Source organism: Ixodes scapularis, unplaced genomic scaffold (assembly GCF_016920785.2).
Source record: "Ixodes scapularis isolate PalLabHiFi unplaced genomic scaffold, ASM1692078v2 PGA_scaffold4__175_contigs__length_147842914, whole genome shotgun sequence".
In the NCBI taxonomy this organism is placed as follows: domain Eukaryota; kingdom Metazoa; phylum Arthropoda; class Arachnida; order Ixodida; family Ixodidae; genus Ixodes; species Ixodes scapularis.
The window spans coordinates 24,571,195-24,715,373 of record NW_024609879.1 but is presented as its reverse complement, the minus strand read 5'-3'; the positions used below and the strand labels follow the sequence as shown (position 1 = coordinate 24,715,373).

Here is a 144,179-nt window from a genome sequence, read left to right as displayed (position 1 = left end):
CGCCAGCGAGAGTTTAGCATTTGATGGACGTTGTGCTCGGAAGCGCAAAGTACGAATGCGCGATAACATACATTGGTGACGTTGTTTTTCTTCCCGCGTACCTTCGAGGAGCATCTCGAACACTTGACTGTCGTGCTTGAGCGGATGCGGGACGCGGGCCTAACAATCAACCAGGGAGAGTTCTGTTGCCCGAGCCCAAAATTAACCTCCTCGGATTTGTTGTCGGTACAGGCACGCTGCGCGAATGAATGAAATCAGCGATATCTCGAACTGATTACATTCTATAGGGAGTTCATTCCTTACTGCTACGAGATTTCTGAGCCGCTTAATCACCTTTTTCACAAAAGAGTCAAGTGGTATTGGAGCGAACGTCAACAAAGCGCATTCATAGCCTTATCAAAGGCAGTGAGAGAAAACGCGTGTCTGCAACTTCTTGACCTTAACCAACCATTCGTTTTGCAGGACGCAGTGGCGTCAGAGCTGTTCTACTGCAGGAACATGACGGTATACTTCGGCAGGTTGCTTTCGCAAATCAGACTCTCAATTTAGCAAAGTATAACTACATTGTTGCAGAAAGAGAATGCTTAGCCATAGTCTATGTGTTAAAACGATCTGACATGTATTTAAACGGCGCGACAATCTAATTTCAATGTGACCACTTAGCGCATGGCTGAACAGACTTCGGAACCCCGCTGGTCGCCTCGCTCGTTGGCCACTTACGCAACAGCACTACGACTACACTATTCTGTACAGGCCGGGTGCTAATAACCAAACTGCTGATGCACTTTTCAACCCCCCCCCCCCCACCCCTTTTCCTGAAGAGCACGTGCAGGAAGTTCCAGGTCTGGTTGCTGCATAGTAGGGTACTTTGTTGGGCTAGTTGGTTCATCTTAGTTAAACAATTAAAATAGCGCAAAAAAAGACAAGAGCAAGAAGTATACAGGAAAAGCGCTTGTCTTGTATACTTCTTGTCCTTGTCTTTTTTGCGCTATTTTATATGTCTAACTGGTTGCAGTCGTTAATACAACAAAGGGACTATCTGACTCACGGTGGGAAACATTGGTTTCAAGGAAAAATCTTCTCAAGGCCCCGCACGACGATGGGCTCTGCCAACAAGTGACTGTCTGGCTTTCAGCAACCAACCCGTTCAACACCAAGGGCGATGAATTGTTCGACTTCTTTTTATTAAGCAGTGACGAACTCCTATTGCGCTAAATCCCTCAGGCTGGTGATTACCTGAGGAGTTCTGCGTTTCAAACAGTGATACCTCAGAAGTTACGGAAGTCCATCATATACATGCCCAGCTTTTCCCTGGCCGGACACAGCAGTGGGAGCAACATTTACGACAAGTTGTCCCAGATTGCGACTTGGCCCGGCATGCGGCAAGATGTTTTGAGGCACGCGCATAGTTGCCCATCATGACAGAAAGCGAAGGCACGTGGTGGTCAACCCCATGGCCTCATGCAACCGAACGTGAGCCAGAGCCCTTCGCAGATCTGTTGTTGAGAGGTCATGGCTTCCTTTGCACGTAGCCCACGTGGAAACCAGTACTTGTTCGTAGTAAAAAACTACCGTATTTTCCCGATTCTAAGCACCCTCCGATTCTAAGCACCCCCCCCCCCCCCCCCACACTTTTCCACTTTCGCATCCGTACCCTGTGTACATAGAGATGCCAAGGACGTGCACCGTGAATGAAGTAGGCGCCTGAGAAGTAAAAGTGCTTACGACTGGCTATGAGAAGCAAAAGGTGACCGTAATACTGTGCATCACAGGCGGTGGTTGGAAACTTGCGCCCTACATCATCCTCAAAAGACTAGTCGTGAGAGTGACTAGTCGACCGTGGTGCAAACTGGTGACAAACGGGCTACTCTCCAGTCTTTACTTTATTTCATTTAGAACATTTATTCTTTATTTTGATCGTAATAAATTCATATTTATTGTGCAAATTTCGTATTTTCGGGGCATGTTCCGTATATAACCCCCCCCCCCCCTCTTTGAACACGCGGGTGTGAAAAAAGGAGTGCTTAGAATCGAGTAAATACGGCATTTCACAAAGTGGGTAGAGCTGTCTCCTTTACAAAAGTTGGACTCACGAAATATATAGGACTGTCTGGTTCAATTATTCCCACGTTTCGGTTTCCCGGCAAGCCTAATTCCGGATAATCCGTCATATTTTACTTGCAAATTGTTCGTCGATGCACGCGCGGTTCTGGGAATCCAACATAAACGGACTTCGCTGTATCTTCCACAGGCACATATAAATGAAGGAGTAAATCGAAACCTGAAGATGATGCCTGTTGCTCGTACGGAGCGCCCCAAAGAGTGAGATGCGTAGCTACCAGAAATGGCTTTCGCCACCTGCACAACGGTTAACCGGTCCACTGGGCTCATTGCTGCCCAGCTCAATTTTGGCGAAGAACTTGCTTTTCCTCTTACTAACACTCTCCGTTCGACAGAGCCCAGGGCACAGGACCGCAACTATACCAACTTCGCAGACAAACTGCGAAAGTGTGTCACTAACAACCTGGAAGAAGCCCGGGAGAACCTCGACTTTGCCAGACTGTAGCAGTCCGACCAGTACAACCAGGGAGGCCAAAACCTGCATTTCGAAATGGGAGGCTTAATTCTCAGGCGGATTCACCCCTTAAGTGACGCGGCAAAAGGCTTTACGGCCTCACTGTCCAATAGTTGGGATGGTCCATTCCGTGTAGGCAAAAAAGCTTTCCCCGTTTATATACACGCTAATTCACCATTCCAGTGGTGAGTCCACAGGACCAACTCCTTTCAACAACAATTGAACATCCCGGAAGATCGTTTTTCGCAGGATCGAACCGATGCCGACGATGCCCTCCCCCTCCCCTCCCCTCTTTCTCACCGCCGTACATGCAACCTGCGACGTAGGTGATGGCTGAAGGAGAAGTCATGCAGCGGTAGGCAATATTCCTTTTATTTTTCTTTATTTTGAGTTTCTAGAGTTGTACGTCGTATATTACCACACGGATCTGGTCGCCTTTTTGAGGAGGAAATCCTGCTCGATTATGTGCCCAAACCAGATCCTTAATTTGTTTTTGTGCATTATAGAACGAATGGTTACACATAAAAGTAACCAACATCAATGTCTTCTTCTGAACAACGAAGATGGATCATAGTCAATGCCGCCAGCAGTCCCGGTCATCTGGACTGCAGGGGTCTGTGACACGTGACGGTCCCAGTCACCGAGGGCGGCAACCGGCCAGGTCCACCCAATGGAAGCGCGGCCAGCAGGCAAGACGAGCCCATTGGCGGCCAACGAAAACGGCCTCTACCGGCGATGCAGGCAACGGCCGCAAAGGACGGTCACGACCTGGACAGCCCTTGTTTGGGACGCGTTCCGAGGTTGGGCATCGTACTTGAGCTGGAGTGACCAACCCCGGCCAGAGCGCGCCGGCCCCGCTGCTGCAGCACCTGAACCGTTCCGGGGACAAACAAACGTTGGAGGAACGCCACCGCACAGGCCGGCGGCGCACTACACTTAGGAGGAGACACGCCTCCTTCGCCCGCTCTGTGCGGTTCCTGAGATATGACGGTCGGCCCACCTCCAATTAATCCTCTTCGAAGAGCTGTTGTTGTTTTAAGCGTTGAAATATATTTAAAACCAAGAAGGGGTGGGGCGAGGAAAACCGGAATAGTGTGGCCACTCCTTCTAATGGTGTTCGAAGAGCGACAGACGCGGAGCGGATCGCCCGGATAAATCGTACCGGGGACCGCGACTTTGAGCGCACCACAGCTCTCATACTGCGCCGCCGTCCACACCTCCTGCAACGACAACCTCCTCCCAACAACAACGACGACGATACGCTCATGTAGATGCCTGACGCTTAGGGCGAAGGGGGGGGGGGGGGGGGGGGGGAGGGTGCGCGAGGGTCCGCCACCGCGCCCAGGGTGTACTATTTTATTGGAGCATTTTACCTTGTGAACATTCAAGGCGTGACGTCGTTCCTGTGAAGAGTCAGGCTCACCTCCGTTCCTGCGTAATTCAATGCAGACGGCAGCGTTTGCCTGCGATGAGCTTGGTCGTCCCTGGCGAAGGCATTTTTACTACTTTCAAGGATGTTCTAACTTTGCAAAAGAGCGAAGCGCCTTGAAATTAAACAAGGTAAAGTGCACCACAATATACACTGCTGAGGAAATGATGCCCGTTGCGTGCAGGCGCCGATTTTCCCGGCTGATTTTAGAGCGTTATCTGATACCTTGGGACACTATCACTCTACTGCGGTGTTTCCAGCTCGGCAAGCATTCAACGTGCGCTGTGCGATATAGCGTGCAGTTAGGGAAAGCATTGGCATGATATGTTGCTGCTCACTTTTGCTCACTGAAAAATAATAATGCAGGCATCACATGGCGTTTACACGCTTGGTCATTATCTTATGTACCCTTTTTTATAGTAACTATTGGACGCCAGGAGATTTGACGGAGGGACGAAGACTGTGATCCGGCAAATTCCTTTCCACATTAACGGTAAGTGAGTGCTGTGAAAGCAAAGACGAAAGTGAGGATGAAGCAGGTTCCTGCAGAAGTGAGTGCCAGAGACAAGAAAAGTGCCTCAAAGTGAAAAAAAGTGCTCCCTTGAAAAGGATTCAAAAGAAAAAGAGTTCAACAGGAATCAAGAGCCACCACAGAGTGTCACGGGCCTGGATACTTCATTCCAGTTTTTTTAATGCCCCTCCCCTTATGACGTGTCCAGAGTGACGTTTGAGGGGACCATCCTGTTTTCAACTCAATGCCACCCTGAACACCATATTCAGGTTTCAGTCTCACCTATCCACGCGGGATGTCCTGATCCAGATCAAGGAAAACATCCTCGACTGAATCTCTCGTACGACGACGTAGGCGGTCCTGGCCCTGGACATCAAGGGCGCCTTCGACAACGTCAGCCATACGATGGAGCTCGAAAACCTGGCCTCGACCGGGTGCGGACCATGAATGTACGATTCCGTGCGGCACTTCCTGAGCAACCGCATGGCCACCATCAGCGTCGAGTACATCCGCACCCTCTATGCAGACGACGTTGACGATTTAAACTACGTCGGCATTGAACGAAAAAAAGCTAGACTCGCTCCAAAAGTCCCTCGAGACGGTGCAGAACTACCTCGAGGCCGGCAACTTCCAGTGCGCCCCCGATACGTCTGGGCTCGTTCGGCCTCCCCATTCACATATTGCCGCGCGCGCAGCTGGCCAAGTAGGCAGCGCGCGCGTGGCCTAACGGTTATCGCGCGTGCTTTCCACGCTGAAAGCCAGGGTTCGATCCCTGGCCGCGGAGGCGCATTTTTGTTGACTCTGTAAAGTAATGTTCTGGTAAATTCGAGAGCCATGTTGCTTGTTCGAGGTCAGAAAGTTCTACGCGCCGAACCTTCTACGCCGAACGATCCAGAAACCTCCGAGGGCCCGCAGTGCAAGTCCGGCGCCTAGCCCACGAAGAACCGACGAAAGCACTTCCGAGATCCGGTTCAGTCGTCGCACCCAAGGTCTACACCCGGAATTCGGACCTCTACCGCCCAAGACTAAGCAGCCAACGAGGCCAACGATGGACAGCCAGTCGTCCCAGAACCCGTCCACCGCCAGCGTCGTATACCTGCCCGTCGTCCCACGCAACCTGACGCCGTTCCATGGTGAGGCCCATGAGGATGTGGAGGATTGGCTACAGCATTACGAACGAGTGGCCCGCCATAACCAGTGGACACCAGAGCAGTGCCTTCAGAACGTCTACTTCGCTCTGGAAGGCACGGCGCGCACATGGTTCGAGAACCACGAAGCGTCGATTTCTACGTGGGAAGAGTTCCAGGCCGAGCTGCGACGCACCTTTGCCAACCAGCAGCGACGACAGCGTGCCGAAGAACTCCTCCAAGCAAGACACCAAGGGCCAAACGAGAGCGTCACACGCTTCGTCGAAGACGTTCTCCGCCTCATGAACCGCGCCGACCCAAACGCTCCCGAAGAGAAAACGTTGCGGGTCCTAATGCGCGGCATTAGTAGAACATTCTGACCTCGAACAAGCAACATGGTTCTCGAATTTACCAGAACATTACTTTAGAGAGTCAACAAAAATGCGCCTCCGCGGCCAGGAATCGAACCCTGGCTTTCAGCGTGGAAAGCACGCGCGATAACCGTTAGGCCACGCGCGCGCTGCCTACTTGGCCAGCTGCGCGCGCGGCAATATCGCAATGCGAGACGATCCAGATACTGCTCGCCCTTCGGCACAAGATCTGGGTGGCACCAATCCCGCGGTACATGAACCTATCCCTTCATCATGGTCGCCGGACGGCTCTGGCCAGGGGTCTGCGACGAACTTACGGCTACCGGGACAACGTCCTCTACACGGAAGCGGCAATCTACACCGGCCAGCACTCTAAGGAAAATGTGGGAAAAAGGTAGCAACGACGCGTCTTCCTCGCTTCTACTGACGCGCCCCCAAGCGGACACGAGAAAAGAGGAGGAACGAAATGTTTTTCTCTTTCTGCAGGCAGACGGGAGAAAGCTTTCGCCCTCCCGACTCATATTCTTTCGGTTTCGCTTTTCGAGCACGTCGCGCACGTTGTCGAATACATGTTGTTGAGTTGATGGAGCTTCAGTGGCAGCAAAGGCCGCCTGTAATTCCGTCTTCTAGTCCAATCGTGCAAAACATTTCGCTTGCATTGAAGTTTTTATCACTAATTTTATCAAGCGAGCAAACGAAGCCGCTAGAAACAGCGAAGTTCCGGAGCAGTGCCAGCAGCGCTACGCACACTGGGCAAGACGGTCGTCTCCGGATTGCGGGATCCACGCGGAACCACAGTAGCGAAACCACGCGGAACTGTGCTGACGTTTTAGACGTTATGGAAATCTCAGGAACTGCGTCCAAGACAGGCCGGTTTCGAGGCCGGCTGCCTGGGTGCCTTCCGTGTTGAGTTTGGTTCGGTTTTCCTATGCCGAATGGCAGCCGGCCTTCAACGTGGTTCTGTATTTCTGTGTGTCAGCAACATAGCAGCAACATCGTGATGGCAGTGTTGTGGGTTGTGAACATATGATTGAAATTATCGCCGATGTGACCGTGTGTTCGCGTATCAGTGGCGTAACAAGAAGATGAGATGACGTAAACTGTCGGGCATTGATGTCGCTGGTCGGACCGTGATCGGGGGCGGGGGGGTGTCGCAGGTTGACATACCGATTTAAATTAAAAAGTTTAAGACCACTTGAGGGATTAGGTGCAATCGATCTACGTGCGGATAGTCATGTTGGAACGCTGGTATGAACAGTAAGCGTCTATCGTACAGTGGCCAATGTGACTGTCGGTTGTTTCCTCCCAGAGAGCAATTGCGCTCTGTGGAAAGGACTGAACAGCACGAAATTATGACGGAAAGTACGTATATTTACAGTGTGAAAGTTTAGTATTAAAAAAGAATAGTAGGTAAAATAAAAAAAGCTACCCTTTATTTTGCTGTTTAAATATACTACGGTTCCTGGAGAAACGGCGTCCAAGTGGGGCGCTGGGATGAGTGCTAGAAGTTTTCGAGGTCGCCACGGCGTAGCTCTGTACACTTAAAGGCCGACGTACACTTCGCGCTTTTCACTTTTGCCCGCCTCCCCCTTTCCCGTATCCTCTCCACTTTTTAGTTTGCCCCTACATGGCTCCCCTCGCAGCTTAGGGGAGGGGAGCGCTAAGAGGATTATGTTCCCTGCAAAAAACCGAGGTTGTACGTCGGCCTTTAACACCTGCCCCAAGTAGCGGCTTCGACTGCATTTGAGTTGATCGAAAAGCGATTTCTCTACCCATGAAGCATCACTTGAGCTGAGTGAATATCCGCTCTACAGAGATTAATTCAAGACGGCAATTGCAGCAGTGCGCGAACAGCACAAATAGAAAGACAAACACTACAATAGAAATACAGGTTACGACGTGCCGTGCGGGGAAACAAACTCATGGCTTCGAACCGCATTGGAGCGGCCTGATTTATTGGCTTTCAAATAATACGGCATGTTCGAGCGTTTACTTTTTAATAACATATTCATCCCCTGACCCATTTAAAATACTCTCAGATGTATGACATTGCTGAAAAAATATCAACACGCTGATAATATTTTTTTTTATTGCTTAGGCAGTCACCGAGAACTTCCGTACGTTTAAAACGACCAGTATAAAAGACGGAAACGCGAAGCTGGGGTGTAGTGTTTGGGTTAGTATGCCGTTGTATTGATGTTTCTATGTGCCATGTATTTGTATGCGCTCAATGCATGTTCGCCTGATGCTTGTAGTATGCGTAATGTGTCTACATGTGTGTACAGTAGAGGTTCCCGAAGCGCCATAGTCGCCTGAGGAAATAAAAATCTTTTTTGTAGAACATGAATTGGGCGGCACCTAGCTCCACCTAGTCTAGCTACTTCCAATTACTCTGCATAACCCTGCCATCTGGTGGCAAGCGATTTAACTTTCTTTCACGCTACGCGGTGAACAGCGGCTTCGAGTTTGTTCTTCTGAGAGCAGTTTTTTGTTTCGCGGATTGGTTCGCCATTCCTCCGTGATGTGCGGTTGACCAAGGAATTGTGACTCGAGGAACAGCAAAGGTAAGACGTAAAGTGCGCGAAGTAACTGGGTGTCCGTTGTCTCCGTTTAACGTCGCAGTGCTGACGACGAGAAGACTGAGTAACCGTTTTTGAAACGCAAGGTTCTGTACTTGCAGGGGGAATCTAGCTTCGGAAATAAACACAGTTCGCGCGAAGCTCGTGTTACGCTTTTATTTGCTGCTCCTCTCGTCCCGTGCAAGAAGCGTAACGTCCTCGTTAAGCCTTATTGAGCTCGATTTGCCCGGTTCAGTGCCGCCATAATGAGATGCAGGCGACGGAGGAATTATTTGCTGCCCTGCTTCAGGGACGAAAGTTTCTCCCTTTCTGAAAAAACATAGGTTACAAGACCGTTCCTCCCCTGAGGAAGGACTATCGATACCCCTTTTTGTAAGAGTTAAGCCGCTGCGGCGGTGTGTGATCGACAGCGACTTCGACACAGACGTCGCGGCCGCGGTCCGCACCATCCATCCGGTAGTGACGGAGGAGGTCGGGATCGCCCTGGCAATCGTCTCCCCACGAAGTAAGACCACGTGACCATCCGTTCAGACTCGCAAGAGGCCATTAGTTTTTCTTGTGAAGGGAGAGTCCCCCCGCGAGCCTTTTGCATCCTATTGAAGAGCCCCAAGGTCCCCGGCGTGGAACTGGTCTTGATCCCTGACCACGAGTCTATCGACGGAAACCGGCAAGCACACGCAGTAGCCCAAACCTGCATCCCTTGAGCGCCGTCACGCAAAGACGGATCACACCCGGTCCCGAACCAGTACTCCGAAATATTCGCCCCCCTCCGCGGCCGGAGGCAGTTGTTCCCCCGCCCGACCGGTCCCTTTTCGAGAGGAGGTCGCAACCTGGTGTCAGATAGACACAGGCACAGGCACACACCTAACTAATATACATATATTTTACCCAGACAGACAACCGGATAGGTGACCGCACTACGGAGAGTTTCCTGACTCTTTCCCACGCTGTGTGGGCCTGCCAACTAACCCCTCACTGGCTCCCATCCCTGATCCTTCGCGCGAGACCTGGGAAGCTGTGCTGATTGTTATGTCGACTCAAAACCAGCGATATTTGGTGGAGCGGCCAAGACTAGCGGAAAGAGAGCCCACCTAGAATAAGTTTCTTTTTATGCTATAAAGTTTTTTTTTTCTTTTCCTCCTTTTCTTCCCTGAAAAGCCTCTCTCAACAAATGTAGATGGGCTTGAAAGGATCCCTCGGCTTGTATCTCTTAATATCAATTATTCAGCTCTCAGGCACCTGTCACTACTAGAGGTCTGGCATTGGACACGACAAATGTTCTCAAGTGATGAACCAGAACCATTGAAGGGAATTGAAGCGGTTTCTCCACTTCAACAATAACGACAATTTTGTACCTCCGGATGAAGTTGGGAATGATAAGTGGCGAAACATGAGACTACTTCTTGAGTTTTACGTCAGCAGTTAAGCTGAGTGTCAAAAGAAGAAAAGAAGTGCTTTGTAGAACATGCCATGCCCTTCAAGGAACGTAGCCTGGTGAAACTCTACAACGCCAAGAGGCCACATCGCTGGGCTACGAGGTTTTGTCACCTCGTGGATAATTTAACTTCGGCTATGACTTTGAGGTGTCAGCATTGCCGTGGACATCTAGCAGCTCTGAGGTGAACGTAACCTGATGAATGCCAGCAGTGACGCGGTCGTGAGGCTGGCCCTCACCACCCCAAAGCACATTCGCCACCAGCTGTACTTTGACAGCTGGTTTACTTCTGTTCATCTGCAAGTATTTTTAGAGAATGAGAGAGTCCACTGTTTCGGCACCGTGCGGAAAACGACCACCTGGCTGCACGCTTCCATAAGAAAGCGAGTTGAGAGACAGAGGAACGTGTGGAGAAAGGGTGTGCCAGGTGTCCGGAATAAGATTATCATCATCAGTGTGGCGTGACAACAAGACAGCCACCATCCAGTCCACATTTGCCAAATTAAAGCTGCAGGTGAAGTCAATTGTTACTTCGCGAAATTCAAAATGCAAAAGATCGTGCGTGTCCAAACGTCGTGCTTGTTCATTATATGCACATGGGCAGAGCGGCTCTCTTAGACTTGATGCTGGGTTATTGATCCGAAATTCATTTAGAGAAGTGGTATCTGCTGCAGCGGCACTGCGCAAAACTGGAACGCCGCACGAGAGGAAGCGCACTGCGAGACCCAGCTGTAAGCTGAACGTGCCCATCCGGGCAAGCGAGAGGAGGTTCCCGTCGATGCCACTGCCGAGAACTTATGTCCGCCTAGACAAAGTGGAACACATGTCAATACGGCTCAAAAACAACTGTACTGTCTGCTGCACTATTGAACTCGCCTCACGAATGTTTCAGGCCATAAGTACAATGTTGCACTTTGTTTCAATAAGGGGTGCAACTGTTTCAAGTAATTTCATTATACGCGCAATACCATGATTCTCGGCACTGTGGTGTCACAATAATGAGTGCCGTCATTAGATTTTTTTAGCGCTCCACTAATTTGTACTGTCAGATGGAAAGCGTCTTTCTTTACAAGAAAGTTCGCACTTTTGCACCTACTCTTGTAATCCCAATTTAGTCTCGTACACTTAAGATACTTTTTTCTGGAAGTTTATAAAACATCTTCGCAACTGTATTTTCTATCATATATAACATGCGACAGTAATGTGGAAGTAACGTCAGAACCGTATCGTTTTGCTCAAAACTAATGTTGATGTGAGTCTTTTCGTGTCATGTGGAAGCTGGCGTGAATTGTTAGAGCGAAAATCAAACTTCGTGCGCAAGGATCTGCTTAATATAATTAGAAAAGCAATATTGCCCTATAGAAAATTCCATCAAGATACGTAATTTGGGACACTGACTGCCAGTCAGCAGCCTTGGTGGAACGTAATGGACCATCAGACGTCATCTGATGAACCATCAGATGACGTCTGACTGCCACTGCCAAAGGAATCTCATCAACAAGGGCAGCATTTATATAAGAATAAAGCTATACGCACTCATAAATATTGCCAAATGCCTCTATAAAACAAAATGTTCGAGAAAAAAAAAGAAAAAAAAGCAGGACCACCGCGGATCGAACTTGCGACCACTTCCATACAAATCGGACACCTTAACCCCTATGCTATGCCATCTTTTTTTTTTTCTTTATTCAGTGCATAAAATCAGTCTACCCAGATCTTGTGGGCAGATACTGAATTAAAATTTCTTCATACATAACAGGTCATGCAACAGGTCCGCCCAGTCTGGCGTATTGTCGGTAAATTCAAAAACACTCTTCACTTGGCAAACAAGCTCCGTGAAGTATTGCGGCGCTGACTTTGGTTTCGCCGCTGCGTGTCTTACATCCATACGAGATTTCCATACCGAAAACAAACCAGGCACCATAATCATATCAAGTGGGACACTTTCATTTTTCTCAATAGGGAGAAAACGAATGGTATCTGTTGTTATTTCTGTCTTTTTTATAGTGCGCTTCAGGACGTCCGAGAACATAACAGCATCCCAGCAATTAATAAACACATGCTCAATTGTTTCCGGTTGTTTACACAGTAGACAGTTCACACCCCATGGTACAAATATTCCCCTCCCATCTAACCACACTTTTACAGGCAACGTGTCGCTATGCAGCCGGAAAAAGAACGATTTTGCGGCTGGGGGGATGTACATCTTTTTCAGGCGGACCAGAACATTGCCTCCAGGCATGTCAGTAAACAAAGATCTATACAATGGAGCAGGAAAGAGGCTATCAATCAGATCCCTGGTCAGCTTTTTTTCTGGAGACAGTAAACAAGTACTCCCGCGAGTAACGTACCATCAAAAATTCACGCGCGTGCACAACTCTTTAAAAACCCAACCAGATTAGCGGGGGTGCCACTAGCGGAAGAGACAAGAAGAGACGGTAAGTGGGGTGCTATTCTAGTTTGAAACATGACTTGTAAAAAGGGGTGTTTTTGATATCGCAGGAAGAAGAAGCGTGCAATAACTTGTCGGACAAACAGATGTGAAAGTCCAAGTCCTCCCTTAGAAACTCTAAGAAAAAGGTTGTCTCGTCTCATTGGTTCAACGGTACTTTTCCATATAAAAACGGCAAACACTCTATGCATTTTTTGTATACTGGTGCGAGCACAATGCATGACCTGCAGTACATACCACAGCTTGGCAACAAGGAATACATTGCGTACAGTTGTTCTAGTAAAAATAGACAAATCTCGACCGCACCATTTGGCGGCCCGTTCTCTCAGCTCCTCAGCAACGCTAGCCCAATACTCTGTATTAGTTCGCATGTATTGTAGTGGGACCCCTAGATACTTGCTGGGTGAGGTACTCCATTTAACACATTTAAAATACTGAGGGGTTGTATCCCAGTCGCCGTGCCAGGTGCCAATACATTTATCGATATTTACTGAGGCGCCTGTTGCATTACAAAAATATTTACAGTGCTCTAATACGCTAGTAACGCTTCCTTTGTTACTACAAAAAACAGCAATATCATCTGCATACGCTAAAACCTTAGTTTCTACTTCCCCCATTCGAAAACCCTGAACTTGACTCGACCGGATAATACTCAAACACAAGGGTTCTAAATAAAGGGAAAACAATAGCTGCGACATGGGGCAGCCTTGCCGTACAGAAGAAAGGACTTTAATTATAGGGGATAATGAATTATTTATAATTAATCTAGTCGTGCATCCTTTATAGGCCATTTTAACGCCTTCGATGACAATCTTGCCCACGTTAGCTCGTTCTAAAACCTCCCACAATACATCATGACACACTGTATCAAATGCCTTGGCTAAATCTATTTGGAGCATTGCAACAGGGCTTCTTTCCGCAGAAGAACTTTCTAAGGTTGTTCGGGCTACGTGAATATTCGTCTGAATAGATCTGCCTCTAATGCCACAGGTTTGATGTTCTCCGACCAATCCACAAATTACATGTTGAAGTCGTTTAGCTAGAATCCTTGCAAAAATTTTATAGTCAACATTAGATAGCGCTATGGGTCGATACCCAGTAACTCGCTGTCGCACACTATCGTCGTCTGATTTGGGAATAAGTACAGTGTGGGATCGAAGAAACGATGGGGGCAACGCTTTAAGGTCATACGCTTCGTGTATAACTTTAAGAAGAAAAGGGGACAGTTCTTTTTTAAATTTTTGGTAAAACTCTGCGCCCAGACCATCTGGGCCAGGCGTCTTGTTTGCCGCTAAACCGTCAATAGCGTTCTCTACTTTTATCAGGGTCACCGGTTCTTCGAGCCAATCTTTTCCTTCATTCGACAGCTCAGGCGCCTCCCGAACCAACATTCGAATGTCTGTCATCGTAGTCGGCAAGCCGTGCCCTCCAAAAAGTTGCTCGTAATGCTCAACGAAAGCATGTTCGATGGTATCTTTAGTATTGCAGATAACACCCTGGTGCTCAAGGACGGATATTTCTTTTTCTAAGGCATATTTCCTCTCGTAAGCCAAGGCACGACTAGTGGGTTGTTCCCCTAAAAGAAATTTTTCCGCTCTCGCTCTGATTATAGCACCACGATAACGCTCTTGGTGGAGGCTGTCTAGTTTGGCTTGTATCTCTTTTATTGCTGAATGATTGGAACCGGGGGATTCTTGCTCATTTTTTAGAAGGTTACTCAAATATTGCGACAATACTTTTTCCTCATTTGTTTTTTGTACCTTTAGGACAGACGCCCCTTCTATTGCCCGTAACTTAACATCGTCCTTGAAGTATTCCCACTTTTCTATGCGACTAGGGCCATTACCTGTGCATTCCGCTTGAAATGCTTCCTTTACTCGCTTACAAAAATTATCGTCCATCTGCAAACTGCTATTTAATTTCCGTAGTTCCCATTGCATTTTCGATGTCCTCTTCCTGCCGCAACCTAACGTAACAGTGACAAGACAGTGGTCGCTAAAAAAAAGCGGTTTTACTTGATAGCCCGATACGAGATTGCTCACCTCGGAGGAAACATAAACTCTATCCAATCGCGCGTGGGACGAGCGCTGAAAATGTGTAAAACGGAATTCTTTCCCCGCGTTTTCGAGGTGGGCTACATCCTCTAAATTATATTCGCCTATTAATTCGTTTAGTAATGCAGCACTCTGATCGTAATGCTTCTTGGGAGTTACCCTATCGGCTAGACTGCATACACAATTGAAATCCCCTAAAACCACGAGTTTGCCACACTGTAAATAGCGTTCTAAATTTTGAAAAAAACATAAATCTCTCATTTATCTTATTTGGCGCATAAAGGCATATTGCCCGCAAATCTTGATTTTGTCATTTTAAATCGCAAATAATAAGACTGCCCTGACCATCTGTGATAACGTTCGCAACACTGATATGTCTGGACTTTTTAAGAAACAGAAAACACCCAGCAGACATTCCAACGGAGTGGCTTACACACACCTCGTAAGAGCGAAGAAATGGTTTTAGCGCTTGTTCTATGTGCTGACTATTTTCCATTTTTGTTTCTTGTACAGCGAAGATATCTAACTCTTGTTCATATACTAGGCGCTGGAGTTGACACTGTTTCTTACGCATGTTCAGTCCACGCACATTTAAGGTCGCAAAGCGAAGAGGCTCTAAAGGTGCATTCATACTTTTAAGCGTGTCCAAACAAATCCTGCATTCTCATGAACGATTTGCTATTCAACACTCACTGCGTATTCTTTGCGTTGCGATCGTCTGTGGGCACTCCGGGTTTATGTACTCGCCGGGGTTTCTTGGAGCCCTGCTGTTCCCACGGCACTGAACTTAGTTCCGTTTCATCGAGAAAGTCCGGGTCGGCAGGTGGGGCCAGCTGTCTTTTGCCTGCCAGGTTGCTCGCGGTCAAATGGTCGTCTTGTCCCATGGCTGCGCCTGGCTGCTCCACTTGATCGCCGTTCTCCTCATCGCAGATTGGTGTCTCCCGCGGCCTTGTCCTTCCTGAGCCTGAGGCCTCACATCCCCCTTCGTTTTCCTTTTCGGACGCCGACATCTTTGAGGGTCCCCCTTGAGACGCCGTTCCTCGTCCGTCGTTGCTTGCCATTGTGCTTGACTTCTTCTTTCTTTCGTCCCTCAGAGTCGACTGCGAAACGGCTTGCATGACTTCCTCTGCTTCGGTCTCGTCCATGAACATCTCGGACTCCTATTGATCCTTGAAGTCTCGAGCAACAGAAGCGTACGTCACCGCGCAGTCTTCCGTTTCGTGCCCAAAACGATGGGAGCCGGCGCATCGAGGAGTGCGACAGTCCCGCCGGATATGGCCTGTTCGCCTGCATCGCAGGCACAAAGGGGCCCTCCCTGGTACCAGCACTATAACTTTGCAGCCTTCCAGCCGTACCTCGTGGGGGATGTCGTCAACCGTCGTACCGCCTTTGAGGGTCAGCTGCACAAGCCTCGTGTTGGATTCGACATTCTCGAAGCCTCGTTCGCGGAAGCATTCCCGAGTAATGCTGGATACCTTGCTGAACCTTTCAAGCTCCTTTTGCACCTTAAAGTTGGGAACATCATATGAAACCCAATGGAGCTTTATCTTGACTTCGTTCTTTGCTGGGTCAAACACGAGGCACCTCCCTTCCTTGACAGTTAGCTCTTTTGCTGCCACCAGCTTTTGTTTCGCAGCTAATGAGTGCAGTCTCAACATCCAGACATGATTCATCTGGTACGCACCTGCCGACGCCAAGTCTTTCAGAACGTCCAACTTTTCGAGTTCAGCGCGGAAGTCTTGTATCCGGTAGGGCCGTTTTTTTACGTCACAATGTAGAAACACTGCGTTCGTCGCTATGTATCCAGCAGGCAGGGGTGGCAGATGAACAGCATATTCCAGCTCAGCAGTAGATGCCTTATCACCACGGCCCGTCTGGGCCGTTATCGCCGCTCCATCGGAACTCGACATTCCGCGTCCGTCCGCTGCGGCGTCCGGAAGTGGAATCCCCTATGATATGCCATCGCTTAGGAAGCACGATTTGACCAATCGTTTTATACGAGATGCTTTGGCTGCAAATGCAGTTAAGCCTTCAGCATGTTATGCAAAGCACTCGTACATCACTCGCCGTACTTCAGTTCTACTCACCTGCTATGTAGAGTACTTTCGCGCCGTAGAACGATACTTTTGTTCGCGCGTCTCCGGCCCAGTAGACCTGGTACACATCGTCGTCTTCAACTACACGGCTAAAGTCCGTACATCGTCGGAACTCACAACAGGCTGGGTCTTGTCGAGTAGAAGTACTACTAAAACATAAGACATCGTAGACCCCGGGCAGGATCGACAGGTTGGAGCAAGCGGGCAAACAAAACGAGTCGAGAGCGATCGTTCATGAAAGCTCGGCGAAGCATCTATGGGCGAAGCGAAGTCAGCGAAGTGGCGTGTTCGGCGGGTTTCTGATCAAAGTTGTCGGTCGGCTGCGTGTCATATCTCTAACATCAGCGGTTTTATGGGCTCACGTCCCGAAATCGTTTTCTTGTGCATAGATTATTTTTCGTATTCATAGATTTGACGAAATAGTGGTATCCGAACGAACTTTACGTCCTTTGACTGTACGTCTGTCTGCACGTCAAAGCTTTTTGACGTACAGTCAGAGCCAATCGATGTACAATCAGAATCGCCATCAAGACATCTTGATGGCATTTCGCGGCGGCCGACTGCCACCAGGAAACCATCAGAAAGCCGACAAGTGGAGTCTGACTGGAGTTTGACTGTCGGTCAGAGTAACTTGTTGGCCAATCAGACGTGCTTGACGTACAGTCAGGCACACTCAGCGATCCACTAGAAAACATTGACTGCCAAACAAGGTTACATTGATGGATTTTTCCTTCGGGTGGATACAAATATAATGTTAAGTTTGTCGTGAAATGACAAGATCAATATCACTTCTGGTTGAAATTTCCTGCTAGCTCAGAATCTAATCATACTGCAGCCTTTTTTATGTAAAGCAAAACAATTACTGCAACAGAGCACTTTTGAACTGACGATAACTGAAGTTTGCATGGCTCAATGTCTTTCTGTTTTATCCAAAGTACAGCAACTAAGTGCACCAAGTAGCGGTCGAAGCACTGCGGTGCAGGTGGAGTTTCTCCTCGTAAAAGATGGCCGCCCAAAACCTTGCTTCGGTACCAGGAGCTGCAGCATTACGCAGGATGCAGAGGCTTTAAGAGCAAACTCTGCGCTTAGAATGTTGCTAGGCATGTGCACTAGTGCAGTGCAAGTGTCCATTATGTCAAGATGCTCGTACCTGGCATTTGGGTTTCACTTGTACTTGAAGGGAAACGGAGTATGGCAGTGACGGGACGATTTCTTGTGTCAGCCGGAGTTATCTACCATTACCACTGCAGGGCAGCGAAGGCTACGGGCACGTGATAGCGACTTTGCGAAGTGTTTTCGCAGAACAAGCGCTTGCGATAGAGTGTGTTCTAGCTCGCACTCATCGCCTTCGACTGCGCTGTCACCCTGGCGAGCCTGCGGCAAGACCTTCAGAATTCCCGAATTCTACAAGAAAACCACAATGCCATGAATGTACCGAACAATGCCTGGCTTTTATTAAAAAAAGAAAGCATATCTGAGATTTTGAGAATGCGATATACTCTGAGGAGAGCTATAGTCTGTTGCAAAACAAGAACAGCAGTAGAAGCTGCGCCTCCACTCGTTACCTTCCGTGCTGCTTATAAAATGCACGCGCACGCTCACTCTATCCAGGCTAAAAACCTTGTGCTGGGACGGGGCTACTACTGGTATTCCTGCATTGCAACAGACTATACACCTCTATTAAATCATTTAAAATTGTGATCTCGTTTCTTTTTTCTGTTAACCCTCCAAATGTTGTTGTGACGAACGTTACCGTGTAACGTTTGTCACAGTTGTACAAGCAAATGTGACAAACGTAGTACAAACAAACGTGACAAACGTTAACGAAATCTTAACTGCTCTCTTCTCAAACTTCAAAACAGCACAACATGTTAGTGTAAATTCAAGCATGGGGTGGGGCCATCTCATATAGAGGTACTAAATAAAACAAGAGTGTAAAGGCAACAACTGGCTATTCCAGATGTGTCCTCGAATTTTAATCGGTCTTTCCTTCTGAAAAAAGAAAGCCTTAAAATTAAAGAGCTGATTTTCAAACAAGTTTTAAAGGTATAGCCATGCAGGGAAGTTTATATATAGCATTGTACTGCCCTATAAAACATGAACAGGCTATGAAAAAAATTAACAACGAAAGCTTTTAACTTACACGTAAATGTTGAACACTGGTGGTGTCTTTTGACTAAATTGATATTCAAAGTATGAACAGGGTCGATAAAGCAACACAAACTTTAATGCCAGTCATCTCTATTATTAGGGAAGTAGCTCAACATAAGAATAATTTGGCATTTTGAAGTAATGGTGCTGAATTCCAGATATGGTATGACACAAAACTGTTTTGATGAAAACGAAAAACAAAATGTAGCTAGTCTAAACAGGTGCCTTATAGTTTGCTGACAAGGGACAATAAATATTACTAGATTAATGTGATGAACATAAATAAATAGATCTGGTCATGAATTAAAACAGACTTAGATATGTGAGCCACATAACCTGCAGCCGCCATCTCAAGGAAAACAAGCAACACAATTTTAGTGGTTCCTATACTCAAAACGATCACGGCAGCAGTTTCACCAGACTTCGGCGATCGCACTATGTAATCAGCAATCAGGCTACAGGAGTTTTCTTGATTGAAACTGGCCGTAGCAACAAAAAGCCTCTCAAGAAGGCAGCTTGTATAGTACGTCTTCTGGCCATAGGCGGGGCCGAAAATTCAGTAGGATACCATGACCCCAGTCAAGCCGTCCTCCGCATCTTGCACTTGCAAAAGCCGAGTTGTTTCAACGTGTAGGCTCATGCTCTTCGCTGCCTCCATGTCGTGTCCTGAAAAGACAACGCAGGGTGTCGTCGGGATGGTTTCCTCCTGCATATAAAAGCAGAATTGATTCATTAGGGGAACAACCAAATGCTGCACTCATGAGTATGATTTTCAGCACGAAATGCTTTTAGCTCTCGTTCTCAACAAACATATGACGTATCCTTTCGCAAACTAACTCCCAAGATCACTTCGAAATCTCCCAGGTTTCGAAGTCGGCTTTGGCGTTGCTTTTCGAATTTGAAACCGACTTTGAAACCTACTGGGTATCGAAGTCGACTTTGGTTATAAAAGTGTGTACTGGCAGAGTTCAAACATTGCTGGAGGCCAGCAAGCACATTGTCTAACACAACTCTAGGCCACCTACGCCCGCTGTCTGGTGTAGTTACATTTGCTGCTGAATAATGTGCGAGCGAGTGTGCCCGGAGCTTTAACAGTGAGAGAGCTGGTGGTGGTGTACGAACGTCTACAGAGATAGCGCTGGCCCGCCTGTAAAATTTACCCGCTCTCGGCTGCTTGGGAAAAGGGCGTTATGCTATCACAGAAGTTTATGTCATCATGGTATGTTTACATTATCCCGCGTCGCGTACACATGGACTCAAGTTTTGTGAAGTAATCAATGATTCAAATTGTGATTTATTGGGACTTAACCAGTGCTGTTAATAACTTCCTCTGTTTTGTCCGCTCCGCTGGTGCGCAGCTTAAAAGTGCTCTGCTTGACGCGACTCGTGGCAGACACATCGTGACGTGCGGTGGCGGAATGCGCGACAAAAGCATCTGCTGAAAATATGCTCAGCTACTTACTCCCTGCATAGCATTTCTGGCTGCAGAAGAAATACAAGACAATTATCTTGTCCCCGAGAGTATTGCATGTTGAAGGTTAAGGTAGAGCAAGGGGAAGAAGCTCCGCCCTAAGCTATTTCCACTTTACGAGAAGGGATTCTGGAAAGGACAGGAAGAAACCGTCAATTATGACAAGCAAAATGTTATGAGGGAGCGACTTCTCCTGCGTTCTTAGGTTAGAGTAGGATATAGGTATGTGCATGTGAGGTGGGGGGGGGGGGGGGGCAGACCACTGAAGAGCAAGAAGTCCATAACCTTTTGTGGTGAGCACTTGACAAATATTAACGAGCGCTCATCTTTCTCTTCATTGCTCTGCCTATGCATTGTTCATGCTATGCATACCTTCGGGGACGACATGGTTGCCTTGGAGTCGTAACTGAGCTGGGATATCAATATTAATAGTACAGCTATTAGTTTTATCTAGAAGTTGTGCTGCAAAAAGAAATGTCAAGAATTTCTCGTTTAGGTGAACACATGATCAGGAAAAAATAAACTGCGCAAAATAAAGAGCAGAGGAAAGTATAGTGTTATTTTGTGCATTACTGATATTTAAGCAATACTTGCAACCAGCAGCTGACATTATTGCCGCCTGATGCGATGCCTCACAGAACCCTGGCAAGATGCATGCTTGCCAGTTAGGGCATGCACCTAGCCACGTGAATATGCAAAACTTGGTTAAAGCACAGTGGAGTGATTCGCGACATGAAGCATAGAGATGAGTGAAGGTCTGTTTGCTTGCACTGTAGTAACACCAGCAGTAACACATATCAGGCATGAGACATACTAATTTCTACACAGTTTTTGCTTGGTCTAAAAGGGGTAAAGGAAATGCGAAATTAAAGAAAAAGAAAAATGTATTCAAACTTTGTTTGGGGTTTCAGAATGACTATTCTACACAGCAACACGGTTTCATTTCATTTTAGCATATTAAAGCACAATAAGGCATATACTGCACAGAGTTCTCTGAGCCCATGGCTATGCTTTATTAAAGAGTGCTTGCAAGCTCCACTGCAATAAATGTAAAGACAGGTTTTATCCCCCATCTCTTCCCAAGAAACGTGTTCATGCCTTGAGTATATAAATTGCAGCTCCAACACAAAGTCTACTATTTACGCCACTATGAGTGAAAAAAGCTTACGTTTAGTCGTCGTCACATTCGTCTGGTTGAGTTTTCGCTCTCCTTGAAAAAGAAAAGCAGAGCTAGTCTTCATGTCATTTTAGATTCAGATACTAGAAAGCAGTGAAGAAGTTCCGCCACATAAACAAAGCGAGCACCCTTTTACATAACCACCTATTTTTTTCACGGGAAGGTATGCACTTACGTCTTCATTGACAAAGATTACCTTGAAAGCTGCAGGCTTTTTGACGTTACTGCAGGTGATCTGACGGGCTGCCACTACCAGCTTGTCTGAAAAACAAAACGGACATGACCCTTTCTGCTTAGGTACCCAGACAGAAGCCTAAGTGCATAGTGCAGACGCTGGGCACACATGAAACTGTTGTCTAAACCAATTTTAGGGCTCGGGCATTGCTTTTTATTCATTTATAGGGTTTCTGCACTCGTTATCAGGGCTATGCAGTAAGACCGCAAAGAAAAAGGAGTAGCACCCCTTCTCAATATATTTCCAAAACTATCTTGAAATGTCTGTAGCATATCAAACCAAAAAAACATGCATGCCCAATGGTGCAGTTTTCTATTTTCCCTAGTCCGAGAAATACGGTTATTTTTTTTTTGTAATTTTTGCGCAACAGTATTAAATCATTTCGGTGCGAACCACTGAGCCAGTACTGTCAAAGCAGTGCGGTGCACCGTCCTCCCCACTGTCCAGATCAGTGGCTATTGGGTCTGCTGCGGAGCCTTTTTGGACTGGCGGAAGTGATAAGGGACCCCAGGCAGCGTAAAAAAAGGAGAGGGAGGGGGGGTCCGGGGGGAATGGTAACTTCGTTACCGGGAGTAAAATGGGAGAAAGAGTGAAAAGATATTTTCTATGAGTAAGGGCTGGACTGGGCTCGACTCAAAGTGCTACAAATCACAACGAAAAAGGTAAAATAATCACTCCCCGCAAGAGCTTTGAGGACTCCTAAAATGCCTTCGCTGACGGGTTCCGAGGGACCTCATTTCAGAATCGCTGACCTAGATTGCTGTCATGGGCACCTCCAGAACTTTTTCCAGCAAAAGAGAGGAAGGGGGGAGGGGGAAAACCTAATTTTTTTTTCGAAGTTAAATGGCTCAAAGTTACACCCCCGAACTGCCCTCACACCCCTTACACTAAGCCCCTTTGCTTATGCTCATGATTGAGGACAACCCATCACTTACACAATGTTTTCTAGGACCAACGTACGTGTAGGAAGTAGGAGCTACCATCCAAGCCCCTGTCATGCAAGCCCGTACAGTGCAAACATATCACAATAGAAGGGAAGAATAATAAATATTAATTGGCAGTCTGGCCGTCAACAATGGTACAGCTGCAGACTGACTGTTCACCTTGCTAGCTGAGCCAGGCTAGAAAAACGAAATTGGCAAAGTGAATGAGTTGCGAGTATAAAAATGCAAATAAAAAAAACACTCAAGTTGTTTTTTTTATGTCGGGGGCTTCTTCCCTGTAGGAAGGGCAATCAGGAATTAAATCTAATACTTGGAGCTAACGCTCGATGAGCTTGCAGCTGGCACTCCCGCCTTCCTGGTGGCAAGACTGAAGATGGATGCCACTCCATCCGACACTGCCTCCACTGTCTCGATTTTTGTCAGGCAGTTTTAGTCTTTTTGGAACTGAAAGTAGAGCATGGGCATACATACTTGCGTGTATGTCACTGAATGTGAAACATAAGAGAACTAAGCTTCTAAGAACACTCTTTTTAATTCCAACCCAAAATCAATATTTCAACAATTAACTTCATCTTCCTATTTTCAATATAGATATATTTTCTGATACATAAATACTTATACAGACACAAAGGACCAGCGCAAAGAGCGACAAAATAAACTGCTCTTATGAGCTCATCTTGGTCATCGTCGAGATCGAGATCAAGATCTCACTAGGTCCTTCCTGTTATTGAATGTAATGCCACAGACGGGCGCTCTCGACCAATGAGATTTCTTTTCGCAGTCGACGAGGCAATTTTTTGGTGTGAACTCTTCACGTTGTTGTGCATGGTGAGATCGGTCTCACGGCAAGGTGGGTGCTTGCTGTCGTTTTGCTACCAGTGACTGTCGGGTTACACACGAACAGAAAACGAATCGGCATAGCCAGACGAAGTACAGGACCGCTATTGCGTTCGTAAAATAGTCGACGCTCTATATCTTAATCAGTTTTCGATCTCACTCTCCGCGGCATACCATTCCTAGCAGACGATTGTCCTTTTTCGGCTCTGTTCACAGATGACTTGGACTGTGCTTTTTTTTGTTTCGGTCGGAAGATGACACCTTGTAACAAACAAACTCAATCTTATTCACTCACGATAGCAGACGACGTTTCTCCTAGCGGTATTTTAGCTTCCTCAATGCAAGCCGGCTCATATCTTGATGACCGAAATCGGGCCGCGGGTGAGCTGAACTGGAAAGCTGAAAAAGATTTATGGCCAAGTGGCAAACAAATACTCGGTGCATTGTATGATGAGAATACAGTATGCCATGCCAGCAATTCGGAATCCATCAGGTAGGGATAAGCATCATGTGCACTCTCTACGCCTATCGATTTCAGTGCATGTGGCCGTTTGCAGGCAGTCGCATTCATGTGAAGATCAATCTGGTCCTCACCAGGCGCCAGTTTTCGTCCCTCTGTACACAACCACTGTTGGTGGGTTTCGAGGCTGCTCGGATCTTCACCCTCCAGAGGTAGGGCGACCCTGGTCTGTAAACATAAAATATAGATATGGCAGTATTGTTTGAAAACACTTTTAATATGTTGGCCATCTAAAGAAAATGCGCCTTCCATTATCGAACACATCGATTATGAAATAAGGTCTGGTGGAAGGGCATGCGTGTTTATTGATTTAAAGACAGAGGGCTTAGCCGGAAGCAATATCCTAACAGCCTTCAATACTGGTGTGGGGAGACAGAAGGCCGAAGCTCTCAATATGTCTTGAAACGATTCTCTCATTGCTTAACTCCGACATCTGGGGTTGTTGCACATAGACGTTCTTAACTTTTTCCAGCCTGCATTTGCGCTGTCGCTAACCATATTCCGTTTGCCAATTTTTCACAAGCCCCTTCTTCTCGAATCTAAGCAACATGAGAGCCCCCTGCGAACAGACTTGGCATCATCGTGTGTCGTATATCCCCCAATGATTGCGCCCCCCCCCCCCCCCCATTTTTCTTTAATTGGCTGCACTTAGAAAACGTATTCACGTCTACACTTCGTCTCATCCTAGCATGCAATGAAGCGAAGGCTACCGCACGTGCTCATAGCATCGCTAGATGGTTCAACTGCACGAACCCTCATGCAGCTTGAATATCTAGCAAAGCCGTGAGCTCGTACCGTTTCACCCGTCTAGCCCTCGCTTTAGTATTTTTTAGAATAAGACGGAGTATATTATAATAGAACCGATGTGGTCTTACCATTTGGAGCAGAAGAGTGCGGGTAGCCGATGCAATTTTCGCGGTCGCTTGCACATAAACAACCAAGGAGCTTGTACACAACTTGATTGATCGATTGATTGATTGATTGATTGGGGTTTATTGGCACAAAGACATCGTACGCCTTAAAGCGCCAAATATCGTACTATTGCAGGAAAAGGTTTAGAAGGAGGAAAGGAGCTTAAGTAGCCGATGAACGAATAAAATAATGAACATGACACGGTGTGTTTAATTATGTAAGTGATAATATAAAAATTATGGCTTCAAACTAAAGTCGGTGTAAAAGGCCGAGGTCTTTTAGGAAATTAAAAACGTGAATATGGTTAATGAAAGGTTGTCTCCAAGCAACAAAGCAATGTGTAAAGGGAGGCGGGCGCTATAAAACTGGGAGGAGTGAAATTGCAGTTCATTCTCATATGCAGGGCCTTCAAGGAGAATGTGCACTACACTTAGGGGTTCTGTACAGTGCTCACACAGGGGTGGATCCTTTTGACCAAGCAAATACTCATGCGTGAGATGCGTGTGGCCAATTCTTAACCGGCACAAGATTACCTCGAAGAAGCGTTCCCGGTGCCGGGCACTCGACCACTCCTGTAAAATAGGCTTTACAGAATAGAGTTTGTTGTTGACTTCCCTGTTCCATTCTTGTTGCCATTTATATGTGATGTGATTCCTTAGGGCTGCACGGTAGTCTCTGTATGGTATGTTTTCAATATCCTAATTTCTTTCACTACGTTTGTTTGCAGCACGGTCAGCCTCTTCATTTCCGGTAATTCCTACATGGCCTGGAACCCAGCAGAAGACTCATTGAATATTGTTCTCCAATGCAGTACTCGCCTTCAACTGTAAATCAGTAACAAGAGGATTTGTTGTTGCCTCAGGCGATGCCATTGCTTTTAAAGCACTGAGGGAGACAGTGTAAACTATAGAGGATGGAAGGGTATTTTTAGTGGTGTGATTTGTGGCGAGAAGCAAACTATATAGCTCTGCCGTTAATATTGTCGCGTTGCTATTCATTCTCCGCACACATTCATATGAAGGCCCGATTGCGGAGCAACCGACCGAGAAGTTACTTTTTGTGCCATCAGTGTAAAAGCTTGATGTAGTTGTTATACTTCTTTTGCAGTTGAAAGAATTCCTGCCTTAAAACTTCATGGGGGGGGGGGGGGTGTCTTTCTTATTGTATCGGGTCAAAGACAGGTCTACAACGGGCAAACATTGCCATGGAGCTATTGTTCTTAAAACCGAAGCAAGAGGTAGGTTGATGTCAAGGCCTGCACGGACGGCTTCCGATTTATTTCTCATTGAAAAAGGAGGAACGATTGAGGGTTTATTTCGGAAAGTTCTTTCGAAATGCGATTGCTCTACGACACCCCGACATGGATGTTGCAGTGCCGAGCGAATCCTAATTCGGTACATGAAGCCTAAAGAATAACGTCTTTTCTCAAGAGACAGCTCATTGGCTTCAGCATATAGGCCCAACGCCGGGGATGTGCGGAAAGCACCAGTGGCTAGACGTATTTCCTTATGGTGAACAGGATCTAACATCTTTAATGTTGATGCCCTTGCCGATCCATACACTATACTCCCATAATCAAGTCGGGATCGTACAAGTGAGCGGTAGATTCTCTAATGACATACGCGATCAGAACCCCATGACTTGTGAGATAGGACCTTCAGGACGTTCAGTGGTTTATGACATTTTCTTTTTAAATTGATTATATGAAAGCTGAAGGACAATTTGCAATCAAAGGTAAGGCCAAGAAATTTCTGCATCGCTTTGTTCTGGGTAGAGACGTCATACATGGTCAGGGCGGACTCTGAAGCAGGTCCACGCCTTCGAGGGAAGAGGACAAAAGATGTTTTCTGAGTGGAAAACGTAGACCCGTTATTATTTACCCACTTTACCATATTGTTAATTGTTAACTGAACTTGGCGTTCACAAATAGACAAATTGCACGATGACACATAAATTTGAAGGTCATCGACATACAAGGAATATTGGACTGAAGGGGGATTACATGCGAAATGGAATTTATTTTTATTAGAAAAAGAGTAGCACTGAGGACATCACCTTGGGGTACACCATTTTCCTGCACGAATTCTCTAGAAAGAGTAGTTCCCAACTTGACATGAAATGTGCGTCTTTCTAAATAGTCCTGAATAGCAACCAGCATTCGACCACGAATGCCGAAGTTATATAGATCATTTATAATGCCATATCTCCATTTTGTATCATATGCTTTTTCTAAATCAAAAACACTGACAAGCAAAACTGTCTATTTACAAAGGCCTCACGTACAGTCGTTTCAAGTCTAAAAAGATGGTCAAGAGTATACCTTGAGGAACGGCCACCACATTGATACTTTGCCAGTAAGTTTTTGCCTTCAAGGACATATGTTAGCCTTCGGTTGGTCATTCGTTCCAGGGTTTTTCCGAGACTACTGGTTAAGGCTATAGGTCTATAACTGGCTACCTTAGAGGGGTCCTTTTCAGGTTTTAATAAAGGAATTATGTTGGATACCTTCCATTGAAGTGGAAAACATCCTTCCCTCCAGATTCGGTTAAAAAGGTATACAATTAATTCTAGTGTAGAAAGGTGAAAATGGTTCAGCATCTCATAATGGATGCCATCAGGACCAGCAGCTGAAAGTTTAGTATTTTTCAATACCAGCTGGAGTTCATGCAATGTGACAAGGGAATTGTAATGTTGCCTCTCACCTCCAGATATCTTTATGATTTGTATTTCTGCTTGGAGCTTATGTCGGAATACGGCTGGATAGTATTGATAGCTGGAGACAAATTGAAAGTGCTCCCCCAAAATATAGGCCTGCTCCTCCAAATTTGCAGGGCAGTGCCCATTTCTGGTCAAGCAGAGAATACAGAAAGCACGATAGGTGCCATTCACTTTATGGATTCTGTGCCGCATTTTCTTGGGTGATTTTGTACTGTTAATTGAGGAGGCATACTTCTGAAAACTCTGACGTTTGGATCGCCTGTGGATAAATCTAGCTTGGGCTTTCATATTCTTAAATTCAATTACATTACTTAGAGTAGGATAACGTCTAAGCTCACCCCACGCTCGGTTTTGGTTCGTCTTTACTTCGCGGCAATCCTGATTCCACCAGGGTTTCGGGGGCCTGGGGAAGCGCGTGGATGTTATAGGTATGTTCTGCGTGGCCGCGGCAAGGATATGTTATGTAAGTAGTTCATTTAGCTCATGGATTGAGAGCTGGTCAAGTGATGTGCAAGCTAGAAGTGAGGACTGGGTAAAACCTTCCCAATTAGCTTTGTCGAACTTCCACCGTGGTTCTACTGACAGTGTCGGAGGTGGGAGGCAACGCTCAAGGACAACTGGAAAGTGATCGCTTCCATACGGGTTCTGTATAACCCACCACGTAAAAAGAGGGAATAAGCTGGGATCAGCTATCGCAAGATCAATACATGTAAAAGTGTCTAACGAAAACTTGTAGTGAGTGGGTTCATTTTATTCATCAAGCATAAATCTGATGAGAGCAGGAATCGTACTATTATTACTGCCCGCGTGTCCCGTCTGTTACTTCCCCACAAGGGATTGTGGGCATTTAGGTCACCGAGGATAAGAAATGGACGTGGAAGTTGTCTAACAAGGGCTTCTAGTTTTTTATATTTCATTGAATAATTAGGAGGTATATATAACGATATATTTATTGCACGATCAGTTAAAATTTTTGCAGCAACTGACTCCAGTTCGGTGTCCCGGCGCTCCTCAACACAAGAAGTTAATCTTTGGACTGTTATGACAACGCCACCAGAAGCGTGGGATCCATATGACCTATCGTCCCGGAATAGTTGGTAGCGCTTTAGTAAGTTTGAGCGGCTTTCTTTCAGGTACGTCTCCTGAAGGCAAAGAGCTATGGAGTTGTGTTCCTTCAACAAATTGTAGACATCATCGTAGTTACAGAGTAGTTTTCGACAATTGCACTGTATGATGCTCATAAGATTAACCGAGCTAATAATGGCTCTTAGCTATCTTAACTGCATTAGGGAGTCAGTCATAAATTGTTGCTGTGGTTATGTAGGAGTATAAAAAGCGTTGCTCCTATAGTGTTTTCTCTGGGTGGAGTTACTGGCTTTTTAGCTTTTTGTTTTGGGGTCTGAACCTCCATCTCCTCGAAGTCAGTGTCAGGGGCAGAAACTTCTTCACCGTCTGCCGTTGCTTCTGTATTCGACGTCTTCTTGTCAGCAAGCCTGTCAGAAAAGCTCGAATAGTCGCTGTTTTTGGGGGGCAGACCCCGAACTTTGCCTAACACTTTAGGGTGAGGGGTCGACGTGCTAGGCCGAACCACTGATCCGCCTCTCTGGTCAGGTTCTGCAGACGCTGCAGGAGTTGCACGTGGAATGTGCTGTTTCCTTGGTGAGGAACTCCTCCTCTGAGAGGAGAAGCGGGGGGCTCGCTCCTTTGGGGAGGACGACCTGCGAGGAGTGGGCGATGGAGTTACACCCATCGCCTCTGTTGCACCCGAGTCTTTGGCATGACTGGGTGCCTTAGCTACTGTCGCAGCCGTGTGGGAGTGCCCAGGAAGAGAGAGCTTGAACCTGTGTGTCGAGGACTGGAGTGGTTTCCCAGGGTTCCCAAGGGAGACCTGGGTCGCCACTGATACCTTACGCGGTGCAGGTCCTCTGCTGGACACCGCCTCGGCATAAGAGCCGCTCTGAAAAGCGGAGAGGCGACGCTTTGCATCATGAAACGATATGTTTTCTTTCACCTTAAGCGCGAGATTTTTTTTTTTTAAATTCGTCACATGTTCTGGAATAGGCAGGGTGGTTGCCATTGCAATTTACACATTTGGAATCTGCGTTGCAGTCGTCAGCAGTGTGCTCGGTGCCGCTACACCTGGCGCATATCTCGCGACCGCTGCAAGTGCGCGAAGCATGTCCATACCGCTGGCAACGAAAGCAGCGAAGGGGATTTGGGACGTAGGGCAGCACCTTACAGTTGGTGTAACCGGCCTTAACAGAAGATGGCAAAATGTTCCTTTCGAAAGTCGATGCAACGTGCTTGGTGGGTTGTTCCTTGCCGTCCCTTCGGATATCAATGCGTTTTGCAGCCACAACCCCTTGGGATTGAAGGCCCTCCAGAATTTCGTTCTCAGGACTGTCCATTACGTCATCCTCTGATATCACACCGCGTACGGTGTTCAGTGTACGATGGGCGGACACGGTGACCTTGATATCTTGGATGGTTTCGAGGTTGAGTAAGGCCGTAGCTTGCTGTTTTTTCATTCATATGTACGAGGAGATCGCCTGAAAAGAGCTTTCTTGCTTTTAATTTAGCTCCCGAGATGCCTTGAAGCACCTTAGCAACAATGAATGGAGCAAGCTTAGAGAGTGGTTTGGAGTTTTCTTTAGAGTGCAAGACAAAGAATTTTGTAAAGTGGCCTGTTGAGTCATTTATACTAGGGAAATTGGACAGAGCTTCGGTGCAGACCCTTTTCAGGGACCGATCGGAGATCTTGTTGTGCTTGAACCCATATAGATGGGAAAGGAAGTTCAGTGCCCGGGTGCACCGCCCACCACGGAGCCCAACGAGGGGGTAGGTAATGTGCCATAGGAAGAAAGGCTTGGCTGACACAGCATCTTCGATCAACTCGCACCGGAATCGCCCTGAAACCAGCACAGTGCACAGCGCTCCTCGGTCGTGCAGCGCGATGTCGGTGCAACATCGAGGACAAACTGCGCCGCGCCGGTGCACCGCGGCGAGCTCCACCTTGCGTCACTTCGCGTTTTGTTCGTTTTTTCTTGCGTAGGTGAGCGCACGGTGCCCGTCTGTTGTCAATTTCTTCTATTTTTTTACTCGCGGATTTGACGGTCCCACAGAAATAAACATCGTGGACGTGACTGTCGATGGGGTCACGAAGTGCATGACAATTCCACATGTATATGTTGGCCATCATTATTGGTTCAAGAAAACGAAACACCAGATAATAGCCGTACCTCGCTGTCATCGAAACGCCTCGCGCCGCTTTCCACGAAGTTCGTGCTTTTCGGGCGCTCCTTGCCACCGCAGAAATCGCCAGTAATCGCGGCGATGGTGGGAAGCTCGTCGTCTCGCCGTCAGAAGACTCAAGGAAATCATCTAGTGCAGCTGCGAGGCGTGTTCGTTTTTGCAAGATTGCCATCTCTATAGTCTGCGCGTCTGCTACTCCCGCCATCTTCTCGATTCCCGCTCCTGGCCGCAATGCCTGATGGGACTGCCCCCGGCGCACCACCGATTTTCTTGGTGCGCGTTGGGGTAGAGTTGGGGCAACGAAAAGCCGCACCGGGAGGGTGCGCTTCGTTGATCGAGGACGTCCGGTGCGCACCGGTGCACTTGATCGAAGATGAAGGGGCGCACCTCAGTGCCCCGGTGAGCACCGGTGCGGATGATCGAGAATGCTAGCAATTACGCTACCAGTGCTGCCCGGGCACTATACCCTAGTGTGGTTGCAGGGACAGGACCTGTTTCCACTCAAGATTGGCCCTTGCCGCCTAAGAAGGTGAAAAAGGAAGAGAGTCTAGAAGAAAAGAGAAAGAGGTGGGAGGAAAAGTGAAAGAAGGAAGAATAGGGAAGAAGAGGCGACTGGCTGAACCATCCTGGTCGGGCCAAGCCAGGACACCCGTCTACGAGAAGCAGGGGCCGAAGCGGTATATTGCCTCACCCGGGGGGCCCCGAAGGGTCCAAACACACCCCAGGCTCAGCTCAACCATCAGGGTCCACTTTTCCCCGGACACGGGTTAAGCCACGCACAGCCAGACGCGGGTGGGCGAACCCACATGGCTCGGTGTTCGTAGTGACGCCACTCACCAAGCACCCACTATAAAGTAGGCGCCCCCTGCGTTCGGGTATGGTGGCCCACGTGGCTGGGGTCCGTGGTGACGCTACTCACCAAGCACCTAGCACCTAAGGTGTAGGCGCCCCCTGCGGAGCTCGGGATCCGTGGAGACGCCACTCTCCAAACACCTGCTTTTACAGGCATGCACCCCTGCGGTGTGTACACAACTTACGCACTCATCTGGCTTGAGAACCGCTTGAGCGTTGGCTTAGGTTCGATATCAGCTGCCCATTATGTTTACGTGAACTTCACGAAATCCGCCACATTGACCGAACATCCTCTTGACTATTGCCATCAGAGCGTTTAACTGGAATATTTGTGGTTTTTCGATTTTGACGACTTAAAAATCATGGGTATACCACCGCAACACCCTTTTAACAAAATTTCGGTACCGCAGGATGTAAAAAGAATGTACGAATGGTGTAGGCCTTTCCGTATATCCTTCAATGTTCAAACTTCGTCTAACAATGGTTTATTAAGGGTGTGAGCTCGGAAAAAACACCCTCTTAACACGAACATAGGTGTTGACATTTAAGTGTGCAGTTGCAAAGTGCGAGTGTCTAGTCAGTGTCACAATCACTGGAACCTGACCCGAGGTTTTCGACGAATGCGTTCGAGCTCAAGACTCGTCCCAGTTTACGAATTGGCGCGCCAGCCGCTGACAGCAGCACTTCGGGGCCCCGAGTGCCCGCGCAGATTTGTCTCTCGATGCCCCTGTCCCTGGGTGAGAGGAAAGACCCCCGGGCAATGACCCGCCATGGGAGATATACAGCTTCGCTCGTGTTAGAAGGAAGAGGTTAAGAAACGTAAGCACTCAAGCAAAACGGATCGCCACACATTACCACAAAATACCGATAAACTAAAACAAGACGCCGTCTCGGCTGCGCGCGAAAGTTGCGATCACCTTTACAAGTGGCATTGAGGTGAATGGCAGCTGGTCACGGGCCCGGTTTTCAAGGCTTTTCTATTAGAAACATGTTCGTATCTAAAGACGTTTCTGGCTCCGCCACGTCATTTAGAAGTTGACACTTGCAGTACGCGCGTTTCTTAGACACTACTTCCTCATTGACCGTAGTTTCGTGCCTCAACGGCGGCAATAAAATCTTAATGAAGGCGTTGAAGCGGAGAGACCTCTCACGCGGTGTTCAAGCCAGCGTCCACCAAGCTACCAGCAGACGCTCCCAGCCAAACACAGGGGAAAGAACGTGCGCCCAAGCCCCATGCAAACAAACACTTTTTTTTTTTAGTTGCGCTCGTTGGACGGTGGAGACGCTGTCGGTTGAGGCTACTCGGGCGCGCACCGATAGGACTTTATCTGGCCGATCGCATCGCAGCTTTCGCCGTGTTGTGTGCCATCACCTATATACAAATATCTTGAACCGTGGTCCTTCCCAAAATTCAACAATGAGCGAAGCGGAACAGATATATGTTCGTTTAATTGTATGCATGTTTGTGTAGTGTGTTTGATGACGCGGAGTCAACGTCTTGGAAAGAGAATATTTTCTCCATATTCTTTTATATCAAGGATAATCGCAATGCGAAGAATTTTCATTATTCCTTACGTGCAACTTTAGGCAGTTTATTTTTCTTCGGTCCCACAATCATAAGTGTAAACTTCAATCTGGTCACCTTTGCAATATTTTTCGAACTTTTCTTTGCAAGGACTTGGCGGTTCCGACCTTGCAGCGCTTCCTAACAGTAGCAGGTCACAGAAGAGTCCTGAAAATATTATTTGAAGGTTAGCAGCTCATTTTTCTTGCAATGTTGGATTTTCTTTTTTGCACGGGTGCATATTGTGCCAGGAAGCCTCCCAACTAAATGCCGATAGCAGAAATCTAAAATGAAGTGTTCCTGTGAAATGTTTTCAAGTTTTGAAGGAAACGTTGGCGTTCGTCTCTTAAAGGGGCAGTAACAGCCCAAAGGTGATTTTTTATGTCTAAAACGGTGCAAGTTGTAGTCATACAGAATAAAAAAGATACCGAAACACGAAAAGAAAGTTCCCCCGCGCGCACGCCTTTTTATTTTAGGCGTTTATCTCTCTCGCTCCTCACCTCCTCGCTTCTTTTAATTTGTAACGTAAAATATTATGACATTCAGAAGCTTTGTAAACGACATTTTTATAACATTTAATAGCGGCATTCGTAAAACAAGCTTTTAACGCAATTGCGAACGCACTATGGCCCTTTTTTTTTTAAATACCGAAAATCGAATGTCGTCGCCTGGCTTTTCATCCTGGCTCGGAAAACGTGGCGGCGCCCGACGCATGTAGCAGAGGATGATCGGTGAGTTGAGGGATCAAACGAAGTTGTCTTTTTTAGGTACTTGACGACCTCCGAGACTTCAAAAAGAAAATCGTCAAACGGTCAAGACAACTGGGTTTGGTATCTGTGCACCGTGATTTCAGTTGTGATTCCGCCGGGGCGGCCTTTAACGCCGCAACGGCACGACGTGGCTCCTCACGTCGCTCACAAAAGTTTACTGCGCGTTCTCTACGACCTCGAACCGTTTCAAAGGATTTGAGAGCGGTAAAAGGGTTCGAAAAGAACTTCAAACTCGAAAGTGAAGCGACGTCTGCTAGCAGACGGCTGTTCACGGGACGCCGGCGAACACGACACCAAGTGGCGGCGGTTCGGATCGGAGGCATCAGAGAAACGGCAACTCGCGTGGCGGATCAATATGTGACGTCACTGCACTCGCGCGAAGAGCGCGGGAATCACAAACTCGGCATTTAAACTTTTATTTTTTTAAGATATTGAATTTTTAAGTTTCAAATTTGGAGGGTAATGCCCGAAAATCGGCAGACGTTTTAAAAAAAAAAAAATGGCTCCTTCGGACGTGTCAGTGCCTATTTAAGAAATAAAGAACATCATGAGGGTACGTATATCTTTAGTATGTAAAAATACAAATCAAAATCTAAAAACTCCCAGTAAACTCAAATAACTTCCGTAGTATATTTTGTTTCTTATGTATAACATGCCACTGTTCTGTGCACAAGAATATTCACCTCAATTACAAATGGAGCTAAATCATTGTCAAATACGCTATACATCGCTAAAGGTATATGCGCGTTCCCACAATTTATCTAATTGTTAAGTTTAACTTTCGCGATGCCCTTTATTAGCCCGTGGTCTGAGTGCCACCGTTGGTGGTACATTCGATGCAGCATAGATGTAAAAAAAAAAAAGCGTGGATCTTATGTAGGATACAGAAACTTTTACTTGCATTTAATGAATAAATTGTGACTATAGTATATTCATGCATTTAGAATATTGTCGTGCGGCAAAAGCTATGGGTAAACTAGGGGTGGGCGATTAGTTGAATATTGATTTATAAAACCGACTGATGATTGTCCGAATAATTCGATTCAATATTCGAAAACCCAGATTCTTAGAATCTGGGTTTTCGAATATTGAGACACATGGAATATCAGTACCACAGGAAAAAATCTGGGTTTATTGAGGAACGCTGTTCAAACGGTAAAACAGTCGTGACTGACCTGTTTTTTTATCTAAATCAAGCCTGCATTCAAAAGCCGTGACTAACAAACCATTTCGGCAAAAAGTGTCTCGTATTTCGTGTTCCTCGAACAAAGCAGTGATGCTGCCAGTTTCTTGAATGGGCTTGACGAAAACCCGAAAACTACGCGTGTTGCCATTTTGAATTCAATAATTTTGCGTCACTTGCAGCGCACCTCTCGGTATTCCATTCCCATTATAAGTTTATACGCCTACAGTATAGCAAATTAATATAAAAACACAAATAGCGGCTATAACTGAACCGGCCCCATCCGCTTACGCGTCGCTCCCCGCGGCGTCGAACGAGGTGCCATGATAGGTAACGCAAGATGTCACCCGATTTGAACACTTCAGCTCTGTCTTAAAGGGAAGCTGAAGCGCTTCTGTATTTTAGAAGAAACGCTTAAGCCGTGTTCCTACGGCGTCGAGGATTACGAATATCAAAAATATCTGTCCGATTGGTGTGCCAAGTAGCCAGAAGAACACTTTCAAATAGCCTCGAAGCTCTTGACGTATTATGCAGATAAATCAGCATCTCCGTGCCTTCCACACGTCTGAACCAAGGAGTCAAAAACGCTGCAAGCATTCCGTTGCGAGCAGCAAGCGCAAGGCAGTTGAAGCCTCTGGGTAGGATGTCACGCCCAGCGGTGTGTTTTCGGGCTTTCTCGCACCTATTGATGTGTTCGCATCAAATGCTCGTGATATTCAAACTCACGGGACAGAAATACGCTAGAATTCACATATAACTCCTGTTTTTATGCACATCTTGAGCTTTCCTTTAACGTTGCCGTCTAAGTGTGGTCATTAAACCGTTTTATTCGTGCAAGCATCTTTGTTCTGCGTAACCTGTAGCAGAACAAACAAGCACGCCTTTTTATGTATGCTAATTTTTTTACGAAAAGAAAGTTTTGTTATTTTTGATTGATTTGTCATTTTGCTTTTTGACCAATATTAGGCACTAGTAGATCCTAACTCGATTCGAGCTGGAATTTCCCTGTTCGCACACATCTAGCATTAACTTCTTCTAGAGTCCGAAGGAAATCCACCGGTTCGGAGAGTATTAGCTCTAGCTGAAATACTGTATCTGACAAAGCAAACTTCTCAACTGTTCTAGGAAGTAATTGGCTCTTTGGTCAAGTCTGATGGAATTGCCCTAGGAATGTACACTGAAATGTCCTACACCGAAAAGTTCGTGCACCGAACTGACTGAACCGAAAAGTCCGCGCACTTAAAAGTCCCTAACGTTGCCCAGATCTGTTTCGTTAACCGAATATTTGCTGTCGCCAAAAAAATAACTTTTCGCTGCAGTACATTTATCTTTTAATCCAACAAAAAGTTGACATGGTAGTGTTTGTACTGGCGTCAGCGCCATCTATGGAGTAGCCTGGAACACTTGCAATTTTCATATCTTGGGTTGGGAAAACAGCTACGTAGACTGTCCTTGGCTGGTTATGGCAAGGATTTTATATCTTCTATTTACTTCGGTTGGTAAAGCGCAGTGATGTCAGAAGAGCTGACGAATTGATAAGAAAAAGATTGTCTCTCTTCCGTATTTCCATGAGGTGTCTCAAACCTTAATGCCATTGCAAGGGAAGTTCGGTATTACTGTAATGTTTCAACCCGATTTTCGTCTGAACACATTAACTCTTTTTTGGCGGAGAGGAGTGAGTCTCTATAGTAGGGATAATAGGGAACCTTCGGTGAGTCGTAATTTTGGTGGAGTTTACAAAATTCCTGTAAAGTGTGGTTCTTGCTATGTTGGTCAATCTGCTAGGTTTATCAATGACCGACTGTGTGAACGCAACAGAGCTGTTCGAAATTGCAAAGAGGCTTGCAATTTGGCTTGGCCAAACACATGTTCCAATGCGTTGAATATAGTGTTGTGGGGCGAGACACGGAGATTTTGTGCAAGTAAAGAGACGCCTATAAACGTCTTGTAAAGGAGTCGTCGATGATTTACTGGAATAGTGGTTGTTTCAGCAATATGTTCCTTGCACCAATCAACCCAGTTAAAACGTTTCCTAGCAGTTAGATGTTTTAGGTTCTTTGGACTAAGTGTTCTCAGGTCGGCCGCCGGCCGGGTGGAAAGGGTGTGGTCGAAGTGCTTATCTTGTTGGTTTCTTAGTGTTGGTTGCTTGGCATTAGCGTGTGCTTTGAGTCTTCCGGGGCTTTGTGGTGTCCTACAAGCTAGTGTCCTCTTGTCGGTTGCCGGGGTATTTTGTTATTTTGTGGTTATCTGCCACGGTCGTGTGACCTCAGGCAGCGTGTGTCTCCTAAAGCGCGATCCAAACCAACGCGTTTTTGTGCGCGAATAGGTCGTGCGCTTCCCGGAAATTGCGTATTTTGTGACGTTTTTTGCTGTTTCCGGTGCGCTTTCTGAGTCACAAGCACGCGCGTTGGTTAGGGCGGTGCGCTTTCGGGCGAGCGGAGAACATCTGCGCCAGACGGCGAAGAAACGCGGAGCCGGAACTGGCGCCCTCCACCGATTGGCCGGGAGAGGATATGGGAGAGGAGCGCCAACGAGGTAGAGGGGCTTACAGTGATAAACCGGAAGTTCGGAAGTGGCACCTCCCCGGTTGCCGCCATGTTTTACGCAAATGTGACTACTCGTCACGTGACCTCCCAAGAGCCGTGACGTCACCGGTAAGATGGCAGCGCCCAGAGCTGGCGGATGCGAGTTTGTTTGGTGCGCGGTAGCCGTGATGTGCAGCGGCTTTCCGACAACTTCGGGCTCTCGTGTTCGCTGACGCAGGTATAATGTGAAAATATGAAGAAATGAGACTGTATACCCTTTTTGCGCAAGATCGCTCTGGATCATCTGGATATTAACACCTGTGAGACAGCATCCGAAATATCGCCGTACAGGTGCTCGGATTCGGGATCTGTTCGAGGATCCATAGAATTTTGAGTACTTTTAGCATAAACTTTTCGCATCCTCTTAGCTTTGTTTGAACGTTGGAATGTCTGAGAATCGACGCGAAATGTATGCGTGGGATGTAGGGCACGGGGGAATTTGTTTCAGCCCTACGTCAACCGAATAACCATAGCAACTTTTAGCAAGGAAACTGCTGCGATCTTTAACCTTTTTGTGCTAATCAACGATTCTACATTCGATCGCTTTTCTTCCTTTTTTTTTGTGAGTGCGAAGTGCACGATTATTTCCAGCTACGAGGATGGCGTTTTATTGAGTGTGGGGATGAATAAATCGTTGCCGACACCTGCTTCAAAGCTTTTCGACTTGCTATAAGAACAGCTGTTTTGGTGTATGCATAGATTAACTGCACCTTTTTCTCTTTTGTAAAATTTATTGCAGCAATACTTTTAGAGTGCAGCTCTTAGGGGCCCATTCCCGGCTTAAGCGGCGTCGCGTCGCCGTCGCCGTCGGCGTCGGCGTAACCAAGGTCACACCAAGGTCATCCCAAGGTCACGTGACCCTCAAGATCACGTGACTCCCCAAGTCACGTGACCCCTCCCCCAGGTTCACGTGACCCCCAAGGTCACGTGACACCCAAAGTAAAGTGGCTCCCCAAGTCACGTGACCCCCCAGAGGTCATGTGACCCTCCCCCTAGAGGTCACGTGACCCTCCCCCTAGAGGTCACGTGCCCCCCGAGGTCACGTGAGCACTCCGAGGTCACGTGACCCCCCTCAGGGTCACGTGAACCCCTTCCCGAAGTCACGTGACCCCCTCCCCCGAGGTCACGTGACCCCCTCCCCTGAGGTCACGTGACCTCCGCTCAGTACCTTTCCCTACTCATCCTCAAGAGCTGCGCTCCAATTCGACGTTACAGGGATTTGTAAACGGCTTTCATTTTTTTCCATCAAGAGTGTATTGCATTAGTCGGTCAATTATTTACTTGTTCTAATTACCTGGATAAGATTATTCACATTTGTGTTCATCCCTTGCCTGAAGAGCAGTCTTGTTGAAAAAAGTTGACCATTCCTTTCGGTCTCTTCAATAGACTTTTTTTGAAAAGTGTGGCTGCCCATACTTCGTATCAGTGTCCAAACAGGACACTACAAAACGCACGACTCCGACAAATCGTGAAAATTGAAGCGGACGCGCCCGCTTCAAGCCCGCTTCAATTTTCACGATTTGTCGGAGTCGTGCGTTTTGTAGTGTCCTGTTTGGACGCCCCTACATTGTAACTTGGAAAAGGGCCACCGCCGCAGCCCCCTCGAGCCAATCAGAGAGACGGAGCGAAGGTGTGTGACAAATCTGTGGAGACAAGCTCTATGAATGACATGTCATGTGACTCTCTCCAACGTGCAAATTGCTTTGGCAAACGGCCTTTGCTGTTTGCCAAATTGTGATGAAACGAATTACAGAAGCTACTATTCTAATTACCCCAGGCTTTCATACTTTGGATATTTGTTCGACAAGATTGTTATGTCCGCCATCACTGTGAACTCGGCTCAGCGTCTATTTGACTGTAATACTGCATTAGCATTCGACGTGAACTGGGGACCATTCATGTGCTTCACGCCGAAAAAAAATGGTGACAGTTGTGTTGCTTGATGGGCTTCTGCAAAGGGTCTAGTGTGTCATACGTATAGGAAGTGTCCTGCTATACAACAATGTATCCATACTATTAAACTAGATGCTCAGAGGTGTCTTTGTTTTTGCACTCAACAAGTTGGAGCAATAATTATTTCTTACTAGTGTAATATTTATTTTCGGTAGCTGGGCCTGGTTTGTGCTCATTAATGTCGGTGTGCTTTGATGCTATCACGTGTGTAGCTTTAAGTATCCTCTCTGCAATGCCTACAGAGGCCCTTGGAGGGAATAAATTAATAAACAACATTTTCAGATCACTGGAGTTGGTTTTCGAAAGCGCCACATGTTCAGGAGAAGTGGAACGAGTGCAGCCCAATGCAACCAGACTGCCAGTCTGGTATGTCCCATCAATTAATATTGAGGGGGCAGAGATGCGGGTGTCCTCAAAAGGTTCAGCACGTCCCGTGAACATAATTCTTTGTGTAGAGACTCTGAAGGCGTAAAGGCGAGCGGAATTATGTTTATCTGGTTAGTGTATCAAATATGTTTATTTCCATTTCATTACATAATTATTGATTCTTAGAAAATGGCTCCATAACGAGTTCTTTCTGCGACAGTCTCGTGTCAGGCAACCAGTCGTAGTACCTGTGATCCTTGTTGTCGAATGACGCTCCTGGCACGTCGGTGTTCAGTTTGGTCGAGTGGCAGCTTTGACCGACAGATGCCGTCTTTTAATCATACGTCGTGTGCGGCTACTTATATTTGATGCACTGAAGCTGCAGAGCTGGCTTCTAATCCGGAAATTTTCCTGTTAGTTCTCTGCGTCAATGCAGCAAGCTCGGGCATGTAGTGCTTACGTGGCTGTGCCTTTTGCTGTAGTGTTGACTTGATGGCTGGCAACAGGCAACAGCCTTTGCTATCCAAGCCATTTCGCTTCCATTTCGTAATGGCGATTTTTTTCTCCATCCCGCGACCACTGCAACTTGTCTAAGTCTCGTGTGGCAAGGTGAAGTCGGGTGATGCTTGGTGTCCACTTTTGAGAACAACCAACCATTCTATTTCTTCAAGTCACTCAGCGGCATTCTCCGTCAAAGTTGTAAATTGTGTTCTTAATTGCATGGAGACATAAATGGTGTCGGCAAATTATTAGGTATTGCCCTTGAACAACAACCAACACCAAATCAAGTGTCCTTGCATTGCCGCTCACCTGCTTTGTCGTGCTTACCTCCTGTCGAAGTCATGGGTATCAGGAGCTTCGGGGTAATATCAGCACCAAGGGCAAAGGTCGCCGAAGGTAATCCTCAACGTCCCGCGGACGCTCCTCGAGACGTGGTCGGAGGTCGTTCGGCACAAACTCTTGGAGGCCAATTCATTGATACCGGCACCTCCAGTAGACATGGTAGGCCTCATGCAGTGGTACCAGAGTGGTGTTCGGTCGACCATTCGCAGCACCTCCGTTTTCCTTGGTGTACTTTGTTCAGCAAGAACCTACGCTGGTTCTTTCCGATGTTGAAATCCTTCGTCGTTGGGGTGTCTCGTTGAATTAGCATTGAATATTAACTGGCAGCCGGTGGTGGACGTCGTGACTTTGTGGCATACGTCGCCCTCGGTTCGTCAGATGCCTTTTCGCTTGAAGAAGATTACAGTTGAAATGCCTGTCGAACTTGTTCCGAAACAATCTCAGCAATCAAAATAAAAGCTAGGCAACTGACGGCAGAAAGTAGCTTCCTTATCTCCAATCGGACAACAATGTGGATGGTGTTACGGATGCCTGGGAGTCTGGCGTCGAAGTTGCAGCTGGACGACTCGAGTGTTGAGACGCTTGGGAGTTGTTGATTGTGACAGGCTCGTCCTGCAGTGTACATTCAATGTTGGAAGTCCGTGACACGAACCCTTCGATTGTTGTCGCGGGGTTGCGGACAAGGCTGTTGAAGGTGCTGTCCCTAACATGAGGAGCTTGGAATTCTTATTTTCTCGTCTTCTGTAGCACCATGGTTGGCGTGGGTGCTCGATCAGGCACAAAACATCCTCCATGAAGGCAGCGACGCTCTTGTTGCGGCCGTGTCCTGGACAGAATCGGGAATTCGTCTCTCTCTCGTCAATGTTGGCTGATGAACGTGCACTTCAGCTTGATCTTGCAAGCTTCCCATGACGTTGAGGAGGGTTCGTGGTTTTCAAACAAGTGCCTGACAGTTTCTTCCACGAGAAGTATAGGTTCTGCAGGAGCTGGTTGTCTGTCCACCCACTGTGGCGGGCAACACGGTCATGTTGCTCAATCCAGCCCTGGACATCTTCATATACCATGCGTGAAAGGGCGTAGGCGTGTGAGGTGCGACGGGCATACAAAGAATGGTGGGAGTGGACGCGGTTCACTGCTACAGGTTTGTCATTGTTGGCTATAGTCAGCTTCGGATGTTTCTGGCAAAAGACCGAATTCCGGTGGTTCATGCTGGTAGCAGCGACCAACTCGGATTTCAGGTTCTTTGTGGTGTATTTTCGAGGTTCGTCCTTGTGGTACTTACTCGTCTTGCGGTCTTTCTGCTGGGCTAGGGATAATTATTGCTTCACGGCTCGCCAAGGGTTTAAGACGCGGGATAGTCCGCCACCCGTGTCCCGTTATCGGGCAACTCGGCTGAGGAGCTGCCAACGTGCACACAGAGTGAAGGGCTATGAGTAAAGTACCCAGCACCTCTAACAGAACATACGATGACAGGTGAGCATGGCCTGGAACTTTCCAGAATAGTAAATATTGATATAAGATAGGACTGGAGCAAGCACCCGTGACAATATAACAAAACTGACAGAAGAGAGACTTCCCTGACCACTAAAGAAGCTGCATTGCTTTAGTGGCATTTTGTCCGAATAAATACATTCCCTCGGGTTTTGCCGACTGTCGTGGGCGAACTGAACTGAAATAGATCTGGGACCACTTTTCTGGTAATGAGCCACTGCAGACTGTTGTCGTAAGCGGCGTGAACGGGCGGATTGGGTAGGTAACAAGCGCAATGAAATCTTCATACGGTTTGCAATTCGCGTAACGAGTGTTGATGAAACTTTTGTGTCGACGAAGCGTGCGACAGAGCAGCGGAATCAATATCAACTGCAACACTTGTGCTCCGTGTAAGTGCACGTTTACGCCGGAACAATTTGGGAAGCAGCACAGAATCACCTAAAGCATGGCACAGGAACTACCCGCTTGAAAGCAGGTCTTCGGTACGCCGCACACCTGTGCTCCGTGAAAGTGCACGTCTACGACGGAACAATTTGGGAAGCAGCACAGCATCATTTAGCACGGCACGGCAACTACCAGCTTCAAGGCTCCGGTGCGCCGCACAACCAAAGTGAGCCTTTGGTCATTTGAACGAAGCGGCACCACGACTGCCCACTGCCAAGCATGACTCACGCGATTTCCGTCGCTAAACTGTGTGTCGAAATATGTCGCACACGCTTCACCGCAGATCTCGAAGATTCCGATGGTCAACCAGAGCACAGAAACGTCGCCTTAAATTTTATCCTTGCGGTATCCGAATCAATTCGAGGTCCGAGCAACGTAGGGCAGATTGTCTCTTCCGCGGCAATATCGCCCTCGGTCACCAGCGAAATGCACACCGTTCCTCCGTGTTTTCACGTTATACCTACGTCAGACACCACGCTGAATTGTCAAGTCGCTTTCGACCGGCCTCATATGACGGCTTCCGCGTCTGAAATCAACTCGCCGAGACGAACGACAACCAACAAAGAATCCGGACAAGCTCCGAACCAGCTGGGGACAGCCGCTGCATGGGCGCTGCCATCTTTCCTGTGACGTCACGTATTTGGTTTGGTCATGTGACGAGTAGTCAACTTTGCGTACCATGGCAGCCGCCTTATGGGGGCCACTTTCGCGTGCAGACCGGAACCCGGGTTTATCGCTCTAAGCCCATCTACCTCGTTGAGGAGCGCCCTACTACGTCACAGCGCATTCTCGTGCGCGTTAAAAAAAATGTTGAAATTTTTCTAATGCCCCCCCGGAAGGTGGAAGGAATTACCGCGGCGTCACAAAATACGCAATTTCCGAGAAACGCACGAACTGTGCGCGCACCAAAAGGCGTTGGTTTGGATCCTGCTTAAGGGTTTGTGGGCCTATTTAAGCATCTGGCCTGGAAAATAATTCTTTAGCTGCGTCCGGAGTTTCGTGTCTGAACGTCCTTTTTGTCCCCCGTTCCAGGGTGGCCGTGTCTATCCTTAACCAGCTCACCTGCCTACTTGCTTTAAGTTGACGTTATTCATTACGATTGCACTAAAGCTTTTGATCTTGCAGATCATACGTTGTTACTTGCCAAACTGTCAGCACTGGGCGTGACTAGCCTGTTTTGCAATTGGTAGTCAAGTTGTCTTGGTGGAGGACCAAAACAGTGCTTTATGATGGGTGTTTTTCTACCTTGTACGTTTTAAAAACTGGAGTGCATGGGGTGTCTTATCTTGGACCACTGTTATTCAACATTTTTGTGCTGCAAATTGGAGATGTAAAAATTTGTCGAGAAGTTCATGAAACTACTGACTGCTAGATGACGCAAGGCGATGTTCAGGAAGTTCTATATTGGTACTTGAAAAATCATTTGACACTTAACCCCCATAAGGTCAATGTTGTTTCCCCTACCAGCCAGAGATGCTGAATTGAATACCTGTATACCATGTTAGGTTCAGCAATAACGAGGTCAAATACTATTCGTGACCTGGCAGTGCTGTTTCATTGCCGGCTCTCGTTTACTGAGCACGTTTCTAAGATTGTGAATGGGTCATTCACAATTAGGGATGCCGCGAACTTTTTTCGAATCGAAGTTTCGATGATCGAATCATGCGGTTCGAAAGGTTCGAAAGATTTCGATTTTTCTAATTTTATACATCGTAAAATTTGACAGAAGACGAATTTTCGAACTTGTTGAGCTAAGAAGTTCGACGCTTTTCGAACCGTCGAACTTATTACGCTAAGATATTCGATCTTTTTCGAACTTTCGAACTTATTGCGCTGCAAAGTCGATGCTTGTCGAAATTCCGAACTTGAGTGACCAAAAAATTTGATGAATTTCGAACTTTCGAACTTATTTATCAAGAAAATTCGAAACGTTTCGAACTTTTGAATCCTGAAAAATCAGAATTTTGACGAACTTCGAACTTTGAGGGTAAAAGTTCGACGCTCGTCGAACTTCGAAAGACCAGCGGACGGTTTCATTTGAATTCAAGTAGTGAGGTACATTCGTAGTTTTTTTTTCTCGAACTTTTACACGCGGTGCTGCGTTCCTTACGAAAGACAATGGCGTTTGTTTCAATGTTCTGGCATGCTTAGTTTTAAAGAAATAAATTTCTGAAAGGGCGAGGAAGGACGACGGGTTTTTGATGATTATCGTTTGTGCCAGATTTGAAGCGCGCTGTAGCCGAAGCTATTTGTGGTAGAGATGTTATCCTTTTTTGAGGATGATCCATGTATAGCCTAGGTAACTGTCGTCTTAAGATGTGATTATTGTTATTCAACGTGAGTTTCGAAGAAATGTCCAAACATGTATGTACATGCAATTATGCCCTAAACTTGATTTTTATTTTCATCTAAGTTGTTTGAGGTATCGCATTTAAATTAACATCACAGACAGTGCGTATCATTGCCATCTGCAGAATACAAAATAATGTATTTATTTTTTTTCACGTTAAGGAATAAATTGACTCATGGGAGAAGATTTTTAATAGTGTCCAAGTTCAGCACGTCATTAAAAGAAAACTTTTTTTTTCGCTTCACGATCCTGGGACGTGTTTCTTTTAGCCTGTACACATTTCGGTAAAAGAAACTTGTTTCGAAGTTCTGAACCCCTGAATGCGCAAGAATACAACACTTCCAGCGAATTCTTTGTAGTTTTTATTTTCTCCAGCTTTTTATCCCCGAATTTATTCTCTTTTTTTTTCACTATTGGCACAGGTATTTAGGCCGAAAAAAACGTAACTTTGAACTTCCGAACCACTAAGCATGTGACGAGTAGTGCCTTCTGACAACGAGTTTCTAACAATGACCATCTATGCAATCTTTTATGCAGTGAAGAGCGACAGTAGCTATACATATGCATAAATAATTTCAGATTAAAATAAGCTCGACCATGCCCTCTTTCCCCGTATTGTTTTCTTTAACAGTCCGAAATATCTGGAAGGGGGCAGAAAACTGAAGCCCCCCCCCCCCCCCCCCGCTACCCTCTTACACCCCTTTTTCCTCTTCCGACGCCACTTGTATGGTAGAACGCTCCTCGACGTCGAGTTGTGTCGGCTTTTTGCGAGGCCATTCCTCCGTCCCAGAAAATAAACCTCCAGGACAATTACAAACTTAACCTACTATATGCCAGCGTCACTCGGGCGGCGTTCGATCGGATTACTATCAGCGTGCAAGGGGTGGCGAGGTAGTTTGCCAGATCGCTTCAAGGTTTTTCTGAGCCTCAACCTCCTGCTCGTCCCTGGCCGTTTCGAACTAGATGAGTCTCGTAAAACAGTGTGTTCGTCTGATCACTACTGCGTGATGCAGGTTAAAGACCCCCCCCCCCCCCCCTCCCGAGCTGGCGGTCACAATTACTGATCCATGGTCACACGTCACTCTGCACTGGCGAATATTCCAGCACATCCGGGACACTCTTCGTGTCATTTAATTGCCTGACCAACTTCGCAGAATCTAGATATCACACCCTAACTTTTCTAAACTTCATTTTGTGAAAACCAGTGAGTCGTGAAAACGTTATTTGAAACAAACTGTGGAGGAACTTGAAAACCGGATTTCGAACTTCGAAAACTTGGACTAGAAAGAAATTCAAAATCTTCAAAGATTTTTTTTTCTCGAATTTAGCGTTAAAAGAGAATCGAAACCTTCGAACTTTTCGAACTTCATGCAGAAAGAAATTCGAAATCTTCGAATTGTTCGAACTTCATGTCTATAAAAAGTCGATGCGTTCGAAGTTGTCGAATTTTGTTTCCAAAGAATTTCGAAATCTTCGAATTTATCGAACCTGAAGTAAAAAAATATTCGAAATATTTGAATTCGAAATTTTAGGAACCGTGAAAGCTTCAAACTTTTCGATTTCGAAACTCCACTGTGATCGAAAGTTGCGAATTTTTCGATTTCGAACCTCGGGCGGTACGAAAATATCGATATTTTTCGAAATCGAACCTCAGTTCGCTTCGCCAATATCGAAACCTTTCGAAATCGAACTTGGGGTGGTTCGCGACATCCCTATTCACAATCTTAGAATCAGGTGCAAGGGGGCGTTATTCCCGATTGACGGGAATTGCTGTAGTTCCGCTAGCATAATTCTATTTCGCGCCCTGGTTTTGTCCAAACTAGAGTTTTGCTCACTCGCATGGAACGCCACTGGAACTACACAATCATGTATTTTAGAAAAAGTGTCGCGCCGACTGGTGCGTATTGTTTATGCAAGACGGGTTTGGAGGCCCATTCACTTCGATTATGAATACCTACCTAATTTGTTTGATCTTGTACCCTTGTACGATTGTTTGACCTTGTACCCTCCCCCCCCCCTACAATAATGCCTTCATGCGCTGCGAGGTAACCCGAAATAAATAAATAAATAAAAGATTAACGCGAGACTGTATGTTTGCACAAGATAGTGTGTGCTGGGCTGCATGCACTCTCGCCTTTAGGTGCGATTACTTTTGTATCCCTCAGAAATGTATAAGATTTTTATTTATTTTTACCCGCATTAAGTTGGTGTCATGTCCCTTATGACACGTCCATAGCTTTTTATAATATTAGCAAGAGTCATTTAAACTTTAACCAGAATAACTAAATAATTAGTCTTCCACGCGTTACTCTTTTCTTATTGGCTCGAATATTATTTTACAGGGTTAAGAGCCATTTCTCACAAAGTTTTTGATCATTGTGTATTGTTATGAGGACAAAGTAAAACACGGAAGTGATGATAATTAGGCAAAAGTGACAAAGAGTGTGCCCTAAACACGAACGTAGACGGGCAGCGTGATGCTGTTTATGACGAAACCCCTGCTGAAACTTTCGACCAGGGAGTACATTTGATCTCAGAAGTACTGCAAAGCCATTCCTCTAGTGAAATGCAGTTCGTGTCATCTCCAAAATGGCGTGAGCGCTCTACTCCCTCGTCGTAAGAGATCACAGTGTGCCCTAAAAGGAAACGTAGACGGGGAGCGTGATGTTGTTTATGACAAAGCCCTGGATGAAATTTTCGACCAGGAAGTACATTTGATCTGTGAAATACTGCAAAGCTATTCCTCTAGTGGAATGCAGTTCGTGTCATCTCCAAAATGGCGCGAGCGCTCTACTCCCTCGTCGTAAGAGATCACAGTGTCCCCTAAGAGGAAACGTAGACGGGGAGCGTGATGTTGTTTATGGCAAAGCCCTGGCTGAAATTTTCGACCAGGAAGTACATTTGATCTGCGAAATACTAGAAAGCTATTCCTCTAGTGAAATGCAGTTCGTGTCATCTCCAAAATGGCGCGAGCGCTCTACTCCCTCCTCGTAAGAGATCACAGTGTGCCCTAAAAGGAAACGTAGACGGGGAGCGTGGTGTTGTTTATGGAAAAGCCCTGGCTGAAATTTTCGACCAGGAAGTACATTTGATCTGTGAAATACTGCAAAGCTATTCCTCTAGTGGAATGCAGTTCGTGTCATCTCCAAAATGGCGCGAGCGCTCTACTCCCTCGTCGTAAGAGATCACAGTGTGCCCTAAAAGGAAACGTAGACGGGGAGCGTGATGTTGTTTATGACAAAGCCCTGGATGAAATTTTCGACCAGGAAGTACATTTGATCTGTGAAATACTGCAAAGCTATTCCTCTAGTGGAATGCAGTTCGTGTCATCTCCAAAATGGCGCGAGCGCTCTACTCCCTCGTCGTAAGAGATCACAGTGTCCCCTAAGAGGAAACGTAGACGGGGAGCGTGATGTTGTTTATGGCAAAGCCCTGGCTGAAATTTTCGACCAGGAAGTACATTTGATCTGCGAAATACTAGAAAGCTATTCCTCTAGTGAAATGCAGTTCGTGTCATCTCCAAAATGGCGCGAGCGCTCTACTCCCTCCTCGTAAGAGATCACAGTGTGCCCTAAAAGGAAACGTAGACGGGGAGCGTGGTGTTGTTTATGGAAAAGCCCTGGCTGAAATTTTCGACCAGGAAGTACATTTGATCTGTGAAATACTGCAAAGCTATTCCTCTAGTGGAATGCAGTTCGTGTCATCTCCAAAATGGCGCGAGCGCTCTACTCCCTCGTCGTAAGAGATCACAGTGTCCCCTAAGAGGAAACGTAGACGGGGAGCGTGATGTTGTTTATGGCAAAGCCCTGGCTGAAATTTTCGACCAGGAAGTACATTTGATCTGCGAAATACTAGAAAGCTATTCCTCTAGTGAAATGCAGTTCGTGTCATCTCCAAAATGGCGCGAGCGCTCTACTCCCTCCTCGTAAGAGATCACAGTGTGCCCTAAAAGGAAACGTAGACGGGGAGCGTGGTGTTGTTTATGGAAAAGCCCTGGCTGAAATTTTCGACCAGGAAGTACATTTGATCTGTGAAATACTGCAAAGCTATTCCTCTAGTGGAATGCAGTTCGTGTCATCTCCAAAATGGCGCGAGCGCTCTACTCCCTCCTCGTAAGAGATCACAGTGTGCCCTAAAAGGAAACGTAGACGGGGAGCGTGATGTTGTTTATGGCAAAGCCTGGCTGAAATTTTCGACCAGGAAGTACATTTGATCTGTGAAATACTGCAAAGCTATTCCTCTAGTGGAATGCAGTTCGTGTCATCTCCAAAATGGCGCGAGCGCTCTACTCCCTCGTCGTAAGAGATCACAGTGTGCCCTAAAAGGAAACGTAGACGGGGAGCGTGATGTTGTTTATGACAAAGCCCTGGATGAAATTTTCGACCAGGAAGTACATTTGATCTGCGAAATACTAGAAAGCTATTCCTCTAGTGAAATGCAGTTCGTGTCATCTCCAAAATGGCGCGAGCGCTCTACTCCCTCCTCGTAAGAGATCACAGTGTGCCCTAAAAGGAAACGTAGACGGGGAGCGTGGTGTTGTTTATGGAAAAGCCCTGGCTGAAATTTTCGACCAGGAAGTACATTTGATCTGCGAAATACTGCAAAGCCATTCCCCTAGTGAAATGCAGTTCGTGTCATCTCCAAAATGGCGCGAGCGCTCTACTCCCTCGTCGTAAGAGATCACAGCGTGCCCTAAGAGGAAATGTAGACGGGGAGCGTGATGTTGTTTATGGCAAAGCCCTGAATGAAATTTTCGACCAGAAAGAACATTTGATCTGCGAAATACTGCAAAGCCATTCCCCTAGGGAAATGCAGTTCGTGTCATCTCCAAAATGGCGCGAACGCTCTACTCCCTCATCGTAAGAGATCACAGTGTCCCCTAAGAGGAAACGTAGACGGGGAGCGTGATGTTGTTTATGGCAAAGCCCTGGCTGAAATTTTCGACCAGGAAGTACATTTGATCTGCGAAATACTGCAAAGCTATTCCTCTAGGGAAATGCAGTTCGTGTCATCTCCAAAATGGCGCGAGCGCTCTACTCCCTCCTCGTAAGAGATCACAGTGTGCCCTAAAAGGAAACGTAGACGGGGAGCGTGATGTTGTTTATGGAAAAGCCCTGGCTGAAATTTTCGACCAGGAAGTACATTTGATCTGCGAAATACTGCAAAGCCATTCCCCTAGTGAAATGCAGTTCGTGTCATCTCCAAAATGGCGCGAGCGCTCTACTCCCTCGTCGTAAGAGATCACAGTGTCCCCTAAGAGGAAACGTAGACGGGGAGCGTGATGTTGTTTATGGGAAAGTGCTGGCTGAAATTTTCGACCAGGAAGTACATTTGATCTGCGAAATACTGCAAAGCTATTCCTCTAGGGAAATGCAGTTCGTGTCATCTCCAAAATGGCGCGAGCGCTCTACTCCCTCCTCGTAAGAGATCACAGTGTGCCCTAAGAGGAAATGTAGACGGGGAGCGTGATGTTGTTTATGGCAAAGCCCTGAATGAAATTTTCGACCAGGAAGTACATTTGATCTGCGAAATACTGCAAAGCTATTCCCCTAGTGAAATGCAGTTCGTGTCATCTCCAAAATGACGCGAGCGCTCTACTCCCTCGTCGTAAGAGATCACAGTGTCCCCTAAGAGGAAACGTAGACGGGGAGCGTGATGTTGTTTATGGCAAAGCCCTGGCTGAAATTTTCGACCAGGAAGTACATTTGATCTGCGAAATACTGCAAAGCCATTTCTCTAGTGAAATGCAGTTCGTGTCATCTCCAAAATGGCGCGAGCGCTCTACTCCCTCGTCGTAAGAGATCACAGTGTGCCCTAAGAGGAAACGTAGACGGGGAGCGTGATGTTGTTTATGGGAAAGTGCTGGCTGAAATTTTCGACCAGGAAGTACATTTGATCTGCGAAATACTGCAAAGCTATTCCCCTAGTGAAATGCAGTTCGTGTCATCTCCAAAATGACGCGAGCGCTCTACTCCCTCGTCGTAAGAGATCACAGTGTCCCCTAAGAGGAAACGTAGACGGGGAGCGTGATGTTGTTTATGGCAAAGCCCTGGCTGAAATTTTCGACCAGGAAGTACATTTGATCTGCGAAATACTGCAAAGCCATTTCTCTAGTGAAATGCAGTTCGTGTCATCTCCAAAATGGCGCGAGCGCTCTACTCCCTCGTCGTAAGAGATCACAGTGTGCCCTAAGAGGAAACGTAGACGGGGAGCGTGATGTTGTTTATGGCAAAGCCCTGGCTGAAATTTTCGACCAGGAAGTACATTTGATCTGCGAAATACTGCAAAGCCATTTCTCTAGTGAAATGCAGTTCGTGTCATCTCCAAAATGGCGCGAGCGCTCTACTCCCTCGTCGTAAGAGATCACAGTGTGCCCTAAAAGGAAACGTAGACGGGGAGCGTGGTGTTGTTTATGGAAAAGCCCTGGCTGAAATTTTCGACCAGGAAGTACATTTGATCTGCGAAATACTGCAAAGCCATTCCCCTAGTGAAATGCAGTTCGTGTCATCTCCAAAATGGCGCGAGCGCTCTACTCCCTCGTCGTAAGAGATCACAGCGTGCCCTAAGAGGAAATGTAGACGGGGAGCGTGATGTTGTTTATGGCAAAGCCCTGAATGAAATTTTCGACCAGAAAGAACATTTGATCTGCGAAATACTGCAAAGCCATTCCCCTAGGGAAATGCAGTTCGTGTCATCTCCAAAATGGCGCGAACGCTCTACTCCCTCATCGTAAGAGATCACAGTGTCCCCTAAGAGGAAACGTAGACGGGGAGCGTGATGTTGTTTATGGCAAAGCCCTGGCTGAAATTTTCGACCAGGAAGTACATTTGATCTGCGAAATACTGCAAAGCTATTCCTCTAGGGAAATGCAGTTCGTGTCATCTCCAAAATGGCGCGAGCGCTCTACTCCCTCCTCGTAAGAGATCACAGTGTGCCCTAAAAGGAAACGTAGACGGGGAGCGTGATGTTGTTTATGGAAAAGCCCTGGCTGAAATTTTCGACCAGGAAGTACATTTGATCTGCGAAATACTGCAAAGCTATTCCTCTAGGGAAATGCAGTTCGTGTCATCTCCAAAATGGCGCGAGCGCTCTACTCCCTCCTCGTAAGAGATCACAGTGTGCCCTAAGAGGAAATGTAGACGGGGAGCGTGATGTTGTTTATGGCAAAGCCCTGAATGAAATTTTCGACCAGGAAGTACATTTGATCTGCGAAATACTGCAAAGCCATTCCCCTAGTGAAATGCAGTTCGTGTCATCTCCAAAATGGCGCGAGCGCTCTACTCCCTCGTCGTAAGAGATCACAGTGTCCCCTAAGAGGAAACGTAGACGGGGAGCGTGATGTTGTTTATGGGAAAGTGCTGGCTGAAATTTTCGACCAGGAAGTACATTTGATCTGCGAAATACTGCAAAGCCATTTCTCTAGTGAAATGCAGTTCGTGTCATCTCCAAAATGGCGCGAGCGCTCTACTCCCTCGTCGTAAGAGATCACAGTGTGCCCTAAGAGGAAACGTAGACGGGGAGCGTGATGTTGTTTATGGCAAAGCCCTGGCTGAAGTTTTCGACCAGGAAGTACATTTGATCTGCGAAATACTGCAAAGCCATTCCTCTAGTGAAATGCAGTTCGTGTCATCTCGAAAATGGCGCGAGCGCTCTACTCTTTCGTCGTAAGAGATCACAGTGTGCCCTAAGAGGAAACGCAGACGGGGAGCTTGATGTTGTTTATGGGAAAGTCCTGGCTGAAATTTTCGACCAGGAAGTACATTTGATCTGCGAAATACTGCAAAGCCATTCCTCTAGTGAAATGCAGTTCGTGTCATCTCCAAAATGGCGCGAGCGCTCTACTCCCTCGTCGTAAGAGATCACAGTGTGGCCTAAGAGGAAACGTAGACGGGGAGCGTGATGTTGTTTATCGCAAAGCCCTGGATGACATTTTCGACTAGGAAGTACATTTGATCTGCGAAATACTGCAAAGCCATTTCTCTAGTGAAATGCAGTTCGTGTCAACTCCAAAATGGCGCGAGCGCTCTACTCCCTCGTCGTAAGAGATCACAGTGTGCCCTAAGAGGAAACGTAGACGGGGAGCGTGATGTGGTTTATGGCAAAGTCCTGGCTGAAATTTTCGACCAGGAAGTACATTTGATCTGCGAAATACTGCAAAGCCATTCCTCTAGTGAAAAGCAGTTCGTGTCATCTCCAAAATGGCGCGAGCGCTCTACTCCCTCCTCGTAAGAGATCACAGTGTGGCCTAAGAGGAAACGTAGACGGGGAGCGTGATGTTGTTTATCGCAAAGCCCTGGATGACATTTTCGACTAGGAAGTACATTTGATCTGCGAAATACTGCAAAGCCATTCCTCTAGTGAAATGCAGTTCGCGTCATCTCGAAAATGGCGCGAGCGCTCTAATCCCTCGTCGTAAGAGATCACAGTGTGCCCTAAGAGGAAACGTAGACGGGGAGCGTGATGTGGTTTATGGCAAAGTCCTGGCTGAAATTTTCGACCAGGAAGTACATTTGATCTGCGAAATACTGCAAAGCCATTCCTCTAGTGAAAAGCAGTTCGTGTCATCTCCAAAATGGCGCGAGCGCTCTACTCCCTCGTCGCAAGGGATCACAGTGTGCCCTAAGAGGAAACGTAGACGGGGAGCGTGATGTTGTTTATGGCAAAGTCCTGGCTGAAATTTTCGACCAGGAAGTACATTTGATCTGCGAAATACTGCAAAGCCATTCCTCTAGTGAAATGCAGTTCGTGTCATCTCCAAAATGGCGCGAGCGCTCTACTCCCTCGTCGCAAGGGATCACAGTGTGCCCTAAGAGGAAACGTAGACGGGGAGCGTGATGTTGTTTATGGCAAAGCCCTGGATGAAATTTTCAACCAGGAAGTACATTTGATCTGCGAACTACTGCAAAGCCATTCCTCTAGTGAAAAGCAGTTCGTGTCATCTCGAAAATGGCGCGAGCGCTCTAATCCCTCGTCGTAAGAGATCACAGTGTGCCCTAAGAGGAAACGTAGACGGGGAGCGTGATGTGGTTTATGGCAAAGTCCTGGCTGAAATTTTCGACCAGGAAGTACATTTGATCTGCGAAATACTGCAAAGCCATTCCTCTAGTGAAAAGCAGTTCGTGTCATCTCCAAAATGGCGCGAGCGCTCTACTCCCTCGTCGCAAGGGATCACAGTGTGCCCTAAGAGGAAACGTAGACGGGGAGCGTGATGTTGTTTATGGCAAAGTCCTGGCTGAAATTTTCGACCAGGAAGTACATTTGATCTGCGAAATACTGCAAAGCCATTCCTCTAGTGAAAAGCAGTTCGTGTCATCTCCAAAATGGCGCGAGCGCTCTAATCCCTCGTCGTAAGAGATCACAGTGTGCCCTAAGAGGAAACGTAGACGGGGAGCGTGATGTTGTTTATGGCAAAGCCCTGGCTGAAATTTTCGACCAGGAAGTACATTTGATCTGCGAAATACTGCAAAGCCATTCCTCTAGTGAAATGCAGTTCGTGTCATCTCCAAAATGGCGCGAGCGCTCTACTCCCTCGTCGCAAGGGATCACAGTGTGCCCTAAGAGGAAACGTAGACGGTGAGCGTGATGTTTATGGCAAAGCCCTGGCTGAAATTTTCGACCAGGAAGTACATTTGATCTGCGAAATACTGCAAAGCCATTCCTCTAGTGAAAAGCAGTTCGTGTCATCTCCAAAATGGCGCGAGCGCTCTACTCCCTCGTCGCAAGGGATCACAGTGTGCCCTAAGAGGAAACGTAGACGGTGAGCGTGATGTGGTTTATGGCAAAGTCCTGGCTGAAATTTTCGACCAGGAAGTACATTTGATCTGCGAAATACTGCAAAGCCATTCCTCTAGTGAAAAGCAGTTCGTGTCATCTCCAAAATGGCGCGAGCGCTCTAATCCCTCGTCGTAAGAGATCACAGTGTGCTCTAAGAGGAAACGTAGACGGGGAGCGTGATGTTGTTTATGGCAAAGCCCTGGCTGAAATTTTCGACCAGGAAGTACATTTGATCTGCGAAATACTGCAAAGCCATTCCTCTAGTGAAATGCAGTTCGTGTCATCTCCAAAATGGCGCGAGCGCTCTAATCCCTCGTCGTAAGAGATCACAGTGTGCTCTAAGAGGAAACGTAGACGGGGAGCGTGATGTTGTTTATGGCAAAGCCCTGGCTGAAATTTTCGACCAGGAAGTACATTTGATCTGCGAAATACTGCAAAGCCATTCCTCTAGTGAAAAGCAGTTCGTGTCATCTCCAAAATGGCGCGAGCGCTCTAATCCCTCGTCGTAAGAGATCACTGTGTGCTCTAAGAGGAAACGTAGACGGGGAGCGTGATGTTGTTTATGGCAAAGCCCTGGCTGAAATTTTCGACCAGGAAGTACATTTGATCTGCGAAATACTGCAAAGCCATTCCTCTAGTGAAAAGCAGTTCGTGTCATCTCCAAAATGGCGCGAGCGCTCTAATCCCTCGTCGTAAGAGATCACTGTGTGCTCTAAGAGGAAACGTAGACGGGGAGCGTGATGTTGTTTATGGCAAAGCCCTGGCTGAAATTTTCGACCAGGAAGTACATTTGATCTGCGAAATACTGCAAAGCCATTCCTCTAGTGAAAAGCAGTTCGTGTCATCTCCAAAATGGCGCGAGCGCTCTAATCCCTCGTCGTAAGAGATCACAGTGTGCTCTAAGAGGAAACGTAGACGGGGAGCGTGATGTTGTTTATGGCAAAGCCCTGGCTGAAATTTTCGACCAGGAAGTACATTTGATCTGCGAAATACTGCAAAGCCATTCCTCTAGTGAAAAGCAGTTCGTGTCATCTCCAAAATGGCGCGAGCGCTCTAATCCCTCGTCGTAAGAGATCACAGTGTGCTCTAAGAGGAAACGTAGACGGGGAGCGTGATGTTGTTTATGGCAAAGCCCTGGCTGAAATTTTCGACCAGGAAGTACATTTGATCTGCGAAATACTGCAAAGCCATTCCTCTAGTGAAAAGCAGTTCGTGTCATCTCCAAAATGGCGCGAGCGCTCTAATCCCTCGTCGTAAGAGATCACTGTGTGCTCTAAGAGGAAACGTAGACGGGGAGCGTGATGTTGTTTATGGCAAAGCCCTGGCTGAAATTTTCGACCAGGAAGTACATTTGATCTGCGAAATACTGCAAAGCCATTCCTCTAGTGAAATGCAGTTCGTGTCATCTCCAAAATGGCGCGAGCGCTCTACTCCCTCGTCGCAAGGGATCACAGTGTGCCCTAAGAGGAAACGTAGACGGTGAGCGTGATGTTTATGGCAAAGCCCTGGCTGAAATTTTCGACCAGGAAGTACATTTGATCTGCGAAATACTGCAAAGCCATTCCTCTAGTGAAAAGCAGTTCGTGTCATCTCCAAAATGGCGCGAGCGCTCTAATCCCTCGTCGTAAGAGATCACAGTGTGCCCTAAGAGGAAACGTAGACGGGGAGCGTGATGTTGTTTATGGCAAAGCCCTGGCTGAAATTTTCGACCAGGAAGTACATTTGATCTGCGAAATACTGCAAAGCCATTCCTCTAGTGAAATGCAGTTCGTGTCATCTCCAAAATGGCGCGAGCGCTCTACTCCCTCGTCGCAAGGGATCACAGTGTGCCCTAAGAGGAAACGTAGACGGGGAGCGTGATGTGGTTTATGGCAAAGTCCTGGCTGAAATTTTCGACCAGGAAGTACATTTGATCTGCGAAATACTGCAAAGCCATTCCTCTAGTGAAAAGCAGTTCGTGTCATCTCCAAAATGGCGCGAGCGCTCTACTCCCTCGTCGCAAGGGATCACAGTGTGCCCTAAGAGGAAACGTAGACGGGGAGCGTGATGTTGTTTATGGCAAAGTCCTGGCTGAAATTTTCGACCAGGAAGTACGTTTGATCTGCGAAATACTGCAAAGCCATTCCTCTAGTGAAATGCAGTTCGTGTCATCTCCAAAATGGCACGAGCGCTCTACTGCCTCGTCGTAAGAGATCACAGTGTGCCCTAAGAGGAAACGTAGACGGGGAGCGTGATGTGGTTTATGGCAAAGCCCTGGCCGAAATTTTCGTCCAGGAAGTACATTTGATCTGCGAAATACTGCAAAGCCATTTCTCTAGTGAAATGCAGTTCGTGTCAACTCCAAAATGGCGCGAGCGCTCTACTCCCTCGTCGTAAGAGACCACAGTGTGCCCTAAGAGGAAACGTAGACGGGGAGCGTGATGTTGTTTATGGCAAAGCCCTGGCTGAAGTTTTCGACCAGGAAGTACATTTGATCTGCGAAATACTGCAAAGCCATTCCTCTAGTGAAATGCAGTTCGTGTCATCTCGAAAATGGCGCGAGCGCTCTACTCTTTCGTCGTAAGAGATCACAGTGTGCCCTAAGAGGAAACGCAGACGGGGAGCTTGATGTTGTTTATGGGAAAGTCCTGGCTGAAATTTTCGACCAGGAAGTACATTTGATCTGCGAAATACTGCAAAGCCATTCCTCTAGTGAAATGCAGTTCGTGTCATCTCCAAAATGGCGCGAGCGCTCTACTCCCTCGTCGTAAGAGATCACAGTGTGGCCTAAGAGGAAACGTAGACGGGGAGCGTGATGTTGTTTATCGCAAAGCCCTGGATGACATTTTCGACTAGGAAGTACATTTGATCTGCGAAATACTGCAAAGCCATTTCTCTAGTGAAATGCAGTTCGTGTCAACTCCAAAATAGCGCGAGCGCTCTACTCCCTCGTCGTAAGAGATCACAGTGTGCCCTAAGAGGAAACGTAGACGGGGAGCGTGATGTTGTTTATGGCAAAGCCCTGGCTGAAGTTTTCGACCAGGAAGTACATTTGATCTGCGAAATACTGCAAAGCCATTTCTCTAGTGAAATGCAGTTCGTGTCAACTCCAAAATAGCGCGAGCGCTCTACTCCCTCGTCGTAAGAGATCACAGTGTGCCCTAAGAGGAAACGTAGACGGGGAGCGTGATGTTGTTTATGGCAAAGCCCTGGCTGAAGTTTTCGACCAGGAAGTACATTTGATCTGCGAAATACTGCAAAGCCATTTCTCTAGTGAAATGCAGTTCGTGTCAACTCCAAAATAGCGCGAGCGCTCTACTCTTTCGTCGTAAGAGATCACAGTGTGCCCTAAGAGGAAACGTAGACGGGGAGCGTGATGTTGTTTATGGCAAAGCCCTGGCTGAAGTTTTCGACCAGGAAGTACATTTGATCTGCGAAATACTGCAAAGCCATTCCTCTAGTAAAATGCAGTTCGCGTCATCTCGAAAATGGCGCGAGCGCTCTAATCCCTCGTCGTAAGAGATCACAGTGTGCCCTAAGAGGAAACGTAGACGGGGAGCGTGATGTGGTTTATGGCAAAGCCCTGGCTGAAATTTTCGACCAGGAAGTACATTTGATCTGCGAAATACTGCAAATCCATTCCTCTAGTGAAATGCAGTTCGCGTCATCTCGAAAATGGCGCGAGCGCTCTAATCCCTCGTCGTAAGAGATCACAGTGTGCCCTAAGAGGAAACGTAGACGGGGAGCGTGATGTTGTTTATGGCAAAGCCCTGGCTGAAATTTTCGACCAGGAAGTACATTTGATCTGCGAAATACTGCAAAGCCATTCCTCTAGTGAAATGCAGTTCGTGTCATCTCCAAAATGGCGCGAGCGCTCTACTCCCTCGTCGTAAGAGATCACTGTGTGCCCTAAGAGGAAACGTAGACGGGGAGCGTGATGTTGTTTATGGCAAAGCCCTGGCTGAAATTTTCGACCAGGAAGTACATTTGATCTGCGAAATACTGCAAAGCCATTCCTCTAGTGAAATGCAGTTCGCGTCATCTCCAAAATGGCGCGAGCGCTCTAATCCCTCGTCGTAAGAGATCACTGTGTGCCCTAAGAGGAAACGTAGACGGGGAGCGTGATGTTGTTTATGGCAAAGCCCTGGCTGAAATTTTCGACCAGGAAGTACATTTGATCTGCGAAATACTGCAAAGCCATTCCTCTAGTGAAATGCAGTTCGTGTCATCTCCAAAATGGCGCGAGCGCTCTACTCCCTCGTCGTAAGAGATCACTGTGTGCCCTAAGAGGAAACGTAGACGGGGAGCGTGATGTTGTTTATGGCAAAGCCCTGGCTGAAATTTTCGACCAGGAAGTACATTTGATCTGCGAAATACTGCAAAGCCATTCCTCTAGTGAAATGCAGTTCGCGTCATCTCCAAAATGGCGCGAGCGCTCTACTCCCTCGTCGTAAGAGACCACAGTGTGCCCTAAGAGGAAACGTAGACGGGGAGCGTGATGTTGTTTATGGCAAAGCCCTGGATGAAATTTTCGACCAGGAAGTACATTTGATCTGCGAAATACTGCAAAGCCATTCCTCTAGTGAAATGCAGTTCGTGTCATCTCCAAAATGGCGCGAGCGCTCTACTCCCTCGTCGTAAGAGATCACTGTGTGCCCTAAGAGGAAACGTAGACGGGGAGCGTGATGTTGTTTATGGCAAAGCCCTGGCTGAAATTTTCGACCAGGAAGTACATTTGATCTGCGAAATACTGCAAAGCCATTCCTCTAGTGAAATGCAGTTCGCGTCATCTCCAAAATGGCGCGAGCGCTCTACTCCCTCGTCGTAAGAGACCACAGTGTGCCCTAAGAGGAAACGTAGACGGGGAGCGTGATGTTGTTTATGGCAAAGCCCTGGATGAAATTTTCGACCAGGAAGTACATTTGATCTGCGAAATACTGCAAAGCCATTCCTCTAGTGAAATGCAGTTCGTGTCATCTCCAAAATGGCGCGAGCGCTCTACTCCCTCGTCGTAAGAGATCACTGTGTGCCCTAAGAGGAAACGTAGACGGGGAGCGTGATGTTGTTTATGGCAAAGCCCTGGCTGAAATTTTCGACCAGGAAGTACATTTGATCTGCGAAATACAGCAAAACCATTCCTCTAGTGAAATGCAGTTCGTGTCATCTCCAAAATGGCGCGAGCGCTCTACTCCCTCGTCGTAAGAGATCACTGTGTGCCCTAAGAGGAAACGTAGACGGGGAGCGTGATGTTGTTTATGGCAAAGCCCTGGCTGAAATTTTCGACCAGGAAGTACATTTGATCTGCGAAATACTGCAAAGCCATTCCTCTAGTGAAATGCAGTTCGCGTCATCTCCAAAATGGCGCGAGCGCTCTACTCCCTCGTCGTAAGAGACCACAGTGTGCCCTAAGAGGAAACGTAGACGGGGAGCGTGATGTTGTTTATGGCAAAGCCCTGGATGAAATTTTCGACCAGGAAGTACATTTGATCTGCGAAATACTGCAAAGCCATTCCTCTAGTGAAATGCAGTTCGCGTCATCTCCAAAATGGCGCGAGCGCTCTAATCCCTCGTCGTAAGAGATCACTGTGTGCCCTAAGAGGAAACGTAGACGGGGAGCGTGATGTTGTTTATGGCAAAGCCCTGGCTGAAATTTTCGACCAGGAAGTACATTTGATCTGCGAAATACTGCAAAGCCATTCCTCTAGTGAAATGCAGTTCGTGTCATCTCCAAAATGGCGCGAGCGCTCTACTCCCTCGTCGTAAGAGATCACTGTGTGCCCTAAGAGGAAACGTAGACGGGGAGCGTGATGTTGTTTATGGCAAAGCCCTGGCTGAAATTTTCGACCAGGAAGTACATTTGATCTGCGAAATACTGCAAAGCCATTCCTCTAGTGAAATGCAGTTCGCGTCATCTCCAAAATGGCGCGAGCGCTCTACTCCCTCGTCGTAAGAGACCACAGTGTGCCCTAAGAGGAAACGTAGACGGGGAGCGTGATGTTGTTTATGGCAAAGCCCTGGATGAAATTTTCGACCAGGAAGTACATTTGATCTGCGAAATACTGCAAAGCCATTCCTCTAGTGAAATGCAGTTCGTGTCATCTCCAAAATGGCGCGAGCGCTCTACTCCCTCGTCGTAAGAGATCACTGTGTGCCCTAAGAGGAAACGTAGACGGGGAGCGTGATGTTGTTTATGGCAAAGCCCTGGCTGAAATTTTCGACCAGGAAGTACATTTGATCTGCGAAATACTGCAAAGCCATTCCTCTAGTGAAATGCAGTTCGCGTCATCTCCAAAATGGCGCGAGCGCTCTACTCCCTCGTCGTAAGAGACCACAGTGTGCCCTAAGAGGAAACGTAGACGGGGAGCGTGATGTTGTTTATGGCAAAGCCCTGGATGAAATTTTCGACCAGGAAGTACATTTGATCTGCGAAATACTGCAAAGCCATTCCTCTAGTGAAATGCAGTTCGTGTCATCTCCAAAATGGCGCGAGCGCTCTACTCCCTCGTCGTAAGAGACCACAGTGTGCCCTAAGAGGAAACGTAGACGGGGAGCGTGATGTTGTTTATGGCAAAGCCCTGGCTGAAATTTTCGACCAGGAAGTACATTTGATCTGCGAAATACTGCAAAGCCATTCCTCTAGTGAAATGCAGTTCGTGTCATCTCCAAAATGGCGCGAGCGCTCTACTCCCTCGTCGTAAGAGATCACTGTGTGCCCTAAGAGGAAACGTAGACGGGGAGCGTGATGTTGTTTATGGCAAAGCCCTGGCTGAAATTTTCGACCAGGAAGTACATTTGATCTGCGAAATACTGCAAAGCCATTCCTCTAGTGAAATGCAGTTCGTGTCATCTCCAAAATGGCGCGAGCGCTCTACTCCCTCGTCGTAAGAGATCACAGTGTGCCCTAAGAGGAAACGTAGACGGGGAGCGTGATGTTGTTTATCGCAAAGCCCTGGATGACATTTTCGACTAGGAAGTACATTTGATCTGCGAAATACTGCAAAGCCATTTCTCTAGTGAAATGCAGTTCGTGTCATCTCCAAAATGGCGCGAGCGCTCTACTCCCTCGTCGTAAGAGATCACTGTGTGCCCTAAGAGGAAACGTAGACGGGGAGCGTGATGTTGTTTATGGCAAAGCCCTGGCTGAAATTTTCGACCAGGAAGTACATTTGATCTGCGAAATACTGCAAAGCCATTCCTCTAGTGAAATGCAGTTCGTGTCATCTCCAAAATGGCGCGAGCGCTCTACTCCCTCGTCGTAAGAGATCACTGTGTGCCCTAAGAGGAAACGTAGACGGGGAGCGTGATGTTGTTTATCGCAAAGCCCTGGATGACATTTTCGACTAGGAAGTACATTTGATCTGCGAAATACTGCAAAGCCATTCCTCTAGTGAAATGCAGTTCGCGTCATCTCGAAAATGGCGCGAGCGCTCTAATCCCTCGTCGTAAGAGATCACAGTGTGCCCTAAGAGGAAACGTAGACGGGGAGCGTGATGTGGTTTATGGCAAAGCCCTGGCTGAAATTTTCGACCAGGAAGTACATTTGATCTGCGAAATACTGCAAATCCATTCCTCTAGTGAAAAGCAGTTCGTGTCATCTCCAAAATGGCGCGAGCGCTCTACTCCCTCGTCGTAAGAGATCACTGTGTGCCCTAAGAGGAAACGTAGACGGGGAGCGTGATGTTGTTTATGGCAAAGCCCTGGCTGAAATTTTCGACCAGGAAGTACATTTGATCTGCGAAATACTGAAAAGCCATTCCTCTAGTGAAATGCAGTTCGTGTCATCTCCAAAATGGCGCGAGCGCTCTACTCCCTCGTCGTAAGAGATCACTGTGTGCCCTAAGAGGAAACGTAGACGGGGAGCGTGATGTTGTTTATGGCAAAGCCCTGGCTGAAGTTTTCGACCAGGAAGTACATTTGATCTGCGAAATACTGCAAAGCCATTCCTCTAGTGAAATGCAGTTCGCGTCATCTCGAAAATGGCGCGAGCGCTCTACTCCCTCGTCGTAAGAGATCACTGTGTGCCCTAAGAGGAAACGTAGACGGGGAGCGTGATGTTGTTTATGGCAAAGCCCTGGCTGAAGTTTTCGACCAGGAAGTACATTTGATCTGCGAAATACTGCAAAGCCATTCCTCTAGTGAAATGCAGTTCGCGTCATCTCGAAAATGGCGCGAGCGCTCTAATCCCTCGTCGTAAGAGATCACAGTGTGCCCTAAGAGGAAACGTAGACGGGGAGCGTGATGTGGTTTATGGCAAAGCCCTGGCTGAAATTTTCGACCAGGAAGTACATTTGATCTGCGAAATACTGCAAATCCATTCCTCTAGTGAAAAGCAGTTCGTGTCATCTCCAAAATGGCGCGAGCGCTCTACTCCCTCGTCGTAAGAGATCACTGTGTGCCCTAAGAGGAAACGTAGACGGGGAGCGTGATGTTGTTTATGGCAAAGCCCTGGCTGAAATTTTCGACCAGGAAGTACATTTGATCTGCGAAATACTGCAAAGCCATTCCTCTAGTGAAATGCAGTTCGTGTCATCTCCAAAACGGCGCGAGCGCTCTACTCCCTCGTCGTAAGAGATCACTGTGTGCCCTAAGAGGAAACGTAGACGGGGAGCGTGATGTTGTTTATGGCAAAGCCCTGGCTGAAATTTTCGACCAGGAAGTACATTTGATCTGCGAAATACTGCAAAGCCATTCCTCTAGTGAAATGCAGTTCGCGTCATCTCCAAAATGGCGCGAGCGCTCTAATCCCTCGTCGTAAGAGATCACAGTGTGCCCTAAGAGGAAACGTAGACGGGGAGCGTGATGTTGTTTATGGCAAAGCCCTGGCTGAAATTTTCGACCAGGAAGTACATTTGATCTGCGAAATACTGCAAAGCCATTCCTCTAGTGAAATGCAGTTCGTGTCATCTCCAAAATGGCGCGAGCGCTCTACTCCCTCGTCGTAAGAGATCACTGTGTGCCCTAAGAGGAAACGTAGACGGGGAGCGTGATGTTGTTTATGGCAAAGCCCTGGATGAAATTTTCGACCAGGAAGTACATTTGATCTGCGAACTACTGCAAAGCCATTCCTCTAGTGAAATGCAGTTCGTGTCATCTCCAAAATGGCGCGAGCGCTCTACTCCCTCGTCGTAAGAGATCACAGTGTGCCCTAAGAGGAAACGTAGACGGGGAGCGTGATGTTGTTTATGGCAAAGCCCTGGATGAAATTTTCGACCAGGAAGTACATTTGATCTGCGAAATACTGCAAAGCCATTCCTCTAGTGAAATGCAGTTCGTGTCATCTCCAAAATGGCGCGAGCGCTCTACTCCCTCGTCGTAAGAGATCACTGTGTGCCCTAAGAGGAAACGTAGACGGGGAGCGTGATGTTGTTTATGGCAAAGCCCTGGCTGAAATTTTCGACCAGGAAGTACATTTGATCTGCGAAATACTGCAAAGCCATTCCTCTAGTGAAATGCAGTTCGTGTCATCTCCAAAATGGCGCGAGCGCTCTACTCCCTCGTCGTAAGAGATCACTGTGTGCCCTAAGAGGAAACGTAGACGGGGAGCGTGATGTTGTTTATGGCAAAGCCCTGGCTGAAATTTTCGACCAGGAAGTACATTTGATCTGCGAACTACTGCAAAGCCATTCCTCTAGTGAAATGCAGTTCGTGTCATCTCCAAAATGGCGCGAGCGCTCTACTCCCTCGTCGTAAGAGATCACAGTGTGCCCTAAGAGGAAACGTAGACGGGGAGCGTGATGTTGTTTATGGCAAAGCCCTGGCTGAAATTTTCGACCAGGAAGTACATTTGATCTGCGAAATACTGCAAAGCCATTCCTCTAGTGAAATGCAGTTCGTGTCATCTCCAAAATGGCGCGAGCGCTCTACTCCCTCGTCGTAAGAGATCACTGTGTGCCCTAAGAGGAAACGTAGACGGGGAGCGTGATGTTGTTTATGGCAAAGCCCTGGATGAAATTTTCGACCAGGAAGTACATTTGATCTGCGAACTACTGCAAAGCCATTCCTCTAGTGAAATGCAGTTCGTGTCATCTCCAAAATGGCGCGAGCGCTCTACTCCCTCGTCGTAAGAGATCACAGTGTGCCCTAAGAGGAAACGTAGACGGGGAGCGTGATGTTGTTTATGGCAAAGCCCTGGCTGAAATTTTCGACCAGGAAGTACATTTGATCTGCGAACTACTGCAAAGCCATTCCTCTAGTGAAATGCAGTTCGTGTCATCTCCAAAATGGCGCGAGCGCTCTACTCCCTCGTCGTAAGAGATCACAGTGTGCCCTAAGAGGAAACGTAGACGGGGAGCGTGATGTTGTTTATGGCAAAGCCCTGGCTGAAATTTTCGACCAGGAAGTACATTTGATCTGCGAAATACTGCAAAGCCATTCCTCTAGTGAAATGCAGTTCGTGTCATCTCCAAAATGGCGCGAGCGCTCTACTCCCTCGTCGTAAGAGATCACTGTGTGCCCTAAGAGGAAACGTAGACGGGGAGCGTGATGTTGTTTATGGCAAAGCCCTGGATGAAATTTTCGACCAGGAAGTACATTTGATCTGCGAACTACTGCAAAGCCATTCCTCTAGTGAAATGCAGTTCGTGTCATCTCCAAAATGGCGCGAGCGCTCTACTCCCTCGTCGTAAGAGATCACAGTGTGCCCTAAGAGGAAACGTAGACGGGGAGCGTGATGTTGTTTATGGCAAAGCCCTGGCTGAAATTTTCGACCAGGAAGTACATTTGATCTGCGAACTACTGCAAAGCCATTCCTCTAGTGAAATGCAGTTCGTGTCATCTCCAAAATGGCGCGAGCGCTCTACTCCCTCGTCGTAAGAGATCACAGTGTGCCCTAAGAGGAAACGTAGACGGGGAGCGTGATGTTGTTTATGGCAAAGCCCTGGCTGAAATTTTCGACCAGGAAGTACATTTGATCTGCGAAATACTGCAAAGCCATTCCTCTAGTGAAATGCAGTTCGTGTCATCTCCAAAATGGCGCGAGCGCTCTACTCCCTCGTCGTAAGAGATCACTGTGTGCCCTAAGAGGAAACGTAGACGGGGAGCGTGATGTTGTTTATGGCAAAGCCCTGGATGAAATTTTCGACCAGGAAGTACATTTGATCTGCGAAATACTGCAAAGCCATTCCTCTAGTGAAATGCAGTTCGCGTCATCTCCAAAATGGCGCGAGCGCTCTAATCCCTCGTCGTAAGAGATCACAGTGTGCCCTAAGAGGAAACGTAGACGGGGAGCGTGATGTGGTTTATGGCAAAGCCCTGGCTGAAATTTTCGACCAGGAAGTACATTTGATCTGCGAACTACTGCAAAGCCATTCCTCTAGTGAAATACAGTTCGTGTCATCTCCAAAATGGCGCGAGCGCTCTACTCCCTCGTCGTAAGAGATCACTGTGTGCCCTAAGAGGAAACGTAGACGGGGAGCGTGATGTGGTTTATGGCAAAGCCCTGGCTGAAATTTTCGACCAGGAAGTACATTTGATCTGCGAAATACTGCAAAGCCATTCCTCTAGTGAAATGCAGTTCGTGTCATCTCCAAAATGGCGCGAGCGCTCTAATCCCTCGTCGTAAGAGATCACAGTGTGCCCTAAGAGGAAACGTAGACGGGGAGCGTGATGTGGTTTATGGCAAAGCCCTGGCTGAAATTTTCGACCAGGAAGTACATTTGATCTGCGAACTACTGCAAAGCCATTCCTCTAGTGAAATGCAGTTCGTGTCATCTCCAAAATGGCGCGAGCGCTCTAATCCCTCGTCGTAAGAGATCACAGTGTGCCCTAAGAGGAAACGTAGACGGGGAGCGTGATGTGGTTTATGGCAAAGCCCTGGCTGAAATTTTCGACCAGGAAGTACATTTGATCTGCGAACTACTGCAAAGCCATTCCTCTAGTGAAATGCAGTTCGTGTCATCTCCAAAATGGCGCGAGCGCTCTACTCCCTCGTCGTAAGAGATCACTGTGTGCCCTAAGAGGAAACGTAGACGGGGAGCGTGATGTGGTTTATGGCAAAGCCCTGGATGAAATTTTCGACCAGGAAGTACATTTGATCTGCGAAATACTGCAAAGCCATTCCTCTAGTGAAATGCAGTTCGCGTCATCTCCAAAATGGCGCGAGCGCTCTAATCCCTCGTCGTAAGAGATCACAGTGTGCCCTAAGAGGAAACGTAGACGGGGAGCGTGATGTGGTTTATGGCAAAGCCCTGGCTGAAATTTTCGACCAGGAAGTACATTTGATCTGCGAACTACTGCAAAGCCATTCCTCTAGTGAAATGCAGTTCGTGTCATCTCCAAAATGGCGCGAGCGCTCTACTCCCTCGTCGTAAGAGATCACTGTGTGCCCTAAGAGGAAACGTAGACGGGGAGCGTGATGTGGTTTATGGCAAAGCCCTGGCTGAAATTTTCGACCAGGAAGTACATTTGATCTGCGAACTACTGCAAAGCCATTCCTCTAGTGAAATGCAGTTCGTGTCATCTCCAAAATGGCGCGAGCGCTCTAATCCCTCGTCGTAAGAGATCACAGTGTGCCCTAAGAGGAAACGTAGACGGGGAGCGTGATGTTGTTTATGGCAAAGCCCTGGATGAAATTTTCGACCAGGAAGTACATTTGATCTGCGAACTACTGCAAAGCCATTCCTCTAGTGAAATGCAGTTCGTGTCATCTCCAAAATGGCGCGAGCGCTCTACTCCCTCGTCGTAAGAGATCACAGTGTGCCCTAAGAGGAAACGTAGACGGGGAGCGTGATGTGGTTTATGGCAAAGCCCTGGCTGAAATTTTCGACCAGGAAGTACATTTGATCTGCGAAATACTGCAAAGCCATTCCTCTAGTGAAATGCAGTTCGTGTCATCTTCAAAATGGCGCGAGCGCTCTACTCCCTCGTCGTAAGAGATCACTGTGTGCCCTAAGAGGAAACGTAGACGGGGAGCGTGATGTGGTTTATGGCAAAGCCCTGGCTGAAATTTTCGACCAGGAAGTACATTTGATCTGCGAAATACTGCAAAGCCATTCCTCTAGTGATATGCAGTTCGTGTCATCTCCAAAATGGCGCGAGCGCTCTACTCCCTCGTCGTAAGAGATCACAGTGTGCCCTAAGAGGAAACGTAGACGGGGAGCGTGATGTGGTTTATGGCAAAGCCCTGGCTGAAATTTTCGACCAGGAAGTACATTTGATCTGCGAAATACTGCAAAGCCATTCCTCTAGTGAAAAGCAGTTCGTGTCGTCTCCAAAATGGCGCGAGCGCTCTACTCCATCGTCGTAAGAGATCACAGTGTGCCCTAAGAGGAAACGTAGACGGGGAACGTAATGTTGTTTATGGCAAAGCCCTGGCTGAAATTTTCGACCAGGAAGTACATTTGATCTGCGAAATACTGCAAAGCCATTCCTCTAGTGAAATGCAGTTCGTGTCATCTCCAAAATGGCGCGAGCGCTCTACTCCCTCGTCGTAAGAGATCACTGTGTGCCCTAAGAGGAAACGTAGACGGGGAGCGTGATGTGGTTTATGGCAAAGCCCTGGCTGAAATTTTCGACCAGGAAGTACATTTGATCTGCGAAATACTGCAAAGCCATTCCTCTAGTGATATGCAGTTCGTGTCATCTCCAAAATGGCGCGAGCGCTCTACTCCCTCGTCGTAAGAGATCACAGTGTGCCCTAAGAGGAAACGTAGACGGGGAGCGTGATGTTGTTTATGGCAAAGCCCTGGCTGAAATTTTCGACCAGGAAGTACATTTGATCTGCGAAATACTCCAAAGCCATTCCTCTAGTGAAATGCAGTTCGTGTCATCTCCAAAATGGCGCGAGCGCTCTACTCCCTCGTCGCAAGAGGTCACAGTGTGCCCTAAGAGGAAACGTAGACGGTGAGCGTGATGTTTATGGCAAAGCCCTGGCTGAAATTTTCGACCAGGAAGTACATTTGATCTGCGAAATACTGCAAAGCGATTCCTTTAGTGAAATGCAGTTCGTGTCATCTCCAAAATGGCGCGAGCGCTCTACTCCCTCGTCGTAAGAGATCACAGTGTGCCCTAAGAGGAAACGTAGACGGGGAGCGTGATGTGGTTTATGGCAAAGCCCTGGCTGAAATTTTCGACCAGGAAGTACATTTGATCTGCGAACTACTGCAAAGCCATTCCTCTAGTGAAATGCAGTTCGTGTCATCTCCAAAATGGCGCGAGCGCTCTACTCCCTCGTCGCAAGAGGTCACAGTGTGCCCTAAGAGGAAACGTAGACGGTGAGCGTGATGTTTATGGCAAAGCCCTGGCTGAAATTTTCGACCAGGAAGTAGATTTGATCTGCGAAATACTGCAAAGCCATTCCTTTAGAGAAATGCAGTTCGTGTCATCTCCAAAATGGCGCGAGCGCTCTACTCCTTCGTCGTAAGAGATCACAGTGTGCCCTAAGAGGAGACGTAGACGGGGAGCGTGATGTTGTTTATGGCAAAGCCCTGGATGAAATTTTCGACCAGGAAGTTGAATGTTTTAGGCAAGCTAGAAGGACATCATTGTATGCATCATTTTACATTAAGACATATATTTAATGTTTATTTTCCAGCCCTTTTTATACGCATAGTGCGTGTATATTCTCTTTATTTTGATGTGTCTCCCATTTTCGATCTGCTTGGTCATTTACATCGTTCGGCACACAACAACTTTCACTATAGCGAAATTGTTGACTGCATATTGTAAACGAACTGAACAACTCAATACATTCTTGACTTTACAGCGAGTTTATAGTGCGTTACAATCAAGCAACAAGCACGGGCTTACCTTCTTCTTTTTTCTTTATTCTTACAATTGAACAGTTCTTGTAGTTAGAGTACAGAAGCTTGTGATCTTGTGGTCCATCAACTGAAAGAAGTATAACATTTACGTTTAAATTATGTTCTATTATTTTCGATAAAATCGCACGACAGTCTTGTTGTAAGTACAGCCGTTTTTTTGGAAGAACGATTTTTGCATGCGGGACTTAATGTTAAAGAAAGTCTTCAAATCTCATATGACGCGATATTTGTACATGTCTATATTTTTATATTTTTGTTGCTTAAGTTCCTGTGTATCCCTAATAAGTACTTTATGCTCAGAAACATTTATTATGTGCGCTAAACTGCTTCTCAAGGTTTTACCTCCCCTGTCTGCATATTTCTAGTTCTCGATTAAAGCGAATTCCTTCGCGAGTATGCTGTATATGGAATGATTTCCATGATGAGATGCTTATTACGAATTCGCTGAATTACGGTATGAAATAAAGGTTATATTACGGCAATTGAAGCGTAAATTCGTTAGTTATTTTAAATGCTTGATTACTTAATAGAAAGAAAAAAAGCATGCAGCGCGAATATCTATGAAGGCACCTTGTGTTTTATTCCGTAAAATGCAATCACGATTGAGCGAAACAATCTTTTAAACCACACGGTGTATCTTTCCTATCTCAAGCAAGCCGCATCTTGAGTTTCCTTGTGTTTTGAAACACTGAATGCCTTTCCGAGTTTCGTGTTATAAATACAAATAAGAACCCACATAACAAGGTCCCGACCTCTTCGGAGGAGCTATAAATATTCACTTAAGTCGCGTTGTACGGAAATCGTGATTGCATTTACATGTTTTCCCAAACACGGCACTCGCCAAACTTATGTTTTAGAACAATATTAGAACATTGATTCTTCCGTTCTGTGCCTATTGAAACACTACTAGCGCATGTGACTTTTAAGTTACATAATATATGCAGGCTGTCTAACCAGTTCTTATTCCGGTTCCATTCAGGTTCGGATTCAGTAGCTTTATATTTTGTTGCGGTTCGGCTCCAGTTCAGTGAGGCATTCTAAGTATTGGTTGAGTTACCAGCTTCACCAAGCGAGAACCAGTTCAAACCCGTGCTTTACTCTACCTTAAAACGTTACCACCTGTGCATTTCCCAATGAAACAAAACAAAAACAAAAAGTTCAAAGCTCCCTTTCATTAAGAAAGAAAAAGCGTGTCCAACAAAGTGTCATCTGCATTAACATTTAAAAACAGCTAGTTGTCTAAAGCCGCGGTGCTGAGAAAAGGACAGCAAACAAATATATGCTTAAATATTTAATTTTCGGATCTTAAATGTCTTAAGCACAGACATCATTTTATACAAATAACTTGGTCATACAGGGGCTTAGAAATAGTGCTTCCGTGTAAGCCAATCAGTCAGCACGCAGAGTGACACACTGACACTATATTGTCACTAATGACAGTTGATGAGGAGATGAAAACTGAAACAAATCGAAAGTCTAACAGGGTGAACTTGTGCCCAAAACAAAAAGGAAGCAGACGATAATAGTGGAGCGTCGCGGGCGTCGATGGCGGCGTAGCAGCAGGATTGAACACAGGGGCGAGACTGACTCCGGCTTGCCACGCGGAGCACTTTTTCCAGCCGCGTGGGTTTCTGGAACATTCCGCCTAGAACGTTCGCTGCGTAGAACATTCGTAACTCGATCAGACGAAAAAATTCTCGAATTGGCGAATACTCCAAGCAGAATGAATAAATAAAAGAACATTCCGCTCCCTGGAATCGAAACCAGAACGTCCGCGCGACAGCCAAGCACGGTAACCATTCGGCCACGTACGCTCTCGCTCAGCGACCCGCGTGGCAATATAGCATGCACTGTACTCGCAAAATATTCTTTCGAGCATCTCGTGACAAAGTTGAAAACTAGAAAGATAGAAAAAAAGCAATTGAAAACTGACTCCAACAAAAAAAAAATAGAAAAAGGAACGGGCGGCATGCCGCACTCTAAACACAAACACAAAACAATATTTTCCTCAGGAAGGGTTCAGAGTGCCGGGCAAGTGGCGTCCAGGCGACCGGCACCTCAGGCCCAGTGTCGCGACTTGAACCTCTCGTGGCTTTTCACCTCTAGTTTTTGCCGCCGCAGAACACACACACGCTGATAGCCGGCAATCTTTTTAATGCGTTAGCATCAAAGCGCTCATTTTCACGACTAGCCGGCGGTGTCTTATGTCTGTCAATGCCAGCGAGAGAGGGAGAAGGAGGGGGAGAGCGCGACGCGTGTGACGCACCCATTGATCCGATGCTCTGACGTCCGAACGCGTCAGCCTCTTCCTCTTTCCCCGGCGCAGGCTAACTGACAGACACCACCGGGCTTTTGTCAGAACGAGCCCTTTCGTTTTCGCCAAAGTCACGCGCACAGCTAGCGCGGAACCAGCGAGGAGGAGACGCCCCGCAGCACCTCCTTGATAACAAAGCCGCAGTGCTGAATGAGATAGCTTAATCATAGAAGGGCGACGCTGAACACAGATTGAAACGAATGCTGCGGCAACACTCGCCTTCGAGTTAAGTTTGAGCCGATCGTTGACACAATCGTCGTGTTTAATCTCTGGCCGGCGTTGGCCCTCGCTGATGACGACTTCTCATTCAGCACTACGGCTTTGTGGGCGTGCTGAGTTGCCGCTCTGCCGTCGTCGCTTGTTCTCCGCTCTGGGTTTCCGTATAGAGGTGTGTGGGCTCTGATGTGCGTGCGTAGTTAAAACAATGGATGCGGTTCACTCCACGAGCGATATAAGTGAGATTCGTTCCACGAGTGGTATGGATTTCCATGAGTGATATGAATGACTGCATCCAAGGGCGTCAACGTACGCTGACAGGCAGAGAGAAAAGAGAGGTGAAATAAATTACAGGAAGATCCATTGGTGGATTCGTAGGGAATCCGTTCGCATGACCCTTGGGAAGCGCCACACGCGTCCCATTTCGGGAAACGCTAACACTGACCCCGTAACGAGGCCAAAAAAACGCAGCGAAAAATTGAGGAAGGAAAAGAGAAATCCAAAAGGGAAAAAGTGAAGGGGTCATGTTAGCGTTTCGCAAAGGTTGAAGTATGTGGCGTTTCCAAGGGTCATGCTATCGTATTCCCTAAAATCTACCAATAGATCTTTCTGTAATTTTTGTTTTGATTTTTTTGTCTGTTTTTTTATCTTTAAATAGAACAGCTGTTACTTCTTTCAACTTTATAATAGACCACAGAGGACACAAGTCATTGAAGCCAATGCAGTGTTGTGAGAGCGTCATGTGACCTTCGAAAGAGACGCAGCGACGCGCTGAATGTGATACAATCAGAGCGCGGGATTGGTTGGGGTAGATAACGCGTCGGCTGACCTCTATGGCAAAGTGAAACGGAGTATAGCAGCCAAACACAGGAACTCGAGCACGTACGCACGCTTACGTGCACGGAGGTTAACCTCTTCGCATAGTCAGGTAGAAGTATTCTACATCGACAAGCAGACCTCAAGTCGTACTGCACTCATTTTGTATTTTTTTCAGTACGTCGCAAGCTTAAATTTAGTTCTGTTTTTTTTTTTTTTTTAATTGTATTCGTAGTGCAAGCAAAGCAAAAATAAAAAAAAAAAAAACGTGCAGAGACGTTTCTTTCGTATTATTTATGATGGCTACATTGGCCGCAGTGTTTATTATGAGTATAACAGGCTTTTACGACGATGTGATTGTACTACACTAAGCTCGAGTAAAGGCATTTTATGTTTTAAAAGTAGCGAAAGCTGCGTCGATGCAAGAGGCACGTGCAGCCCTTGGGAAGATCATGGTAGTACAGCGCAGCACTGAGCTAGATTTCAGACGCCATGTTTTTACCAGAACTTGCGCGCGGCACGTGTCTCGAGCAGTTCCACTACAATGAATGGCGCCACTTTTATCAGGATAGAGGGGCTTCAAGTTTGATATGACTTTAGCGCCATCTAACGTTTTTTTTTTGTATAAATGCGTTCATGGTCGAATTGATTGTTCAACCATCCCATCAGCTAATAATATATATGCACCGGGAGTACTTTTGAGGGTAAATCCCACTTTTTCAATTAAAGTAATCAACCTTTCAACTCCGATGAACCGCATCCAACATTTTCATAACACGTTCAGTACAACCAGCATTGACATTTCCAATTAAAGTGTTAAAGCGTTTAGGCGTTCAATGGCTGATATTTAACTCTTACCTATTTCCTACTCCCCCATAATAGATATTAACTGTTGCACTTGCCTTAGATTTCTTGTGTGGGTACACAAGTAATCTAAGGCAATTTTTCCGCTAAATTTAGCGAAAACATTTCTTCGCTAAATTTAGCGGAAAAATTTCCTCGCTAACTTTAGCGGGGAAAACTCCCATAATGAACGCGCTCGGCAACGCCGAAGTCCCGATGGCGACGCGGACGGCGACCCCGTTCACCCCAGACACGGGCGCCTAAGAGCTGCGCTCTAAAAGCGAGGAAACCATTTTGAGTCGAATGCTTGCTCATGCTCATACCTCAGCGTTGTGCGTTGAGCTGGCACATGGCAGGGCACGACCTGTATTCAACCGCCTGCTTTGCCTAGTATAGTGGCGTCCCCTATAGGTCACTGGAGTTGCGAATAAAAGCCGCGCAACACGAACGCCAGCGCCGCAACTACGGTGAGGGCTGGAACTACTTAGGTAAGTGAGGTCGGTAAGTGAGTGAGTTCATGAGTTCGTTGAGGGGCGTGAGTTTGTAAGTTCATATGTTCGATGAGTTCATGAGTTCAGTGAGGGGTGTGAGTTCGCTGAGTTCATCAGCTCATGGGTCCGCGAGTCAAGACTTGAAGGTGAATGCAGCCGCGAGGGTGAGTGTGAGTGAGGTTTAACTTTTTATTTTAGCTATCTGTGAGTTCAACGAAAAAATGCTGACCTCTGGGCTCCACCTGGTCGCCCTTCCTTCCTCTTCTACCCCTCTATTCTACAAAGTCCCCTTCACCATACTCCCGGAAATTCCCGGTTTCTCTAGCATAGGTTCGTCCCGTCTTCCAGCGAGTCTGGACCTGCACCTGCAAGCCATTACATGGCCAGGGAAGAGCGGGAACCCGACATCCCACTCGGTCGGCGGCGCGCGAGCTCTTGCTCGATGGCGCGAGGGTGGGGAGACTGGGTCTCCGGAATACTGAGGTCGGAAGCCTCTCGAGGCATGCCCGGACGAAACGCACATGGTACATCACAGCTCTTTTCGACGAAGTCATTCACACTGATTGCAGCAACAATGAGAGTAATCGTTAGCGAGAGATGTTGGTAGCGTCACTTTTACATGGACTCGCTGGCAATCAGCTAAAGCGACGACGACGAAATAGTCACGGACGAACTCGCTGTTGTCCGCGACGATCTCCCACGTGCATGCGGTGAAAGGCCAAAAGACAAAGGGCGAAAGGGAGAGTAGCATTGGCGGTAGCCGAGTAGCGTAGTGTGCGATCGTAGCGTGGCGAGCTTGGGCAATCACGGAGGCGCCTAGGATGATCTTGTTTGACTGCACGTCATGATCACACGATTTATAGTCACCGTGTTACTAACTTGGATAGTGTTGCCTGGTCGCAAGATGAAAATGATCGACACTTGTTAATTGAATATTGCAATTACAAGAGCTTTACAAATCGCGAACACGGGTGTGTCTGCTAAGTAGTCTATGAGCATACCACTTCAAGATTAAACTTTCCGTCTTGAGAGGATACGCAGCAGGAAGAGGGGGGGGTTCAGAGGAGGAAGGGGGTATGGAGGAAATGAGGGTACAGAGTAGCAGGAGGGGAGGGTACGGGAGAGGAGGATGTGAAGGAGAAGGGTATGAAGGATGAAGAGGACACTGAAGAGGTGGAGGGTGCAGAACCAGTATGTGTAGAGATTGATCTACATTTGTATATGCAGGTTTTTTTTATTATCCTTGCAGATTTGTTTTAAAAAGAGCGATGAAACTACACTTATGCGGTTTGTGAGAGTGAGTTATACGCCCAGGGGGACATTATGTGGGTGGCTGTTCTTTGCGATAAGTGGGGTAATTATTTAAAATTTACTAATTAACTTTTGAATTAATGAAAATAGACATACGGTTCCAATTAGAAACTTGCTGTGCGTCGTTCATTGCCCCTACATCAGTCATTTTCAGAAAGGCTTTGAGCGCGTGAGAAGAGTAGTAGCGCACTAAAGTTACCACTCGTGGAGCAGGTACAAGGCTAGCGGTTGCGGTAAGGCGCCCGCGCAATTTTTCCGTCTCTTATCTAGCCCCAGCCTTGTACCTGCTCTACGAGTGGTAACTTCAGCCCACTACTGCGCGTCTCACGCGCTCAAAGTCTTTCTAAAAATGACCGATTTCGCAGTTTTGGACAACGCTCAGCAAGTTCTTAATTCTAACCATTTGTCTATTTTCACTAATTAAAAACTTAATTAGTTAATTTTAATTAATTGGCCGACTTCTCGCAAAAATTAGCTACCCACACAATATCCTCCTCACAAAACGCATAAGTGTAGCGTTCACGTTTGTTTTTTAAAACAACTCTGTAAGAATAAAATAAAACACCCGGTATTTATATACAGGGTGTTTCAGAGAACTCAGGCCAAATCGCTCCAGCGAAACCTACTTATCGCAACGAAAAAAGGCTTGTTTCGTTTTGGTCCTGGGCCAGGGGCCCATTTAGGATAATTATTAAAGTCCGGGATATTTAACATGATAATTATTTTGCGCAATTAACTTTTTTGATATTGTGTTTAAGGGCATGGTTTCAATTCGAAAATTGCTCAGCATCATCAAAAAACCGTAAATCAACAAATTGCAGAACGATAGAACTCACGCGAAGCACTTTTCGGCTTTCTGAAAGACCGCACAAATTCGCCGGGTTTTTAAGTTTCGGTTTGCTATCGGAGCGCACCTCGGCCCCGGCGGCACCGCGCCCCGTGGAGAGATAGTGCAGCCAACCTCGTCTGCGCCGTCATCGTGCGACGCAGCAGAGGCTGGTTGCACTATCTCTCGGTGCCGCCAGGGCCGAGATGCGCTCCGATAGCAAACCGAAACTTAAAAACCCGTCGATTTTGTGCGGTTTTTCAGAAAGTCGTAAAATGCTTCGCGTGCCTTCTGTCGTTCTGCAATTTGTTGAATTAGTGTTTCTTGATGATGCTGAGCAATTTTCTTATTGAAACCATCCCCTTGAACACAATAGTAAAAAAGTTCATCACGCAAAAATAATTATCATGTTAAATATCCCGGATTATAATAATTTTCCTAAATGGGCGCCTGGCCCGGGACGAAAATGACACAAGCCTTTTTTCGTTGCGATGAGTATTTTTCGCAGGAGCGATTTGGCCTGAGTTCTCTGAAACACCCTGTATATAAATAAATATATATATATATATATATATATATATATCGCAAAATCAAAATACCTCAAGAGCTGCACTTAAATATCGTATTTCAGAGATTTGTAAGCGTCTTTTCTTTTATGTCTATAAATTCCACCTATGTTTTGTGCACCACACAGTAGATTGCGAGGATGTTTGTGGGCACAGAAAAAGATCATGGGATATTTTAATTATCATTCAAATAAGAGCTCGGCCCTCTGACGTCCCCGCACGCTTTGATCTCCTACCCTCCCTCAATATCTACCCCCATAGAAACCGACGGCATCCATGAAGCAGTGCCGACATAGCAGCATTATGGCGTTCATCAGATTTCTTTGAGTGTCTGTTTTCGCGGCTCCTCAAATCAAACGCAGACAGCGTCGGGGAAATTAGATTTTCGCTTGTGTATTTGTTGGGTGTCTTTTATCCTTTGACTGTCTCTAACTTAAACTAACAACATGTATATGCACGCCCTTTCCTCAATGGTAAGAAAAACACCTCAGAGAACGCGGACAACGAAGCAGAACATACGCGAGAGGACAATGCTGTACCCGCAGCTGAAGCATTTTCGCCTGCTAAGGCTCGCGAAGGCGGACTGCACCAAGGTGCATAGAAAACCTTCCGTCACTTAGGTTTCGTGCGTTGCGTATAATATCCCTTTCTTAGGTAGCAGATACTATGTGGGTCAAACGGGAAGATATTTGAATGACAGATTAAGAGATCATGCCTATTCGCTCGCAGCCACGGTTTGAGGGCTATTGCCAATTCATTGCAGCGATCAGAAGTGTCGGCCTGATTTAGGCAGGGTCACCATTATGGGCGCACACGTAAATAGGGTGAGGAAAGAGATCATAGAGGTTTTACACATTTCGTGCCATGGGTAATTATGTGTCAGTGAACAATAGGTGACGCTGTCAGGAAAAGAGATGTCCTTCCTGCGGAAAAAAATGAGTCACGTAGTGAACTCTTAAAGAATGTAATTACTGACGCGTTTCTCGTTTGGCCAGTGTGGCCCTGTATTTTTCGTGCAATCCTTAAGGATACTGCGTACGTTTCCTTTGACTGTTTCTTCTATAAAAAGTCTTTAGTGGCGAGTACTGCATTGTCCTGTCGTGTATGTTCTTTTTCGTCGTCCGCGTTTTCGAAGATATTTTTCTCGTGATTTATAATGTCAACCAACTGACACAGTTGACACCTTGACACTTGCTATCTCAAGATAATTCAGGCGGCGCAGGAGAGCGAATGAGCACAATATATAGATCAAATAGCGTGTGCACCTGAGGATAAAGCGTCTGTGTGTGTGTGTGTGCGTGTGTGTGTGGTGGGGGGGAGAGCTTTTCAGGAGCTTTATTTGGTACTTCTCTAGACTACAGACAACGCAAGTGTTGCTACAAATCGCGAAAAAAAACAAGCTCTATATCTCCTAAACAGATCTGTCGGGTTTTAACAACACTGTTGGTGGCGAAGGGTATCGCGTTAGTTGCGATGTTCGAAGGCTGGGAAAGTGTAGCGCTTTGTGTTGACATGTGCACACGTTAATCGCTGATAGCTTAAGAAACACAGGCCGTGACTGATTATCGTCCCTCTTTTTGCACCGTGATTTGTTATTTGGAGCTTGTATTGGGCTAATGTCGCACTCCATTGGGTGCGGGACAATAACGAAATGCTCCAGACTCCGACACGCCCTCCGCTTCCTAAACCGCGATCGGCTATAGCTGTATTTGACTATAATATCTAAAATCTGGTGGAAACCGAGGTACTCTAATTATTATTCGATTAAATATTTTATTAGCGCGACATTTTCTTCTAATATGTTAGTGATGATAGCTATATCCGGTTGCTCTTGATGTGTGTAGCAGATCTCCATGTTTCCTGTGAAAGCTTAACTTAATAAACGTAAGCTCTTGCAATAGTTCGAAACTGAATGGAAAAAATATACACATAGGTTAAACTTTACCTCTGTCTCGTACAAAACGCATCACGTTTGGTTGAGAATGAGTGCCGGACTTCGTTAAACCCAAAACTTGGATACTGGCTATCCACCTGTTTCAAGAACAAGGTGAAGTATAAGATCAATAACAGAGTCGTCGTCTAATTACCCGGTTATAACAATTTAACTGTCTTTTTTTTAATTATAAAAAAAACAATTAGCGTTTTTATGGCGAAATGACACTTCAACTTAATGAAACACTACTCACGCCGTAGCAGTTGTTCATCTCTATACTGTATCACTTTCACGCCGCGGTATGCGGAGCTCAAGCTCTTCTGATTCTTGGACATGGGTAGCGATGATGTCAGAACGCCGAGCTCTTATTGGCTGATAGAACAAAATAGTGGGTACATCTCACGGCATTTAGCATCGAGGTCTGCCTAGTATGCTTTGAATCAAAGCCAATGAGAGCTCGGCGTCGTTGTGACGTCAGCGTAACTCTTGCGCAAGGAGCAGACGCCTTCCTCTCCAGATGAGTTCACTACTAGACCTTGCCACGGGCGTTCTATGCCTTTTAGAAGAGTTATAGCTTCTAACACAATCCTGGCCTCAGTACCAAACTGAACGAATAATTTTACCACTAACCTTTGGAGACTGAAAAAACTCTTCCGCGCACGGTGGCATCCGGCATCGACACTCTTGATTTGTTCCATTATTTGTTTTCTATTTTCAGTGCTTACTTAGAAATAGTTCCAATCTTTATTTTTTTTTTATACCCATAAGGGTACTTAAATTGTCACGAATGACAATTGATGGTTCCATAATAACTGAAAAGACTAAACGTTTAATTTGGCGCACTTGTGCCCAAAACAAAAAGGGAACAAATGAAAACCCTGCGCAGAGCGTCGATGGCGGCGTAACAGCAGGATCGTACGCTGGGGCGAGAGTGACTCCGGCTTGGCACGCGGAGCCCCTTTGTACACGCGTGGGCTTTTGGAACAATCAGCGCAGAAGTTTCGGCGTGTAGAACTTTCCAACCTCGAATTAGCCCCAAAACGGTTCTCGAATTTACCAGAACATCACATTAGAGTCAGAAGAATGCGCACCCGCGGCCAGGAATCGAACCCTGGCCTTCTGCGCGGAAGGAGAGCGCGATAACCGTTAGGCCACGGCCGCGCTGCCTACTTGGCCAGCTGCGGGCGGGACGATATATTAATTATTTATGCAGTAACATTATGTATACTGCGTTCCCAGCACACTATCGTAGATCCCATTCAGTCTTAATGCCAAAAACGCAGAAATATACAATGTTTAATATTTTTACCAATTTTTCAAGCCAAATTCTCCAGTCTAAAGCCGTTTTGATGAAAAAAAACGAGGAAAACTGGTTGTATTAGAACGATACCCTATAAATGTTTTAGAATGATCACACCGGAACCAGACGCAAGTTGGTTCCAGGAGTAAGTCGTGTTTACTAATTGTCTTCTTACAGTATATTTGGCTAAAACAAAACAATTGTAATTTTCTTTTGTGATCTCAATAATTCCCGCGACAGCATTACAGTCATCTCTAATATACAAGGTAGAAGTTATATTATTTACGGAAAATGGTCTTGTTGATTTTAAGGCTATTCTAGTCGTTTCAAATAGATCATCGTATTACGTGTCCCACATTGCTCTCGCGTACTCAAGTATAGACCTACCGGTACAAAAATAAAATAGTTTCCTCACATTCATAACGCATCCTTGACATTCTTTTATAAAAAATGTAAATGGTGTTTTACTTCCATGTGCTCAATATACATATTGAATTAGCAAAAGTCTGGGTAAAATAAACTCCAAAATATTTACCTCCCAAAACTTATAATCATTACGTTTTTGTTTTCAAGAATTTAGATACATTCCTTAAAAAAAGTAAGATGGTTATCCTTTCTAATCTTTAGACTCGCGCTCTTTTAAACACACCATTGTGATATTTGCTCTTAATTGCATTGCAATACTTCCTACTTCTGCCAAGAATTTATTTCCCTCTAAATAAAACAGGCGTCTGCCAATAACTTTATCAGAGGCCAAATATTTGCTGCAATGTCATTTTTGAGAGAAAATTAAAAACACCAAAAATACCGAGCGAATTCCGCGGAGGAACAAGTCACCGCATGGGTAAGGATGAGGATATCATATTATTAGAACTTCCCACTGCTCGCTGACATTTAGGTTATTTCTAGTAAGCTTTTGGACATATTTTTTCATTTATAAATGCTATTTTAATATTTGGAAGGTTACGGGGCACAAAGTAAAATGCTTTAAAAAGTAAAGATTGTGTGTACCTGGTTAATGTAGTCTAGAGCTTTTGATATGTAATGTTTGAATTGCGCTAATTGTACGTTGCACACGTATCTACTTGAAAAATCTATGGAGGGAGGGTTTAATTATTATATGTTCAAGATAGTTGAATATCATACAGTCTGACCAAATATTTTACAACAAAGTGACGTAAACACGTAGGCCTATGTTTTCCCTAGAGCTTCTTCTCCTCGCAATTAAAAACTGGAATCGTATTTGTGATCTTCAAGATTTGTCGAGCGAACCCTGTTTTATGCGAAATATTAAATAGAATACGCAGGGTGCCTTAAATTCCGAGGCCAGATCTAAAATGAGTCGTACAAATCGGCGCCTGCACGTAGCAATCTAAGCGTTCCGTCAAAGGAGTATTTCACAGGTGGGCTTTACATTGTAAAATTACAAGGTGTAGCTCCCTTTCTGTAAAAAATAGGGCCAGAAAACATACCAAGGTCAGCGGAGTACGGCGACGCAGAAAACCAAGGCGAGGGGGGGGGGGGGGGGGGGGGAGGCGTTTGGCGCACGTATTGACAGATGACGTCGGGTGCAGCTCCGGAAGCTGTTGCCGACCAGAAAAAGAAAGCAGACGCCAAGAGCGTTATGCAATCGGGATTTCTTTTATTTTTGTTGCTTGAAGTTTGGCTGTCATTGTTGCATTTATTTTTAATTTAAAAATGCATTGCAACAAATATTATGTTCATTTTATTAAACCACGGTTGACGCGACCAGTTTCGATATATTTTTGTAAAGCAAGCTTGAACAAGCAGGTAGCGCCAACTATCGATACGTGTGCGAAACGCGCCCACCCCTCGACTCGGTCATCTGCGTCGCCATCTGCCGTTGACCTTGGCAGGTTTTATCTCTGGTTTTTACCGAATTTTACAAGACAAAACCCACCTGTGATATACAACTTTGACGAAAAGGTGAGATACATACGTTCAGGCGCCAATTTTTACGGCGCATTTTGGATTTAGCCCCATCATTTCAGACAGATGTAGGAACCGTACCACAGTCCCTCGGCACGGGCATAGGGCACTTGATGATATTCCATCAGAGCCTTCCATAATCCGTTCATAAGCTATAGCAGAGTGCGATGGGAGCCACTCGCTTACCGGTTCAATCAGACACCTCCGTTTCATCAGCTGCCTATACGCTCTCTGTGACTGGATATGGGCGGGAGCGTGGTCACGTGGAAAGAGGTGGGCGTGTGATTGGCCTAACGCGCACGTAACCTCCAACGTACTGCTAGCCTACGAGTGAATGCAGTATATATGTTCATTACACGTAAAAGTCAAACGATACCATCAACAACAGTATCAATATGGTACACTACTCTACTCAATTATCTAATAGGGTGATTTCATTTGAAATCGAACATGCTTGTCGGGGTGGGTCTTTGAATTTTTAAAAATATATGTAATTGCCCTATTTCTTGAAAAAAACAAAAACCGCTTTTCGAATTAGAAAAACAAATATTTCACTTCACAAAAAAATATTATTAAGTGGAGCAGGGTGAAAATCTGTTTTTTACTCCGTGATTTTTCTACCCAGTTCTGTACTCTGGTATGAATACGGAAAGCATAAAAAACTCACAGTATTGTTTTGTGTTCTTGTATGTTATTTGGACTATTTTGTAGTTCAAAGGAAAATACTTTTCTATTTTTGTTTATTGAGGTAAAAAAATGCCAAACATCGTCTCTTTGACAATCCGGTGACATCTTCATAGCCTCGTAACTCATGAGGTATTATATTTGTCACTTATTAAATACTATGCGGGTGTAGCCTTATACATGGGCTATAGACGGGCATAAGTTTAGTTTATTTTATTTGTACTGAATATTTTTATATAACATTTGAAATATCGTCGAAAATGAAATTAACCGATATTTTGAACCCCCTTTATTAAAAAAGGCCATTTTTTTATTTCGTTCAATTTTTTTTATTATTGCTGCCGATCATAGGAACTTTCAATTGGCTTGATGCGATTTCCCACTTTTTTGTCGTATCTTCTTAGAAGGGATCGAAATCGCTCCCACGTGACAATGCGGTGACAACTTCAGAGCCTTGCAACTCATGAGTTATTATATTTGTCGCTTACCAAATACCATTCGGGTGTAGCCCTATACATGGAATATCAACGGGCATAAGTTTAGTTAATATTATTTTGATTGAATTTTTTTATATAAAATTTAAAATATGGTCGAAATGAAATTCACTGATATTTTGAACCCACTTTAACAAAAAAAGGTCATTTACTATTTCGTTCAATTTTTCCTAATATTTCTGGCGATAATATGAACTTTCATTTGGCTACATGCGATTTCCCCCTTTTTTTTTGTATCTTCTCTAGAAGTGATCGAAATCGCTCCCACGTTCTCAGAACGGCCAAACGCAGTTTCCGCAGGTCGGCTTTGCTGCAAAGACTACACTGCTTATTTGTGGGTTCAAAATGAATTTAACCGCTGCATTTGAACTTAAAATGCAGCGGTTAAATTTGTTTTGATTGAGAACACTCGTGCTTGGCTACATATTGTATTTTCTTAATTTTTTATACTGGCAACTGACATTCTTTAGTCTGATATTTAGCGGCGCAGCGGATGTTCCATTATCCGACGTCTAAAGCCAGGGCACAAAGGGCGGAGAAAACGGAACAAGCTCTTCATTCAGCCAGACCGGGGTCATATACCCGTTTGTGTTATACGCAGCTTGTAAGGCACGTACAGCACGCCCGGCCCTTCGCGCTATGCGCCCATCTCCGTTACACCCAGGAAGCATCCGGCACGGGCGCCAATCCATAATGTGTCTTGTCGCGTGCGATTAAATAACCATGTAATTGCCTGCTCTTATTATCAGCGTGTATATAAAAAATATGCAATATCACATGCCCCTCTTTAAGAAGCAAAAATAGTTTGCAGAAAAAAGTGAGGAAAACGGATTGAGCTTTCATGAAGCGAAGACATTTTTTTACAGAACACAAACACCAATTGCTGATAAATAGACACTTTCATTAATCAACGCTAATACGTTTAGGATGCACTTGTAAAACAAGATGTTGTTGTACTTTAAATAGTCTAGTTCACGAGCAACGCAATATTGGAACTTTTTGACAACGGCATCGGCTTGCCTGTGGAGACGATCGAGCGCGGGGGCGAGCTGAACTCCGCACCGCTGCGGTCGGATGCAGCCGAGAAGCTCAACAGCGTGGTAAGTCTAGACGGACTGAACGAAAGCTGGAGTCCAAGCGAGCGAGCGATGAACCCGAGACGGTGGCCCTTCTGTTTGAACGACCGTGTGCAGTAAAAAAAAGAAGTGTTGGGTTTTGTTCAAGACTGATCCATATCTCTAATGACAAGAATCAACCATTCCAGATGCACAGAAGGCAGCGAAATCAGTCACTTATGTGTAGACTTTTAGTTTCTCCACTTTGTCGCACAGAGCTTAATGCAAAGATTGTACAGCCTTCGGAAATATGGAAAAGCGATTTTATGATGGTATTTTAGGCGGCTACGGTAAATTTGCTTAGGCTAGGCACACATTGCTTTGCTTTGGGAATAAATAAAGGTTTGTTATATTTCCTCCTTCAAAATAAAGCGCGTCCGGCCAAGGCGGACTTGGCACCGCTGCATAAACAGCATCGGCGAACGTGTTTTTCATATTGCCGGACACTGTACATCTCGTGCTAATGTCACCTTAGGTTCCTGGCCCGGCTCGCGAACTGTGCACCACACATGTGAGGAGCGTAGTCCTGTGCGAGCACCTACTGAGGCCCATTCTTCTTTTTTGTGCTTGCTTAGTATATCGATTTCTTTCTCTGGTAAGTCGAAAGCTGAACGCTTCTTGTCATAGTTTTAATTTTAATTTTTTAACGAAGTCCTTTGACGTCCGCATCAAGGAGCCGTCCTGCGAACGAAAATTGTGTACTGTGGCGAGGTGCTTCAAGCCTTACAACCTGTGTATAACTCAGACAGATATAAGACCCCGGTCTAGCTACATGAAGAGCTCGTTCCGTTTTTTCCGCCCTTTATGCCCTGGCTTTAGACGTCGGATAATAGAACATCCGCTGCACCGCTAACTATCAGACTAAGGAATGTCAGTTGCCATCATTAAAAAATTAAGAAATTTACAATATGTAGCCAAGCATGAGTGTTCTCAATCGAAATGAGTTTACCCGCTGCATTTGAACACACAAATAAGCAGTATAGTTTTTGCAGCGAAGCCGACCTGCGGAAACTGCGTTTGGCCGTTCTGAGAACGTGGGAGCGATTTCGATCACTTCTTGAGAAGGTACAACAAGAAAAGGGGGATATCGCACCAAGCCAATTGAAAGTTTATATGATCGGCACCAATAGTAAAAAAATTGAACGAAATAATAAAAGGCCTTTTTCGATAAAGTTGGTTCAAAATTTCAGTTAATTTCATTTTCGACGATATTTCAAATTTTATATAAAAATTCAGGGAAAATAAAATGAACTAAACTTATGCCCGTCAATATTCCATGTATAGAGAGAGCTACACCCGCATGGTATTTGGTAAGCGACAAATATAATAACTCATGAGTTACAAGGCTATGAAGTTGTCACCGCATTTTCACGTGGGAGCGATTTTGATCACTTCTAGAAAAAATGCAACAAAAAAGGGGAAATCGCATCAAGCCAATTGAAATTTCATATGTTCGGCAGAAATAATAAAAAAAATTGAACGAAATAAAAAATGTCCTTTTTCGATAAAGTGGGTCAAAATATCGGTTGATTTCATTTCCGACGATATTTCAAATTTTATATAAAAAGTTCAGTGAAAATAAAATAAACTAAACTGATGCCCGTCGATAGTTCATGTATAGGGTACACCTGCATAGTATTTAATAAGTGACAAATATAATAACTCATGAGTTACAAGGCTCCGAATATGTCACCGGATTGTCAAAGAGAGACGTTTGGCATTTTTTACCTCAATAAAAAAATGTACAAAAGTATTTTACTTTAAACTAAAAAATAGTCAAAATAACATACAAGAGCACAAAAAATTACTGTGAGTTTTGTATGCTTTCCGTATTCATACCAGCGTACAGAACTGGGTAGAAAACTCACGGAGTAAAAAACAGATTTTCACCTTGCTCCACTCAAGAATGTTTTGAAAAGCGAAATATTAAAAAAAAAAAAAATTAAAAAGCGGTTTTGTTTTTTCTAGAAATGGGGCAATTACATATATTTTTTCAAAAAAATCGAAAGACCCACCCCACAAGCCTGTTCAATTTCAAATGAAACCACCCAATAAGTAATACAACGCCAGTAATTCTTTCGAAAATACAGATTCGATATATGAGTGTCACGTTCCTGAAGTGACAGTGAAAGCGAAAGACGAAGAAGGGGGCAAGCTCGAGCAAAAGGGAAAGGATGAGCTCGAGCAAAATGGAAAGGAGAAGCTCGCGCACGACATTCGACGACTGAACCTGAAGGGCGGCGGCTGACACGCGAACGCTCCCGCCAGCCCAGGCTTCGCTCCTGGTGAACCCTGGCTCCGCTCCAGGTCTTCTCGCCGCCATCGAGCCGGAGCGACGTGGTGCCTGCTGCTCGCACCAGAAGCCCGGAGCATTGGACTTCGAGCTCGAAGGCGGACGCGAAGGGGTGTCCTCGCAACATTCCTGTCAACCCAGGCCGCGTACCTGGTCGGTCAAGCGACACCATCGAACCGGTGCTGGAAGGCCTAGAGCTCCTAGCAAGCTTGGATCCACTCCCGTAACATCGAGGAACAAGGCCGCGTTCCGTTCCAAGCAAGATCGACGCTCGAGACTGTGAGTGTTCTCAGCGCGCGACCGAGACTGTCTGACTGTAGCTATTTAACCACACTATTTTTTTTTCCTTTCGCTTCTGCTTATAATTTTGTTTTCTGTTCTGCTTTCTTTTGTGCTTGTGAGTAAATGAATTTTTGTTCGTCTACTTATGTGTCGCTTCGTCTTTCGACATGCCCTCGTCCCCTCGGAAGAACATGACAATGAGTTTGAGGTTTTTTTTAATATAATTTATCATTTCAAATAAAATCTTGGATAGGCACATCATTTTTCTGCTCGATTTTATAGTTTCAATACACTTTGGATTTCGCTTTAGTCCTTTGTGTAGCCGGGAAACAATCAGTATGTGCTGTTTACACTGTTCGTTGCTTATTCCTTTCAGCCTTTTATGGTGTCGTGGAGATCTTCTTAGAAAGAATTTTAAATCACTTTTTGCTGGGTCCCAATATTTCTGAACTAGACCAGTAGTTTTGGTTTTTGCCTGTCACATAAATATTTACATTATAAGAGGATTAACCAAATTGCAGCAAAACTTGCAGTATTTTTTGCTGCAATTTAAGAAATTGCAGCAAAAAGTATGCCAAAACCGCTGCTGTCGCCATGCTGATTCTCGACGAAATCATTTCTCATTTAGCGCACACCCAACCAAAGCCGGTTGTTTGGTTGCCGCCGTCGCTCACAGATGGCGGCACATAGTACAGCTCCGCTGCTCTTTCTTCTTCACCAGAGTGGAAAGGCTGAAGGTTCGTAATATTTTTTTTTGGTAAGTGTACGGGGAAAGTAACGTGAACGTAATCTGCAACGTAACGAATAAAACAATCCGTTACTTTTCAGTGAAAGTCATTTGGTATTGCAATCCATTACATTTTTAAAGTAACGGACACAAGTCTGCTATAAACCTACTGAGAGTCGCAATTACGTTTTCGACTCCTCGAACGAACATATATCCCAAATTCACTTCAATCCTTTTTAACGATTTATCCGCCTCTACAAGATTTTGTGGGATGACATCGACTAGCTTATTTTATACAACGCGGATATCTAGTAGGGCTTCTCCGCAGTGTGAGGAGTCGTGTCTCCGGCATCTCCAGGCGCGACGCCCTTTTCCCCCAACCAAAACCTAAGCCAGAGGGCAACCTTCCTATTTCTTTTTCCATGACTACCCAACTAAGCTCGGCAAAGCAATTATCAGCCCCACATTCCACCTCGCATCCTCTTAAATTATATTTAAAGCGCCATTTCTCACTTACCGTTGACGCGTTAACCTAGACCCTCCCTTAGTTCGAAGCGTCCTGAACGTGACGCTCACCGGAACCACAGCGTGTGGCGCATTGAATTGCCGTACTATCGGGTTCACATTAAATGCGAAAACTGGAGCGCGTGCCCGTCGGCAAGTGCTTCGCTTCCTGGAGGCCTCTTGAAACTGACGAAACTGCGGGGTGGAGACTAAGGCGCTGAGAGGATGTGCGTCCTGCCCTAATGTCTTCGAACCCCGCTGAACACAACCCAATCTTTGAAGCTGTGCCGGTGGTGCGCTTGACGTTTCGTCACTGATTCCATTTCATTCGAACCCATTTTATTACATTGTACATGTAATGAAAATCTCCGACAACCTCATCTGTATAACCTCTAAACCAGCGGTCTCAAACACGCTGCCCGAAAGCCCTCCCCCCCAACCGGCCACGAGTTCCGGTTCCGAAGTCCCGAGCGTTATGGCGTGCGCCATAGTGCTTTCATCTCGTCTATTCACTTTCGCTCAAAAAGTAACTCTCATATTTTAAGATATTCACATAGCGTTTGTGTGAGCTGAACGCATCTGGTCGGTGTTGACGAATGCGAGGAATCGCCATGCCGATTCCTTGCATAACGATGTCTCTTTTGAGCGTTTTCTACCAGCGGTAAAATACAGTCAATTGGGCGAGATGCCGTCAGGGGCGATGGCGGCGATTCCGGCACACACTCTGCACTCCTACAGGATATAGGTACGGTACCGGTGTTTGAGGACGGATATTTAGAGTGCCTGATGGCGTTTGGAAGACGTCGAATAGGCATATGCGCTCTATTCCCTCAACCGGCCGAAAAGCCATGCGCTAGGCCTTACTGGGGAATTCAAGCGTCTCTAACCGGCCGCCATGTTGTTTATGGGTGTAGTCAGTTTTGACTACTGGCTCTTTGACTACCTGTAGGGTCGTCAATTTTATCCTAGGGGCAACTGTTTACCGCCCAAAGGGAGTCACACAGACTACCTTTCTGACGTAGAACTACGTCTTTCTCCGCGCCTGGAAGGGGGAAAAAGCTGAAAGCTCGATGTTGCAAAAACTGGATCACGGAAGTGATGTCACAAAGACGCCTGCTGCGAAGAACCGCACAGTGCGCACGCACATTTTGTCTTGTTTGCACGCACGCACATTTTTCCGCACATTTTTCTTGTTTGCACGCTTCAACGCGACGCGCTCCCGTCTGATTTAAACGGCGATAGACACCGCTCCGGCAGCCGTGCTTCCACAATCTTCGCTCATCGCTCCGGAGAGCGACCGAATGGCCGACCTCGCGTGCTTTGCGGCACGGGAAGTACACGGGACGCTCTAACGCGAGTCGTCGAAGCGCTGAAAAAAATTGCACGCGGTCCCGCTTGTGCGCCTCAAAGATGGCGGCGCGCGGGGGCTACACATGTGTCTCTACCGGTCTCCGAACCACGGGCATTCGCTTCGTCCGCATCCGACACCATCATGCGGCAGGAGCGCGTAGACGTTTCTTCAGCTGCGGCCGTAGTTCTACGGCATGTTATGCAGTAGAGTAAACGTAGAGTAGATTGTTGGGCTAGTTTGTTTTAGAACTTGGAATACATTTTAGCGCTCAAAAGACAAGTACACAAAGACGAGAATCAGACACCACTGTGCGCTACTAACAACTGATTTTTTTACATGAAACGTCACTTATATACCCTCCGTGTTTCTGATATCGCCCCATCACTAGCCGACCCGATGCCAGGCCGCGTCATTGAGGAACGCACGTTCCTTGTCAAGTAGACCAATTGAGGCCACGCTGACACATGCTGCACAACCCTTCTTAATCTCATCTGCCTCGGCTATGTCCCTCAGTTTTTTCCCTGTGCCTCGCCAGAATCTTGCACTCGGAAAACATCGGTCTGACGTGTCTGATTCTCAACTTTGTGTCCTCGTATTTTGACCGCTAAAAGGTATTCCAAGTAGTAAACGTAGGCAGCGACACATTTTTCTTTGAGTGTGTCACGCTATAGCCAACGGCATGGTTGAAAGATTCGATCGATCTCTTAAGGCATCACTTAAGGCACAGGTTCACTCCACCAATTGGTGGAATAGCATTTGATTAGTGTCATTCGCTAATTTCCATGCCACCATTCGGGGTAGTATATTTGTTTTGCCATTTTATCCGAATAACCATCCCACGCCTCGCCCATGTCACGAGCTCAGCATCTCTATAACCAAACTGATGACTCCGATATGGACATATATGCTGATCATTTTTGGGAGAAGTAAAATATAGGTAGCATTTGATGTTCTGTGTTGCTTGGTTTCGTGTTTTCTTTTTTTTTTTAAGTTATAATTCCTGCAGTAGCTCTTTCATGAAATGTACTGCGTTGTCTTTTCCTGACAGTGCCCGTACTGTGTGAGGGCGAAACTGTTCAATGTGTTGATGTATTAGGTCAATGTCCTGGTTTATATTTTAGTGTTCCCATAAGTTTGCTTATTGGAACACTAAGCTATAAACCAGAAAAATATAAAATAATGTATTTTTTTCTAATATATATTTCATATAATATATTATATAATATATAAAACACTCCCAGAGAAACAAATTATTTTCATTAATATTACTTATATTATTATTAATATTATTATTATTATCTTAATCATCATAGTCATCATCATCATCTATATGTGCCCCTGAGTTGGAGCACCGTTTTTCATAGATAGTGGTTTCTGGGAGACATTGACATTTAAATAGGGCAGGACCCGGCATGACTCCATGTCCAGCGATGCCGGAAAAAGAACCTAGTCCCAGATTTCCTTGCGCACCTTCGCGCTCTCATCCAACGTAAATCCAACCAAGCTCCAATCGTCTGCTCGCCACTCGGTCCATTTCTTTGAACTTAGGCTAAATCTGCTCCGTGCGTGCGGTCTGCCTCGTTTGCTCGCTGTCGCGCCTGGCTTACGATACGATCGGCGCGCCAAAAAAAGTTTCGATGGGAACCCGCATTCTCATCACGGCAGAGGGAAACCAACATCTCCTCGAAGGAGAGCTTGTACGGCTTTTTCAACCCGCGATGCAATTCTCAGCGTTCTTGCGTGCGACGACTGACACGCTGGCTTTCCAACGCCGAGCTATCACGACTGGCTCTACACGACACTCCCGGAACGTGTCGAGAACGTCCGCCACACGCCGGCTTCCTTCTGGTCAGGAAAGTGTTGGGCTCCATATCTAACCTGTTCTGAAACCGATTCAATGGACGCCGCCATGACATTTTGGGGAAAACAACCGCGTTGTCACGGCAATGCCATGGCAACGCGGATGTTTGGCCCATATTTTCGTGGCGGCGTCCGTTAACTGAGATTCCTATTCCTAACGAAAGTTACTTGGGACTGTGGTGAAAGATGGGGGAACTTTGTAAAAAAAAAAGACGCAGGAAATGGGTCGTCTCAATAGCCGAGACAATAAGAAGGCATTTCGTGGCCACGCCTACTTCCGTTACATTTCGCTCCAGGCACGGAGAATACGGACGCCACCTCTTGCCCATTATAACTTCCTTGCTGGGAGATGTTCCTTGCTCTTCAACCGAGAACGTCTCCATCCTTTCCTGATGAACGAAGAAGTGCTGTTCTCTTTCTAAGCTGTACCGGTAACAGCAACACGCTCCTATTGATGCTTTTGCACATAAAACAAGTACTCATTTTTATAGTAGTATTTAGGGCTGGGCGAATATTCCCAATTTCGAATAAGAATCGAATATTCTACATTTAATCTTCGCATTCGATTTCCAAACAAAGTCTTTGGTATTTTTTGAATATTCGTCGTAACACGAATATTCGAAATTAATCCAATATTTAAAACCTATTCGCAAGTGTAAGTTTTACTTTTGCTTTCAGTTTCGTTAAGCAGGTCCCACTGAGAGCGACATAGCTGCATGGCGGTTTCAGCCTAAGCTTGTGGTGCCGGTGTCGGTAGCGGTCATCGGCGAGTTTCTGTTCGCTTGTGATTCCTGACTTTGTAAACTGTGCTCACTTCGCGTTCGCCCAGTTGTGTTATTGCGGATGGAGGTGATTGCGGGGAACTGTCTGCGAAGCGGAGGAACGAACGGGAAACGGCACCAAAACCAAGAAAGAGGAGTGCTATTTGGAAATATTTTGAGAGGGTGACGGGATCGATGGCGCAATGTACGGCATGCGAGTGAACGCTTAAAACGCCCACAGGTACGACAACGCCCCTTGTCAACCATTTCAGAGCACATCCTGTGTTGTTGAAAGAGTATTGTGGGATTTCCGCCCGCACGCCAGGAAAAGATCAACCGACGTTGACGAACTTCGTGTGCCGCACGGAGCCCCTGCCAGAAAAAAGGGTGCGAGGGGTAAATAACAAGGTGGCCGCCATGGTGGCGCTCTATTTACAGCCTTACAGCATCGTGGAAGACAGCGACTTCAAAAAACTTCTGACAGAAGCCTTTCCCAACTATCGCCTACCATCCCGTTCTATGCGGAGGGCAAGTTCGTCTGCTTCTTGAGCAGGGGGCAGCGGTGACGTCAGAACGCCGAGCCCTGATTGGCTGATCGCGATCCCCTATCTGAGCGTCGTCTGCTCCTTTGCAACGTCGTCTGCTCGCAACGTCGTCTGCGTCTGTCGTACCTTTCCTGCGACTTTCGGAAGCGCAGAGGCCAGAGACCAGGTTCACAAAACGATCTTACGCCAAAAAAATCCGTAAGACAAAACTTGAGAACAATTTCGTATTCACAAAACGAAATTTTCGTAAGTTTTGCGCAGGTTACGACGAAATCCTACGACAGCTTCGAAGCTATCTTACGCACTTCTTACGATCAAATCAGCATGGCCGACATCGTCGCGGTCGCGACGACCAACGGACGTTTATTTTTCTACGTGCGCTTCTCACGCGTCCCGACTTCAAACAGCAAGAAAAAAGAAAAAAAGTACTTGAAACAGACCACGACGAACAAGAACGCTGGATCCACTAACACCCGGGAAGAGCTCCAACGGCCACAATTCCACCGACAACGACCAAGCGTGCTCTGCAGATAGGCCTAGCAGGCACTTCGACTCGGCGACCGTCTGCCTACGACCGGCTGGCGCGCTGAATGGAATATGCCCGCGCGACCCTTGTGAACCCTTCCCGTCTTATACTTTGATCGCTGACCTCAATTTTAGATTAAGAGGTCAATATCTTCCTCTTGTCATCTCCTTGTGTTCCGAGGCAACGGTGACTCTCGCCGGTGAAAAAGCGGTGAATCTCCGACAGACGCAGGAAAGGTAAAGCAGCCATCGCTTTGATTAGCAGACGTAAAGCAGACGACGTTAACTGCGCCAACCCGCCGACGCCGTTAAAGAGTGAGGAGTCTCGCCGCACACGAAAGGCGGGAAAAAGTATTTGGGAGCGAACTTGCGGACACTAACACGCTCACTCTCGGATCTTAGCAAACAAACCTCGGCGCCTCGGGAGACCTCGCCAGTGAGTCTTTTGACTTCCTTCCTTGATGCGCGTCTGCTAGTTGTTAGACAAAAACAACGTACTGCTCGAGTTATTTCGTCTGCCCTCTCTGAAAGGCGAAGTCGAGCTCGCTCGTAAAGACCTGCACTTCCGAAAGTCGCAGGAAAGGTACGACAGACGCAGACGACGTTGCGAGCAGACGACGTTGCAAAGGAGCAGACGACGCTCAGATAGAGGGTCGCGATCAGCCAATCAGGGCTCGGCGTTCTGACGTCACCGCTACTTCCTTTCTCACGCGCAGAAGACGAAAATGAGCCCACTTGCGGGGCGTATACTCTCGCGCGTGCTTGTGCCACGGATGTATGACGACACCCAAAAGAAGCTGAAAGCAGAGCTCAACAGTGCCTTTGAAGGCGGCACTACCGCTGTTGCCTTCAGAAGCGACATGTGGAAATCGCGCGCTAACGAAAGTTACGTGAGCTTTACCCGCCGTCTTCTCACTCCAAAGTTCATGAGAGAGTGGTCCACAGTAAACACTCGACACATGGCTGCCAGTCACGGTGCTGTGAGCATCGCAACTCTTCTGGACGAAATGTGCCGTGACTTATAGATACCCGATGAATGTGCGAAGTTCATGGTAACGGATAACGGGCGCAACATGCTATATGCGGTAAGGAGACTTCCGTGGACTGAAAGAGCGTGCTTCACGCATACGCTTCAACTGGCGATTAATGACGCGAGATCCCGTTCGCCGGCCATTGATCGCCTGTGCAAGAAAGTGAGGCATATTGTGAAACATTACAAGCACAGTTCATCAGCTCAAAAAAGGCTTGAAAAGTGCCAAAAGAAGATGGGAAAGGACACACTCCGTCTGGTGCAAGACGTGGATTCGAGATGGAATAGCCAGTATCTTAAGTTGTCTCGCCTTCTGGAACTCAAAAAAGCAGTCACTGTGGAGCTTACTACGTCGGACTGTGACATCGATGAACAGTGTTCATCAGCATGGAAATATGCTTCTGAATATGTACAATCATTCAAGCCATTGTTTGATGCCACTGTTATTGCCAGTGCTGAGAAGTATCCGTCTTTGTCTTTCCAAGTTCCTGTGATTTTCGGTATGCTCCACTGTCTAGGTTACTGTGCTGGGGCATCATAATTTCCCGCAGAACTGATAAGATTTATCAAGGCAAGGTTCACCCTGTATGACGAGTACAAGGAAGCATGCCTTGCTATGTTCTTAAACCCACGCTTCAAGTGCACTATTTTCAAAGCCGAAAAAGAAAAATTATTATGGCTAAAAGCTCTGGTGCTGCAAGAGCTGGCCTCATGTGATGCTACTGAAGAAATCCACCCGGAAATGGCAACACAGTCACAAGAACAAGGCTGAACGCCGTCAACAGATGTTTGGCAGGCATTTGACCACTTAGCCAAAAGTGCAATGGGAAGCAAAGTGGTTTCAGCTTCAGAACTGGAAGTTGTAGCGTATGCGGAGGAGGCACTGCTAAAGAGAGAGGGAGTGATCCGTGTAAGGGGTGGCGAACTGTCGGGTGCTTAAGATATCCGAGTCTGGCAAAGCTTTGCATAAAATACCTGGCAATACCTGCCACTTCAATGCCAAGTAAAAACGGATTTTTTTATTTTTTTTATTTTTGCGGCTGGAGGTGTAGTTTCCGCTCGAAGGGAGCGCCTCCAACCTGACCATGTGCTGCAGTTGATTTTTCTGCATGACAACTTGTAATCTTTCCTACAACTAGAATTTTCGTTTTAGCGTTTTTATTCTCGTTAAGGTTACAAGTTGGCATACAAAAAAATCAACTGCAGTTCACAAATAAAAAAAAAATTCAGAAAGAATAAATAACTGCAGTTTCAACATGTGAAAATAGAAATCCTGTGAATAAATGCACCTGCCGTCAACTATTTGATATTCGATTCGTATTCGAAAATATTAATATTCGAACACCCCTAGTAATATTGGCACCATCTCAATGAACCTAGCCACCTCACAAAAAAAAAAAAATATTTCGACAATACTAGAAATATGAATAAAGGTTTGTACAAGGACTGTTCTAAAATGTCACACAAAACGTATTTACGATTCTTGAACCGGTTCGAAATCGGGCTTCTTGCCATGTGCACTTACAGATTAGAATCACCTGACAGGTCATCCTTTTGATTTCTCCGGTACGCCAACCAGTTACGTAAATGTAACAAATATATAAACTTTTTTTTTGTCACACCACATCATTACATTATCTGGTTCTGGTTATCTTGGAGGTTGAAATGGTAAGGTGTTTTGAGCCAGATTTATACTTTTTTAAAGAGAGTAATTAATTATTTAGACGGCTGATACAGACGCACATACTAGATTAACCGTCGAACATTGGACTGACAGGCCTTTTTTATTAGAGAGAACTTGAAGCTAATAGCACCAACTCAAAATCCAGCGAAGCCCTATGTACATTTTCTAGACAAAGAATGTGACTTTCTTTTGCGGAGCTCGATAGCAATTATGCTACTATTTCTGGTTCGGAAGATTTTAAAGATGATACAGTGGAAATATTTTAGCATATGTACCTCTGATTGGGGTGTTTGAGTAGTCGTAAATCAAAAGACTTAGGGGTTGAGGAAGAAATTGTAACGGTTAGAAGTGATATTATAGCTTTCAAAAGTAATATAATTACTCTGGTGATTATTACCTAATAAGAGTAACCCAATTAATACATATTTACTTTAAAAAGTAACCGATTTGAAGGACTTTGATTATTTGTAAATATTACTTTACAGGCCTTTCCCTATGTGTTGAACTCTATCGAAAGCCATGGAACTAAAAAATTTAATTAGGTATAACTTGAGTGCAAGATGCTTACATTTCTCCAAATTTGGCTTCAAGTACTAAGGTGTACTTTTTTTCTTCCTCTTTTTGTTTTTCATCAGCACTACCAAAAATTTCAGCGTATTCACATTTTGGATCTCCATGTCGTGACGACACGTTGTGTGTCCTTCTCTTGACCCAGTGTTTTTCAGCCACCTCAACCATCTATAATATATCAACAACAAACGACACTAAATACCTCAAGTATGTGAGCAAGGGTATAACCACGGCTCTGAAAGCAAAAGCCTTATTACGAATGAGGTTATTTGCTGTGGAAACGTCACTTATTGAGATCTTAACTATTATTCACATCTCCAGTTACAGACGATGTTATTTTAATTACTAAGTATAATTTCGCAAAAAGCAGCAACACAAAATGAGGGAATCCCCAAGACATACCTTACGCGATCACCGGTTCGGTGTTCGCGTGAGATACGCTCTGTAAAGAACATTACTCCCAGTCCATTCTGAATTTGCTTTTCATTTTATCTGTTAATTTTTCTATATACAAAAGTAAAAATAAAGCAGCGCTATAGCCTTGTGACTGCTAGGTAGCAGAATATCCACCATCATCCCCTCACCCTCGCTCACAAGCTCCATTTAAACATCGTCAGCAGCTATCTAGCCTCTCTACACTATATCTTACCACATCATCACCAGATGCAACACCGCAGACCTTCACCGTATGGGCTACTTGCCTTTCTGCGGCGCCGCGGCTCTCCTGAACTAATGTAAATATTACTATTACTATTACTAACATTGATCTAGGTTTTTAGGGCACAATAACATGAATCGGGGTTCAGATCAATCAAAAGTTGTTTTTCAATCTGAAACGACGAAAATACAAACGCAGTTCAATGCTCTGCTTTGGACATCGTTTTAGCTACCGTAATCGCCGCTGGTGATAACTTGAGAAACAAAAATATTGTGATTTAGAAATAAGATTTCAAACAACAGTTACTTATTATTTACGTGATTTTGTTTGATTTATTAGGCTTCAGGGAATGGCGTCGGAGCCTCATAACTGTCACCCTTTGACAGACATGCATATTTTTTTTTTACTCAGGCTTTGAGTTATAATTAATCTAGCGCCACCTGAATGACCGTAGATATATTCTTGCGAAGTAAACACCTATAACTAAAACGCTTCCCCTTGCCCTTCTATGCGGAAACAAAACGTCAGGCCACTAAAGCTGTGTTCTAAAAATGTTTTCGTTGTGTGTGTGTGTGTGTGATATATCTTGTAGAATCTTAAAAATTATCTTTTGATAAGATTATGAATGTTAAAAACGAAAGTGTCCGAACGAGTAACTGAGCAGATAGAGCCACCATTTTGAACAAAAGTAAATCCACGTTTGGAACTCCGTTTTCTCGCACTCTGCTGGTGGTTAGCGGCAACGAAACAACGAAATGAACCCGGTAGTAACCTTTAGAGATCCAATAATGAATTGGCGTAACGATGGTTCCACGTATTCATGACGCCAAAGTTTTTTTTTTCCTTTGAACTTTTTTTGGTACTTTTTTTTCAAACTAAAGTTTAACCAAAAAGCAGTAGACTAGAAAAGAAGTATGAGAACCGGTCCTATAAAACATCTCTAAGGAAGGCACTTTCGTTCCTGAATGAAGTTTTTTTTTTTTTAACTTTATCATGCAGTTAGGCATTAAAACGTAAACTTAGTTCGCTGCGAATGTACACAAAATGCTGCAAGAAGGGAGTTTTCACCATTAGGGAGGTTTTTACACAATGCGTTTATTAAGGTTTATATAATAAATATTAAAATGGAGATATTGGCTAGTCTGTACACTATTCTTTAAAGTGCAGTGTATGTGATGTTTTGCGATTCTACTTTGTTGTGGACATAGACACATACGAATATAACCCATGTTTTGGTGGCAATGGATTTGGGTATATATTTACTATTTAAGCAATACAATTTATTTTCATCATCAGGTTACAAATACTCTCAACTCGTCTCTAAGTGTTTTTGTGTCATAACACGCATATCGGGCAATATTAAAAGTCCAGAATGTTTAATGTTATTTAGCTCTTTTGTGCGAAGCCTTGTTCAGTTTTCAACAGTTGTATGGAACAGCATTGGAGAGACTAACTATTGTAGTACTGAGCGAGTTAAAAAATATATATGTCTCTTCTACGATCGTTGCTTGCCATTCAATTCGTTTTATGACTAGAAAATAACATGTAAACTGATTAGCTTACAATCTTTGTATAATGGACGGATCGTGTATGGTTTCATGTTTTTGCATAAAATTGTCAATGGTGTTATTTATTGAACAGAGCTATTGAACTGTGTATATCTACGTTTACTAAAAAAATTAAATGCAAAAAAAAGTAATGGCCGTGTATTATTTTTTTCTTAAGTTTGCCTGAAAAAAATATTTTTTTGCGCAAAAGTTACGATGGTAGGCGGTATTTAGGTGACGGTAACCACTCGCTCTGGTGCAGAATCACCACAGAATGGTGATCCCGCACCATGGAGGTAAGAAGCTTCTGGAGGCCACATCACAACCACATTGGTTGTGGCGCGGCAAGGAGAGCCGAAGCGAGAGATCCAACCGGTGAACAAGCCCGAGGCGACATATTTCGCGGTGATTTTCTTGAGGAGCCATGCCTCAGGCCATCGAGTATATCGATCGATGTCGGTGAGGCAGTAGCGGTAAGGTCCGGCTAGGGGATACGGGCCTATGATGTCAAGATGGACGTGTTGAAAACGACAAGAGGGCTGAGGAAATACTCCTAGCTGTGAAGTGACGTGCCTGGCGAATTTTGCGCGTTGGCATTGAATGCAGGAGCGTCCTTAGTTGCGGCAGTAACGCTGCATGAATGTATAGACGTAACGGTAAGCCACAAGGCGTGAAGAAGCGCGGATTCTGGAATGAATGAGGTGGTGTAGCTGGTGGAAAAAGCTACGGCGATAGTACGGGGGCACGTAGTGTTTGGGTTGTCCTGTTGACATGTCGCGGTAGATAGTGGCTGTTGACCCAGGAACGGGGACTTGTTGCAGATGTAGCGAAGACCCGCTCTTAAGGAGCTGCCGTATTTCTGTGTCGGCTGTTTGAGCCTCGGCGAGAAAATCAGCTGTTATTGGCGGAAATTTGATAGCCGATACACGGGGAAGCGCATCGGCGACTTTGTTATCTTTCCCGTCGACACGCGGGATGTCGGTGGTAAACTGAGCAACGAACAAAATCTGTTTCTGCTGTACCGGTGAAAGTTTTTCACGGCGTTGAGAGAAACCGTAGGTTAGGAATTTGTGGTTGGTGTAAATAATGCAATGCTGCGCCTCGAGGATGTGGTAAAAATGCTGAACTGCTTTGTATATGGCGAGAAGCTCTCTGCTGTAAGCTAGCTAGTTCGTCTGGGCGGATATCGTAGTTGTTTCGGGAGGGCCTGGCGGTGGGAAAGGACGCCTTCCGAATGGAGAGTTTTTTTGTGAAAAATGCCAAGGGACGCCATGTGTTGTCGACGTGTTGCATGAGGGAGGCGCCGATGGCGAAGCTGGGGGCGCCCGGGAGAGCTCCAAGGGAGCGTCTGGTACGGGAAGAAAAAGAAGAGTGGCGAAGCTGGCGTCCGGGTGACGGGGTGGTTGACTGGTAGCCCAGCCAAGGCATCATGAAGATGAGATTGGTAGTCAGCTGTGTGAGGCAAGAAATGCCGTAGAAGTTGAGCATGCCGAGAAAACGACGGAGGTCTTTAGCGGAGAACGGTTGAGGATAATTTTGCAAGTCTAAGATGTGGTGAGGCGAGGGTCGAGTCCTCTCTCATGAAACTCGGTGACCGAGTAAGTTGAAGAGAGGGGCGCCAAGAGCGCTCTTTTGGATATTGACGAATACTTTTGGATATCGTTTACTCTTCAAAAGACATCAAGTCGTTTGAAGAGAAGACGAAGGTGCATATGGCGGTCTTCGGTATTTCGGGAGAAAATTAATATATCGTCAAGATAGACGAAGCAGAAGTCGTGACCATGGACGCCTTCATCGATGAAACGTTGAAACATCTGTCCTGCGTTCGTCAAGCCAAAGCTCATGAGGGGAAACTCTAGCAAGCCAAAGGGTGTGATGATCGCAGTTTTAGGGATGTCGTCTGGGTTCGCGGGTATCTCTGTGTAGGCCTTCACAAAATCTAGCACGGAGAAGACATGGCAACCATGGACGCGTTGGGCGAAATCCCCTATTTGATGGATGGGGTACCTGTCGGGGATAGTGCGAGCGTTGAGGGCGCTGTGATCTCCACAGGGTCGCCAGCCTTCGGTATTTTTTGGGACAAGGTGAAGCGGCGAGGCCCTGGGGCTGTCGGTTCGGCGGGCGATTCTTTCGTGGAGCATGACCTCGAACTCATCTTCGGCGATGCGCAAGCGATCAGAAAGCAAGACGACGGGCGCTGTGAAAAACCGGTGGTCTCGGAGTGGTCCGGATGCTGGTGTACAGTGGTTTGTCGCAATCCCGTGGCAGCCCGCTGGGACGCGTCAATTTGGGAAATTCGGCAAGTATGGCGTGGTACGGCGAAAGGTTTTCCACACTGAGTACTTTAATGCTGGGCTGGTGGGTGGTCGTGGGCTGGCCTGGCGAAGAAAGTCCTGTTGTCGCGTCATTGAGTTGGTCGTTGCGGCAGTCCGGAAGGAGGTGGTAGTGTCCCAAAAAGTCTGAGGCGATGGTTGGCTTGATGACGTCGGCGATGACAAAATTCTGAAGGAGGTCACGGTGTATGTCTTTTAGTTGGATGGGCAGATGGAGCGAGCCGTAGGTCTTTATGGGGGACCGGTTCGCTGTGTTGAGCTCCAAAAACGTTGGTGGATGGGAGCCTTAAAAATGGGCACGTGGATAGCAGGAAATGCCGGAGCCGCAGTCGACAAGGAACCGTTGCCTTGTGATTTCATCAGTGGCAAAGATGCGGGGGCTTCCGGGTTGGCAGCTTGCAGCCGCGTCCACACGCATTCGTTGGCGTTTCCCCGATGTCCGGCGGAGCAGGGTGTGTCGGCATTATCGGGCTCTGTCACCGAAGCGTCGATGGTTGTATGGCATATCTCATTGTCACCAGACTGCTACGACGAGCCGGTCTTACGGTCACGGCTTTGTGAGCGGTAACGAGGGCACGTTGGAGGGTTTTGATCCTAGCGTCGTTGGATGGAGCTGAGCTGTCGGGTGATCGTCGATTCGGTGCTCGACCACTGTGGTGTCCAGCGGTGCGCCGACGGCCTGGATGGTGCGCGACAGCGGCGGTACAGAAACCTCGATGACGCAGTGAGCAATTTCGGTAAGTTGGTCTAGACGGAGCCTGCACCAGACCTGCTTGTTCTGCAGAATGGCCTGGATGCGCGGTGGCAGTCATTGGAGCCATAGTGTTCGCAGAAAGAAATCGTGGACTTGCGTATTGCCTGCGAGAGCGCGCATGTGGCGGAGGAATTGTGATGGTTTGCGCTCAGCGAGTTTTGCGGACTAAATAAGTTGACGCCTATTCTAGTTCTCCGATAGTGACAGGTGGTGGGTGAGTTCAGTTTTGAGATGTTGACAAAGGTTGGCCGCTGGTGGGTTGTCGAGGATATCCCGTATCTCGTTGGCGTAGCGGCTGTCAAGGTGGGCGACGACGTAATCGTAGCGCGTTCGGTCTTGCGTTCGGTATGGGGTTCGTACAAGTAGAGGCCTAGGGAGAACTGGAGCTCCACTTGTGCAAAAAATACCTCAGGCGAGTCCGCCCGAAACGGCGGAAGTTTGATGGCGACACGGCTGGCGCCGAGCGAAGCAGCGTCCGAGATGGCGGCTGCAGGGGTTCCGCCATCTGCTGCGGCGCCGGCAGGCACGAGCGGTGTTGTGTTGGTGTTGGCAAGATGCTGCTGCACGAGACCATCGAGTTGGTGCTGCTTTTGCTGAAGCTGCTGGTGATGCCTTTGAATCAACTCCTGCTGGGTCCGTAGCAACTACTGGACTCATTTGAAGTTGAAGGTCCTGCTGGGTGGCCATGGCAACGCGTTATGTCGGTTTTCGGTGCCATCAGGTTTGGGATACAGCGTCGTGGGGAAAAGCAAATACCGACATAGAAAAATAACGGCGGTTTGCTGCCTTGGTAGCGGCAGTCAAGGACCGTTCTGTTGCATCGCGTGCCTGGGTTCCAAGTCGTATTCTTCCAGCTACGCAGTCTGGTTTTATATTTGTATGTACCACCGGAGAGGGAACATCCGTCAGTGGCAATAGACGATGACACTGTGGTGGCTGTGTTTCTTATCGGACACGCAGTGTAGCGCGCGTCCGTGCTTCGCCGGGAAAGACGACGTCGAGGTGAAGGCTGCACCCAACGTTGCTAGAACAAAGCTGGGAAACAGCCATAGAGCCTGCTCCGAGAATGAGACACCGATCCGTACTCGAGAAACGAGCTAATGTAAAGCCTCTTCATGTTTCAAAAGTAGCGCAAGGTGTGTCGATGCACGAGCAATGTGCAGCCCTTGGGAAGATCATGGCGGCACAGGGCAGCACTAGGCTAGATTTCAGATTCCATGTTCGTGCCAGAAGTGGCACACGGCACATGTCTCAAGCATTTTCACAAGAATGAATGGTGCCACTTTTTCCAAGATAAAGGCGGTTTAAGCTAAGTCGACCGCGACGGTGACATTTCTCCCGCAGCGGCCGCTCGGGAAACAGCAGGGCTGGTTTTGCTTGCTCGGGAGTATCGCATTCGATAGCGTCTACTGTGACTGTTCTTTTTTGGCTTTAATCGGCAATTTTGGCGCTGAAACATATACGTTGGAGGGTGTTTCAGGAATGCCACCCCGTAATTCGCGACGCGTCCCGAGCGGACGCCCCGCGAATTACTACCGAAGATGGGACGCGCCCAGGTCGGGACACGTTACCTGAAATCAGCGGTGAGACATGGTTGAATAAAACAATAATAATTGTGCCGCGAAACGCTGTAAACTCAAGCTTCATGCAAACAACACGCTCCTGTCATTTTGTCCAAATATCCAATAATCTTTGCTGCAAAACGAGACTTTCTCATTTGTTTTTACGCAAGAACATGCTTTTCAAAAGTTTGTGGTGATCACAGTAAAGAAAAAGATTGAGCTGCCACCTTGGCACCTGGAGCCTGGAGTTTCGGTACTCTGGGAACATTCAGTGACTCTAGCAGTAGCCATATAAAGCATCTTGCATGTTTCAACTCGTCGCTAAAGGGTGACGTTGTTATCGTTTTTAGTTCGGTCTTAGTGGACGGCACTGGTCCAGGTTTCAAGGGTGAGTTTCCCAACTGACTGTTTTAGAAACGTTGGCTCTGACGAAATGGCGGGGATAGTGCGTCACGACAGTTTCATGATTTTGCACAAAAAATGTTAATGGTGGTATTTATTGCACAGCACTACTGAACAGTGTATATTTACGTGTTTATAAAAACATGAAAAGCAAAACAAAAATATTTAAAGGGCTTAAATGGGACATGTATTCTTTTTTTCCCTAATTTGGAGTTCACCACCCGCTCTAGGCCCCACCCCCAGAATGATGGTTCCGCACCATGGAGGTAAGAAGCTCTTAAAGTGACATCACGCCACCACACTTAAAGCCGGGCAATCTATGGGGCCTTTCCACCGACTGCGATCTCTAAATCCGGCTGCACTTGCGATTTTCTGGTTTGGCTGGCTTGAGCCGGTATGTCGTTTCCTGTTATTCCTACCTCAGTGACCCACACACTACAGCTGAATTGGCTTGGCTGTTCAGCGAAAAATGTTCGCAGGCCTGAAGTCTCTATGCCAAGAAGTGCGGTACGTATGGTTCCTGGAACGCGTCTCTCTGGAGTGTTTAGTGTCCTACGCCGCCCATACATTAAAGTGGTCCTGAAGTGGCAACAAATGACGTCGCAAAAGCCGGAATGTCATGCTGTAGCCTGTCGCGATCCTGGCGGTTGGTTGGAGAAATGCTGGCGAAAAGCACAAGCGAACGCGAGTGTCGCTGTCGTAACGGTGTCCCAGGCGTCCCAACTTGCTGCCGTAGCTTCCGTGGACTACCTAGATTACCTGCAGCAGAACAGGCGTCTGCTACATCCACCACAGCTTCTGGGACACCGCCAGAGTCGCGACCAGCATGAAACTTGTGTGACGTCATCAGGGGGAAATCGAGGGAGCACTTTTTTCGACGCGGTAAACACACCAGTCGGAGTCGGGCTCTAGGCACTATAGTTGTAGTCTACCGTCCACACCATCTGCTAGCCGTGCGAACAGACGCGCGATAGCCTACGGCGTCATTTGCAATTATAACTCCTTCTACTACCGCACATAGACATGTTTCTCTCGGCCAGCGTGCGCTGTAGCGTTCACGAGACGCTACCACAAAAGAAGCGCCTCCGCTAGCGTCCGCGAAACGCGACCATTCAATGCTGGCGAAAAGTGGCCCTCTAGCGTTCGATCAAGTGCCTTCCACGGGGGTAAACTAGCATCTGACAACTTCCCTCGGCGTCTGCTCAAGGTTCACGCACACTAACGGAGCGTTTGAAAGGACGCAACGCTATGCATTCTGGAAACTCGACCTAAAATATCCGATGTTGCTTGCCAAGGTCGTTGTTCAAAACTTGAGAGCTAAAGTTCTATAAAACACCTGTAAGACTATGTTGCCTGGAACGCATCTCCGACTGGTGTGTTTATCGCGTCCATAAAATTTGTTCCTCAATCTCCACCTGCTGAAGTCATAGAAGTGTCATGCTGTCGCCGGTCGCGATTTTGGCGGTGTCCCAGCAGCGGTGGCGGAGGTGGCAGACGCCTGTTCTTCCCCGGGTCGCTCTCCAGTCTGACAGTCTACGGAAGCTTTGACAGCCAGAAATTCGGACGCCGTGGCGACAGCGGCACACGCGTTCGTTCGGGCTTTTAGCCGGGATTGTTATGACCAATCGTCATGATAGCAGCATCTCGCAGCATGAAATAGAGAGCCCAGATTTCAGAAAGGATTCATCTCAAACTATGGGGAGCATTCGCAATTTAATGGTGGACGCCTGCTACGGAGACTCGTCAAAGTACGCATGCGCTGCGTTTTCGTCTGGTAAAGAAAAAAGCAGGCGGAAAGGCTGAGTCGTTTGCAGATGATCACCGCTTTCAACACCTCGCAGCTGGTTCTGCAAACGCGGCCCATAAACCACGTTACCCTGATCGAGGAGTTAGAAACTCCCTGTAAAGCAGGCTCTCTAGCTTGACACTCCAGCTTCTGCGACGTTATTTATTGCCACTTCGGGGCAACCTTTTATGTATAGGCAGCATAAGGCGCGAAACACGCCAGTCAGAGACGCGCTCCAGGCACCGTAGTAGGACGTGACCATAAAAGCGCTGCGTCCGAATCCGCCGTCGCTTGCGTCCGTCTGCTATTTCACCCCCGTGTAATACCATCTGCTACGATCCCCACACTCCTGCGCCAGACGCGACCATGGAACGGCCTTCTAATCTTTCATCATGCGAAATCGACATTTAATACAAGCGTCTGTCAGCGTATGTCAATCTGCGGTAAAAAACGCCCAAACGAACTAAAAAAAAAAGAAAATTACAGTCCTTTCAGCTTTTTTGTTCTTGGCGTTTTCTTGCATAGCGTCCGCGAGGAAGGTGGGTGAGCGTCATGACGAACAATTAAAACGCGACTTAAAAATAATCGGTTTATGAAGCCAGGTGAGCTGCTCAATTTATAGAGTTAAGTACCCTCCGAAGCGAAAAGACGGAAACATACCATGACAAAGCTGACGCGAGAACAACACTCAATTGCTTGCAGCGAAATACCTCGCAAATGCTTAGCTGTATAAGGGGCCTCTCAGTAACGAAACCATGGTTGCTGTTATGTTCCTCCTCCCCCGCGAGCTTATCCGTTTCCTTTGTGCTCGAGCTTTTCCCCTTCTTCATCTTCCGCTTTAACCGTCACTTCAGAAACGTGACACTCCCCCCTCCTTCAAGAGCCTCACTTCCTGAGGCGGAGAGACCTCAAAGTTCTGATGAGATGTGCCTCACGTCGTTGACGTCGCTTGTCTTCCTCGCAACGCTCACCACACACACACGCATAAAAACATCAACGTACACATAAAAACAAAACGAAACCTTGATATTCGCACCAGTCTTACACTGTTCATAACACTCGTTCAGGCTCAGTAGTTTATCGTTGGAAAGTTTCGGGCAGACGTCTGCTTCTGGAAACCTTTCTGTAACTTTTCTTTAACTTTGTTCCAAATGGACTCAAAGCTCCCTGGTAAATTATATAGGCTAATCACGACTCCTCACACGCGACTCATAAAGTCATCCCCCACGTTGTCTCTACCCTTAATATATTATACATGAAAACTTTGATCTTGTAGCGTCATACTCCATCTCATCACTCGACTGTTGGTGTGCTTGGCTTTGTTGACAAAAATTACAATGGCTGATGGTGGGTCTGGACTCAGAACGTCCTACCATACAAAAACAACTTGAACCTGGTAACGGCCCATACCAGAGCCAAACATTCTTTTTCCACCGTTGCGAACTTACCTTCTGCATTACTAAGTTTTCTGCTTGCATACACTACTGGATGTGGCGTGCCATCTTTCTCTTGAAGCAAGACTGCACCCACGTTTTCATCAGAGGCGTCAGTTCTTAGTACGAACTCTTTTTCTGGGTTCTGTGCTAATAAGATGGGCGACTGCCCCAATCTACACTTCAACTGCTCGAAAGCCTCTTCCTGTTTTGGCCCCCACTTAACCTCATTCCGCGATCCCTTTTTAGTTAGCTCCACTAGTGGTGCAGCCAGACGAGCGTAGCTCTCTACAAATTCTCGATAGAACCCCGTAAGACCGAGGAACGATCTGACTTGTCTTTTTGTTCGAGGCCTCGGAACATCTAGGAATCTTTCTATTATTTTCGGGTCCGGCGATATCTTGCCCATTCCGATGTCGTGTCTTACGAAGCTGATTTCCAAGAATCCTATTGCACACTTCATCGGCTTGATCGTGATGTTGGCCTATCGCAGGCGTTGAAAGATACGGCTAAGCGTCTCCATATGTTCCCTCCACGAACTCGTAGCGATTAGGACGTCATCTATGTAGTGACGCGCATCTGGGATTCCGTCCAACAACTTTCCCATCAGCTTGGTGAATGCAGCTGAAGCAGTTTTTATCTCAAAGGGCATAAAGTTGAACTGGGAGAGCCCGCGCGTTGATGAGAACGCTGTCTTTTCTTTGGCGCTCTCCTTCATAGGAATTTGCCAATAACCTTTGGCTACATCCAGCTTTGAGAAAAAGCGCTTCTGCCCCGTTTTGGCAAACTTGACGTCGAAACTCTGCATCGGGTTTATTGACATCGTTCAATCTCCTGTAGTCGATGCAAAATGTATTCGATCCGTCTTTCTTCTTCACGATCACCACCGGTGCGTTGTATTATGAGGAGAATCTCTCGATTACTCCTAGCGCCAGCATCTCTGATATCTCTGGCTCGACCACCTCTTGAACCGAAAGTGGCAGCGCGTATTGTTTTACGTACACTGGGTGCGTCGAGGTGACTTCCAGGTCGCATGTCAAGAGATTTGTTCTTCCCGGCACATTGGAGAAGATCTCACTGAAGTCTTCGATGAGCGAACGCACTTCGGCACTTTTTGCGCTCGCAAATTCTTGTTTACATTACCGTCCTTCCATCCATGTTGCCTCGTCCAGCTCGGTGTGGGAATCTCTCCGGCGTATTCGAAGCTCCCCTTTACTAGACATTCATCTTTGATCTCAGCCGCGACATGACAGGCAGTCTGCTCTTGTCGAGTCGTCTCCCTCTCCTCGTATTTTTTTAGAATGTTCACGTGAAAGACCTAGGTCTTCCCTCCCACGTCCAACTCGTAATCGACTTCGTTCTTTCTTGCCGTCACTACGAAGGGCCCATTTCATTGCGTAATCATCTTGTTGGCATTTGTTGGCAGAAGGATCAAAGCCAAGTCGCCTGGTTTCATCTTGCGGTTGGAGCTCCTTCTGTCGTAGTAACCTTTAAATTAGCTTTGGCGTCGTCCAAGCATTTGTGCGCCAGCTCGCACGTTCTCTCCAGTTTTTTCCCTTAGCCCAAGCATATAGCTCTACGACGCCTTTACCTCCTTCTTCAGCGTTTCGCTTGACGATACTTCTTTTAAAATCGCCAAGGGAGCTCGCACTCTTCTGCCGTAGAGTAGTTCGAATGGTGAAAACCTAAGACTCGACTGCGGCACCTCTTTGTGTGGAAACAGCAGTGCTGGGAGGTACCTGTCCCAATCTTTTGGTCGCTCTTGGCACATCCTCCTTAACATTTGCTTGATAGTGCCGTTAAACCTTTCCACTAACCCGTTGCACATGGGGTGGTAGGGTGTGGTAAGCAGGTGCTTCATCGATAACAAGCGACTTACTTCTTTCATGAGGTCAGACGTAAAGTTAGCTCCGCGGTCACTGAGTATCTCTGTCGGTACCCCATAGCGTGTAGACATTTCTACCAACGCTGCGGCCACTTGATGAGATCCGGTGCTTTGCAACGCTACCGCGTCCGGGTATCTCGTTGCCATGTCTACCATGGTCAAGATGTACTTGTTTCTCGCACTTGACATTGGTGCGATAGGTCCAATAATGTCGATAGCCACTTTCTGGAATGGCGTCTCAACCATGCGTATGTTCCACAAAGGCGCCCTTTTAAGGTTTTTCCTTTTGGCACCGTGCGCTGACAGGCGTCCCATGATCGGACGTACCTTTTGATATCGCTTTGCATCCCAGGCCAGAAAAACTCTTCTTTCACCAGGCTTAGCGTATTCTTCATCCCTTGGTGCCCGGACATTATGCCAGCATGCGCGAGCGTTATCACTGCCGGTCTGAAGTTCTTCGGGAGTACCAGATGAGTTGTCTTTCTCCCGACGAGTACTCAACAGATCTCTGTAACAGGTCGTTTTTCACGACGAACTGAAACTTTTTCCTAGATTTAGGCTTTCCCGTGATTTGCCCAACCACATCAAAACACCTATTGAGTGTGTCATCTTCTCTCTGCTCTCTAGCGAGTGCTTTTGGAAGTGTATCGATCATTGATACCTGCGGTACTTTCAGGCGTGTCTCTTTGTTTTTCTTTTCTCCATTTCGTGTGACGCTCGTACCGCGAACGGCAGCAACTTCTGCTAGATTCACTTGACATGACTCCTGAATGTTCTTGACTGAGCCGGACTCTCCGTGAACATCTGAGCAGCTTTCGGACCGTCGACACGGCTCGACCCGGTCGTCTGGGCTCTCAGGTGCCACTTCATTTGTCTTTTCCCAATCTGGGTCTGGATCGTCCGCATTTCGGACTTGTGGAATGTTCCCAAGCACCAGATCATACAATGGGTTTTCGATACAGTTTGCTAGAACCGTGCCTGTGTAGAACGGCGTCTGGACCGAAATTTTCACTTCAGGTAGATACTTGACCGTGCGGTCCAATAAAAAGATGGCACTCGACTTTTCGTTGAATTTGTCGAGAGAAACCAAGTCCTTCCTGATCAACACAGTGTTACAGCCGGTGTCCCTGAGTACCTTTATTCGTCGGTTCCCGAGTCGTCCCTCAACCACAGGCATGTTATCTGCTAAGAACCTTGGAGGATTCCCAAAGGCAGCGTTCACCGCCGGTACCTTATCTCCACTCCTCACAGTGACGAAGGAGTCATGTTGCTCGTCCCAATCTCCTGGTGGCTTTGTCCACAGGCAAGAGGTCTGGTGTTCGCCGTGCGTTCCTACCTTGCAGTGATTAGCCCTGTGACCCGTTCGTCCACAGTTTCAGCACGTTGGTGATTTACTCGCTTGAGCCTTACTCCGACAACTTTCTGACTTATGTCCCGCTTTCCCACGAAAAGGAGCGGCTACTTCTCGTGGCCTCGCCTTCATCATTATTAGCTGGATCTCTTGCACTCAGTTTCTTTCCAGTCCCTTCTTTCTGTTTGCCACCTGTACTCGATTGCACTTGCGCCTCTAAAAAGAGCTCAGTCAGCTTTTGCTGCGACTTCATCCAAAGTTCGGCAGTCCCTCTCTTTAAGGAATACAGCTCGCTTGCTTGAGCAGGTCCCAAGAATCTATTCCACCAGAACCGTGTCTCGAAGCGCTTCGAAGGTCTTTTCGGTTTCTGACACCTCAACCCACCGATCAAAGTAACCTGCCAGCCCAGCGGCGAACTGCCTCCTAGTTTCACCCTCCTCGGGTTTAGCATCCCGAGATCTCTCACGGTATCCCTCCTTTGTTTTCCTAGATCTCTAAAGCACAGCCAGTTTTACTTTAGGATAGTCCAACGCGTCCGTGGGGGTCATGCGACCAACCACAGTGAGCGCTTCTCCTGTCAGACACAGGCCTAATTTCGTCGCCCATTTGTCCTGCGGCCACCAAAAACCTGTCGCCGTGCGCTCGAAACGCTGCAGGTATGCATCGAGGTCGTCCCTCCGCTGGTTTAACTGCGGGATCGACTTGTGAGAGCTCCCTCGGAAAGCTTGAACTGGCGCGTCTCCGAGTCCTTCATCAGCCTCTTCCTGGTGACCCCCTCGCGCAGCTATTCTCAACTGCAATATCTCCCTTTCTTTCTCTAAAGTAGCTTGCTTAGCTAGTTCCCCCTCGCGGTTTTCTCTTGCCAACTCGCGCTCGTGGGCTCTCTCCTCTCTTAATCGCGTTCTTTCGTCGTCCACTCATTTTCTCAACTCTGGCCCGGCACAGCCCAGTTCCTTTCCGACAGCCGTTAATCTCTCTACCTCCATGACCCTGGATGCCTTTCGCCTTCCGACGCTCCTGTACCTCTCAGAAGAACAAGACGTCGGAAATGGGCCACGAATCCTGGCAGGCTCGCCAATTGTCATGTTCCCCCTCCCCCCGCGAGCTTTTCCCTGTCTTCATCTTCCGCTTTAACCGTCACTTCAGGAACGTGACAGTCGCAAACACGTCAGCTTCACGATTCTCAGAGTAGCGTAGTCGGTTTTATGGGAAGTGACGCATTTATTAAGCATCGAAACCCGCAAACGAACAAATCAAGCCAGATCCAGAACATAGTTGACGTGGGGCGCTAAACTCTAAAAAAACTCGAAAAACAAATTAGCACGTCTCTAACACCCCCCTTGATGGTGATGATGATGATGATTTTATGGCTGTTCCCTTTGAAGCGGGCGGTTTGAATAGAAATCAGACCTAGCCGAATAAAAATGGAGAGAAAAAAAAATTGCACTACTGTTGCATTCTTCGCCACCAGTCCTCCAGCCTCCTTTTAGTCCTCTCGACTGCGTCGCTGCACTTCCAGCTGGGCTGCAGTGCCACTGCAGCGCGAATTAAGTCCGCACTGGGCCAGCACACAGCATCCCTGCCTGTGTCCCCAACTCAGAAGCCGAGGGCGCCAGAAATTGTTCGTGTGATTGTGCCTCGTCTAGATGCAGCCCGTTGTCTGGCGCCTGGCCCCAATCTACCGGGTGTCTTGGTACGAGACTTGGGCAGGAGAGCACAATATGCTTGATAGTTTCCTCGGTTTCGCCACATGCCCGGCATGATGTTGATTGTACCTGTTGGTCAAAACGCTGCCTGTACACTAGCGTTCTTAGCCCTCCCGCACGTGCTTCAAAAAGAAGGCGGCTGCCCAGGCTATTATCATACAGGGTTGTCTCTGTCGATATTTCATTTTTCCAGCGGTTGTACACTTGCAGGGTTGACTTTGAGCGGGCCGCCTCCGACCACTGCACAGCCTCTTCCTCGCGCACTCTCTTCCGCACCTCCAGTTCCCACTTTTGCTCTGTAGTGGCAGCCACGGGCACAGTAAAGAAGCCATATTTCTTTTCCAGCTGGTACAGTCGCTTTCTCCACTTTGTCTGTATCCCTGTCAGGTGTATGTACACAAATATGTGTACATTTTTGTACACATATTTGTGTACAAATATGTGTACACATATTTGTACACATATTTTTTTTTCGAGCGCCTTCTGGTGGAAGGTATAATAATTACACGATGGGAGAAAGTTTCCTCCATTGGGCGAAGAAAGGTGGCAATTTTCCTCCCTTCTTAGTGGAGAAGCGTTTTCTCCACGACCAAAAATATGTGGCGATTTCTCTCCTTTGATAGAGCAATATATGGGACACGCGAGTTCTTCCTTTTAGGGAGGAAGTACTACTACATTTATTTTAGAGTGTAGGCTTACGCCTGCCCCGCTATGAAAACAAACACCTGCACACCGCTTCCGAAGGCCTGTGCTTGCGACAGTTGTTTGCTGCAAACTACGTCGGTTGAGGCAATCTGCTGCTAAACACCTCGGTGAACGCGAAACAACTTGCACTCCTAAATACAGGCGGCGAGTTCAACGAGTTACGCAGGGTATCAAACGCTCACCTCAAACGCTGGCAGCCATGATTGTTATCGTTTAACAACAAAACGAAACAGACAATTTTTGATGCTTCTGAAAGCAATAATTACCCTATCTATATACTTTGTTTATCGAAAATAAAAAAAAGGTCGAATAAAAGACAACTATGGCATTGAGAAACAATTTTACAACGAACGTTCCTGGGCGGGGCCTAGAGCGGGCTACCTCCTTCTAAATTAACCGTTTTCAAGACGTGTTGTGTACATGCGCAGGCCTTCCTCCCGCAGCGGCGAAAGGTCTAACTTGGGTTGGCGTCCGGAAGAATGGTTGCACTACCTCTCCGTCTTCATCCGCAACTCGGATCAGAAGCAGAGAAGGCAGGAAAGGTATCGCAGCTGTCATCCTGTCCTCTAACCGTAGTTTGAGCTTTAGTCACTTGGTGTTGTTTTTATGTAAAAAGGGTCCATTGCGTCTAACAACATAAATATTAAACAGCTGTTTTTTTTCTTTTCGTGGGAATAAAAAATTGTTTAAAATAAGCCCTTAATTCTTTGCGGTGTTTAAGGTTATGTCTTGTACGATCATTGAATTATCCTTCCGTTTTACACGACACTGATCCCGTTACGCGTCCACAACTGGTGTTTAACAAATTCGAATGCAACTTCGATAAATTTGATGTTTATATTTTTGGATGCGAAAAGCCATTTAGAAAATACATTGACGTCTTCCTCTCCTTTTGGCATCTGAACATTCGTTCTTGACGTGTTAATTCTTATGATGACGTAATAAACCACTAAAATGGGTATAGTTTTTGTGGCACTGAAATAAACCACAATAAATGAATAAAATTATATATATAGTTTTAAAATATTAATTATAATATAAGAAAGCTATATATATAGTTTTTTAGTAATAAACCTATATATATATAACTTTCGACACGTGTCACTTACCAGCATTTCCTGTAAAATCATGGAACATATAATTTACTCCCATCTTGCAAACTACTTAGAGTCCAATTCTTTTTTTCATTTTATCCCAGCATGAGTTTCGTATGTCATTTTCATGTGAGACTCAGCTTTTGTGTTTCACACATGATCTACATTTCATTCTTGATCGTGGATCTCTGACGGACGGCATATTCCTCGATTTTTCAAAGGCATTCGATAAAGTATCTCACGAACTTCTCTTTCTCAAGCTGACTAAACTAAACTTAGACACCAACGTTCTTGCATGGTGGCGCTCCTTCCTCACTAACCAGTCCCAATTGGTGACGGCTAACAATATCAATTCTGATTTATCTCCAGCTGGCTCAGGTGTACCCCAAGGCTCGGTACTGGGGTCCTTATTTTTTCTCATTTATATTAATGACCTGCTCACTAATATATGTTCATCCGTCAGCCTCCTTGCCGGTGACTGCGTCATTTATCGCGAAATTAACAGTGATTCTGACGTCTCACTTCTGCAGTCAGATATTAACAGTGTTTCTGAGTGATGTGATTTGTGGAGCATGAAATTAAACATTAATAAGTGTAAATCTATGCGTGTTTCTCGTCTTGATACTCCGTGTGCTTCTTATCGTCTAAATAATCTCTCTTTCGAAACCGTATCATCGTATAAATATCTGGGTGTGCATATATCTGCTAATCTGTCCTGGTCGTGTCACGTTGAATATATTGTAAAGAACGCGAACCGCATGCTTGGATATTTCCGAAGAAATTTTTGTCTTGCTCCCAGCTCATTAAAATTACTTTTATATAAAACATTAGTTAGTATTAAACTGGAATATGCAGCTTCAGTTTGGGATCCTAGTCAAGAATGACTTATCTCCGAATTAGCAACGATTCAGAACCGCGCATCTCGTTTCATCCTTTCAAATTATCATCGTACATCCAGTGTGACCGCAATGAAGTCTAGCCTATTATTACCTCTTCTTTCACAACGTAGAAAAATGATCCGTCTGTGCTTGTTTCATAATATATATCATAATAATACGATTATAAAATAAAGACTACTAACAACACCTCATTACGTTTCAGCACGCATTGATCACCTTCATAAAATTGCCATTCCGTCTTGTCGTACTAAACATTTTTACGAGTCTTTTATTCCTAGTGCCTCAACAATGTGGAATCACCTACCCGGAGCCATTGCCGAAATCCCCGATATAGAGTGTTTTAAAACTGCCGTTTCCAATCTTTTTTTGTAAAGAGCCATAGCTACTGTATTATATCTTCTGCTGTACGCTGTACTTTGTGTTGTACCTTTTTAATACCCACTTCCCTATGTAACGCCTCTGGCCCTGGGGGTAAATAAATAAATAAATAAGTATGCGCCGTAAAACAGGGACAAAAATATAGACACAACAGGAAGCGCTATTTTGCAACAAGTTGTTTCATTTAAATAAAAATATTCGACTTTTTATAGAACCCTCAAGTAGCTCGCGCAGAAATTAAAAGAACTTATCGGAGAGCTGACCTGACGGCACGAATATACATTCGGTGCCCCCGCAGTCGAAAGTCTAATAATGTATGATGCATACACTTCTAGCAATAATTTGCTTCTTAACGTCCCGAAAAGTTTCGTTTCTTTTTCCAGAATCTGGGTGCATGGGTAGCATACAATGAACAGCCAAGTTGCCCTATGGCATTTCGTTTACAGACTGTTCGTGCTCGCGTGCCCTATCGTTAGCGTATCTTCCCGTTTGAGCCACGCATTATTTCCCTCAGTTCGCCAGGATTTCATAGACGTCTGAAGTGGCATAACCTACGTAGTGGTTAGCGTATTTCTTTTGCACACATCACCTTTGGCTTTACCTGATAGTGTATATAAATAGTATTTTCTTAAATAACATTCAGTTCAAAATAGGTTTTCATGTCGTGTCCCTTCCTTTTTGTCCCGGTTTCACGGCGCATATTGTTTAATAATTATTATCATTTTCGGATTTCATTGTTCTGTTAATATCTACTCGAATATAAACCTGAATTAGTTTTCAGCATCCCGTCTTCTTAAAGACACTATGTGTACGGGTGTAGCAAAGTTTTTTTTTCAAGCGGTAGCGATACAAATATTCAGAGAATAAAAAGGAGAGAGGCTTCTAAACACAAAATATTACTACAATTGGTGATAAAGCGACCTAAAATATATTTATCTCAAGATTTAATAGCGAATAACAAACCTTTGTTACATCTTGATCTCCGAAGTTTGCCGGATCTTCCTCTGGCAGTGGAGTCGTGGCAGATGTTTCTTGAAAGTAGCTACTCATTAAAAGACAAAAAATAGCAATGAGCGACTGTACGTACATTCTGAGATTCAGCCTGAAACAATATTTCAATATGTGTTGGTACGACAGTGGGTTTGAGTATTTATACTTTAATGAAAACATTTGCTGAGATGCTCAAACCAATCACAAATAAGAAAGGTTCTAAAATAAAAAAAAGATTGTCATTTTAATTTTTTTGGGGGGGGCCAGACTCGTTCCAATTGGCTAGCCGACAAGAAAGAGGGAGCTTGACTGATTCTTACGCCGTTGCAGCTGTTGCCGTCTCCTGTAGTCAAGGTGTGCGATATGTTAGACATCTGGTTTCTGAAAGCGGCGAACGCTTCGCCGCCTTCAAAAAGATCCAGGAACCTAAGCACAATGCGCACACTATGCGTCTTTAACTGTTCTACAATTTTTATATAGTAAAAATACCCCCAAAACATTTTTAGCGTATTTTGTAAAACACAGGGTATGCAGACACAAAAACAAGCAAGGGGTTAACACGTTCACTTATTTTTGTCTTTTGAGATATTCTGACCATCGCTAGCACGCTTTTCACATCATTTTCCGCATAAAAACCTAGCGTTTCATGAGTACACTTAAAGGAGGCAGTTTTTCACATGGTAGTGTATATTTTGACAGTCGAATTAAAATGCCTAGGTAAGTCGGCGTGTTTATATTAATTTTTTCTTCATTTTTTTTTTGCTTGGAAGAAAGACATTTCGCCACTATAAGGGAACCTTATTGATAAAAGTAGCACCCTAGAAACTCCGATTTGTTCCGCTGATGCTGGCGAAGTAAATAGTATGCTCATGCGATAGCATTATAAGAATGGGACAAGAACCCTACACCTTCAAAAATTGATACGCACACGAGCAACTATCTGATTAGAAAAGCGCTCAAATGAAGAGTGCAATTATATTAAAGATTTTAAAATAAAACGGTAGCAGAGAGAATGCAATGCAAGTTCAGTCTACTGAAGTGCTGCATTTATGGCATTCTGTTGAGTATGATAATTCACTAAACAACAAAATATAGGGTCAGCACGCGTATTCTAAGGGTGTTCAATAGCCGAGGAATTATATTGTGAAGTAAGAACATTTACTGGCAAAGTAACATGTTTCATATAATATTTTTTTACTAATGTAAGAATCATGTGCACCTGCTTAGGCACAAAAGGGCAAGTGAGCACGATCATTTTTTTTTTTAAATCCCTAAACAAGTTAAATCTAACAAAGTCTTGGTCACCATATTTTTCTTGGAAATACGAAATCAAAGAGCATTTTTCTTGACATATAATATATTAATATCGTTTATTACAATTACAGAGATTCATTGGTGGATTATTAGAGAATGCAGTAGCATGAGCCTTGAAACACCACACACACAGCCCTTTGGCAAGAGCTAACGCTGGCCCTTTAATTTTTTTCTTTTGGCTCTCTTTTTTGCTTCCCCTATTTTTTGCTGCCTCGTGTTGGCCTCGTTATGGGATCAGTGTTAGCGTTTCCTAAAGAGGGACGTGCGTGGCGCTTCCCAAGGATTATGCTAACAGACTCCACAAGAATCCACCAATTTATCTTCCTGTAATTAACCTTTTTTCAGTAAGCTTCTGCGCATCCCGCTGTCGCCACTGTCGCGGGACACCGAGACGGTGCCCTGCGAAAATGGCGACAGCAACATTGTCAGGATCTATCTTCGCGCGTAATTAGTCTACTTTGACGCTTCGTGTTTTTTTAGTATCGGTAGTATGGGGTATAAAAAGCACTGAAAGCCGATAAAACGGCACGATGCCAATGCGTATTGAAGGGCGGAGTGATGTTGGGCTGCTTTTCATTTGTAGTTCGCAGACAATTCCCCAGACGGCGGTCATTACTCGGAGAAGTCCACGTATTTCACCCTTTATTGTACTCTGCCTCTCAGAGTTTGTCGACGCTCTTGAATACGGTCATCACATCACTCGTGGAATGAACCAGATCCCTACCACGTGTGGATGGAACCGCATCCATATCACTCGTGGAGTGAACAGCATCAATCGTGGTAACTACATAACCACACAACCACCTCACAGCCCACGCACCGCTACTTCAGAAACCCAGAGCGAAGAAAGACCGTTGACATATGAGTGGCAACTGAACACGCCCGCATTCCACCGCGCTGCGGCGCAACACCTCCTAGATAACAAAGACGTAGTGCTGAATGAGACGGCGTTATATGAGAAGACAAACACCGAGCACAGATTGGACACGCCAATTGCGTCAATGTTCGGCTCAGATTTGACCCGAAAGCGAGCGATGACTCAGCACTCGTTTCCAATCTGCGTCCGGCGTTGATGTTTTCTAATTAAGCCATATCATTCAGCCCTAAGGCTTTGTTATCTAGAAGGTGTTGCTCGGTGTCTCCTCGTTCTCTGACTTCGCGCCAGCTGTGCGTGTGACTTTGCTGAAAACCAAAGGGCTCGTTTTGACGAAAATCTGGCGGTGTCTGTCAGTTTGTCTGGGCACGGAAGAGAAAGAGAGGTTGACGCGTGCTGACTTCAGCGCTTCGGACCAATGGGAGCGTCCCACGCGACAACTGAGAAACGAAAGTCGTCGCCGGGATTTCGTCAAAACGGGCGTTGTATTACTAACGCATTGAAAACAATACAATATTTGGTGGAATCAACGGTAAAAAAAGCTGTGAAACAGTTTGGCTAGTCCCAAGCTCCCAGATAGAATAGCAGAAACATATTACGCATAAAACATGAATGAAACATGAAACATAACGCTGACTTATTTGCTGATGAGTATGCAGAATTTGAAATCATTGGTCAATCTAATGATCCATTTAACCGGCAAATTCAGTTGTACTTAATCATTGCCGGACGTTTAAATGTAGAATTTTAATTAAGCTCTCAAAATCCAACCTTCTTTTCTCGAATTTCCCAACTTTCGCTTATTTTTCTCCACTGGTAATTTTGATGTTAATAAAATACACATTCATATAGCCGTACACTTTTCTTTATTTTTAGTGGCAATAAATAGCAACACAGTTGAACCTCGATCTAAGGAAGTCACCAGGACCCGCTAATAATTTCGTGAAATCGGGAACTTCGTAAAATCGACGAAGGGATAGCTTGGGCATAGGCTGCCGAAGAATCGGTATTTGTTTGTTAAATCGGAAAATTCGTAAAATCCGGTTTTGTTAAATCGGTTCAACTGTAATACTATCTCTGTTCTTGTGTCTCTTACTTTCTGTCCCTGTCTGCCGGGGCTTATTGTCAAAAGGAAGTAACAGCATCATTTACAATCAAATGTTCGCGATCGGTTTCTCTGTCGGAGACCTCCGTCTGGCTTATTGCAAAACGCTTTGTTTTTATTGGCATGGTTTGACCAAAACTACGTAATTAGGCTTTATTAATATGAACATCTTAGCATAAATATTTTTTTGTCAATCTAAGATCAGTTAAAATTATAGGGCAGTTTTGAATCATAGTAGTATTGAGAGGTGCTAATATTTCCAGCCAAGCCATCGGTTGAGTCTAATATTCCTTGGTGTATTGCTAACCTCATCCCTTACCTAATTCTTAGGCATCGGGTTTCTTGCGGAATTTAAATTGGATTACCAATAAACAAGATTAGAAGCATCAATTTTTGTGCGCGTCACTGAACTGATGACCAAATCGAAATCCTCAATGCACTATTTTCTTTTAAACTCCGTGTCACACGACTTTTCTTCGCTACGCTAAAAAAAAAAAAAAAAGATTTATTTGGGAACATCGCCGAAAATTGTTGAATGTTTTTTTCCAGATCAGAGAAACACAAAGGGAAAAATTAATGTTTTAACACAGAATGCATGTATGGGCGGGATTTTATGCGAAAAGCGTAACGCTCGAGTGTGACAAAAAAGCGTAACACGCAGGGGCAGGCAAGCCATAGTCATCCATAGCATATTGAAGGCATACATAGTCGTAATAATTCACTCACAATTATAACTAGTAGCGATTAATCGCCATCAGCAGGATGCTCCGCCAATGGGCTAATCGGGATCAAACCTGGAACCATGGAGTCCACAGTCCGACGTTTTGCTCGGCAAAGAGGAGATGGAAGAGATCGAAGAAAACTGGACTCAGTTTGACTTGCCGCCGATGGTCGCCTGCGGTAGCACTCCGCTATCCGAGGCGAGTGATACTTAGTTCAGAATACTTAGTGCTCAGGTGACCATCGGCGGTGAGTCATGTTACAGCGAAGCTCTTTATGCCTAGGGTTCCGCGCATTTTTTGTGTGCGTCAACAAAAACTCAGGTCATGTCTAAGCTCCCCCCGCCCTCTCTTTGTCGTCGTTCTAAACGCTTGCGTGCCTAGTTTCCTTTCCTTCCCTGGGGCGGCCGTCCCGGTGCGCGTGTCTACTTTCCGCGGATTGGCGATGCCCAGATCCGTATAATGGGAGAGTTTGGCCAGTGGGTGTGGCGACGAAGGCGCCGGTGAGGAGAAAGGTAAATGAAAGGGAGGAGAGCGCCGAAGGAGCGACAAAGAAAGAAGGGAGCAGAGAAGAGACGACAGCCATTTTTTCGATACGCTGTCGGAGAAGAGCACTGCTGGGGCTACTCGTCGTCTGCTACGGGCCGACTTCTTTTTCGCCTGAATAAAGGTTTTTGGCCATACGCCGAAAAATCTTCATTTGTTAGCTTTTTAACCCACCGAGGAATAACAGTATGTCATTTTCTTGCCAGAGCCAGCGATACAAAATGAAATAATCGAGATTTGGATGCCGATTCCACGCATTCCGCCGGGAGAATGAACGAAAATGGCGGCCCTCCCCACTCAGCTGGGAGCAGCCGGGAGTTCACGCGCATGCGCTCATGCCTCTCGCTCTGCGCCGCGTGCTGATTGGCTCACTCGGGAGGAGAGCGTTACGGCGGCGAGATCATAGACTGACCAAACTCTTCCCGTATACGGCTCTGGCGATGCCGTAGCGCATGTCTTTCTTCATCCATGACTTAAGCCAACACGCTCTTCTCCCAAGCACGCATGTCTATTTTCCTCCGGGTTCTCGGGGCGTCGATAGTCCTCGACCTGTGTGTGTTTACCTTCCGTCACGGTGACCACTGATCAAGACAATAAATGTATCCGTACCTTGGCTCAAAATTCTGTATCACGTCTGTGTCGTGTGCTAAACAGCTTCGCTGGTCATCCACCTTCAATGAGTGGAAGGGCTCATGGTTTATAACTAGTCTGCAAGGGACAGTCGCCATCGAGTCATAATCAGTCCAACATTTTTAGTCTGTAGGCGACTATCATTGACAAGTCATACTTAATTCGGCAAATATACTTCATTTGTAAGCGACTGTCGGTGCGGAATCATACTAAGGAAAGTATATTTAGTGCGCAGGGGACCGGCGGCGAGAGCCATGCTTAATTCCGCATACTATAATCCGCAAGCACAGCCGGCGGCAATGCAAACTTATTAGCATACAATGCATAGTCCGCAAGCTACGTCGGTGGCTTGTCATACATTGCATACTTAGTTCGCAGTTGAACCTCGGCGGCGCGTCGCACCTAGTCCAGCATACCTGGTCCGCAGGCGATTGTGGGGGGTGAAGTTCTTGGTCCAAAATGCTTCGTTAGCATACGATCGTTGGGACAAGTGCTTAGTCAAGCACAGTCCACGGGCGACCGTCGGGACGCGCAAATTGCTTCCGAATAAAAAAACATATCTCCCCACGTGAACGCATTAGCCTACGCGCATTCACGAAAGAATCAGAACCTATACACACTTCGTATTACAACCTGATCGTGAGGCAGTGCACTCCTGAATGAATTAAAACTTGCCTTGATCAACCGATGAGCCTGGAGAACATGAGCGTGTTTAGCGTTTGCCACAGGGGCCGTCTACGGGGCGGCCCAACGAGCGACCGTCCCCCCCCCCCCCCCCCTTTCCCTTTTCGCCACAGTCAGATTGGAAACTAACATTCTAGCTAATAAAATAGTTACCTAAAGTTTACTTGCTAAGCGTCTTTGAAAGCCCTTAAATCACCTAGTTTGAGTAGCACCTAAAGCGCGGGACTCCGCTTAAAGAACAAAAAAAGAAACAGTCTTATTACAAAATTATGCTGTTCTTTCAGGCTTTCAATAGATGATGGTAGCCGTTCCTGGTGGTTTCCGCCATTTAGCCTTATGAACTCGTGGACTCCGTCGGCCACCATTTTCCAAATTCAAAATTTTCGAAAAATCGCTTGTAACACTTTAATCAGATAGCGTTTTGTTGTGAAACAATGGCGACTGGTCCGGAGCGCCAGTGGTCCATTTAGGCGGAGATCGAGCGTCTGGCGATCTGGTAGTTATTTTGCAATTAGAACTACACTAAGTGTATTTCGGGAAGATCCCGTATTTAGGGGGGGGGGGGGGATAAAAAATGTTCTGTCCTATATGTGTGTGTAACACATCCCCGAAACCACCCAAAGGTCTCAGCCACCAAGCATAGCAAATCACAACGCACACCTAATGAACGCAAGGCAGATTCTCCTTTCCCTCGGGTATTTCAAAATTATCAATGCAAGTTTAATTTTTATTTTGTTCAAGCGGTCAATATAATGCTCATTTTTTAATGTGCAGCAACTCAACGTAATAATAAACATCGTAGCGACACTGTTCAAGAGACCTACCAACAAACAACATTGTATCAACATAACGAGTCACTATTCAAGTAACTATACAAACAATCAAGGCGAAGAAAAAAAGTAAACTGACCCCCCCCCCCCCCCCCAAACTTTTTTTTGCCTTTTTTGACACGCAATTTATTATAGTGTCGGAATGCTTCCCAATTAATATTTTGCTGGAGAGTCACGTATTTTTTTAATAAAGCCACATACGCAACTGCTCGAAACCGAAACCGCAACTCCCGCACCCCACGGAGAAGTAGAGAGGATAGATTGAGTGGCGGAAGTCACGTAACTACACCCAACCGTGCGGTTTCTTTTTTTCTTCTTTTTTTTTCTCCGCATCTAGCAGACGAATTGCGTTCGTTCGCCGTGCGATTCCTTCGCAGTTATGTTTGTTCCGCTCGCTGTTCTGTACTTCAAGATAAGTTGTTTTGTATATCGTGGAGTTAGCAATTAGTAGTGAGTGTCCGTGGTGAATTCCCGTGATGGGCTCCGAAAAGAATACTCCCAAGATGTTGCGTGAAGAGCTGCCTCACATGTCCTGCATCTGAGAGTGGCATTGTGCGGCAGAGTGCACAAGTTTCCGAAAGATCAACGGGTCGGGATCAATGGCTGGCTGCAATTCCTGTAGAACAGTTACGCGAAGCTCGTAAAGAGGACGCTACCCGATTAATATACTCCTTGCGTTTTGTGGAAAGTGTCTACATTGAGTTCGCAGGTGTCAAAAATGGAATCGCATACCACTTAGTTCAGCGACGTATCGTCCACAACAATTTTTTTTTTCAGTGATAATTGTAAAAAAAGAAATGTAAACATGGCAAAATGCTTGACAAAAAAAAAAAGTACACCCACACCAAGGATCTAACCCGTGCCCTCTAGCTGCGTGTGAAGCGGACGTCCTTCCACTAAGCTACTGAAGGAACTCTTTCATATGTAGTAATGAAGCAGGGCGACTGTATGTCGGAAGTTTGATGCCGATTTCTCTTCAATACATGCACTCCCGGCTTGAAGTCGGACAGCACCACGCATAGGCCACATTCGCTCCTCGTAAAGAAACCGTACGCGTGCGTATTCAACTCGAAGTACGCACTTCATGCTTGACGTTTGAGCGAGCGATGTCTTCAGCCACGAGAAGGGACGACGACTCGGCGACGTCTTCGTGAAATCGGCTTGCTGGTCGGGCGTGTCGTACGAAATGAATATCAGTTCTTTTGATCGGTCCAAAATTTCTCTTTCGAAAGAAGACAAAATTCGCCGGTACCGTGAACGACAGTGCTGAAGTAGAGGTCAAACGCCCGTCGTCCGCTGCCATCCGCTTGTTCCACGATACGCGAAACGATGCCATGTTGCGAATTATGCAGTGAACGCACAGAATGCTTCCGGTTGTCTGTGCTACCTTTTTTTGTCAATAAACGCATTTGCAGATTTTTGGAAGCCACAAAAAATGGGTTTCATAATTGTTTTCTATTTTTAATTTTGACTGTGTGGCTTCAATGACCCACGACTCTGACTGCATTTGGTGGTCGCGTCGAAATTTAGAAAACGCCCCGTGACCACGGAAAAGTGAGTGAGCGCGACTCAAACCAGCCAGTTCTCGATCGGCGGTTTTCGGGCGGAAAGAAACCGAATTTCGAGCCGCAAATTCTGTTCTTGGTAGTTGAGCTCTCATATGTCACGTACAACACAAAACCTCGGCGAGCATCAATACCCTGTCAGTGTCCCTTTAAGGCATCGAGAGAGAAAGCAGCCAGGCTTTTCTACTACTCCTAAAACAGTTCTTCAGCGTCATCCCTGTGCAGCTTAAATTGAATCGACTTCCCTTTGACTTTTTGAGCGCAGTTTCTCGCGATATCTACAAAAAAGAACATATATAGACGCTTTACACACGCACCAGATTGAGCCGCCATAGCTGCCCTTCTCTTGTCTTACCGAGATGCCGAGCCACTGAAGCGGGCGTTGACGGGTCTTCACAAGGGCCTATGCTGGGCACAAGAACACAGTAGCATCTAAAATTGCAATAACCTGTCCTACTGTGGTAATGATGAAGTGAAGCGAACGGAATAAGAGGGAACAAAAACTGAAGGTCAGTTATGGCGGCGCCCATGCACAGCTGCTGTAAAGCGTCTATATTGTCACGGGTGGTAACCAAAAAAACAATAAATAAACACGAAGAAATAAACGTTTAATGCGGCGAACTTGTGCGAAAAATAAAAGGGTACAAAAGATAATAGCAGAGCGTCGCGGGCATCGAAGTCGGCGTAACCGCAGGTTCGGGCGCTGGGGCGAGACTGACTGCAGATCGCCACGCGGAGCCCCTTATGTACACGTGTGGGCTTCTGGAATAATCGGCGTAGAAGGTTCGGCGTGTAGAACATTCTGACCTCGAACAAGCCCAACATGGTTCTCGAATTTACCAGAACATTACTTTACAGAGTCAACAAAAATGCGCCTTCACGGCCAGGAATGGAACCCTGGCTTTCAGCGTGGAAAGCAAGCGCGATAACCGTTAGGCCACGTGCGCGCTGCCTACTTGGCCTGCTGTGCGCGCGGCAATATATATATCAAGTTGTTTTTTTTTTGTTTACTTGTGAGGCTTCTGTTGCGAGATCTTTAATAACAGAAGTATTATATTCATTTATTAGCACCTAAGGTGTTAACTACAATTCTGAACACCATGAGCGTGTTTATTCATCGAACGTAATTATTGTAAATGAAACATATTTCTATGTCCTTTCTATATAAGGGTAACAGGAAACAGATTGTAGTATGAAACGGATGCTGCAAAACATGCGGGGCCTGTCCATCACTGGCCCGCCGGCAAAACTTTTGCAGCGGGAAGTTTATGGCAAGAAAATTTCGAAACATTGTACAGATTATTTGCTTAATATAGTAATACGTTTGGGTTAATTTAACCGCTTTTGGATTTACAAAATTCGCAAAGCTGTGTCTCTCACCTTGTATGTTATATAAATTATTGATATTAAAAGACGATTATTCCTACCAACATTGAACATATATCAGGTTTCTGTTCGTCTGCTATCTTTTTTATATATGTCTGCTCATGCGTGTGTTCACTGGTGTGGCTAAATTTGTTTAAGCTCACAGAAAGTCTTAGCGATATTTTTCTATACTGTAAGAAAAATGGCTGTTCAATAATCTCTATCTGGTGAAGTGCTAAAACTATATCTGATAAAAAAATTTTAAAAATACGTTGAAGCTTTCTAAGCTTGTAGTTTGGGAGTCTTGGTTGTTATACCTCTGATGTTTTAGCGCACAAAAGCTGACAAAATTTCACAGGCAGACAAAAAAGGTCGCCTTTTTTGTGACTGTGAAAATGAAGTCTCCTTTTGTTCTCTGTAACATAGGAGTTAAGTTGAAGATTGGTTCACCTTTAATTTTATTAAATCCCTCGCAGTGATGGAAGGTGAGTGAGATATGGGGGTCAACCTTTTCGTGCTCGCTGTCGAAAAGAAAAACAACTCAACTGTGCAAAATGTGTAACAGTAAAGCACCTATCAATTAGAAAAACAAAAAGCATATTTCTACGGCTTGTCAATTTTATTTGCGTAGGATTTACGTCGAATTCGGTTGTTTAGATCAGCTCCATCAGATCGTAGAGTTGCTTGCGGCCGGACAAATGTGAAACGAAGTATGCTTGAGTTTTATGCACACCCGTATTCATTCAAAGAAAAGGTGAGTCGGCGCTCGAGGAGAAAATAGTCCAGCAGATGGCGTCAGCAAAGACAAAATTTAACGAATTGAGCTTTGTTTTCACTCAGCAACACACTTCCCCGGTTGTACTTGTTTAGTTCTGTTGTCGACCAAGCCATCTCCTTGCTTCTGTGACTTACTAGCACCAAAAAAAAAAATCCATCGCAAGTTTGAGAAAGAGTAATAAGGGAAGCGAGCTAGCTCAAGATATACATACTGAAAGACAAGGCAGTATCGGGTTTTAATATTCCTGATTGGCGAATGAAGAATCACTGGCGTTCAAAGTAATAATGAAAGTGGCGGAAGAAGCTTTCCTAGATGGCAGCAGAGCGTTTACGAGAACTGTAAAGACACCTCGCGAAACAGCCCTATAGGGAATATCGAACACTGATTTGAGAAAACTCCCCAAAACGCCACACCCATCTCTGCTACGTTCACGATATACTACAACATTCCTGAACATACCCTAATGCAGATCTATCATTTTAGATAACTTGACAACGCATTATTTCAACTAAAGTTATAACTTGTTACCGCACCATTCAAGAAGACGTGTGGCAGAAACCTACCTCAACGTCGCGAATCCCTGTCCGAAATGCAATGAAAAGTTGAAACGTAGGAAGGAAGAAAGCTTGTAAAATAGCTAGCTACAAAACTGATTTTCAAAAAAATGTTTAAACAATGTGGGCTCTTTTCTATAATGTATCCGTGAGTCGAGTAAAAATATAAATAGGTTGCTAAATACGCGAGTTGTTTGTGCAATAATTAACTTCAAACAAGTTTACAAGATACTTACTTAAAATGCTAGTTAAAGTAGCATCTTCCAAGTAATTGTTTTTCACTAGGAACTCTTAGGTGTCATTGTAGCAGCTGAGTGAAATTCTACCCGCACCGGAGAAGATTTATTCACTACACCTCCTTCTACATTCACAACGTGCCCATGTTATCCATGGAGCATGGGGATCTTGTAGAAAAGGGTCATGGCAACTATGTTGTTCTTCTCTCACCGATATTAATTTGTAATGTCTTCAAAACATGTTGAAATATTTACTTTTCAAACAAAAGCACATCGGTATTGTGTCCGTTCATGTTACTTGTTTATAACTCTTGCCAGTTACATTTCGGCGCAAAACATTGTTGTTAAACTCTTCAATGTTTTTTGTCCAAAAAGTATGCTTGTAAAAAAACTTTTACAACCAAACATATTCTTATTATCTCCAAATTTTGTTTGAATAAAATTTAATTGAAATGCGCTTAACTGAGCTAGAAACAGGAACAGTACAAATTCATAGTTTGAAAGACCGCAGTTTCACTTGCGTATTGATATCAACCTTGAGATGTGAAGCCTGATGGTGTAACAATGATAATATTTACTCTAAACTTTATTATGGTTCAAAGATGCAGCAGCGCAATTTAAAAATAGAGCCCATGCCACGAACGTTCGCACCACCGCGCATAGGGTAATTGACTATACCGCTGTATAGTCATCGATTCATATTATCTTTTCGATTAAAATTTTCGATTTAAAGTTTTGTAGTGCCACAAAATATTTTAAACTCGACTGTTTGTGCCACATAAATTGTCCCAAAAAGCATCGGTTTATTGTGCAGCTATGTTGGCTTATCTACTAGTGGCATTCACGGAACGTACTCGTTTGATTCGGTCAGGGAGCGACACCGTCGAGTTAACATGTTGGTGATCGCTTTAGCAGTTTTTTGTTGGTTTTTGGGCTAGTGTTGCTGGGAGGCTCAACTGTGCGATCTTGCAGTGGTCGAATATTAAAGCAATAATTTTTTGCTTTTTGTTGGTTTCTTTTAATCTTTTAAAAAGAAGAACAAACCTATCACAGCGTCCGGACAATATTTTTCGCATCCGCTACAGAAACCGGCGCACTTTGTGGTGGTGGTTTTAACCACTCGCAAAAAAAAAATAATTTTGAAAATGGCCACAAGAACCCAGTTTCAGAAGAAAGCAGCATTAACTTCTAAGGGAAGTTCCAAGTTGTTTAATCCCTTGTCTTAAAATAGAAGTTGCCAAAAAGCACTCTGATCAGTGTTTCCTGGACCCAGCCGCTTTTTCACAAAATTAAAATAATAAATATTTGTTGTGTGTATACTTGTACAGTTGGACGTTGGTCAGCCTCACATATAACTTCTACAGCCGGGCGCTAGTCGGCCTCAATGGACGTCTGGTATAGCAGCTGCACATGGGATATTTAGCCAGTGTAGTACAACCCCTAGCTTGGGGTCTTTAACGTGCACCACGCACTACTGATGCACGACCGCACGCTGGTACGACCTCACGCCGGTACACGACCGCACGCCAGATCGAAATGGGCAGGGGTGGGGATTGAACCCAGGATTTCTTGGATTTGCAGCGCGAACTTTTGCTCCACGTTCTCTGAGCTGGTGTGCGCTAACACATTCGGCCACCGTTTCCCCTTAGGAAGTTGTGGGATTCCATGAAAGTTTAAGCTTTCAATTCGCCCCTGGCATGAAGGAGAGGGCCCTTGCTGACAGTAAACCCCAAATTCGGAAACAGTCTGCTCTCAAGCACCATCTCTGCAAATAATTTACTAGGGAATACATTTTTATTTGCGTAAATTCAATGGGCTTGGCGCGGCAGCTTTAGCGTAGTTGTGGTTTTATTTTAATTCGGAGGGGTGGCTTCCGATTCCAATTGTTTTGAAGACCCGTTGAGACAGGGGAGCCAGTCGTCTTTGCTGTCTTGGTGAATCCGAGACGTGAGCATACACTACAAGTGTTAACCTTTTCACACAACGACTCTACGAACAGACAATGCTGCAAACAAAAGACGAATTTCGCTCTGCGGCGATAGCTTTGAAAGCGTTGTCAGAACAATAGTTCTGGCGGCCGCCCAAGGCGAAAATATAGCTGGCTGAAGTTCGCCGCTTGTTTACAGCGTATTCACTTTATAAAGTGAAACCTTCAGCTTTCGTCAAACACAAATACCACAAAGTCGTGGCTAGAAATATCGCAGTTCTAACTGCGCATTTACAGTAAGTTTAATATGTCCGCAGAGGTCGTATGGTAGTGGCGCTAAGCGTGAAAATAAATATTATGTCTCAAACATGACCAACTTTCTGGGACATTCCTTGGTACAAAAATTTTCCAAAAAAAAAATCAACATTCCAATTGATTTGTGTTTTATGATACCAAAGCCATTACACTCCTGCGGAACATTACGATCATTTGTGAAAAATGGCGAAAATGGATAAGTTTGTGAATTCAAACCGTTAAATTCAACGCAAAAAAAAAAATCGGAGCGCCGTTGAATAAAATTACACAGGTCCAAACGTTCAATTTCTGCTGATTGACATTCTATGACTTTCCTTCTAAGATACTCTAGGGGAACATTGCAATGTTCATTGTCATTCAGATGACATTCTAATTTTACTGCATGCGCCGAGGCGTTAATGTCCAAGAAAGTTTGGCATGAATGCTGACTGAAAGAAATGCCCCACGCCGTGAAGGTCTGTATCGCCATGCCCTATGATTATGACTACTCCATAAGCATTAAAACTCACTTTAAGGTGTACTATTGCTGATACTACGAGCTGCAACAGTCCTTCATGCTTCTTTGACGCACGTGCCAGCTTTTCTTTAGGGTAATGGTCTGAACTACAAATAAAATGCAAAGAGGAGATACTGCCATACTTGAACCATTGGACAAATTGAGAGATAAAAGAGCTTTTGGATACCGCAGAAGCATAAAACGTCCGGCTCAGGTGTCTCAGCTTATGTTGTTCACGAGGTAGCTTCGCGCTTAAACTTTGAATTATCGTAAAAACTGTGAAATTATTGTCCCGAATAAAACCTTTATACTAGTGACTCTGCTGTAAACAATCGATCCATTCGTATACGCAGGTTACCTTTCCGAGATCCGGCTCGCATTGGGTGCAACATATCAGAGAGCTTATTGTCAACAAAGAAGAGCCACTGAAGACCTTCGTTGAGTTTTTCGAGAATGCGCTATTTCTTGCAGAATGAGCAGGGACGGTCTTCCAAATGAGCAGTTTTCGGCTCAGCCAGAAAGCCAAATATGTTTATCTCGCCCGCAAACCCTGTTATGTTTGCGTGTCGTGCTATCATCTGGTGGGACAGGCATTTGCTTGGCATTTGAGAATGGGACGCTCGGTGACTTCTTAGGCGCAATCTTTCGCTCCAAGTTTCGCTTTGTAGATTACTTCTATCAGCTCTTATCCGGCTACGACTCTAGAGACGAGTCCAATATATCCTTCGTGACGTGTCAAGAACTCCGGAAGGACAAAGTCGACGATATACTCTGCTAGCACTCTTTCATGGTGAAAAGAAATGGAAATCTGAACAAATGTACGACCCCTTTGAGGTTAATTAGATTGGTGTTTGTACGCTTGGCTTGCACCGACGTCGCATCAGCTGACCTTGATTCTGAGCGTGTCCGTTCTGCAGCACACATTTTGCCCCGTCTTGGTTGTTTTTCTTGATGGGAACAAGTATAAATGGCCACGAGCTTGGAGCGATAACGTGAAGTGAAAGCCATGTATAGTCATGTTTTCATGGACGCAACCGAAGCGCATTGAATCGGGAGGGGACCCGTCACCCTTACCAAATCCTTCTCTAGTGGTCAAATCTCGATTCGAAGCGCTTTGATCGCACCCATGAGAACAAAGTCCCAGAGAGCTTAAAAGTGCAAGGCTCGGAGGGTTCGAGCATCTCATTATCGCTCTGCAGCCAATGAGATTGCAGTATTACCCAACATAGAAACGAAAAAAAAAGTATCACGAACAATTTTTTTACGCTGTACGTGGATATATGTGTCGGGGCATGGAGGAGTGGGGTACAAGACTCGATGCAAGAAACCAGGAGCACGAAGTGGTTCATCAATTGTATTGGAAACATTTACCGGATGTATTAATGAAACGAGCACATGTTCTCACATAAAAGGTATTGACAGCAGCAGCGGCGTAGTCTTTCCATTTTCCCGGACGGGGCAGGCTGAGAAGTTCCCCAAAAAAAGGGGAGGGGGGTGTTACCTTTTCGCCAGAAGTGGAGATTAAAGTTAACGAAAGCATACTGGGATTCCATTCTACATATATTTTGTCAATAAAGGCAACGTGGGCGTTATTTTGTTTACCTGCCCCTACTAAAAGCTCGTTACATGGCACGTAAACAGCGTCTCGGTAAGGATCATGGCCCGGGCCCGGGACCGGGGGGGGGGGCTGTGCCCCCCCCCTTTCGTATTTTACTGGGGGAGGGACGAGCCCCGATGCCCCCCCGAAGTCTACGCCTATGGACAGCAGTCACGTGTATGACGTCCTCATCTTATGGTTCGAAGTCCGAAACTTCCTGGTAAAGGGTCGGGTGGAAATATACGCCGACAGTATCGCCGTCAATGTCCTGGGTGAGTGGGAAAAGTCTCGACGTGTTCGTTTTCGTCTTTGCTATGCAACTTCGTTTAAGGTAGGTTCGTGGAAAGATAGACAAGGAAACGCCGATTATGTCGGGCTCAAAGTTATATTTTATCTCCGAATGTGCTCGCATATATATCCGATTTTTTTCTGCTTAAAGCAGGCAACCATCTCTTACTCTGCATTGGATTACCGTTCTACCTTACAGAGTTATATTTTATGATCTTTCATACGGTTGCGAGTACGGATCACACCCTTGCCAATTCCGATATGACGGCAGTCAAAATGTCGTGCTTTAAATAAGAAGTATCACGTTACTTTTGTGCACACCAAGCCCCAAATAGAAAGTTACTATGCACCAACAAAGTTGGCCACAGAAAAAGACCAAACGAGGCGGTTTATTTAGAAGGTGGGTAATTTAATTTCCCATTGTCCGTCCCATTTTACAAGAAAACGTGTAATACAGTTAAACACATCAATTACCATATTAAGATATTGTTTACGGCAAGAGAAAAGTTGGTGCTTTCCTTTGCGTTGGCATACGTTTTCGAGAGTGTGCAAAGCTTTATTCTGCGTAAACTCGACTGTAAGGATAATCGAACCTTTATCACTGATGTCAGCCGGTGTCCCTCGCGGGCTTGAAATGTCAATGAAAACTCTTTGTCTTTAAAAACCACGCGCCTTAGGAAAGTTTTAAAACAATTGGGAGACTACTGCCCGAGGTCCAAGGTGGTCCGTACCCTCAAAAGTTCGTGCCCGGAAGAGAATGCGATTTTTGGCTGGCATCTTGGCTCCGTAAAAGGACAACCCGGAGTCCCCTACTTTGCATATAAAGGCCTGATGTGTAAATTCTTTGTAACATAAATATTCGTGTAAATATAGTGTAAATTAGTGGTTCGGACTGTACCATCACAAGGCCTCCGTTGCACTCCTTCGACTAGGCGCCAAAGAAGAACTTGTAGCGACACTCAAAGCCAGCCTTCGCCATGAACGACGACGACGAGGTTCAGCTGCCTCTGCAGCACGAGCGATTAAAACAATTCGAATCCAAACGCTGTCCGAGCTGGTTCGTTTCGTCCCAGCTCCCAACAGATTTGGTGACCCGGACGTGATAAGGGTGCGAGGTTGGCAAGCTGACGACTTATGGTCTCGACATGGTCCTCAAGACGACAAAGACTGGAATCTTCCGATGTTGTTGTGGGCGTTCTATTGGCGACAGCGTTGATGCCAGCGGCCCGCGAGTAGTCGGCGACGCGGTCGGCAAGCTCAGCGAGCTTGTCGAGCGGCATGTCTTCCGCGGCTGCCAGAACCGGGACCATGGTCGATGGGAGCCGCTGTAAAAACAACTCACGCAGGAGGTGGTTGTTAGGGTCTTGGTTCTGGGTTCCCAGCAGCTGACGCATGCGATGGAGAAGCTGGGATGGGCCTCTGTCACCGAGCTCCTCGGTGTTGGGGAGTTGTTGAAGTCTGCTGCGCTCCGACTCGGTCTTGCGGTAAAGGATGGCGGCCTTCAGTTGGTCGAAGGGGTTGACCGGATCCGGAGTGGCGAGAATGTCGGCTAGCTCCTCGGCGACGTCGGCTGGCAAGGAGGACACGATGTGAAGGTACTGCGTCTCCTGGCTGGTGATGTGCCGGAGACGGAACTGGGCCTCAACTTGCATGAGCCATACGATCGGATTTTTCGGCCAAAATGGTGGTAGCCGAAATTTCTGTGAAGCACGGATCCCTCTGCGCCTCTTGAGTGGAACGAGGATGCAGCGTCTGCTTTTTCTTCAGCGAAAAAGGCGCTCGCTGACGCTGCAATGCTCATTCACCCCGTTCCAAACGCTGTCGCCAACAAGAGCCACCCAGGAATCCGTGCTTCACAGAAATTAGTAACTGCTCGTTTTTTCTGGTCCAGCATGAACGCGGATGTCCGTTGCTGGGCACGAACGTGCGTGCAGTGCCAACGCGTCAAGATCACGCGACACACAATCACCCCCATCTCACCCTTCCCACCACCGGACTCCAGGTTTGCACACGTCCACATAGACTTAGTGGGACCCCTTCCATCATCGCGGGGAGCCCGCTATTTGCTGACATGTGTAGACAGATTCACCCGATGGCCCGAGGCATTCCCCGTCCCTGACATGACAGCAAAGACAGTCGCTACAGCCTTCATCGACGGCTGGGTGTCCCGTTTCGGCTGCCCTGCTGTAGTCACCACCGACAGGGGACGGCAATTTCAATCCTCCCTTTTTGCTGCCTTCGTCACCGTCCTGGGTGTCCGACACATTCACACCACCTCCTATCATCCCTCGGCTAACGGCATGGTGGAACGGCTGCACCGCCAGTTGAAGGCAGCTCTCGCCACCTACGAGCCGCGGGAACGTTGGGCCGACCACCTTCCTCTCGTTCTGCTGGGCCTTCGCTCGGCGCTTAAGGCAGATCTTGGCTGTTCTGCAGCCCAGTTGGTCTACGGCACACCACTGCGCCTACCTGGCGAATTCTTCTCTTCGTTTCCCTCCGAGTCAAGAGAAGACCCCACCGGCTACGTCGACGACTTACGAAAAACCTTTCGTCTCCTCCGGCCTGTGCTTCCAGCTCAACGGAGCCATCGAGACGTATTCGTGAGCCAAGACCTTGAGACATGCTCGCATGTTTTCTTACGTCGCGACCAGGTCCGTCGACCATTGGAACCGGCCTACGACGGCCCGTTCAGAGTGCTGGATCGGCAAGCCAAGACCTTTACACTAGACATAAACGGCCGTCGTGACGTAGTCACGACCGACCGTGTCAAGCCGGCCTACCTAGAAGCCATATCTCCTACATCCCCAGCAACCGCTCCTTCTCCGTCAGCACCTTCGGCGCTTGCAAAAAGAACCAAGCACATCACATGGACCCTTCCAGGGCCCACGGCTCCACAGGGGGGAGCCTTGTAGCGACACTCAAAGCCAGCCTTCGCCATGAACGACGACGACGAGGTTCAGCTGCCTCTGCAGCGCGAGCGATTAAAACAGTTCGAATCCAAACGCTGTCCGAGCTGGTTCGTTTCGTCCCAGCTCCCAACAACCTCATCGACCATTGACTCGCACAACACCACAGACCAGCAAGAAAAGGGCGTTACTTCGACCATTTCGAGTGCCCGCATCATGAGCTAACTAAATATTAGCTCCTTTTAATGTGCGATTTTTTTATTATTGCGCTTATTTTATTAATTTTAAAGTGAAAGGAAGAAGACTCTCTAAATTGTAGCGGATATAAGACACGAAACAAACATACTCGTAAACCCTGAGACGGGGAAGATAAAAAAAAAAAAAAAAAACGGACAGCAAAACAGATTTTATTACATGTCCCCGCTGTGACACCTAGCGTTAGACTTAAGCCAAACTTTCCGGGGTAGTTGTTCAGCGCTTTTTAATTTTATCTGGCCAATTTTACGGACGGCGAATTTTATGATTTATCTTCAACTTTCCTTCCCAATCTCAGGGTTTAAACATCATGATTAATGCGCACCAGCTCGCCTGAACTTTGCCCATTTCTTCTCAAATTTCAGGCTTAATTTTACAAGCCTGTCACTTATATCGTATCTTGTGGAACCCGTAAGCAAATGTCCATGTAAAAAAAAAAAAAAGCAGATTTCCTATGCCAGTTTTGTGAATTGAAGTTTGTAAGTACTTTAGCAGGGCTGATAATTAAAAACCTTTCCTACGGGGCTTCAGTCGCACAATCGTAATATTTCTGGAGTACTTTTTTTAATAAAACAGGCCGAGACAATATAGCCTGTTTTTATATATTTTTGCGCCAGGGTAGATCAGATAAAATTAGCGCAAACGACAAGAGAAGAGAAAGGTTAGACAGGACAGAGCCCAACAGATGATATTGAGTCAGTTTCACTGAAAGTTGGGTTACCACGAAAACAAGACAGTTAGTACTAAATTTGGGAGTTCGTTTGTTTTTCTTGATTCAGCTCAATTCTAATCCAGCTGGCGGAGCTGCTTCTCCACATTTGTATATTAGTCTCTTCCTTGGTTTATTTGTCTGTTTATTTGTCTCGAAACTAGTGCCATTGGGCGCAAACCTAATAACGAAAAAAATATTTAGTTATCGCTGCAGGGAACTGCGAGGCATTTCCTGGAGAACAACGAGGCTTCTTTAACTTCACGAGAGATGTGTAAGCGAGAACTAAAGAAGACGTTTGCCAGCCAACACTGACGCGAGAGGGCCGAAGATCTTCTTCGGACAAAGACCCAATGCCAAATGAAAGCATCACCAGCCTCCTGGAAGATGTCCTCCGCCTGAGCGCCCATGCCGACCGTCAGGCTTCCGAAGAAAAGAAGCTTCACCAGCTGATCAGGGGTGTGAAGAGCGAGATATTCGGAGGTCTTATCCGCAATACCCCGACGACAGTCGGTGGGTTCATCACGGAGGCGACGAACATCAAATGTGCCTTCCTTGCAAGAGCCAGGCACTATCGTGGGCGCTGGGGCGTCGCTGCTCCTTTGCCGTTGGACTACAACATCGGCTCTAGCACCCCGGCAACCGCGAAATCATCCACGAAGTCGTCCTAGAAGAGCTGAAGAAGCTACTGCTTGCTGCCACACGTTTGCCCTCACTTTCTATCGCCGAAGTAGAGAGAGGAAGCCCAGCGAATCGTCCAACCAGAGCTTCCCGTCGTCGTGGCCCCACCCGAAGTGCCAACGATGCGATACGCCACAGTAGCCGGACGGTCGCCGCCTGCAGAACTTCTATGCAAGGCGCCAGTTCCACGAGAAGCCCTATCTCCAAACTACCCCAGTCGCCAAGAAGATCGAGAGTGCGTGTGCTATGAATTAGTTGCTCCAAAGAATACTGTCGACTGGCAAAGGGCTGATCGACGACCTGTGTGCTTCCACTAAGGTAAGGCTGGCCACATATATCGAAGATGCAAATTATGTGAACTTGGTCTTTGAGGTTTCGCGGCAGATGCCCCGTGCCTGAGGTATGGTCAACGACCAAGGGTCATCGAAAAGTACCTGCACCGTGCACCGTCTTTAGTGCAAAGCTCTTCCCGGGGATCCCGCTCACCATCCCCACGACGTCCGGCATCGCCTCTTCGTCTGTCCCGCCAAAAAAAGCTTGTCCCCACTGCGTGGCCGGAAAAACTAAGTACGGCAACGCCTGGAGGTGGCGTTGCCGAAGACGACCGAAGTAGAGAGCCTCCAAGAACGCCGGAGCGCTCCCACTCTCCTGACGCCACACATCGCAAAGGCGGTCCTGCAATGGTGTCCAACAACCTAAACGTTGTTGCCGACGGTCACGACGCATCGGCCCTCGTGGGCTCCGGAGCAGACTGTTCAGTGTTGAGTGGGAGGCTCTCTCGCTGCCTCAGAAATGTTACGATGGCCTGGGGGGACCACAAATTCGAACCACCGGACGACACCTTATTACGAACGTCGGAAGGTCCGCTTCCCGAGTCGAGATTCACGGCGAGACGTGTCTTGTCAAATTCCTCGTTCTACAAGACTGTGCCAAAGACGTCATTCTCGGCATGGACTTTCTGTGTGAATACGACGCCGTCATCGACCTTAGAGAAAACAGATGGGCGCTACAGACATCTGTTTCGCCTTCAGAGAAACCCCAAACAACGTCAGTCACCACCCAAGTCGTTGTTGGTCACGTAAACCTGCCGCGGCCATCAAGCGTGGTCGTACCCGTCATGAACGATGCAGATAACTGTGGCGAAGTTGTTCTGGAAGGCCACATTCAATTGCGCCTGAGAAGAGGAATAGGCGTCGCAAGTGGGGTAACTGAACTTCAAAATGAACGCACTGTGGTCCTCGTGACGAACTTCCGACAAAAAACGCAACACCTCCCGAAAGATGCCGCTGTGGGCCACGTCAAAGAACTTGAGAGCTCCGAAGAAACCACCGTGATCACTGAAGAATCCTCACCACCTCTGAAAGACACTACGTCGCCAGCGCAGCTGGAATTTGAGCCTAGGCTTCCAGGCCCGAAACGACGGCAGCTGATTAACCTCCTTGCCGGGTACAGCGACTGCTTTGCGACGTCGTCAAAAGTGCGCCAGACCGCCGTTGCCGATCCTGATAAATACATGCTGAAGAGAGCAATCGCTTAGATTTCACCTACTTTAAAAAAAAATATGTTCCAGATAAAACGAAACATCGTCTATATATTTGTCTTTCTTTAAGTTCATTCAATTAGCATTTACTAAGAACCACCTTGACATTTTTATTTGTTTGTACCAGTTTATGTTTTGTGTGCGCAGGTGGATGCTTCCGCAGTACCCATTGTAGGGCCGGCTTTGTGTAATTTCTTCAGTTTGTCTTGTCTATTGTTCATATCTTTATTCGTACATATACTTTAATGTTGCGGATATTGCTGTCTTTTAGTTTGCTTTATGTGCACCATGTAATAAACGTTAATTTTTTGCATGTAAACATAATATTTATTATTATTCTGATTATTTAATATTACCATTAATAATAATAAAATAAGTATTCCTATTTGTTTGACTTTACAGTAAAAAAATGTCCAATAAAGTATTTTTAAGAGTTAATGCCCGGTGCTTTGTTTGCACTAGGTGTTTAACTCATCCATGCTTTACTCTGGGTAAATTTTATTATTCGTTAATTTCCCCAATATAGCACTCTGTACTAATAAAACAACACAACTGTAATTTCGCCATTTTGTAATTTTATTGTTTTTATTGCAAGTATCGCTTGAAAAAAACGAAAACGAGGCTGAAGGTTCGTCTTTGTTTATTGAAGCCGTCATTTCGAAAGCCTGGCGACCGTGGTTCTCAAAAAGCTTCACAGTTGCTCATTTGCCTGTGGTAATGATTCTACAACCACAAGTAGTGAGCATTTGATTCATCAAGAAGAATGTTGATCTACATTGTACGCTTGGGCGCAGCTACTTCGGTCGTCACCAGCTGGTACATCCAGGGCGAAAGCAACATACTATCAGTCTCAGATTTTCTTGCTGACAAGCATGAAAAAACGCGATCTCGGCAATCACTCTGATCATTACTAACATCTATCGACAACGCGCGATTTTGAAAACAACCAACCAACAAACACAAACACGTTCTTATTTGCCGCACTTCACATATTCCACACGATTTATAGTATGATGTACAATATGTATGGTTCGCAACAATAAAATGTTTGACTGTATTGAGAGTTATAAGTTTTATCTGTGTAACCGAGTATATAGGCGTGTGGTTAGGGCCCTAAACTCTGTAAATAAAAACCTTGAATGTTACCATGTAGATATTGGTACCCTATTTATACTGTTTGCGTGTATTTAAAAGGTACCCACCGAAATGTTGTATTGTGCGCCTGTTGTTGTCCGCGTAATGCGTCCATTTCTTCTTGCTCGGACTTACATGCTGCATTATGCACAAATGCAACTAGGTTTCTTCATGCACCCTAGTTTGTACTCGGCGATTTTAACCTGTACCTTATCTACTATTCTGGTGAATTTCCGATTGGTACTTGCAATAATTCAATCTACGCCTACTTCCACAATCTCTATTGGGATTTTTCATTTTTGTAACTTTTTACTGAACTAACTCGAGTCACAGCTTCCTCGTCCACTCTACTGAACTCATTCACTCTTCTTACTTTAATCTGGTCCCCTCCGTAACCTACCTACCGGGTATTAACGATCATTCTATTCTATATTTCAGCTTACTTACTTCCATTTCATTTCGACTAAATACGCTAAATATATCTTTGACTATAGTAAGGTACATTTTGTGGATATAAACCACGAATTAGCTGGTTTACTCGAATAATTTCTTATTTTTTAATTCCTGGCAACGTTCGGTTAAAAGAAATTGGGCCATATTAAAAAAAAATTAGTCTAGTTAATTAACTTGTTTATTTTATATATTTATATTAAATCTAATTCCTTGCTTTCTTGGTTCAAAGCAAGACCTAAACACCCTAACATTGGAAATGAACGTCTTCTCCGTGCTGCAAAGCTATCTTATAGTGAAGCGTGTTGGGAAACCTATGACGCAGCTGATGTCTCTTATAATTTATAAATAAGACATCAAGTGCTCCATCCAAACATATTTCTAATGTGACCTTTCCGTCTATGTTAATTAACAGTTCAAAACAGTTTTCGAGAGTTATGAATGGAATCCAAAGTACCGTACATTCGCCCGCCAAAAATGATGGTGTTGTTATTCCAAGCGATCATTGCGCCTCTTCTCTAAATGATACATTGGTAAAATCGTTGTCATGACGAAGACCCCGGTCATCCTACGGACCCTAAGTATTGCCTCTTCGAATGGACCCACTTGCTATTGACTATGACGATATTGTAAAGTTCATTGATAACTTAAAAATATTTTTGTGAGTGTTGACAATATAGCTTCCAGGCTTCTTTAGGACACCAAAATTATATCTCAATTTCAATTCCATGATTTTCGTAACAACCTAAAAAGTTAAATATAGGGACGTGTTTCCAATTAATAAATCTGGTGATTAAAATAGCCCTCTAACAACCGTCCCATTTCTTTAATCAGCACACCTTGCAAAATTTTAGAGCACACAATATAAATCCATATGGTTAAAGGAAAGCTAAAGCGATATCACATTTCAGAAAACACAGTTAAGATGTCCTCATGTGTCCTCCAGGATCTCGAAAATCGAAATTGTTATCTTTTATTTGGTGCATGGAGTCGTGCAAGGAGGCTGCAGGAAATCATATTCAAAGTACCGCGGAAGGACCTCCGTCCTAGAGCGTGACATCATGAAAGGACTTTTGGGAATCTCTGCTCTCGCCCATCCTCAGCGCCTATCAAAGCTATGCACGCGCTCTCTTGCTTTTTGTAAGAAGGGCAGAAGAACCGAAAGACGTTTGCTATTCTCTGTGATGCTGAATTAGAGCGCAGCACTTGAGGAGGAGGAGGGGAGGGTACGGAGGGGAGAGTATGCCCCTCCTGCTCCCCTCCCATTTAGCGGAAAATGTTCGCTGAATTTCCCGTCAAATTGAGCAGGGAAATATTCCAACTAAATTGAGCGGGAAATTTACCAGAATTTTATCGCTAAATTTAGCTACAAAGTTAACGAGTATTTGCCCGCTAAATTTAGCGGGGAAACTGGACTGGTGTCGAGGTCACGTGACTTCATTTCCCCGCTAAATTTAGCGGAAAAGTTTCACCGCTCAGTTTAGCGGGGAAACACATCACGTGAGGTCATGCGTGACGTCACGCGTGACATAACGTAACGTGACGTGTGACGAAAAGTTTTTCACGCTAAATTTAGCGGCGAAATATTTCCGTCGTTTTCGCGTTTTCTCGCGTTTAGTTTCATCTTCGGGGAAAATGAATGTGATATTCAGATGCACGGGATAAAACTACGCTAGAAACAACTTCTATCTTATTTTTTAAAGAAGAGTCTCAAATTCCCTTTAACTACATATGACCCTGATTTTTTTTTCTTTCTCAAAACATGGCTTTTGTAATTCTCTTTCCTGTGAGACTCAACTACTGACGTTCACTAATGGTCTGCTCACCATAGCTGACCGTGGATCCCTGATTAACGACATTTTTTTTAGATTTCTGTAGTCTTTTACAACAATCCTCCTAAGCATTTACATACCAAACTCAGTCAACTTAACCTTGATACTAATGTGTTGTCCTGGAATACATGTTTCTATTTTTTTCGCCGAATCGTTCTGAATTCATTAATGCTTGCAATGTAATTGTCTCTCTCAAACCTGTTACTTCTGCGGGTTCTCAATGGTCTGTTTGAGGAATTATCATTGTGTGCATATTTTTCTCTTGGCATCTCCGCTGATGATTGTGTGATTTAAAGTGAAGTTACTAATACTAATGATATCACACTCCTTCAAAGTGATTTAGAAGCGGTAGATCAATGGTGTGACTTCTGTGCAAATGGCCTTTAATTGTAACAAATGTAAAGTTACGAAAATTTCTCGTCGAATGTTTACATCTTCCATTTACTCAATTTTTGGCATTCCTCTTGAATATGTAACCTGCTACAAGTACCTTGGTATCCACATTACCTCCAACATATCGTAAGAAATGCATACTGATTACATTATCGCTAACGCTAATTTTATGCTTGGGTGATTAAAGAGAAGTTTTAGGTTAGCCCCGCTGTTTTTACAACTACTAATGTACAAAACTCTTGTCGTCTCCAATTAGACTATGTCGCAGCAATCTGTGATCCAGGTCTCACAACTCTCGTAACTGACCTTGAGGTCCTACGAATCGCGGCGCCCGTTTTATATGCACTATTATCGCACAGCTAGCGTCTCAACTATGAGAATTTAGTCATCAGTTACTCCTTTATTATGCCGAAAAATATATAATCTGTTTCTCTTAGATACATGTATTATTCCAATACTTTACTGAAAAACAAACTAATTTTAAATCCAGCATTAATTTCATCAACTTGGTCAGAAATCCTCGTTGGGTTACTTCAGCTTATTACTGCTCATTCATTCCCAGAACATCCTCCGAGTAGAATCACCTTCCAGCACATTTAGTAAACATACCATCCTTTAATTTAATTAAAAATGCAGTGACTGCTTACTTATGTCAATATTATTCTCTGAATAAAAAAAAATGTGTTACTAAAGAGAAAATGAGATGGTTTCAGGCAAATGTCAAAGTCGTCATCTTCTTCGCTGATCCGCTTTTTTACCGTCGCAACATTGTAATTTATAGCCTGTTTACATCTTTCCTTTTAATTGCTTTATGATTTAGCATCTGGATTATAGCGTTTCTATATTCTTGATTGGATTTCATTTTTGTTCGTCCCATTCACCTACGCAATACCTTCGGGACCTTAGGGAACTGAAATAAATAAATAAATAAATAAATAAATATCTCGATTGATTGATTAATTACTTTGGTATTGATTGACTGATCGTCCGATTAAATAGTTAAATTATTAAATGATAAATAAAATTACGTAATTACTATTTCAAATATATAATACACAAATGCCCGCAGACAATAGTCCCGAAAGTATGGTTGACTTCTAGAAAATAAGATAGAAAATTTTTCCGGGAAATTTTCTTTCCTTCATATAGGAAAACAATTGTTCATTTACAAACGCGAAAAATCTGGGCATATATATTTTTTTTTTTTATAAACTGCAAGGTTTAAACATTTTGACAGGAGGTTTCTTTAATTGCGGGGATCAATTAGGCTAGGAGTCTCAAACTCACTCGAGTGCGGGGCCAGGTAGCCCACCCCCAAAGGCCGAGGGCCAACGTAAAGCAAGGGGAGGGGGGGGGCACTATAGTTTTGTATTTAGTACGAGAAAAGGGCAGCAATGCTGTTTCACGCTGCACAGCAGCCGACTCTCTAAGCGACACACAAGAGTCGTTCTAAAGAGACATTGTGATCTCCGTTTTCCGCAAACTCGACGTTTTTCAGTCGATTACTTTGGGTCAACACCGGGTGCGATAAGAGTTAAAAACGCCAATGTGCTGGCATTTTCAAATCCAGCGTAAACAAGAACACTGTCGTTGGTCAGCCGCACAATTGACTCGCCTCAACAGGCATGAAGACAAAATATCTCTTCATCCGACAGTGTTTGCTTTCCTGACCTATATTTAAAAGGTTGCGCCGCCGGCCCGAGCTCATACATTTATCTTTGGCAGCTGCTCATGCTGAGCAAGAGTCTGGGCAGCCGTGGGGCGTACATGCGTTAGGCTATAAGCACTCGCACTTGTAGTCTATTGCAGAAGGGGTAGTCGTGTAGGTGATTTACGTAGGAAAGCGCCGAGAAACAAATATTTACACAAAGAAATACTCAATCCATGATAAATTAAAATAGTGCAAAATGTGGGAACAGATACCATCAAAGGATCTTCCTTGGGAGCCGAAGTAAAGCGACGATATGTAACTTATTTGGGGCACACGTAGCGCCCGTGACATGGGTGCGGACCGCGCCCCAGAAAGTCGCGGGCCGCATGTTTGAGACGCCTGAATTAAGCTGTCACATATTTGTATAAAAAATATGTAACAGCCGCCAGGAAGTCTCGTCGAATTCAAAAGAAACCTCTAATTTACTTTCACTTTAAATGAAATCTGTAGATATCATTGACCCGCCTTAATATAATATTAGATTCTATTACCTACCTTTTAAAAATAATATT

The 144,179-nt window shown here is 45.9% G+C and overlaps 1 protein-coding gene across 1 annotated transcript; it reads right to left on the bottom strand.

Moving 5' to 3' along the window:
* Positions 1–33,290: 33,290 nt before the first annotated feature.
* Positions 33,291–116,332, bottom strand: LOC115313825. The gene is made up of 5 exons (XM_040205359.1): positions 116,207–116,332; positions 96,749–96,918; positions 79,088–79,173; positions 69,746–69,826; positions 33,291–33,430 (listed from the first exon to the last, which is right to left on the bottom strand). Exons 1-5 carry the CDS (start codon positions 116,330–116,332, stop codon positions 33,291–33,293), a joined length of 603 nt encoding a protein of 200 aa, XP_040061293.1.
* Between the last annotated feature and the right edge of the window lie 27,847 nt (positions 116,333–144,179).

Coding starts and splice junctions, on each gene's coding strand:
- LOC115313825 (XM_040205359.1), bottom strand. CDS start 116,332: ATGTACGTACAGTCGCTCATTGCTATTTTTTGTCTTTTAATGAGTAGC. Junction 96,919..116,206: donor GAGATCAAGATGTAACAAAG/GTTTGTTATTCG, acceptor GATATATTATAG/ATGGTTGAGGTGGCTGAAAA. Junction 69,827..79,087: donor GCGTTTTGTACGAGACAGAG/GTAAAGTTTAAC, acceptor TACTTCTTTCAG/TTGATGGACCACAAGATCAC.